At 41.6% G+C, this 122,052-nt stretch overlaps 2 protein-coding genes across 5 annotated transcripts; one reads left to right on the forward strand and one right to left on the reverse strand.

Moving 5' to 3' along the window:
* The first annotated feature begins 5,975 nt into the window (after window positions 1-5,975).
* PACC1 (proton activated chloride channel 1) lies at window positions 5,976-40,557 on the forward strand. 3 transcript variants are annotated; one of them, XM_008145985.3, is made up of 8 exons: window positions 5,976-6,099; window positions 10,056-10,152; window positions 30,267-30,476; window positions 31,380-31,531; window positions 34,729-34,871; window positions 35,204-35,348; window positions 37,947-38,054; window positions 39,550-40,557. In XM_008145985.3, exons 1-8 carry the CDS (start codon window positions 6,064-6,066, stop codon window positions 39,709-39,711), a joined length of 1,053 nt encoding a protein of 350 aa, XP_008144207.1. In that variant the 5' UTR covers window positions 5,976-6,063; the 3' UTR covers window positions 39,712-40,557. The 3 variants fall into 3 exon arrangements, with proteins under 3 accessions (XP_008144207.1, XP_054567560.1, XP_054567561.1); XM_054711585.1 differs by lacking the exon at window positions 30,267-30,476; XM_054711586.1 differs by lacking the exons at window positions 35,204-35,348; window positions 39,550-40,557 and having other exon boundaries at window positions 37,947-38,058.
* A 1,521-nt stretch (window positions 40,558-42,078) lies between these two features.
* Window positions 42,079-116,404, reverse strand: PPP2R5A (protein phosphatase 2 regulatory subunit B'alpha). Of its 2 annotated transcripts, none has more exons than XM_054711405.1 (13): window positions 115,521-116,404; window positions 80,385-80,515; window positions 77,876-77,977; window positions 65,212-65,304; window positions 61,094-61,224; window positions 59,775-59,834; window positions 58,751-58,859; window positions 58,095-58,148; window positions 53,199-53,249; window positions 52,856-52,975; window positions 52,644-52,771; window positions 51,706-51,807; window positions 42,079-43,279 (listed from the first exon to the last, which is right to left on the reverse strand). In XM_054711405.1, exons 1-13 carry the CDS (start codon window positions 115,702-115,704, stop codon window positions 43,147-43,149), a joined length of 1,398 nt encoding a protein of 465 aa, XP_054567380.1. In that variant the 5' UTR covers window positions 115,705-116,404; the 3' UTR covers window positions 42,079-43,146. The 2 variants fall into 2 exon arrangements, with proteins under 2 accessions (XP_054567380.1, XP_008144208.1); XM_008145986.3 differs by having other exon boundaries at window positions 80,319-80,515.
* Between the last annotated feature and the right edge of the window lie 5,648 nt (window positions 116,405-122,052).

Raw genomic sequence — 122,052 nt, forward strand, 5'->3', positions numbered from 1 at the left:
GATCCCTGAGACGGGCAAGTCACAGCCGTGCGCACAAATGCTAAGGAAGCAGAGTGCCCTGCTTGATGGAGGAACAGCAAGCGGGGAAGAGGGGTAGGCGGTCAGGGGGTGAGGGAGTCACGAGGGGGCAGATCTCAGGGGCCCTCACAGCTTATTTTTAAACGACTTTGGCTTTTACACGGAGTGAACGGAACAGAGGAAGTCGTTACAGTGTTAACAGAATGACTCTGGTTGTTGTGTTGAGAACAGGCTGAAGCAGAGCACTACCACAATGACCCAGGCAAGCGATAATGGTGGCTTGGACCAGGGTGGTGGGTAGCACGGGAGGTGGGGAAAAGTGGTTGAATTGTCATATGTTTCGAAGGTGCGGCCCATAGGATTTGCTGGCGGATGAGACCTGAGGCCTGAGTGGCAGAGAGGAGTCAAGGATGACCCTGAGGGTTTTGGCCTGGACAACGGAAAGGATGCAGTTGCCACTCACTGTATGAGTGGCGGTAGGAGGAGCTAGTTTGGGGAGAGATCAAGATCAGACTGTTGGGTTAGAGACACTTGGATATCTAAGTGGAAGTATCAGTTGGCTGTATGAGTCTGGAATTGGGGGCTAGAGATGCAAATTTTAGAATCATTGGCATGTAAAGCCACAGAATGAAAGATTGTCAGGGAAGTACATGTGCATAGGGAGAAGGAGGGAACCGAGGACTGAGTTCTTGGGACCTGCCAACATGTTATGGTTGGGAGAACTGGCAGAGGAGACCAGTGCAGGGCGTACTGTGTGCCAAACACTAGTCCAGCACTTTGACATGTATTAACTCATGCCATCCTCACTGTAACTCTATGCGGTAAGAACTACTGTTATCGCCCATTTTATAGATGATGAAACTGAAGCGCAGAGACCTTAATACCTTGTCCAAGGTCACACAGTAGGTCACAGAGCCAAGACTCGATGGAGCACAGGCCCTGTGTCCCAGAGTCTGTCCCCAACCACCAGGCGACAACCCACCTCGGACTGCACCAGGTTTTCTTATTCAGCAGAATGGGCCTCTCCTGCAGAGCGGCCTCAACAGGTCTGCCCACAAACCCTCTGAATCTCAGTTGTCCACATGACTAACAGGCCAGCGCCTCCCTGATAGGGTTGTGTTGAAACTAAGAATGGAAATGGATGCGAAAGGTGGTGTGAGTTGCGGCATGCAGTATATATGTCCCACTGTGTCACAGGAGCTCCAGGCTCAAAGAGGCCCTTCTAAACCCTTGAATAGAATATCCTCCCCTACCTACTGCGTCCCGTGCCCTGGTAACATCTCTGGCACATGCTGTGCTACTTCTCTGCTCAAACCCTTTCTCTCTCTACAGCCCTCCCTGTTAGGAACCCCTTTGAGCCCCAAGATACTCCCTGCAATTCCTCCTGGTCAGATCTAGCTTCCCCCTCCCTAAGATGCTGAGTACAAGTCTATAACTTCATAGCCTGCTCGTGTGCCGCCCTCGGAGTCCTCCAGGCACCTCCCTGATTGCCCTTGTCTACTTGAACCCAGGTTTGTTTTTCCAAACAAATCAGTCAGTCCCCTGCAAGGGAAATCGAAACTGTTCTGAGTGAAACAGAGTGGCCGTAAGGCAGGGAGTTGGTTACATAGTTGACAGAGAGGCTGAGAAGCAACCCTGAGATTAGCAGCGGTGGGGAGTTTAGCAACATCCTGCCAGTCAAGGGAAGAGGTGGTGATGTTAGAGTCTGGGGGCCTGGGTTACCTGGCTGAAGCTAGAACCACAAAAAAGCAGGGGCTGGGGCCATGGAGGGAAGCTGTGAGGGCAGAGAGCAAGGGAAAGAGAACCCTGGCTGCTCCCTGGCCCTGACCCCCTCCAACCTCTCAGCAGTGTTTCCCTCAACCGAACCCCCGTTGGAAACCCAGCCCGCAGGGCCAGTCCCTGCAACCCAGAGCTGAGAGGCGAGGACCGGATCTGAGAACGAACAAGCCCAGGATCAGCACAACCCAACCTCCAGGACCTGGCTGCTGCCCACCCCCCTGACTGTCTCCTGTGTGGCCTCCATCCGTCCCCTCCAGGAACCCTGCTTTCGGCTTGGGTTCCAGCCTGGGCCTTTGTATTGTACTGGTGCCTTCGGCCTGGGGTGCAAGTCCATCATGGCTGGCCCCTTCTTGCCATCCATGTCTCAGTTCACAAGTCACTACCATTCTGAGGCCTCTCTTGACACCCGAGAGATAGATCAGCACCTCGCTCCGCTGCCTATCGGTCTCTATCTTATACCCCTTTTAAATTTTCTTTAGAGCTTTTGGCACTATGTGGAATTATTTTGCTTACTCAAAGGACTGTTTAAGTACCAATAAGTGTCAGGCACTGGGACACAGCACTGAATAAAACACATAAGAACCCCACCTTCGTGGGAATTACATTCTAGTTGAGGAAGACTAGAAATAAATGAAAGTCAGAAGGTGGTACATTCTCAGGAGAAAAATAAAGCAGGGTAACTCTTGGCAATGGGGCTTGCTGTTTCAACAGGATGCTTAGAGGAGGCACCACTGATAAGATAATATTTAAAGAAAGAACTGAAGGAAGTGAGGAAGTGAGTCATAGATACCCAGGATAAGAGCATCCCAGGGACTAGAACAGCCAGTGCAAAGGCTGTTCCGCTCCGCACTTGGAGGCTGAGAGAGTAAGGGGAGGAGTAAGCGTGGGGGCTGCTGGACAGCTCCTATTGGGCCACACAGGTCCCTGTGAGGACCTTGGCTTTGTGGGGTTGGAGCAGAGAAGTGACATCATATGACTTGGTTTAGCAGGTTCTCACTGGCAGCTGTGTTGGGAATAGAATGCAGGGTACAAAGGTGGAAGGAGAGAGAGCAGCTAGCAGGTGACTGGAAGTAGTCCATGAGAAGCGCTAGTGGTGTTGGTGGCAGTGGTGAAATATGGTCAGATTCTGAATAAGTGTTTAAAGGAGAGCCCGCAGGACTTGCTGATGTAGATGTGGGGTGTCAGAGAAAGGGAAAAACCAAAAACGACTACAGAGTTTGGTCAGAGCAAATGGGAGGATGGCGTTTATGACAGTGAGAAAGATTTGGGAAAGGAAGTTGCTTTGAACCTGGCAATAACCAGTAACACTAACATACTATTTACCATGTGGCAGATGGTGTTCCAAGTACTTGACATCTGGTGACTCGGTTAACTCTCGTTTATATCAATAGCCTTTGGTAAAAATTGGTTTCCATTTATGTTGTTTCACTTAGAGTCGCAGAACCCATCGACATATTAAGTGAGGGCTCCCTGAGTTCCCATTTTCCGTATGAAGTACCTGAGGCACAGAGAGAGGAAGTGCCCAAGATCACAGAGCTGGAGAGTGGCACAGCTGAGACTTAGAACCAGGCAGTCTGGTTGCGGGGTCCATGCTTCCAGTAGCTCCCTCTGCCGCTGCCAGGTGGACGTCCCATGGAGAAGGTGCCAGGCAGCTGGACAGTGAGCCTGGGCTCAGGGGAGAGCTAGAGGAGTTATTCATTTGTATACGGTTGGGAATTGTATTCGTTTCCTGGACTGCCATATCAAAATGCCACAAACTAGACTGCTTAAAATAACAGAAATTTATTCTCTCACAGTTCTGGAGGCTACAAATTCAAGATCAAAATATTAGCAGGGTCAGGCTCCCTCTAAGACTGGATAGAATGCTTCCTTGCCTCTTCCTAATCTCTGGTGATGGTTTCTTGGCCCAGGATGGAGCCTGGCCTCCCAGGCCATGACCTATAACCACAGGTGAATGATTAAAGCCACCTTGGCTTACAGCTGCATCACTGCACTCTGCTTCTTTCTCTGTGTCTCTCTTTACATCATCTTACGTCTTTTTGTAAGGACACGAGTCATAAGACATGCAGCGACCTCATCTTAACTAATTACATCCACAACAATCCTATTTCCAAATAAGGTCACATGCTAAGGTACCAGGGGTTAGGACTTCAACATATCTTTTTTGGGGGACACAGTTCAGTCCATGACAGGAATCTTTAGGGTATAGATGGCAATTCAAACCATGAGAATAGAGAAGACCATTTCACTAGACAAGACCCTAGGAAGTGAGTAGAAAAGGGATCAAAGATCTAGTTTGAGCATTGCCACCTGTAGAGTTGAAGCAATGAAGACAACCCAGCAAAGGAGACTGAGAAGGAGCAGCGAGTGAGGTAGGGTTCTGTAAGCCAAGGGAGGAAAGAGTACAAGGAAGGGGGGCAATCATCTGAGTCCAACACAGCTGATAGGTGAAGAAAAAGGAGGGTGGGGAGATGGCCATCTGATCTGACAACTCAGAGGGCATTTGTGACCACGACAAGCACCATTTCAGTGGAGTGGACAGCGTGAAAGCCTGATTGGTGTGTGCTTGAGGGAGTGGAAGGAAGGGACCTGGGACAGCAAGGACAGAAAATTCTATTTGTTTCATGGTCTGCCTCTCTACTCCAGCATGGAAGAGCCACAAGGGAAAGGGCCTTGGAGTAACCCATTCATTCATTATCCCAGTGCCCAGCACATTGCATTTGACAAGCCATGCTGAATACTGTGCTAGTCACTATCTCCTGCAAATATGGAGCCCGCCATTTTCCAGTTTGGTCAGGTCAGCAAAGATAGAGGGGAATAATAGGGCTGGACTAGAATTCTCTGGTGCCTTCCAGCTCTAAAATTCTATGATTCCGTGACTTGTTCTATCAACCACCCTTGTATTAATACAGTGAGGAAATTAATGGTTGTTCGTTGCTATTTGTTTTGGCAAGGGAAGTGTTAAATGTAATGGCTGGAATGAGTGTTCCGGTCACAAATGTAACAAATGTTTGTTGAGTGCCTACAATGTGTTAGGTGCTGTATGCATCCTCACATTGAATAGATGTGGGAGCAGAGAGCCTGGGGTGAGGGAGGGTAGTCAGGAGAGACGATGGAGGCCTTTCATTGCTAATGTACTGGGAGGCCCAGGGTGCTCTGATGTGCTTGGTGCTACTGTGGTGCCACTGAGGAGGGAAGAGGCTCTGAGTGGCCTGAGTGCAGCAGGTGGCAGAGCTGCAGCTGCCGGTGACACAGAGCAGCATTCACCAAGGCATAAGCAACCTTTATCTGCTTCACCACTAAGCAGCACAGGGCAGCCACACAGAACAGCTGTTCAGGCAGTGGGGAGGAGGGGGTCCCAGGTTACCCTGCCACAGGGCAAATGCCCAATTCTCCACCAAATTCAGGGCGTGAGGCTTCTGCCCTGGTGAACAGCACCTTGGGTTTTTTTCTGCCTGATCTATTTTGGCTCCCAGAAAGCCCTGTGAAGCAGGACAGGGTTAGCAGTTGCATTCTGCTAAGGCGAAGAGAGGAACGCTCAGAGCATTACAAAACCTGAGAGAGAAGAGCAGAGCCAGGACAAGAACCTAGAGGTTCTGAATCCAAGCGTCTGCCCAGAAATAACGAAAAGAACTTGGATTCTATAGTCCATTCCTGGATTAAATAATCTTCACTTGATCACTGCCCTCCCCGCCATCCTTTCTGAAACAAGGTATCTCAATTTCCGCATCTGTAAAACAGGGAGAAAAATGTCCCTCTTACAGGGGGTCCTGTTAGGATCAAGGGCACTAAATGCGTGAAAGTGCTTTTAACATACAAAGTGTTCTCCAGATATTTACTACGGTTATAACCTTCCTCTTGCAATTATAGATTAGCCTCTCCTACCCATCTGACCTGGGGCCCCTTGTTCCACTTTCCAGTAATAGTCTCCGTCTCTCTCCCTTCAACAAAGAGAGGAAGTGAGGAAGAAAGAGAGCACGTGCTTCTAACGCCAGGGTTGTGCCTGGTTCTGGGTAAGCGCAGGCTTCGCTGAAGCTTGGGTGCTGAGGCGTGCCCTCCGCGCAGAACTACATTTCCCAGCAACCTTTTCGCGGCCCCAGCTGCGGCGGGAGCAAGACGCATGCGCCGAGTGCCTCCCCGCCAGGTCTCGGCACCGCCCCTAAGAACGCGTAGCACCTCGCGGAGCCGGCAGGTCCCGGCGCTGCGGCTGCGGTCCTCGCTCCCGGGCGTAGCGGGCTCTGGTGTGCCTTAGCTCCCGTCAGTGCCATGATCCGGCAAGAGCTCTCCACATCCTACCAGGAGGTACAAACCTTGGGTTGGGCAGGGGGCGGAAACTAAGTTTCCTATGTAGCGGAGGAGCGGGTCCCGGGAGTCTGGGAGTCTGAGCGGGAGAGGTTCGGGGGGCGTCGGGGCGGCTGCGGAGGAGCTCGTGAGTGCGTCGAGATTGGGACTCCCGCTTGCAGAGGGGTCCCCCAGTGCAGAGGAGGGGCAGAGCAGGCAGGAAGTGGCCGGATGCTGCAGTCGCTTCGCCGGAGCTGCCCCCCCCTCTCTTCACCCCCCGGAGCCGCGATTCGTAACCAGCAGGTGAATGATTAAAGCCTCGTCGGACCGCGGCGGGCCGGGCGGGACACGGCTTGGCCTCGGGGACCCCACTGTTGTTTGCAACAAGTGGGAACGCCTGCGTCCTGCTCCCCGCTAGGGTGGATGCGCGGTGGGCATCAGCCCTCCTCCAGCCCCAGGCCTCGTGGCCCCTGCAGCTGTTAATGATCGGGATAATTACATCTTGTTTTGGTGGCCGCCTGACTTTGAAAGTATGCTTTCACCGACCTAGGGGCTTCTCGCTCCACTCTTTCTCTCCGATCTCACCTCCTCCCACGACTTTAACGATCACTTTCCAGTTCTTTGTCTCTTGTCTGTCCTGAGCCAGCTTTCCCCTCAAACCAGCTCTTCCTTCTGATTCCTACTGCGACTAGTGAACTGCTCTCCTCCCCCTCCTCTTCCTCCTCCTCCAACTCGCAGGCCCCAAACCTCGGTCATCTTTCTTCCCTGTGCCCCCCTCCCCCTCACTTGCCAAGTTCTGGCAGTACCACATTCCCGGTCCCGCTCGCTCGTGTCCCTGCTCTGCTCGTGTCCCTGCTCTGCTCTAACCACCTGAGTGTGATCCTGTGTTATCACCTCCCCTTTGGTCTCCCCACGCTGTGTGAGTGTGCAGGTTCGCTTTGAGGCCCTGCCTTGATCCCAGAGAGTTCCTTTTTCCCATACACCTGATGTTGCCCTTGATCTACTCAGATCAGCCCAAACTTCTCAGCAAGCTTTAAGAGCTCCGCACAGCTCAGCTGTATCCCCCATTGCCTTCACCTTCTCCTCACCCACCCAGAGCTGCACTTGGAAACTCACTGTTGAAAAATTTGCTTCTGTTTTCTGGCCTCTATGCCTGTGCTCACACCATTTCTCCTTTAACCCCTTCTCAAGCTCCATTGATTACTAATAAAATCCCCCAGTTATTCAAGGGGAAAGTCTCAAATCCCACATGCTCTTTGGAGACTGACTTCCCGTACTAGTCTAGCATGCTGCCTGTCCTCTTCAGGTAAACTTGCTGCTGTATTGATCAGTATGATGTACATGTCTCCATTTGTCAGTGACAGTGTGAAGTATACAGAACAGGTGGCTTAGCCCTGTGGTAGAAGAGGAAGCTGAATTGCAGTCAGATGAGATTTGCCTGAGACTGGCTGGCCATGTTTTAGTGTTGGAGCTGGGCTAGAATGTGACTTTGGGACAACTTTTTATATTTCTCCTACCATCATCTTTATCCCACCTCTTTCTTTTATCCAAACGGAGCCTGATGGGGTTTTAACCAGTGATGTGGATTCTCTGGCCCCTAGATTTCATGTCCTGGACAGTGGGGGAATCCTGGGGAATGAGGTGTGTCTTTCCCTGACTCTGAAAGTTTTCAGGTTTATAGGGAGGAGACCATAGTGGATAAATACTAGGACTTTTTGAAGTCAAAAAGTCCATGTTCTATCCGGGCTCTAACTCTTGCTGTTTGTGTGACTTTTATCAAGTCATTTAACTTCTCTCAGCCTCAGTTTCTTTATCTGCAAAATGAAGGCGATGGTAGGCCCTATGGTTTTGAGGGTTAGATGAGTTGGTATGTGGGAAGTGCTTCGCTCAGAGCCTGGCAGGTGAATGGAATAATAGCTCTTGTTAACAGCGCACGTGTAGCTCCTGCTTCTAGGGAGCTTTGGTGTCCCTGTTTACAGCCTGCAGTATCTCCTCCCCTAGCAGGGCTCCTAAAATGTTGATTAAAATTTAGGCAGTTATCTTGTTTGCAGGGCAAGGCCAAAGGTGGAATCAGTTGGTATTTGGGGGCACCCCCACGATGCAAGGCACTGCAAGGCCGCCTCCCCTTTCTTGAGTGGCCTGTTCTGCAATCCCTATCTCTCGCCTTCAAAAGTGGCCAGCAGCTTTCTTCCCTGGATCATTCTGAGAGTGGACCACACTTTGAGTTAGGTTTCTTTGCTGAGTGGAGATTTTGGCTTTAGGGGATGGGGCGTGCTGAGAATTTGCCCGGGGCAGGCCAGGAGGTGGGCTCCACACAGCTGCAGGCAGTCAGGAGGGGAATTGGGTGAGGAGAGTGTTGCCAGCTGGCTTAGGCTGCACTGATGCTTGGAGCAGAGAATGTGGGCCTTCCTGGGACTGACGTCCTCTCTTCCCTTTGGCCAGTGAAGGCTCCTGGGACCTCCTGACCTGTGCTCCCATCAGCTGCCTGAGTTTCACGGTGACTTCTTTGGCCTCCCAGCCCTCTCCCACCTTTTCTTTTCTTTTGGGACTGGAGGGCTTTAAAATGAGGAGTTTTACAACTAATGGGCAGGAGTGGAGGCATGGAGAGGGGCCTGCAAGAATAATAGATGCACAGGGCTTTATTTAACTCAAGTCTCTTGGAGATGAATTTTTAAAATATGTTTTTATTAAATATTTTAGAGAGGAAGGGAGAGGGATAGAAAAATTGATGAGAGAGAAACACTTTCTGCACACGCCCTACTGGGAATTGAGCCCACAACCCAGTCGAACCTCTGGGTGCATGGGTTGATGCTCAACCACTAAGCCCCACTGGCCAGGCTGGAGATAAATTTTTAATGACAATATCTTGAGACCCTAGACATTTACAATGTGGATGTAAGAAAATATTAGGGATAGCTCTCCTCTCCTCCTTTCATCCCCAGTGCAGTGATAGCTCCTCCTCTCTCTCTTGTCTTGAGCTCTCCTACCCCCCTCCTCCTCCTCCTCCTCCTCCTCAATGCTACAGAGACTTGCTGGTTATCGTTGTATCCTTTCTGCCAATCTCCTCAGGGCATCATTTCCCCCATTTGACAGGTGAGAACCCTGATGGAGTGAGGTTGAGGTTGCCTGCTTACCAGCAGCTAATGAGTATCTGCCCCTGAAATGGACTGGCCCGTCCCACTTCGTTCTGCCATGTGCTTCCTGCAGCAGTGAACATTGGCCAGAGTCCTGGAGCGCTCTGACACCCCCTTCACTGTTCCCTCTTCTTGCTCAGCAGGCTCCAAGCTGCATTTCCTCCTCCTCTGGGAAGTGGTTAAGATCATGGGCTTTGGAACTAGGCCAACTTGGATTTGACTCTTACATCTATGGCCATGGAAAGTGATGTGTTGAGTTGTGTCCCCTCCCCCACCCCCAAATGTGTTGAAGTCCTAACCCCCAGTACCTTAGAATGTGGCCTTGTTAGGAAATCGGGTCATTGTAGATGTAATTAGTTAAGATGAGGTCATACTGGAGTAGGGTGGGCCCACATCCAGTGTGAAGGGTGTCCTTATACAGAGATGACCATGGGAGAAACAGAGACTCCATGTGACGATGGGGACACAGATTGGCGATGGGTGCAGCCCTCAGAAGGAACACTGAGGATGCTGGCCATTACCAGAGGCTGAGAGAGAGAGGGAAAGTCCCCTCACAGCCCTCAGAAGGCACAACCCTGCTTCAACTCAGGGAACACATGTCTGTTGTTTTAAGCCACTCCGTTTGCGGAGCTTGTTAGGGCATCTCTAGGAAATGAATATACAGGAAGTTACTTGAGTTTTTTGGGCTTCAGAATTGGTAGGACATCCTAGACTACGTGATTTTTTTTTTTTTGATTTTTTTTTGGTGATGATTAAGTGAGAAACAGCTTCTGCTTTCTCAGTCTAGTCTGGAAAAGCAAGGCTGATGTGGCTGACCTGTTTGCCCTCTTTGTCTTCCTTTAGCTGAATGAGGAGTTGGATCAGGTGGTTGAGAACTCAGAGCGGGCCGACGAGCAGGAAAAGGAGGCAGTCAGAGTCCAGGGTTCAGGAATCTTACCAGGTAAGTGGGCTCAGTGCTGGGGGGGAGGGTGGGAAAATGGTGGGTGCTGCTGCTGCAGCAGGAAGCCCCGGGCCAGGCACCTCGCCTGTGGGTACGGGGCAGAGGAGGAGCCCCTGTTTGCGCCTGGTGTCAGATCTCAGGTGGTGCCCTAGCTGTAAAGCTATGCATATTTAACCAGCCTCGGGACAGAGGCTGTGCCTTGGCCCGTGTCTACTCTTTCCTGTACTCCCGTGCGAGCCAGTTCCTGAGGCCAGGTCTTTGGATACCATAGCAAGGACTTTGGGTGTCAGCTCTTCTGTTAGTTTCCCCCTAAGAAGCAGGTAGTAGCTGAGCCCCCAATATCTGGGTCACTTCCCAGAGCCTTCTGGAAGAATATCTAATAGGCACCTCTCCGATATCAGACCTCTCCAGGATAGTTGCCCAGCTGGGCGAGCAGGGCCTGTCAGTCAGGTGGCCTCTTATGGAGCTTTGTAGGAAACGCTGACACTGTTGACTACCTCTTCCTCCCCTCCCTCAGCCACTGCTTGCTCACATGTACCTGCCACGCTCACATCTCTAGCCCAGAGGTGACCGATAAACTCCGGACTTATTTATCCTGTATATCCAAATGCCCAGGTGGTAGCTCTGCTGAGCTTTCCAGAGGTACCCTAAACTCCACACATCCAGCATCGCCCTCGGGATCTCCTCACTTGACCCTCTTCCAGTGTTTGCTGTTCCCGAGGTTTTTTTAGCGAGGAGGGAGGGTACCACTACCCACCCAGTTGAATGGGGAGTCATTCTTTTTTCCTTCCCTCCCTTCTTCACCATTTGCTCTGCCTCTTAGCTGTGCCTGCCTTCTTTTATCTTGTACTCATTCCCTCCCACCATTGGAGGGAATTCCTCTTCCTGGAGTTCTCTTCCCTCCATCACCTAGTGCAGTGGTCGGCAAACCTCGGCTCGCGAGCCACATGCGGCTCTTTGGCCCCTTGAGTGTTCTAACACCACTTCTTCAAAATAGACTTGCCCAGGCCGAAAACCGACTTCTGCGCATGGGCCACGAAGTTTCAATCGCACTGTACGTGTGCGCCCGCTTGTGGTATTTGGTGGAAGAGCCACACTCAAGGGGCCAAAGAGCCGCATGTGGCTTGTGAGCCGCAGTTTGCCGACCACTGACCTAGTGGATGCCTAATCATTCTTCAGCTCCTTTTTTTTCTACAAAGCCTTCTGTGACCTGCCAACTAGGTCACTTCCCACCCTCCCAACCTGTCACTGTATAGCCTGTGCACCGCTCCCTTGTAGCTGTCGCTGATAGGATGGTGTATTTGTTTGCCTGACTGATTAATATCTGTCTATTTTACCGGAATGTAAGCTCCCTGATGGTGGAGACCAGTCTGTTTTGCTCACTTCTTTAGCCCTGGCCATGCAATAAAGATTTGTCGAATAGATGAGTAAGTGAATGAAGGCTCAGTCAGACTCTAGCTTCTTGGGTGGATGGGGGGAGGTGGGATTCTGCTCCTCTTCATTCCTGTGTTGGTAGGGGAGGAGAACGGGACAGGAAATTCTGTGGTTGTGTCTAATCCTTAGAGAAGACTTTGGAGAAGGAAGGAGGCTGGAAGGGCAGCTGATGTTTACTGATTGCGACCTCTGGGCCAGGCACTGTCATGGCCATTGCCCCAAGGTTAAATAGTGTGGGAAGATCACGTGGCTGGTAAACAAGCAGACTGGGTCAAGTTCCTTCTGACCTCAAACTCTTTCTGCTGCACCAGTGGTTTTAAAAAAAATGTTTAAAGCATCCTTTTACTAAAGCCCAATATATAAAAGGTAGCTAGTAGCATGACTGCCCCCACTCTGACTCTAGGCACTGCCTGGGGAGAACAGTTTAAAAGCCTTGAATGTTAGTGCCTATGTTTCTGTAACAAATTACCACAAACTTAGTGGTTTGCAACAACACAGATGCCTTGCAGTTGTGGAGGTCAGAAGTCCCAAATGGGTCTCCCTGGGCTACGGTGAAGGTGTTGGCAGGCCTGCGTTCCTTCCTGGCGGCTCCAGGGGGATATCTGTTCTAGGGGACTTCCCAGCGTTAGAGGCTGCCCGAATTCCTTGGCTTGTGGCCCTTCTTTCATCTTCAAACCAGCAGTGGCGGACGGAGTCTTTTTCACATGTTATCATTCTGCCACTGACTTCTGCCTCCCTCTTCCACATTTGAAGAGCCCTTGTGATTACATTGGGTGTACCTAGATATTCCAAGATAATATCCCTGTTTTAAGGTACGTGATGAGCAACTTTAATCCCATCTTTCTGCCTTAATTTCTCTTTGGCGTATAACTGGACACATGTACAGGTTCCAAGAATTAGGACTTAGGAACCTTAGGTGGGCCATTCTTCTGTACCCTGCACTGTCCTCTTGCCTCCAATTAGGAGAGGACAGATGCAGGCAGCAGGAAGAAAGGAGAGAGGGCAGATTGAAAGATGAAATTTTTTTCTATAGATAAATGTACAAATGATTGATAATAAGCAATTGAAAAGATGCTCAACATCATTAATCATCAGGGAAATGCAAATTTAAACCACAAGGAGATACCACTTCAACCTACTAAGATGACTACAATCAATAAGATGAACCATTCAAGTTTTGGTGAGGATATCAGGAAATTAGAACCCCTGTACATTGCTGGTGGGAATGTAAAATGGTGCAGTTGCTGTGGAAAACAGCCTGGCAGTTCCTTGAAAGGTTAAATACGGAGTTATCCTGTGACCCAGCAATTCCAATCCTAGGTATATATCCAAGAGAAATGAAAACTCGCATCCACACAAAAACTTGTATAAGAATGTTCATAGCAGCATTAATCATAATAGTCAAAAGATGGAAACAACCCAGGTGTCCACCAACTTATGAATGAATAAATAGTATGTTAATATAGTGGGATGTTCCTTGGCAATAAAAAGGAATGAAGAACTGATTATGCTATGACATGGATGAGTCTTGAAAACATAAATGAAAGAAGTCAGACCCAAAGGCCACATATCGAATGATTCTATTTATGTGTATTGTCCAGAATAGGCAATTCCATAGACAGAAAGGAGATTATTGGTTAGCAGGGACTAAAGAGAAGGAGGAAGGACTACTAAAGGGTATGGGGTTTCTTTTTGGGTTATGAAAATGTTCTGTAATTAGTATAGTGGTGATGGTTGCACACCTTGTGAATATATTAAAGACTATGAAATATATTCACTTTAAAAGGGTAATGTTATGGTATGTAAATATATCTCGAAAAACCAAAGCCAAAAACAATCACTAAATGGAAGAAGAGACAAAAAATTCATTCCTCCTTTGCACTCAGAATGCACCTTTGCCCAGTGCTTTCTGCAAGGTAGGGCTGCCCAGGGGTATGGTAGCCAACCAGTTCTCCTTCCTCTGAACAGAAAACCCAGCTTGTTTTCAGAAAGTGAATTGCTCATCACAGATCCCCTTAATGGCCGGACTTACTGTCTGGGAAGTGTGGGCTTTTGAAGCAGTTGTGTTGTAGATTTTACAAAACTCAAAAGTTATCTTTTTCCAAGAAAATCTTGTGCATTATTTTTATCTTGCTACTACATCAAGTTTATATTCATATAAAGGAAATATAATTCTAAATTATTTTTCTATTGCAGTTTGCATTCAAAACTATTTTGTGTTTTAGGTATACAGCAGAGAGACATTCATATAGGTTACAAAGTGTTCCATCGGTAACTCAAGTGCCCTCCTCACACAATAGTTATTACAGTGTTGTTAACTATAATCCCTATGCTGTACTTTACACCCCCATGTCTGTTTTGTAACTAGCAATTAGCCCTTCTTAATCCCATCACCTTATTACACCCTGGCCCTGCAACACCCATCCCCTCTGGCCTCTGTCAGTTTGTTCTCTGTATCTATAAGTGTTTCAATTTTGTTTGTTAGTTTATTTTGTTCATTAGGTTCCACATATGCTATTTGTCTTTCTCTGGCTTATTTCACTTAGCATAATACCCTCTAGGTCTGTGCATGCTGTTGCAGATGGTAAGAGTTCATTCTTTTTTTATGGCCAAGTAATACAGTAAAACCTTGATATAAAGGACTAATTCAGGCGAGGGAGTGTCCATTGAAGCCTAAAGTTCGTTATATAGTAACTAGAGGCCTGATGCATGAAATTCGTGCACTGGGGGGTCGGGGGTCCCTCAGCCCAACCTGCCCCCTCTCACATACTGGGAGCCCTCAGGGGATGTCCTACTGACGGCTTAGGCCCATGCCCCACAGGGAGCGGGCCTAAGCCGCAGTCTGGCCTCCCTTTGTGGGAGGCAACCAGGCTGATCAGGGGAAGGCACCAGCCCCATCACCCCACTGCTGCAGCTACTGTCAGTCACCAAGGTGTTTTCATCAACACAGACTCCAGTCCCTTCACCAAGAAAAAAATGACAACTTTCTTTAGGCATTTTCAAGATGTGTCTTTCATAGGATATGCATTTCTTTCTTTTTTTTTTTTTATCCTCACCTGAGGATATGTTTCCATTGACTTTTAGAGAATGTGGAAGAGAAAGGGAAAGAGAGAAACATCAGAGTGAGAGGAACACTTTGATTGGTTGCCTCCTGCATGAGCCCTGATCTGGGCCCCGGCCAGGGAGGAGTCTGCAACCTAGGTACATGCCCTTGATCAGAATCGAACCCAGACCCTGCTGTCTGCAGGCTGAGGCATTATCCACTGAGTCAAACTGGCTAGGGCAGGATATGACATTTCTTAGCCCTCCAGCAGCGGACCTTCATTTTTTTCTCCAGAAGTGTGGTGGAAAAACCCTAGATCACCTTTTTGGATTCTTATTACCCAAGTTACTAAGAATATTACCAGTGGCATACAGGAAGCTTAGCCAATGTGCAGTCAGAAAAGGTGTTTCCTCTATAGTTCACACCAATGGAGGGCTGGGCCCTGCCCAGGCCTAAAGCCTCTGGCCGAAGCTTTAGGCCTGGGCAGGCCCCTCCAGCTCCCTCTGATCACCGGCTCAGCCCCTGCCCAGGCCTGCCCACACTGAAAGCCTCTTGGGCAGGAGCAGACCCCCAGCTCCCTGCGATCAATCGTAGGGGGTCCGCTCCTGCCCAGGCCGAAAGCAGACCCCCCAGCTCCCTGCCCAGGCGATCAATCAAAGGGGGTCCGCTTGTGCACCAGGCCGAAAGCCTCCGGCGGAAGCTTTCGACCTGGTGCCGGAGCGGACACCCAGCTCCCTGTGATCGATTGCAGGTGGTCCACTCCTGCACCAGGCCAAAGCAACCCCCAGCTCCCTGCGATCGATTGCAGGGGGTCCGCTCAGGGCACCTATGTATGCAAATTAACTGCCATCTTGGTTGGGTTAATTTGCATACTCACCCTGATTGGCTGGTGGGCGTGGCTTGGGCATAGTGAAGGTGCAGTCAATTTGCATATTACTCTTTTATTAGGTAGGACTAGAGGCCTGATGCATGAAATTCGTGCAAGAGTAGGCCTTCCTTCCTGGCTGCAGGTACCGACTTCCCTCTGGAACCTGGGACCCGGGCTGGCTTCCCTCTGGCCGCCGCCAGGCACCCAGACCTGGGCTTCTGTCCAGAAGTACGTCCAGTCTAATTAGCATATTACGCTCTTATTATAATAGAAGTAGGTTTCTCTGTGCATATGTTAAACAATTGACTAATTAGTTTACCTCTTTTTACTTATGTAGCCATGTTTGTGTAATTAAATGTAAGTATGTATGAAAAGTTTAATTTCACAGAAAAGTTTTCTATATGCATTACTATAAGTTTAAATTTATACTGAATAGGTCTAGTAAATGCGTGCATTCACCAGTCACCTGGAATAAACAAATGCAGACAACTGGGGCATGGCTTAGTGCACTGGGAATAACCGGGCACGCATTAAAACTTCTGCCGGCTGTCACGCCATGCAGCAACAGAACTAGTTACTCTGCGAGATGCGGTGTGATCACGTGCTAATCATTCCCCGAACATTGTTTATAAGTGGTGACTCTTGGATTTAAGTATGTATAGTCGTAGATATGTAATATTTATTTACGTGAGCGAAATTACTACAGTGTTTTTTCCAACATATGGCCATTCGCTAAAATTTGTTAAAAATAACAATGAATAACAAAAAAATACACTGTTAATTTAATTATAAACAAATCTTGGTTAAAAGCATTTTAAAATTAACAGGGTGTTAATTTTCACAAATGACATATGGACCGGAAATTTTGTCCTTTAAATCCAAAGTCCATTAAATCGAGGGTTTACTGTATTCCCTAGTACCACTGCTTTTTTATCCATTTGTCTGCTGATGGGCACTTGGGTTGCTTCCCATTCTTGGCTATGTAAATAATGCTGCAATGAACATAGGGGTGCATGTATGCTTTTGAATTAGTGTTTTTGGTGTCTTCAGATATATACCCAGAGGTGGAAATGCTGGGTCATAAGGCGGTTCCATTTTGAATTTTTTTGAGGAACCTTCACACTGTTTTCCATAGTGGTTGCACCATCTGCATTCCCCTCAGCAGTGCATTGGGGTTCCCTTTTCTCAAGATCCTCCCCAACACTTGTTTGTTGATTTATTAATGATAGCTTTTCTGACAGGGGTTAGTGGTATCTTATTGTGGTTTTAATTTCCATTTCTCGATGATTATTGATGTTGAGCATCTTTTCAGATGTCTATTGGTGATCTGTATGTCCTCTTTAGAGAAGTGTATATTCAGGTCCTCTACCCACTTTTTAATTGGGTTGTTTTTTGGTGTTGAGTTGTCTGAGTTCTTTATTAATTTTGGCTATTAACCCCTTATTGGATATAATATTGGCAAATATGTTCTCCCAATCAGTAAGTTGTCTTTTCATTTTATTGGTTTCCCTTGCTGTGCAAAAACTTTTTAGTTTGATGTAGTCCCATTTGTTTATTATTTCCTTTGCTTTCCTTGCCCGAGATATATCAGAAAGAATATTGCTAAAAGTAATGTCTGAGATTTTACTGCCTAAGTTTTCCATTAGGAGTTTTATGGTTTCAGACCTTAAATTTAAGTCTTTAATCTGTTTTGAGTTTATTCTTGTATATGATGTAAAAAGGCGGTCTAGTTTCATTTTCTTTGCATGTATCTGTCCAATTTTCCCAATACCATTTATTAAATAGACTGTCTTTATTATATGTTCTCTCTTTCTTTGTCAAAGATTAATTAACCATATAGGGGTTTATCTCTGGGCTCTCTATTCTGTTCCATTGATCTGTGTCTGTTTTTATGCCAGTACCGTGCTGTTTTTAATTATTATAGCCTTGTAGTATAGTTTGATATCAGGTAGTGTGATACCTCCTACTTCATTGTTGTTTTTTTCAAATTGCTATTCTGAGTCTTTTGTGTTTCCACACACATTTTTGGGTTACATATTTTCCGGCATATAAGACAACTTTTTAACCCAGGAAAATCTTCTATACGCCCAGTCGTCTTATATGCCAGAAAATACGGTATTTGTTTTACTTCTGTGAAAAATGCCATCGGTATTTTGATAGGAATTGCGTTGAATCTATAAATTGCTTTGGGTAGTGTGGACATTTTAATTATGTTAATTCTTCGTATCCATGAGCTTGTTATCAGCTTCCATTTATTATCTCCTTCGATTTCTTTCTTATAATTTTCTGAGTATAGGTCTTTTACCTCCTTGATTAAATTTATTCCTAGGTATTTAATGTAAATGTGATGATTGTTTTCTTAGTTTCTGTTAGTTCATTATTGGTGCATAAAATGCAACCCATTTCTGAATATTTATTTAATATCATGCTATTTTACTGAATTCATTTATTCTAGTTGTTTTTGTTGGAATATTTAGGGTTCTCTATATACAGTATCATGTCATCTACAAATAATGACAGTTTTACCTCTTTCTAATTTGTATACCTATTATTTCTTCTTCTTGTCTGATTGCTGTGGTTAGGACTTCCAGTGCTGTGTTGAATAGGAGTGGTGAAAGTGGACATCTCTGTCTTGTTCCTGATCTTAAGGGAAACGCTTTTAGTTTTTCCCCTTTGAATATGATATCAGCTCTGGGTTTGTCATATATGGCCTTTATTTTGTTGAGGTATGTTCCCTCTATTCCCACTTTGCTGAGAGTTTTTATCCCAAATAGGTGCTGGATTGTCAAACGCTTTTTCTGCATCTATTGATATGATCATATAATTTTTATCTTTCATTTTGTTTGGTGTATCACCTTAATTGATTTGTGGATATTTAACCATCCTTGTATCCCCAAAATAAATCCCATTTGTCCATGATATATGAACTTTATAATGTACTAGAGGCCCGGTGCATGCAAATTCATGCACTGGAAGGGGGTCCCTTAGCCCGGCCTGCCCCCTCTCACAGTCTTGGAACCCTCAGGGGCGGGAGGTGACCCGGCAATCAGGGGAAGGTGACGCCCCATCACACCTCTGCTGCTGCCACTGCTGGCAGCGCAAGCCTCGGCCAGCCCTGGTTACCTGAGCCTCGGGTGGCCCTGGGGGGCTGGGCAGCCACCATCCAAGGCTTGCCTGCGCTTCGGGCCAGCCCTGGGCAGCTGGGGGGCTGAGGGGACTGGAGGACTCAGGAGGTAGGTGCGCTGAGCGGCCGGGCCTGCCTGGGGGTGGGCCCAGCCTTACCGCGCACCTGCCGCCCCAGCGGGGCTGAAGGCACTGGGCACCGCCATCTTGTGGCTGTGGGCACCGCCATCTTTGAGTGCATGACAGTCATTTAGCATATTCCCTCCTTATTGGCTGTGGGTGCCACCATATTTGAGGGTGGGGCAGTTGGTTAGCATATTCCCTCCTTATTGGCTGTGGGTGCCGCCATATTTGAGGGTGGGGCAGTTGATTAGCATATTCCCTCCTTATTGGCTGTGGGCGCTGCCATCTTTGAGGGCAGGGCAGCAATTAGCATATTCCCTCCTTATTGACTGTAGGTGCCGCCATCTTTGTGATGGCTTGAGGGTCAATTACCACATTCCCTCTTTATTAGATAGGATTGCTGAATTCTGTTTGCTAATATTTTTTAAAAATATATTATTTATTGATTTCGGAGAGGAAAGGAGAGGGAGATAGAAACATCAATGATGAGAGAGAATCATTGATCAGCTGCCTCTTGCATGGATCGAGCCTGAAACCTGGGCATGTGCCCTTGACTGAAATAAAACCTGGGACCCTTCAGTCCATAGGCCTATGCTCTATCCACGGAGCCAAACCAGCTAGGGCTGTTTGCTAATATTTTGTTGAGGATTATTGCATCTATATTCATCAGGGATACTGGCCGATAATTTTCTTTCTTTGTAGTGTCTTTATCTGGTTTTGGAATCGGGATAATGCTGGTCTCATAAAATGAGCTTGGGAGTCTTCCCTCCTCTTGAAATTTTTGGAGTAGTTTGAGAAGGATAGGTGTTAAGTCTTTTTTTGAATGTTTGTTAAAATTTACCTATTAAGACATCCAGTCCAGGACTTTCGTTTGTTGGGAGTTTTTTTTTTTTTTTTTAATTACTGCTTCAATTTCATGGGTTATAATCAGTCTGTTCAGATTTCCAGTTTCTTCTTGATTCAGTCTTGGAAGATTGTATATTTCTAGAAATTTATCCAATTTTTCCAGATTAACCAGTTTGTTGGCAATTAGTATTTTCTTATAATTCTTTGTATTTCTCTGGTGTCAGTTGTTACTTTTCCTCTTTCATTCTGATTTTATTTATTTGGATCCTCTCTTTTTCTTAATGAGTCTGAGTAAAGGTTTATCAATCTTGTTTTTCTTTTCAAAGAATCTGCTTTTTTTTTTTTTTTTTAGATTCTATTTTGTTTATTTCCTTTTTGATCCTAATTATTTCCTTCTACTGACGTTGAGCTTTGTGTTTTCTTCTTTTTCTAGTTCCTTTAGGTGTAAGGTTAGATTGTTTATAAGAGATTTTTCTGGTTACTTGAGGTAGGCCTATATTGCTATGAATTTCCCTCTTAGGACTCTGTCCCTGTGTCCTATAGATTTTGGGTTGTTGTATTTTCATTTTTATTTGTCTCAGGGTATCTTGATTTCTTCCTTGATCTCATTGATAAGCCATTCATTGTTTAGTCACCTGTTATTTAGCCTCCGTGTGTTTGTGTGTTTTTCAGTTTTCTTCTTGTAATTGATCTCTAGTTCCATACCATTATGGTCAGAGAAGAAGCTTGATATGATTTCAGTCTTCTTATATTTATTTTGACTTATTTTGTGTCCTAACATGTGGTCTATCCTGGAAATGTACATGTGCAAACCAGCAAGGGCTGCCCTTGAAAAGAATGTATATCCTGCTGCTCTGGGGTGAAATGCTGTGAAAGGATCAAGCCATCTGGTCTAATGTGTCATTCAAGCCCACTGTTTCCTTGTTGATTTTCTGTCTGGAAGATCTACCATTGATGTTATAGGGTGTTAAAGTTTCCTACTATGTCTTTCTCTCCCTTAAAGTCCATCAATATTTGCTTTATATATTAGATGCTCCTATGCTGGGTGCATAAATGTTTACAAGGGTTATATTCTCTTGTTGGGTTGCTCCCTTTATCGTTATGTAATGCCATTCTTTGTCTCTTAGCCTTGGTTTTAAAGTCTGTTTTGTCTGATATAAATATTGCTACTCCAGCTTTTTGTTGTTGTTACCCTTTGAATAAGGTATTTTTTCCCATTTCTTTACAATTTCTTCTTCTTCTGGTATTTCTATGATACGGATATTGTGATGCTTATGTTGTCCCAGAGGTCCCTTAAACTATCCTCATTTTTGTTTATTAGAAAAAAAAATTCCCCCCTTGCTCTGATTAATGCTTTCTGCTACCTTGTCTTCCAAATCACTGATTTGATCCTGTTTCATCTAATCTGCTGTATAGTCCTTCTGATGCATTCATTTCTGACTGGTTCTTATGTTTTCTGTGCCCTTTTTTATGCTTACTATCTCTGTGTTTAAGTTCTCACTGAATGCATCCTTTCTTCCACTAATTTTTGAACTTTGTGTTTGACATATTGTCTGTCTCCTTTTCATTTTTTTCCCTTGGGATTTCTCTTGTTCTTTTATTTGGGGCATGTTTATTTTTATTTCCCATTTTGGCGCCTCTCTGTATTTGTTTCTGTATATTATGGAGATCTGCTGTGCCTTTCAGTCTTGGTAAGGTGGCCTTTGGGCTCAATGGCATGGTCTCCCTAATCACCTGCTTTAGGTGCTTCAGGAATGTCCCCTGTGTGGGTTCTGTGACCCCTCCTGTTGTTGAGTCTTGATTGCTGTTGGATCATCTGTATGTAGAGCTGACTTTCAGGGCAACTGAGGATTGACTACAATCACAGTGTATGAGCTGCTGTGAAGGGCTGACCCCATTAAGCAGAATGCTCCCCACTAGGGTCTGGTGTCTGCCGAGATCTCCCTCTGGGTGTGCTGCTTGTGGAGCTAATTGGATCGTGCTCGGATGTGGTCCAAGGCCTGCCACCAGTTTGTTAGTTCTGGAGCCTCTTGGGAGGGACTCTGGTGCCGGTCAGTGTCAGACGCCTGTAACTGACCCTGGGCTACCTGTCTGGATCTACCAAGCCGTCTACAATTTGTGGCTGCTTCTGCCGAGGGGCATGAAGGTCCAAGCTGTGTACCAAGACTGGCTTCCACCAGCACTGAGGCCAGGGACAGGTCAGTAATAGGCCCCAAACCCCCTGAAATCTGTCTTCGCCTGCTGGCTGCCTGCTCGGCTCAGTCACCGGAAGAGCCTCTTGTGTTTGAGTTGCACGAGATAGGTTCTCAGTGAGTCACTAGGTAGTGGGAAGTGATCTTCACCAGGTTGATAGAGAGTCAAGTCAGTGCCAGTGCTGGGTCTGAGGCCACTCTGCGGAAGTTCAGGGTACACCAGCGCTAGCTGCCGCCCCCCTGGGACCTGTGGACCTTTGAGGCGGGGTGGGACCTGCAGATTTCACCAGGCTAAAGCAGACCAGGCTTTGACCATGAAGAGAGAAGGCTCCACACAGCGACAGTGCCACTGATCAGGCGTGTGAGGGGGAAATGGCTTTGCCCAATAGCTGCACAACTCTCTCCCTCCCTCCCTGTGCCTCTGGCACTCCTCCAGTTTGCCCGCCCTTCCTCGGGAGCTCCTCAGTAAAGTCTGCACCACGGCTCCAGGCTGGAGGCAGAGACAGACCGCACCACCAGGTGCAATCCTGGCGGGGCGGGGCTTCCAGGAGTGGCAGCGAGGGGCTGTTTGCCACTCCCCAGGCTGATGAATGGAGGGGAATGCTCCACTCAGCCAAGGTGGCGTCCCTGGGTGGCACCTAACACAGGGACACTTGCTGTTCGTCACTCACACCCTCTACCCACAGCCTCTCCACTCGTCTTCCTCAGTCTGGTCCACTCCAGCTACCATCCCCCTGCAGAGCCCCAGGGAGTGCCATGGCCCCTAAGAGAGTGGTACCCCTCTCACCAGGGCAGCCGGAACCCCTGCTGATTTCCGTAGCCAGATATTTTGTGGGGGTTTTTTCTGGCTTTAGTGCTCTGGCTAAGGGTCCTGGCATGGGGCTGAGGCCCTGGTTCCTCCATAGGGACTTCCTCTGGATTCTCAACCGCAGCACGTGGGTGCGGGGCCAGCCTTTTGTGGGCCTGCCTTTCCTGCCGGTCTGATGCGGGCTCCTCTGTGCACCCTCAGTTATGAGGCTTCTGCTCAGCTAGTCTTCATAGTTATTGAGGTGGATTTTTCAGTACTTGAGCCATGACTCTGACATGGTCCAGGGAGGAGGGGAGTGTAACTTCCACCCGCTCCACCACCATCTTGCTGTTGGGAAGTAATTTACTTTTTTATTTTTAATGCCCTTGACCGGAATTGAACCCAGGATCCTTCAGTCAGCAGGCTGATGCTCTATCCACTGAGCCAAACCGGCTAGGGCAGGATATTTACTTTTAAAATACATTCATCAGCTTGCCACAAAAAAGCCAGGGTTTGCCTTTCAGACTGAGGAGTGCATGGAACATTTTGTCAAATAGCCAGCATCATTTTTTAATGGAAAAATGCAGTAGTGTCTAGTTTCAGAATTGGAGTGACACAGCACATATGGATGATAAAGAGTCTTACAGTTTTTATTTACATTACATGCGAATTGGTGGGTCAAGGAAAAGCCTGCAGAGAAGCTAAACTTGGCTTCTGTAAGTGAGACAGAGGAGACTCTTGGCTAGTGTCTCCACGAGAGTAATTTGTCCAAAACAAATGAATCCAAGTGATGCAATTGTCACATGACCTTTTTGTGCCTTAGATTCTTAGAGTTTTCAAGAACATGTGGGGAGAGATCCATTTCTTTCCCTCACCGAAGTTAGAGCGCTTCAGGTCATGTTTATCTGGCTTATGACAGGGTGGATCTTGCCCACAAATGCCCATCATTGTTCCTCTTCGCTGTGTGGTTCAGCTGGGGGTAGTAGGCAGCCTGCCTGACAAATGTCTCAGAGTTGTGCTTGGGATGCAGGGTAGTGTTTCAGTCAGGTGGTCTTGTATCGTAATGAGTAACTGGATCGTCAGTACTGACGCGCACTCTGTCATTATGGAAAGCACTGACTAGGAGTCAGGACTCCAGGACTCTCGGTCTGATTGTGCCAGTGACGGCTGCGGGACCTAGATCACCGCACAGGAGTGAGTTTGGACCAGATGGCCTTTTAGTTCCCTACCGACTCTTAACAATTCTATTCAGATGTTATGCACCAAATTGGTTTTTGTTTTGAGTTCTTTCAGTTTTGTTTTGTGATCTTTTCACCCCATTAGAATGTAGCAACCTGGTACCTGTTGCAGTACAGTTATGAGCAGCTCATGGCAGTGAATGTGCCCTGTTTTGATTCGAACCCTTGGTCCCACATGAACCATGGGAGCTGGGGGTGCCTTCCAAACAAAACAGCTGTGGGAGGTCCCTGTGCTCAGACCACCGTACTTTGGGTCCTGTAGCCCAGCTACATGTAACCGGTCAGCCCCTGGCTAAGCGAAGCCGTGTATGGACTGGGCATGAAGGAGGGTCGTGTCTGTGACATGTCTAACAGGGCACCCTGTACTGGACACTCGGGGAGGAGATCTGAATGGAAGACTCATGGAGGAGGGACTCAGTGAAGTGGAGCAGGGTCATGAGAGAAACATGCAGAGAAGGCAGATAGCAAAGCCATGAAGGAGCAGAAATTGACACAGTCCCTGCTAAGAAGCAGCAGAAGTAGAATCAGACACAAGTGAAGTTGAGCCCGGCCGGTGTGGGTCAGTGGTTGAGTGTCGATCTATGAACCAGGAGGTCACGGTTCAATTCCTGGTCAGAGCACATGCCCTGCAGGAGGCACCCAATGAATGGATAATTCTCTCTCGCCATCGATCTCCCTCTCCCTCTCTGAAATCAATTTGAAGTTGAAAAGAGAGTTGCTGAATTCCTTTTGTAGAACTAGAGCCTCTGCGTACCTTGGTGGCTTAGCTCTCAGCTGCCCAAGGGGTTTCCTTGGAGCGTGCTGGTTCCTGACTTCCGTGGCAGCTGTAGAGGAAACATCCTTGCCTACAGTAGCCTGTTCCTTACGGCCTGGAGGAGCCTCAGAGACATGTCTGGGACTTTGCACTCCTGTGTAAAGTAAAAACTTTCTAAGGTATTTTGCCAGAAATACCAGTTTGTGTATAGTTTTACATGCCTGAAGTGCACTGGCGTTCTCTGACAGGTTAAAGGTAGCTAGTTAGCATTGCAAGACTTAGTTGTTCTATTATTTGGGTTATTCATTCATTTAACAGATACGGAAACATTACATGCCTACAATGTGAAAGACACTGTATTCTGCCCCAACTCCATTTTATTTTTTCTAATTCTTTATTATTAAGAGGTTGTAGTGCCAGGTCTTCATTTGTGCTAGCTTCATCATTGAGGGCTTCTTTTTTTATGGTGTAGAAGGTACTTTCTGTTTTTTCAATAACTAATCCATTGAGCAGGCACTCTGTACTGTAATGCATTTTGCAACATTTTCTTATATACTTACTTCTCTTACGCATCCTATAACATTGAAATGATTATTTCCTTTCACATGAAGAAAGTGAGGCTTAGGAGCATTAAGTAACTTATCCTGGGATCACAGAATAGCTAGTAGCAGAGCTGGAACCCAAATCACTCTGACTCTACATTTCATGGTGTGTGTGTTGTTTTTTTTTTTTTTTTTTTTAAATATTTTATTGATTTTTTACAGAGAGGAAGGGAGAGGGATAGAGAGCCAGAAACATCGATGAGAGAGAAACATCGACCAGCTGCCTCCCGCACACCCCCCACCGGGGATGTGCCCGCAACCAATGCACATGCCCTTGACCGGAATCGAACCTGGGACCCTTCAGTCCGCAGACGGACGCTCTATCCACTGAGCCAAACCGGCCTCGGCTGTTTTTAAAAATATATATATTTTTATTGATTTCAGAGAGGAAGGGAGAGGAAGAGAGAAACATCAATGATGAGAGAGAATCATTGATCGGCTGCCTCCTGCACGCCCCCTGCTGGGATCAAGCCCACAACCTGGGCATGTGCCCTTGACCGGAATCGAACCCAGGACCCTTCAGTCTGCAGGCCGACACTCTATCCACTGAGCCAAGCCAGCTAGGGCTACATCTCATGGTTTTAACCACTGGGCTAGATTTCTGGTCTTTCCGTTCAGAACATTAGTGAATAATGAACACCCACATTACTTCTTCCTCAAAGTCACAACGCCATGTGACCTCCTCCACAAAGCCTTTGCTGATCTCTGCCTTTCTCCACGTGCTCTCCATTCTTTCTTCTGAGAAAAGGAAGCCTCGCCTTTCACATCTTCACATCCTTCTGAATTCTGTAGCAGTTGTAGCACAGACCACCAATCCTGGTCTCTCAGGATCTCTCCAAAGCACCTGGTCCAGTGTCTTGCATATAGAGTTGGTGCTCAATGCGTGTTGGTAGAACTATAGAATGGACGATTTCCTTGTCTCCACCCGCCTAGGACACGTCAGTAGTTCTGTGCTGATCCTGCTTTTGTGCTTTTAAATAAAGTAACATGAAATAATTATGACAAATACTTCAATATCTTGGTATGTAAAGCTTATATTTCAAGTTAAATTCACTGGGGTAACATTGGTTAATAACATTATATAAATTCCAGGTATACAGCTTGATGGTATGACATCTGTATACAGTATTGCGTGTTCGCCTCCGGAAGTCACCACGTATCTCACCTCCTTTACCCTTGTCCTCACTCCAACTCCCTGCCCCTCTGGTAACCACCATTCTGTTGTCCGGGTCTGTGAGTTTGCTTTTTTCTTTGCACGTTTCCTTTTTGTTTTTATATCCCACATAGGAGTGGAATCATGCAGTTTGTGTCCTTTTCCTTTTGACTTATTTCACTTAGCATAAAACTCTCAAGATCCATCCATGTGTGTATGTCTTTAAAAATTTATTTTATTTTATTGAGAGAGAGAGAGAGAGGAGAGAGAGAGAGAGAGAGAGAGAAAGTAGGGAGGAAAAGGAGGGGTGGAGAGAGAAAGAGAAAGAGAAAGAAATATTGATTTTTTGTTCCACTTATTTATGCATTCATTGGTTGATTCTTGTATGTGCTCTGACTGGGGATCGGGGATCGAACCTGCAATGTTGGTGTATCAGGATGACACTCTAGCTAACTGAGCTACTCAGCTAGGGCCAAGATCCACTCATGTTGTTGCAAATGGAAACACTTTTTTTTTTTTTTATGACTGAGTAGTAGTCCATGGTATATACACTGAGTGTGTGTGTGTGTGTGTGTGTGTGTGTGTGTGTGTATGTATGTATGTATGTATTAGAGGCCTGGTACATGAATTCGTGCATGGTGGGGTCCGACCAGCCTGGCCAGGGCAAGGGGACACGGGCGGTTGGCCGGCCTGCCTGCTGGTCGAACTCCTGGTCGAGGGGACAATTTGCATATTAGCCTTTTATTATATAGGATATACACTGAGTGGCCAGATTATTATGCGTTCAGAGATCATCATCATCTGGCCACTCAGTGTATGTGTCATATATTATTTGTCGAAGGACATTAAGGCTGTTTCCATGTCTTGGCTATCTATACTAGTAAAAGGGTAATATGCTAATTAGGGCAGATGTCTTCCGGACGTCCATCCAGACAAAGCCACTGCGGCTGCGAGGCCTGGGGCTCAGGCAGCCGTGAGCCCCGGTGGCTGCGAGGCCTGGGGCTCAGGCAGCCGTGAGCCCCGGTGGCTGCGAGGCCTGGGGCTCAGGCAGCCGCCGCAGCTGGCAGTGGCAGCAGCAGTGGGGTGATGGGGGCAGCGCCTTCCCCTGATCAGCCAGGTTGCCTCCCACAAAGGGGAGCGGGCCTAAGCTGTCAGTAGGACATCCCCTGAGGGCTCCTGGACTGTGAGAGGGGACAGGCCGGGCTGAGGGACATCCCCCCCCCCCTCCCCCTCCCCCCAGTGCATGAATTTTTGTGCACTGGGCCTCTGGTTGTAAATAATGCTGCAGTAAACATAGAGGTACATACATCTTTACGAGTGTTTATTGTCCCAAACATTGGTTTGTTTTTTTTTAATTTTTCAATTATAATTGACATTCAATATTATACTACTTTCAGGTGTACAGCATAGTGATTAGTCATTTATAACTTACAAAGTGAACCCTCCAGTAAGTGTAGTACCCACCTAACACCATACATAGTTATCACAGTGTTATTGACTATATTTCCTGTGCTATACTTTACATCCCTATGACTATTTTATAACTATCAATTTGTACTTCTTAATCCCCTCACCTTTTTCACCCAGGCCCCCCCCACTCCTCCCATTTTGTTCTTTATGAGTCTTGTTTCTTCATTTATTTTGTTTTTCAAATTCCACATATAAGTAAAATCATATGGTATTTGTCTTTCTCTGTCTGACTTATTTCACTTAGCATAATACCCTCTAGGTCCATGCGTGTTGTAAGAGTGTAAAATTTCATTCTTTTCTATGGCTGAATAATATTCCATTATTTATATGTACCACTTCCTTATCCAGTTGTCTGTCATTGGTTTCTTAGGTTTCTTCCATATCTTGGCTATTGTAAATAATTCTACAGTGAACATGGGAATGCATATATCTTTTCAAATTAAAGTTTTGGATTTCTTCGGATAAGTGCCCAGAAGTGGAATTGCTGGGTCATGTGGAAGTTCTATTTTTAATTTTTTGAGGAACTTCTATACTGGCTGCACCAACTTGCATCCCACTAACAGTGCATGCGGGTTTCCTTTTCTCCTCATTTTCGCCAACACTTATTGTTTGGTGATTTATCGGTGATAGCCATTCTGACATGTATGAGGTGATATCTCATTGTGGCTTTAACTTATATTGCTCTGCTGCTTAGTGATGTTGAGTATCTTTTCATGTATTTGTTGACCGTCTGTATGTCCTTTTTGGAGAAATGTCTATTTAGGTCCTCTGCCCATTTTTTAATTAGATTGTTTATTTTTTTGGTGATAAGTTGTATGAGTTCCTTATATAGTTTGGATATTAACCCCCTATCGGATATATCATTAGTGAATATCTTCTCCCATTTAGTAGGTTGTCTTTTTGTTGTGTTGATGGATTTGCTATGCAGAAACTTTTTTATTTTGATGTAGTCCCATTTTTTTAAATCATAAATGGATGTTGAATTTTGTCAGATGCTTTTTCTAAATCTACTGATAGGATCATATGACAAAATACTTCACTTTGTTTATGTGGTGTGTCACATTAATTGATTTGTGGATATTGAACCAACCTAGTATCTTGGGAATAAATCCCACTTCATTGTGGTATATGATCTTTTTTACTTATTGATGAATTCAGTTTGCTAATATATTGTTAAAGACTATTTGTATCTATGTTCATCAGGGGTATTGGCCTAGAATTTTCTTTTTTTGTAGTGTCTTTCTTTGGTGGTGTTATCAGGGTAATGCTGGCCTTCTCAAATGAGTTTAGGAGTCTTTCCCTCTTCAGTTTTCTGAAGTAGTGTGAGCAGGATAGGTATTAATTATTTTTTGAATGTTTGGTAAAAATCACCTGTGAAGCCATGTGCTCCTGGACTTTTGCTTGTTGTGAGTTTTTTGGTTACTGATTTGATATGGTTAGTAGCTAGTGGCCTGTTCAATTTTTTGTTTCCCCCTGATTCAGTTTTTAGAAATTTATCCATTTCTTCTAGGTTGTCCAGTTTGTTGGCATGTAATTATTTGTAGTATTTCCTTGTAATCCTGTGTATTTCTCTGATGTAGATTGTCAGTCCACCTCTTTCTGATTTTAGTTATTTGGGCACTTTTTTTTTCTTCTTCTAATGAGTAACTAAGAGTTTATTAATTTTGTTTACTTTTTCAAAGAACCAGTTTCTGATTTCATTTATCCTTTCTATTGTTTTGTAAGGCTTTCATTTATTTCCACTGTGATCTTTATTATTTTCTTCCTTCCACTCACTTTAGACTTTGTTCTTCATTTTCTAGTTCCTTTAGGTTTAAGGTTAGATTGTTTAGTTGGATTTTTCTTGTTACCTGAGATAGGCCTGAATTGCTATGAATTTCCCTACTTCCTATGAATCGTTTTGGCTGTGGCCTATAGATTTCTTGGCCATTATGTTTTCATTTTCATTTGTCTCAAGTTATCTTTTGATTTCTTCCTTGATCTCATTGTTAACCCATTTGTTGTGTAGTAGCATGTTATTTATGTGTGTTTTTTAGTTTTCTTATAATTGATTTCTAGTTTCATGCTATTGTGATCTGATAAGATGCTTGATAAGATTTCAGTCTTATTAAATTTATTAAGCCTTGTTTTGTGGCCTGATGCACTGCAGAGTAATGATAGGGACAATGGGTGCCCTGAGAGCACTGAGGAAGGGGAGCCCAAGTAAAGTTAGGGGGTCAGTCAGGGAAGGCTTCTTGGAGGAAGTGCCTTTCTAACCCGGAACCTGAAGGACGAGTTGGGAGCCAGCGAGGGGAGCAGAGTGCTCAGGCTGTGCTTCAGGGTGGAGGCCACGGGCCGTGCGTTACGACTGTCGGTGGAGGCTGAGGTGGGGTGTGCAGGGACCTTGCCCCCTTGCTAAAGCAGGTAAGGGGCCTGGGGGTTGCCGGCTTCCCCGGCCACACTGTCCCTGCCCTCTGGGTCACGTGTGCTGTTGTCCTTCAGCCCTCGACAGCGAGTCTGCCTCCAGCAGCATCCGCTTCAGCAAGGCCTGCCTGAAGAACGTCTTCTCCGTGCTGCTCATCTTCATCTACCTGCTGCTCATGGCCGTGGCCGTCTTCCTGGTCTACCAGACCATCACGGACTTCCGCGAGAAGCTCAAGCACCCCGTCATGTCCGTGTCTTATAAGGAAGTGGATCTCTACGACGCCCCAGGTGGAGCCTGCTGGGACAGGTGTCCGGGCGCAGGTCTGGGGCATCCGTTTGCAAATACAGCCTGAGCTGCCGCTGCACTCCTAGCCCCGTGCTGGGCGCGACGGGCAGGGGAGGAGTCTGAGCACAGTCTGGGTGTAGGGTACACACCCAGAGAGCTGCCCCGCCCCAGTAGAGAGTGTCCTGTGCCAGGGAGAGAGGTAAACAGAGCCTGGAGTGGCCACTGCAGAACGGGGTGGCAAGGAGCCCTTTGCACAGAGGCAGGGTCTGAGCTGGGCTCTGACAGGTGGGGGGAGAGTGTGTCTGGGAGGAGCTCAGCACAGCAGAGGTGAGCGGGGAGGCTGTCCTGGCTTTGCTCTCTGTCTGTGGGCTGCTGTGTGTGCTTCCCTGGTCTCTGAGCTCTGCTGGGTCTGGTGCGTGTGCCGCTCTCAGTGTTTCTGCCCCTGAGGTTGGAACAGCTACCCTCAGTGGATCCGCGAATGAGGAGCCCTGGGGGTGGGGTGGTGAGGGCACACCTGGAACTCCAGGCAGAGCAGGAGATGAGAGACAACCTGAGATCTGGGAGCCCCACACCGGGGCCTCCCACTCACTCCGCAGGTGGGTGCCGGTCTCAGGGATGGGCTCAGTCGAGGAGGCCCCTCAGCTGCACAGAGCAGCGTTCTGGCGCAGGCGCAGGCGCGGGAGGGCTCCCTGAGGAGGCCTGTGGCCTTCATTAGAGGAGGCTTTCCGAGGGCAGAGGACGTGGCTTCCCTCCCTCTGTAGCCTTTTCCTTCTCCCTCCCCTGCAGTCACCAGGGCGTCCTGAACTTAGGCTGATGGTGGGTGTGAACAAATGAATGGGACAGGATTTTAGGGTGTGGTCAGGGCCTGTGCCTCCCGACCTTCACTTTTCCATTTGCGCCCCCAGGGATTGCCCTGTACCCCGGCCAGGCCCAGCTGCTCAGCTGTAAGCACCACTACGAGGTCATCCCGCCTCTGAGGAGCCCGGGCCGGCCTGGAGACGTGAACTGCACCACCCAGAGGATCAACTACACCGACCCTTTCTCCAACCAGACCCTGGTGAGTCTCGGGCGGGCAGCGTGCTCTCGGCCCCGCACCCGAGGGCCCCGTCTTCTTTCTGCCGGGGGGTTGGTGCGGGCCCTCGGCCCCGGTGAACAGAGGACACGTGGGTCGTGGCTGTGGCTGGCTCACCTGCACTCGGTCAGGTGACCTGGGGGATTCTGTCCTGCTGGGAGGACGGGCTGCAGGGGGGGGCCATGTGTCGAGGCGGAGTGGGTCCCCTACCTGACTGCTCGGGGAAACTGCCAGGGTGTTTTTGGAAAATGTCGATTCCCAGATTCCATGTGAGGCCAACTGATTCATCATTCCAGGCCGCGGGGCCTGGGCATCTGTATTTTGAAATAAATAAGCCAGTGTAAGCAGGAGCGCTGGTGCGGGGCGGCGCCTGCACGGGGTGTGAAGGCAGGGAAGGAGTTTGTGTTTCTCACATCTTCCCTTTTGCGTCCCACGTCCATGTTTCAGAAAGGATTGAGCCAGGCCGAGCCAGGTTTTCCAGAGCCAAGAGGAAGGAAAGGTTTTCAGGCAGAAGAACCCTGGCCCAGACTCCCAGGGCGGAGGCAGGGTGTGTGTCGGGCCCTGGGAAGGTACAGGAGTGGGTGTTGCTGGAGGGGCCGCTGTGATGGAAGTAAGGCCGGATGAGGGAAACACGCTTCGGGGTGGTAGGGAGCCGTGAGTGGGTCTGAGGATGAGTTTTGTTAATATTTATTCTAGGCTTCCTCCTAAAATCCTGCTGAAATGATTCCCACTCCTGCAAAAAATAGAATAAAATAAAATATCCACAGGAGCCCCGTGAACCAGGAAAGGGGATCACGGTTGACCAGACATGTTGAGGAACAGGAAATAGAAACAGCAGGTCCGGTCAGGTTGATGGAGCGAACAGATGGGAGGAAGCCCGTGCCTGGAGCAGATGCCGAGAGGCCCAGGAGCAGGCTGCACAGGGCGCAGGACAGCCAGGGGAGCCTGTGGGCTGGGCCTCCTGTGTGGCTTCTGCTGAGAGACATCCCCTCCCTCAGCGCCAGGCCTCACCCCCCAACCCAGCCTGTAGCCCCGCCCCCAACCCAGCCTGTAGCCCCGCCCCCAACCCAGCCTGTAGCCCCGCCCCCAACCCAGCCTGTAGCCCTGCCCAGGTCTCAGAGCGGCAGGAGGACCCCCAGGAGGGAAGGATGGGAAGCACAGCTGCTGGAGGCAGTGATGAGGCCCTGGGGTGGGACCTGGGAGAGCCCGTGTCTTCGCCAGCCCCTGGCCTTGTGCACCGGGCGGTCTGCTCGGCGGTGTCCTCTGTGGCCGTCCGTCGCGGGAGTGGGCACCAGAAGCATTCCCTCCCCGGTTCCACCGCTCTGGGCACCCACTTTCTGCTGCAGAGGAGGAGCGGCTGTGGGCTGGACGGTCTTGGACTGGGTGGTTGGCTTGTCACTCTCCTGCCCCTGCCCCTTCGTTTGCGGTGAGATGTCTTGAGAAATGTGTGGTCTTCTGGCTGTTTGCGCGCCGTCACGGCCACGTGGAAGTGACCCAGATCTCACCTGGTCCTCCCTTATCAGTCTTCAGATTCTCATTAATTTTTAGTCTCATGCCCTCGGTTTAATCTAGTTAATGTTGACCAGCTGCTTTGCCTGGCACAGTTGGGGGCTCGGCCTTGTCGGTCTGCAGGACCTGTGGTGTTTCCTCGCGGCCTGCCCGACTTCCAGAGCCCTGTGTTAAGCCGATGCCTCCTTTGTAGGTGGTTGTCACCATGCACCCCAGTTCCAGACAACAGTTTACGTAACGGTCAGAGCCTAGGCTAAGCCGCTGCACAAGAGCAGACGCCCAAACGCACACAGTGGCTGAGACCAGAGAGAAGTCTGTGTCTTGCTCTGGGGACAGTCAGTCCGGGTGTGCAGGAGTCGGTCACTCTGCCACCCCTGGGCGTTGTCCTGGTCCTGTGGTCAGCACTGGCTCGTGACATGAGTGCACACGCCGGCCCCAGAGGTGAGAAGTGGAGGGCAAGACGCCGAGGGGCATGAGTCACTGCACGTTCCAGGAACTTGGTCTCGTGGCCGCGTCTGAGGCCGGGAGTGGGGCCAGCAGGCGGCTGTGCTCGGCTGGAGTCGCGGATGGGGAAGCGGTCCTAGGTCTGCAGGAGGAAGCGGATAATGGAAACAGGACAGTCAGGGGCCAGGTGGGCAGAGAGAAATCTTGGGAGAAGGCTGCAATAACCAGAAGTGGAGCGACAGTATTAACCTCAGTTAAAAGGAGTTCCAGGTGCAAAGGGCGAAAAGAGGGATGTTTAATATGGTTAAAGATTCAACTCCACCACTCTTCTCGGAGAAGATTCAGCGGTCACCCATCTATCACCACGTGCAAAGCAGCCTCCCAGTTGTATATTTTAGGCAAAACCTCTTAGAATAAAAAGTACCATGATCCCAGAGCATGTGTGACACTTCTCAGAAGCTCACAGATCAGGTAGACAGGAAGTAAGAGCAACGATTGAAAAGCACAGTGCGTGTGGAGCGAGTGTCTCTCGGTGCCTGACACAGTATCTCAGATCCTCTTCAAGTATCTTAGAGCCTTTATAAAAGTCGATGTTAAGATATTTTCCCCAAATTAATCTATCAATCCAGTATCAGTTAAAAGTCCCCATTGATTTTTCATGGAACTTAAGCTGGTTTTAAGGTGCATGAGAAGAGCACGTGTACAAAATAGCCAGGTTTGGGGGTGAGCAGCCTGAGCAGGCGCCCCGCTCAGTCCGAGGTCACCGCGGGGAAACCCACAGCCATCAAACCTGCATCTCCATTGTGTGGGGAGTGGAGTCAGATCTCTATTTCACCCCACAATACAAAACTATCTAAATGTGAAAAAGGTTAGAAAAAGATACTATAAAGAAATAAAGGAGAATAGTGATATAATTTTGGTTTTCCTTACCAAACAAAACCCAGAAGCCATAAAAAAAAAGATTTTCAGATTTCACATCAAATTTAAAGCTTCATAAAGCCAATGACATTATGAGCAGAGTTAACCGGAAAGTGGCCGAATGAAGATGGGAGTTCCTCTCCTTTCTCAACCGAGAGCTGCTGCAGCGCAGCCGAGCCGTGCGGAGCGGGCACGCGGCACCGCAGGAGTGGGCGGCGGTGCCCTGGGGCCACTGGGCTTTCCAGGCCGACCCCCCAGAGTCTGGCTGCGCAGCTCTCCCAGCTGAGGTTCCGGCCTCTGTGTCTCCGCAGAAATCCGCCCTGATCGTGCGGGGGCCGCGGGAAGTGAAGAAGCGGGAGCTGGTCTTCCTCCAGTTCCGCCTGAACCAGAGCAGCGAGGACTTCAGCGCCATCGATTACCTCCTCTTCTCCTCCTTCCAGGAGTTCCTGCACAGGTGGCCTTTCCAGCTCCGCTCTGTCCACTCCAGCCTCGCACAGCCCCGTGGGGGTCGGGGGGTGCAGGGGGGGAGGCCGGAGGCTAGCTGGCCAGCGGGCCCTCGGGACTGCTGAAGCCCAGAGGAGCCTTCTCCCACGGGGCCTTCAGGGACGGGCCCTGCCTTGAGGTGGGCGGCCACTCCCTCTCCATTTGGAAACGCAGAAGCCGAGCTTGGAGGAGGCGGGTGGGAAGCGTCCTGGCGATGCCAGCAAGGAGAGCAGTTGAAGCAGGGGCTGGAGCGCGTGGGGCCGCGTTGGGCCCTGATGAGCTTGGACCTTTCTCTGCCCTCAGCCCAGACAGGGTGGGCTTCATGCAGGCCTGTGAGAGCGCCTCTTCCAGCTGGAAGTTCTCCGGGGGCTTCCGGACCTGGGTCAAGATGTCCCTGGTGGAGACCAAGGAGGAAGACGGGCGGGAAGCAGTGGAGTTCCGGCAGGAGGTCGGTGGCGCTGGGCGGGTCAGGCTGCTGGTCGTGCAGCCTGAGTGGGTGGGGAGCTCCCCAGGGAGGGGCCTCTGTGCGGGGTCTGAGGCCGAGAGCGGACCATGCAGGAGCTCACGCGTCCTGTAGGCAGCGCCCGTGCCAAGCCTCGCCCTCTGTTACAGCCAGTCCCGGCACGACACGGAGCAGAGAGCCCTGCGCGGTGCCGAGACCAGCACCTGACGCCACGGAGCAAGCCCAGCGCTGAGAGGCTGGCGGCCGCCTAGCGGGTCGGGTGTTTGCAGGGAAGAGAGACTAGATGCAGTGGCTCTTGAGTGTCGTGGGCATGACGGTCCATTGGGATGCAGGGGTAAAATACTGGCTTTCTAAAAAAATCATTTTTATAAAATACATTGCTTTTATGCAAGTTATTATTATTTTTTTTTTTTTCAAAAAATGTCTTTGTTGATTTTAGAGAGCGGAAGGGCGAGAGAGAGAGAGAGAGAGAAACATTGATTAGTTGCCTCTGTAGGCACCCCAACCTGGGATTGAGCTACAACCTAGATACGCCCTCCGGATGGGAATCAAATCCACAACCTTTCGGTGCCCAGGACAGTGGTCCAACCAACAGCCACACAGGCCAGAGCTAACTTTTTAATTTATTGATTAGAGAGAGAGAGAGAGAGAGAGAGAGAGAGAGAGAAAGACATCGATTTGTTGTTCCCCTTATTTATGCGTTCATTGGTTGCTTCTTGTATGTGCCCTGGCCAGGGATTGAGCCCGAAACCTTGGTGAATCGGTAACCAACTGAGCTATCCAGCCAGGCCTTAAACACATTTTTTTTTTTTATAAAAGAGTTTGAGTCAAACTGGCGTCATGTCTGGGAACAATATCTCAAATCCTCCCTCTTTTTGTATTTTCTAATCTAATTTTTCTATTTTTCAGTGTTTTATAATGCATGTAGCTATAGAACAGTAATGCTAATGTTACATCACTTCTAAAGTTACAAATATGTTGGGTGCATGTTCGGAAGTTTTTCCTAACGGGACCTGTGTTCCTCAGGCTTTCACCCCACTGGCCTGGAGCCAGGAGATATCGGGGTCTCCAGCCCCCCAGCTCCCGTGAGAGCCAAGAGGACCCTAGAAAAGGGCATGGCAGTGGGGATCGAGGGGTGGGACAGGGGTGCTGGTCAGTGACATCCTATTGCCTCATCCATTATAAAACATAGAAAAATTAGATTAAAAAATACACAAAGAGGGAGGATTTGAGATATTGCTCCCAGGCATGATGTCAGTTTGACTCAAACTCTTTTACAAACTCTTTCGGGCTTCCACCATGGCAGTGGCTCTCTGCCTCTTGCCTGAGTCCACACCCACATCCCCACCCACACCCACCCCCGTGTGTCCGTGGTGGAGCCTGCAGAGGCCGCGAGGAGACGGGCCTGTGCTCACCCTCTGCTCCTCCTCGGAGCCGGTCCATTTGGACTGGGCTCCAAGGGACAGCGTTCGGAAGCGCTGGGTTGGAGTAGGACCCACTCCGGCCGACGGGGCTGTCCTTGGCCAGAAGCCACGCGCTTGTCCGGGTCTGGCCCTTCCTGTGCCGGCTCCGAGGGCTGCGCCAGGCAGAGCTTTGGGAAGGGCGTGGAGCCAGGTTCAAGGGCACAGGTTTCTTCCTGCCTTAGGATGTAACGGCTCCCAGGCCCTTACAATAGTCCTGGTTTGTAAGATAACCGCCACATCCTGAATTCCTGCTCCCCTTTTCTCCAAGAACGCCAGGCCTTCTTGTCTGGGCCCAGCAGCTGAGAAAGGAGCTTGCGTGTGTTCACCTCACAGCGAGGTGCAGTCCCATCCACCAGGCTCTCCGGGGAGCCCCGGCCGTGACCTGAACCCACGGGGGCCCGCCCAGCCAGCCCAGAGGTTTCAGAACGTTTTATGTGCTTTTTATTACAGTCTCCGTTGGAAGCCTTTGGCAGGGCACAGGAACTAGAACACAATTTTAAATGTTTTATGTCAGGTTTTGAAGTTTAAGGTCCTCTCGTGTGTATTGCTTCCTGTGATCCTCTCATGGCTCAGTGAGGAAGGCAGAGCAGAGGCTCAGTTCAGATGCTGAGCGCAACCCTTCGGGCTGGGGCTGGGCTTCTGTCTGCTCTCCCTGACACCACGCAGACCCGTCAGCCATGGGCAGCCGATCGCCCCAAGCACCACCACTCACGGTTCACAGGGAGCACTCGCCACGTGGGTCCAGGCGGCCCTTGTCCCTGTAGACTCCAAGGTTAAAATGGGCCGCTCTTAGGATTGAGTATTTTGAAGTTTAGGATTTTTATGGCTTTTGATTGTGAGTCATACACAGTCTTACACTTTGAATATGATTTAATCAGTGACGATCCAAAAACACCTATTGTACATCCCAAATCCTACTCGTTCCCCAAAGAACTATGGAAACCACGGGAAGGCCCAGGCTCTGGTGCCCGTAGTGTCAGGGTGTTGTATGTGTGAGATTTGGGGCTCTCTCTCCTCCCAGGATGGTGTGAGTGAGGAGAGCCAAGGTCTGAGACCCCCTGGCCATGCTTCCCGTTCCCGAGGCCCCGGCCAGGTGACAGTTTCTCTCCTCTGTTCCTAGACGAGTGTGGTCAACTACATCGACCAAAGGCCGGCCGCCGAAAAAAGTGCCCAGCTGTTCTTTGTGGTCTTTGAATGGAAAGATCCTTTCATCCAGAAAGTGCAAGATGTGAGTATTGTTTAAGACGGAGAGGCAGGTGGGCTCCGCCTGCAGCCTGCAGGCTCCATCTCCTCTCCCAGCCAGGTCAGTTGTGTTGGTGGCATTCGTGGTCTGTGTCATTTGTGTTTAATGGGTCTTGTCTTCATCACTAGACGGTGGCCCCCGGAAGGTGGGGACTTTGTCTTTTGTTCATCATTTATTTGGTGTCTAGCTCAGTGCCTGGCACAGAGGAGCTGCTTAGTGGTAATATTAACTGAATGACCTGAGTAGAAAGCATTGAGCTACTGTCTCAGTTACTGCTGTTTGGAAACCATTCTGTTTAAATGGTTGTCTGTAGGATGAGAACTTATTTGTGATAAGAGAGAACAGAAAGGTACAAATGAAAAATTAACAGTCAGTTAATGCCAGATTCTCAGACCGAGGGGGCACTAATGAGACAGCTTTGCCCAAGGAGCATTCGTGAGACGCCATCCACCAGAGCCAGTCCCAGAAACATCACAGCATGTCCTGACGTGGCCCTGCTCGGGGAAGGCATTTCAGAGCCGGGACTGACACAGGGAGGGTCTCTGTGAGGCGCGCGTGCTCCATGGCCACCCGCCACCACCGTTATCCGTGCATTGGCCAGGCTTGTGCGAGGCTTTGGGAATCGGGACCCGAGTAGAGGAGTAAGCGCCTTCAGCTCTGCACGTGGTTTTTAACTGTGTTCAGTGGGAGGTGCCTGTAATGGGCGGTGCTCAAGGCCTCCTCGCGCTGTCACTCAGCTTCACAACAGTCCCCAACAGCGGAGGCGATGAGCCACCCAGGGTTCGGGGCGTCTGAGGTCGCCCTGCTAGACTGAACAGTGCTCTCTACCGGGATGGGGATCTCGGAAATCCAAATAGCACGTCGGCCGTGGAGAGTTTAACATTTCCGGAGGGAGCCACCTGTGGCTGTGAAGGGACTAATTCCAGACAGTCAGTGCCTCTCCAAGGAGTCAGTGGGGTAAATACCTGCTACGTCGGAGGGTTTGGCTGAGTGAACAGAGAAGGCTTGGAGGATTAGTAGCTCTAGGCAGGAGGAAAGCATGCAGGCGGGGAAGGGGGCACAGCCTGGAGGCAGGGGTCCCCAGGGGAGTGTGGGAGGATGGCCATTGGACTGGACGGGGAAGTGTGAGTCACTACGAGGCGAGGAAAACAAGAGGAGCTGCTCTTCTGGGTTTAGTTTTGGGGAAATTTGTCTTAAAGCACGGTCACTGACTGTGGGCCAGAAACATGAAAGCTCAGCACTGAGTATCTTATTTGCGCATGGCTATTTTAAAACGTTTTTTTCTTTCAGAATCACTTTGTTGTAGGGAGGGCTTAGTGTTTTTCTCCTCACACTGAACTGTGGACATGAAAGTATGACGGGAGTGTGGAGTTACAATTTTAGAACCCAGGTGGTTTTCACATCGCCCCATTGATACTAGTATCACCTAAGAATCAAAACTGAAGCGAACTAATAAACTTGAGTTGGTTCTGTCTTACAGATAATCACAGCCAATCCTTGGAACACAATTGCTCTTCTCTGTGGGGCCTTCTTGGCATTATTTAAAGCAGCAGAGTTTGCCAAACTGAGTGTGAAGTGGATGATCAAAATTAGGAAGAGATACCTTAAAAAAAGAGGTCAGGCAACGAACCACATAAGCTGAAGCCACCTGTCCATGGACCTGCCCACGTTAATGGAGGTTCTCACCACTTCCACTTTGATAAACTGAGCTACCAGCACTCCTGGACTCACCTGGAGAGACGGGCCTGCTGGGAGGAGCCGCTGGGAACAGATCCAGTGGATGACCTTCACGTTATTTAAGCACTTAAATTATTAAGGAAGTTTTGCCTAGGACATGTGAATAGGGTTTGTGGAAGATGGAACTAGGGCTGGTTTCTGAAGGTTTGTCGACCCTGCCTTTCCTTCTGGTTTGGTGTATAGCTCAGCTACAACAGGCGGTTAAGGCTCTGCTGTTTACCTGGGGTTTTCCCCTGAGGTTTTTAAGTGGATGGACGAGGGTGTGGCTATCGAGATGTGTAGGTCACGCTTTGAAACCTGAGCACTTTACACAAAGAATGGCACACTCTCTCAGGTCTCTGGCATCGTCTGCCGTTTCCGTCGTCCGGTCTCTGACAAGCTTTCTCCTTTGTTAAATGTTAAACGAGACTTTGAAAGCTAATACTGTAATTAGATTTCCTGTGGACTGACCAGCCATCTATCTGGTTAGAGTTTTTGTTGATGCAGGTATAAGAGTTTAGAGTGATTAACACGCAAAAGCACTAGTGTGAATGTACAGAGTTAGGTGCCTATTCAATGTATTTTGATGATTTCATTAACAGGTAAATAAAAGTTAGGTTAATACAAAAGGAATCAGTGTGCCAGTATGAATATCTGTTAAATCAGTAGGCACCAGTACACTTTCCTTCTGTGGCCTCAAATCAAAGGCGGTGTGAGCCTGGACTCCTGAGATGGATGGATCTGGCCCCGAGGTACGTCCTGACTGCGCCCAGGGAAGGGTAGGGTGGGCAGGACAGTCGAAGGGAAGAGCGATGGCTCAAGCCCCATGAGTCAGCTGTTAACTCTACAAAACCACCTGAGTATTTTGCTCATGGTAGCCATTGGCTGATTTAAGGTTATGAAATTGTTTCCAGAGTTTTATTTACATGCCCTTTGCATCCAAAGAGGATTTGGTAGTATTTCATGAATTTCATAATCTGCCTTTAGGTAACTCAGATGTGTGATGGGTATTTTTTAAAATCTCATGTCTAACTTAGCAGCAAGAAGCTGGTTTTGGCTGAATTATTAAACGTGAACTTGTGTACAGAAATACTCCCTGCTGCTTTTCTATGCCATAGAGCAGCGGTCGCCAACGTTTCGGACCTCACGGCCACCAGTGGTCCCGGACCACCGGTTGGCGACCACTGCCATAGAGCATGCAAATTCAAACTTCAGCCTCCGTCTCATCTCTAAAAGTCTTGCTGTAAGGCAAATGCAAAGGCAGGCATAAAAGCATACATTAGCAGTACTGAAAACCAGGTGTGTATTCGTAAAGTATCTCTGAAAATGACCACCACTTTAATATTAGTTAATATTTGTAAAATGGCTAATAAAATTTGCCTCAGTCAACAGCCTAAAACTGAATTTTCTATATTGTGGAAAGTTGAGACCTCTTAATTGTGCTTTAGCGTAAGTAGATAATTAGGAAGTGAGCAGTTTTAACTCATCAAAGAAAAGAAACTAACAACTACTAGCTGCAGCCCAAGTCCTCTGGCTGCTCTTCAGGAAAAGACGTGCGCGCCTGAACCTTCCACAAAATGGACGGTTAGCCCCGAACGTTCTTTCTGGAAAGGCTTGCCTCCTTCTTGTTCTGCAGTAGATCGCCTACAGTACCGGCCGGCCGGGCGTTAGTGCGGAGGGTCTGGCAAGAGCACCGTGATCTGGATGTCTCGGGTAAGGTGGCTGCTTGAGAACACCGTGAAATACGAGCCACACGCTGAAAAGGAAGCGTTCTCGGGAGCCACAGCGAGCGACGGGGGTCGCTTTTACAAGGACCCGGGAACAGCGTGCAGACCTGGGCTACAGCTCTTCGTGGGTGTGAAAGGGTGGAATCAGGCACCAGTCGCTGAAAACTTTGAGAACGCCTGACTCTGATTCTGCTACAATCTCCCTGCCCCTCACAAAAACTGCTGTTATTTATTACAGATTTTCAAGATTATCCTCCTGGGTCTATTTTAATTAAAACTAACATTTAAGGTAAGTTAAATCCATCCTCTGAACATAAAAGGGCATGAAGGATATCCTAGAACTTAAGAGTTTTATGCAAATATTCTGTAAAACAGGTATACTTTGGTAAATGGCTGGAACACTCAATTTGGCACAATCTTCCTATTTTTTTAGACTGTATCCTGCAACTTGCCTTAAACTTTCCTATATATACACACATGTATGAATGATGTATGTATAGATATGTATGAAGGGGGGCAGCTTTTCTGAATGCCTAAACTTAGAGCTGAAAAAGGCAGTGATGAGATAAGGCAAAATACAAACATAGACTTTATTAAATGCTGCTCAATCCCCCAGTGAAGATCTTTCATTACAAAACAGTTTTCCACACAACTGCAAGTTAAGAGATTGGAATGGTACTCTGATAACAAAATTTATGAGAAATACTTGACCAAGTAAAAACATACAAGACTCCTATAGTCAACCTTCTTAGAACTCTACAGAAGCCAACTGCAGTTCCTTTAATAAAGCCAGGCAGTGACTAGGAGCGCTCTGCATCACCACACTGTGGGACGCGAAGCCGCCATCAGGAGGGACTGGAGGAGGCAGGTGCTGAGGGCTGGAAGGGCCCTGCCTTCAGCCGTGGGGAAGGGGAGGAAGAGGAATGGACTGAGAGGCAGGCTGCGTGTTCACCTGCGCTGCCTCCACTGATCTGTGCTCATCGTTCGGGAGTTGCAGATAAGGGGGAATACTCAAGAGGAGCAATCTGAAGAATTTGGTTTACTTTCCTAGCTTTTATTAATAGTTTGTGCTTTAAAAAGCCTGGAGATTTAAGCTTTTTTGCTCAAATTCCAGGGTACAGTAATATTTCTAATGAAGGGAGGCTTTTGGCAGGTAATTTCCCCCATCATATTTCTGAGAGGGACAAAGAGAAAGGTGAGGATTATACCTTAGTTTTATTTAGGAAATACTTTTTTCCTAGGCTGTAACTAAGGTCTGCAGCAATGTGAAAAGCACATTATAAAAGGGAAAAATATACAGAGCAGACTATTATATCTATGTGCAACACAATCAAAATAGAATTCAAGTCATAATTCTTACCACTCCCATAATTATCTCACTCATATTATAGATGATAAAGTTCATTTCTGTGAAACTTCAGATGTGACACAATAAATCAATGATTAGACAAATGTTACAATATACTGTGGCCATGATATAGCACAGGGCTATGTTTAGTCCATGTATTTTTTTCATTTACAGTTGCCAGAAAAAAATTGGCCTTTTAATTATACTGATGAGGTTTCATGATTTTTACATTTTTTAAAAAATTGTACAAAACTGTGCCTATCCAACAGAGGCGGCATGTTTCTCTTTATTCGTCACTCGTATTGCTGAGAATGCTGTGCATGTTGTAAGCACTGTTCTGGTTTTCCAGAGCTTTCTTTAGTTTTAGCTCCTCTAATTTTTTCCATAATTCTTCACGTTCCAATTCCTTCTTTTTCTCTCTGTAGACAAAGCAAAATTTTATTTCAGACCCTGAAGAACAGTTTGGCAGTTTGCTAGAAAACACTGCTCATCCACATGGCACTTCAATCCCTCTGCTAAGGTGTGTGAGGACAATCACCTGGAGCACCTAATGACTCCCTGTCCCTCTCCTACAGCTGTGCTTCTGCACCAAACAAAAGTTACTACTAATTTACCTCTTCTACATACTGTCTCTATCACCACCATGCCCACTATATCATTGGTGCTTTATAGTTAAAAAAAAAGACTTTATTGAAAAAAATTTTGATTATCAATTATAGTTGATATACAAAAGTATAATAGTTTCAGGTGTACAACATAGTGATTGGACATTTATGTAACTTATGACGTGATCACCCTGATAAGTCTAGTGCCCATCTGACAACCTGCAGAGTTATTATTTATTGACTATGTTCCCTGTGCTGTACGTGACACCCCTGTGACTGTTTTTATAACTGGCAATTCATACTTAATCCTTTCACCGTTTTTACCCATTCCCCCAACCACTCTCATATCTGGCAGCCATCAGTTTGTTCTCTGCATTTATGAAACTATTTGTTCATTTATTTTGTGTCTTTTTTTGTTTTTTTTTTTTTAGATTCCACATATATAGGAAAACCAGATGTATGTGTCTTTTTTCTGACACAATTCACTTAGCATAATACCCTCTAGGTCCATCCATGTTGTTGCAAATGGTAAGATTGTATTCTTTTTTATGGCTGAGTAATATTCCGTTGTATAAAACCATAATCTTTTTCCACTTGACTTATTGAATGCTTAGGTTGTTTCCATAACGTTGCTATTGTAAATAATGCTGCAACGAACATGGAGGAGCATACATCTTTTCGAAATGGCATTTTGGATTTCTCTGGATATGTGAAAGTGGAATTGATGGGTCATATGTTTATTTTTAATTGTCTGAGAAATCTCCATACTCTTTTCCATAGTGGCCGCACCAATTTACAATCCCGACAGAGCACATGATTCTTCTTCTTGGGTTCTTCCTCCACTCCAGTGGGGACTCTAGACTCAGGCACATGAAGCCATGTCACCAGCCACCACGAATCATCCATGTTTGTGTAGAATTTCCTAGTTTTCAAAGGGATTTCTCTACATCACATCCTCTCCAATGCTTGGTTGTCAATTTATTGATGATAACCCTTCTGATAGGTGTGAGGTGATATCTCCTTGTGGTTTTAATTTGCATTTCCCTGATGTTGAGCATCTTTTCCTTTGTTGGCCATCTGTATGTGTTCTTGGGACAATTTCTATTCAAGTCCTCCATCCTGTGTGTGTGTGTGTGTTAAATGGTATGAATTCCTTATGTAGTTTAGATTTTAAACCCTTATTGGATGTATCATTGGCAAATATCTTCTATTCAGTAGGTGGTTTTTTTAAAATTTTATTTTCATGTACATACTTTTGTTTCTCTTGCTAGAGGAGACATATCCAAATATACTAAGACAATGTCAAAGGGCTTACTTCCTATGTTTTCTTCTATGAGTTTTATGGTTTTGGGTCTTAAAATCCATTTTGAGTTTATTCTTCTATATGGTGTAAGAAAGTGACCCAGTTTTATTCTTTTGTGTTTGTCCAGTTTTCCCAGTATCATTTTTTAAAAGAATGTGGCATTACTCCATTGCATATTTTTGCTTCTTTTATTATAATTGGCCATATAGGTGTCATTTATTTCTGGGCTCTTTAACCTGTTCCATTGATCTGTTTTCATGCCAGTAGCATCCCGTTTTAATTACTATAGTCTTGTAGTATAGTTTACTAGGTAGCATGACACCTCCAGCTTTATTCTTCTTTCAAGATTTCTTTGGGTCCTTGTAGTTGTATATAAATAGAATTTGTTCTAGTTCTGTGAAAAATGCCATTGGTATTTTGATAGAAACTGCTCCTCTATGAGCATAGTATATCCTTCCACTTATTTGTATCTTTTCTAATTTCTTTCTTCAGTGTCTTAGTTTTCTGAGTACAGGTCTTATACTTCTTTGGTGAAATTTATTCCTAGATATTTTATCCTTTTTGATGCATTTGTAAGTGGGATTGTTTTCTTATGCAACCGATTTCTCAGCATTAATTTTGTATCTTTCTATTTTAGTTCTAATAGTTTTTTGGTGGATTCTTTAGGGTGCTCTCTATATAGTATGTCATCTGCAAATAATGACAGTTTTACTTCTTCCTTTGCAATATGGATGCCTCTTTATTTGCTTGTCTTATTGCTGTGGCTAGGACTTCCAATATCATGTTCAATAAAAGTGGGGTAAGTAGACATCTTTGTCTTGTTCCTGATCTTAAAGAAAAAGCATTTAGCTTTGCACCACTGAGCATGATATTAGCCGTCGGTTTGCCATATATGGCCTTTCTTAGGTTGAGATATGTTCCCTCTACCCCACTTTGCTGAGAGTTTTTATCAAATGCTTTTTCTGCATCTGTTGATATGATCATGATTTTTATCCATTTTATGTGGTATATCACTTGATTTACAGGTGTAGAATCATCCTTGAATCCTAGGATGAATCCCACTTGATCATGGTGCCTGATCTTTACAATGTATCAGGGAATTCAGTTTTCTAATTTTTTTAAAAATTGATTTCAGAGAGGAAGGGACAGAGAGAAAGAGAAACATCACAGATGAGAGAATCATTGATTGGCTGCCTCCTGCACATCCCCCTAAGGGGGTGGGAGGAGGGCTGGGCGGGATTGAGCCAAAACCTGGGCATGTGCCCTTGGTCAGAATTGAACCTGGGTCTCTATAGTCCCCAGGCTGACCTCTACTCACTGAGCCAAACCGGCTAGGGCTCAGTTTTCTAATATTTTGTTAAGGATTTTTTACATCTAGGTTCATCAGGGCTATTGGCCTACCCTATACTTTTGTTGTCGTGTCTTTGTCTGGTTTGGGAATTAGAATAATGCTAGCTTTATAAAACAAGCTTGGGAGCCTTCTCTCACCTTCAATTTTTTTTAATAGTTTGAGGGTGGTAATTCTTTGAATGTTTGGTAAAATTCACCTGTGAAGCCATCTGGTCCAGAACTTGTTTGTTGGTTTTTTTTTTTGTTTTGTTTTTTACTGCTTTGATTTCATTGGTTGTAATCAGTCTGTTCAGATTTTGTTTCTTCAGAATTCAGTCTTGGAAGATTTTATGTTTCTAGGAATTTATCCATTTCTTCCAGATTGTCTCTAATTTGTTGGCACCTAGTTGTTCATAGTATTTTTTAAAAATATTTTTAAAATTGATTTTTAGAGAGGAAGGAAAAGGGAGAGAGAAAAACATTGATTGGCTGTCTCTTGCACACCCCTTACCAAGGATAGATCCCGCAACTGTGCACGTGCCCTGAATGGGAATGGAACTGACCATCTTTCAGTGCATGGGATGATGCCCAATCAACTGAGCCACACCAGCCAGGGCCATAGAATTTTCTTTTAATCCTTTATATTTCTATGGTATCAGTTGTCACTTCCCATTCATTTCTGATTTTATTTGGGTTTTCTTTTTTTCCTTAATGAGTTGAGTTAAAGGTTTATCAATTTTATGTTTTCAAAGAGTAGCTCTTGGTTTCATTGATCTATTGTTTTTTAAAACTTTATTTCTGCTCAGGTCTTTATTATTTCCTTCTTCCTGCTCACTTTGGATTTTGTTTGTTCTTTTTCTGATTCCTTTAAGTATAAGGTTAGATAGCTTATTTGAGGTTTTTTTTCATGAGGTAGACCTATATTGCTATGAATTTCCTTAGAACTGCTATATCCATAGATTTGGGGTCACTGTGTTTTCATTTGTCTCAGGGCATCTTTCTTTCTGTCTTTATCTTGTTAAGTAGTATTTTATTTAGCCTCTATGTATTTGTGTTTTCCAGTTTCCTTCTTATAACTGATTTCTAACTTCATACCATTGTGATCCAAGAAGATACTTGATATTATTTCAATCTTCTTAAATTTATTGAGACATGTTTTGCATCCTAACATGTGGTTTATCCTGGAAAACAGTCCATATGCACTTGAAAAGAATGTATATTCTGCTGCTTTGGGTGAAGTGATCTAAACATATTAATTAAATCCATTTGGTTTAATTTGTCATTTAAGCACCGCTTCCTTGTTGATTTTCTGTCTGGGTGATCTATCCATTGATGTCAATAGGGTGTTAAAGTCCCCTACTATGTCTGTGTTACTATCTTTCCTTTTACGTCCACCAATATTTGCTTTATAATTTTAGGTGCTCCCACACTGGATGTGAAAATGTTTGTTACGAGGGTTATAGTCTCTTTTTATATTGGTCCTGTGATCATTATGAAATGTCCTTCTTTGTCTCTTGTATAGCCTTGGTTTTAAAGTCTATTTTTCTAAGTATTGCTACCTTTTTTTTTTTTTTGCATTACCATTTTGAATGAAATGTCTTTTTCCATTTCTTTACTTTCAGTCTCCATGTGCCATTTGATCAGAAGTGGGTTTCTCATGGGCAGCATATGTATGGGTCTTGTTTTCTTATCTTTCAGCCAACATTATGTCTTTTGATTGGAGCACTTAGTCCATTTACATTTAAAGTAATTATTGATAGGTATTGGTTACTGCCATTTTATTACTCATATTTTTTATCCTACCACCCCTATTTCTTAAAGAAGTCCCTCTAACATTTCTTGTATTACTAATTTGGTAGTGATGAACTCTTTTAGCTTTTTTTTTTTTTTTCTGGGAAGCTCTTTATCTGTCTACAATTTTATTTTATTTCATTTTTTTAAAATGGCTGCTCTGATGTCTTTAAGAAAATATATTTTTATTGATTTCAGTGAGGAAGGGAAAGAGAGCTAGAATCATCAATGATGAGAGAGAATCACTGATCAGCTGCCTCCTGCACAACCCCACTGGGGATTCAAACCTGCAATATAGGTATGTGCCCTTGACCAGAATTGAACCCAGGACCCTTCAGTCCGCAGGCGGATGCTCTATCCACTGGGCCAAACCAGCTAGGGCTGTCTTACTATTTTAAATGACAGCCTTGCTGGGTAGGTCCTTGCTTTTTATCACTTTAAATATTTCATGCCAATCCCTCTGGTCTGCAAAGTTTCTGTTGAGAAATCAGTTGACAGTCTTGAGAGCTCCCTTGTATGCAATTCACTGCTCTTAAGATTCTCTTTGTCTTTTAACCTTTTAAATTATAATGGTCTTTTTTTAAATCCTCACCTGAGGATATGTTTTATTGAGCTTTTTAGAGAGGAAGGGGCGGGGGGGACGACGACAGGAAGAAACATCAATCAGTTGCCTCCCATATGGGCCCCTACTAGGAATCGAACTGGCAGCCTTTTGGTGTACAGGACTCTCCAACCAACAGCCACCCAGCCAAGGCTATGATGTGTCTTTAGGTGGGACTCTCGGATTAATATGACTATTTCTTTCACCAGGTTAGAGAAGTTTTCAGTCATTATTTCCTCTAATAGGTTTTTAATCCCTTGCTCTCTCTCTTGTCCTTTGGTACTCCTATGATACAAATGTTATGTTTGATGTTGGTCCAGAGGTCCCTCAAACTATTCTCATTTTAAAAATTATTTTTGTGTTCCAATTGGGGTATTTTTTACTGTCTTCCAGATCTGATTCATCCCTCTGCTTTTTCTAATCTGTTGTTGATTCCCTGTAATGCATTCTTCCTATCTCCATTTTTATATTCCATATCTCTCTTCCGAACTTCTCAATGAGTTCATCTATTCTTTCCCTAAGTTCATTGAACATCCTTTGTACTAGTATTTAGAACTCTGCTTCTGGTAGTTTGCATGCCGCTATTTCGTCTTGTCCTATTCTTTTATTTGGTATGTTTCTTTTGTCTCATTTTGGCTGACTCTGCGTGTTTCTTTTTATTAGGTCACAGTCTTGGCAGAGTTATCTTATGTAGTAGGTGCCCTTGAGATGGGTGCTGCAGGGGTGTTCCTTCTGTGTGTTGTGTGCCCTTCTGTTTTGTCTTGATTGCTGTCGGCATGTCAGTGACTACAGCGGATAAACTGCTGTGTGGGTGCAGACTCCATGTAGCAGGAGTTGCTTTAGTGGAGCTCTGGTGTGAACTGAGTCTACCCTTCAGGTGTGCTTTTGTGGAACTGGTTGGGTAGGGATGCTCTGCTTTGAAATGAAGCTGGCCAACAGGTGTCTTGGTTTTGGGAGGGGTGGGGGGCTCCAGGGCAGGCCCATGTTAGCCATTTGTGCCCAGCTTGGGGCCATCTGGTGGGAGCTACAAAGTGATTTAGGGTTGGTTGTCACTTGTGCTGGGTTTGGAGGCATTTGGAAGAGGGTATGCAGCAAACCAAGATTGGCTGCCAGTAGTGCTGGGCAGCACAATGTGAGGTGAGATCTGTGGCTGCTTATTGGAAGCTATGGTCTGAGCTACCATGGCCACAGCTAATTCCCAGCTTGGAGCCACCTAATGGAAATTACAGTGCAAGTTGAGACCAATCTGATTGGTGGTTTGTGGACCTTAAAGTCCACTGTGCAAGCCAAGGCAGATGGCATGGGGCAGAAAAAAAGTATCTTTATTGTTGAAAGTATTACAGGATGTCATCCTCCCCCACCCCCCATTGACTTCCATCACCACACTATTGTCTGTGTCCATGGGATATGCATATAAATTCTTTTGTTAATCTTACCCCCCCCCCCCCGCCCCAATGGGGCAGAGTTTTAAGGACTCACCAACGCAGGAGCATGTGGTGTTAGCAAGGTTAATGGAGAGCTCAGATTTGTACCTACCAGTGCTTCCATTTCAGAAAGCTGCTTTGCCTCTCCAAGTCTTGCCCTGTAGGTCCCTGGTGCAGGCCCCTCAAGGGGAATGCCTGGGACTTCAGCAGCCCTCTTTCTCACTTGGACATAATCCCTGCTGGTTTTCACAGCCAGATGTTATGGGCATTCCTCCTACCTGCACGGGTGAGGGGAACCTCTGCAGTCAAGATATCCCTCCCATCAGACTCCTTATTGTGGCTTCTTTATAACACCTTGGTTATAAGGGTTCTATTCAGCTAGTCTTTGGGTGGTTCTCGATGATGGGTTTTTTTTTTTGTAATTTTAATGTGGGAGAAGGTGAGCACAGTGTTTCTGTAACTGGAAGTCTTGACCAAAGTACTTTTACATGGACCTCTTATAGTTACTATTATAGTCAAGATCACTCTTCTACATACAGAAAGACTGGCCACAAGGTCAGTCTGAGACCATTTTCAGCTGGAATGTATCACTTTCCTAGGCACTAACCAGTCTGTAACTTGCTCTCTCGTCTCTTACACATCAAATGAAAACTTCAAAGTTCGAATAATTTCTCTCTCAAAAAAAACCCCCAACAAATTCAAACTATTTTATATGTTGTTTCAAGTACTTAATTTCAATTCTGAATGTAAGAATGTGGGCTTATAGTTCTGAAGTTATATATGATTTAAGGGGACAGAGGTGCTAATCTATGCAGATTAAGATATAATGATTATTCTTAGTCATGTTTTCTTTCCATTTGTTCCTGGGGCTCAAACTATATACCTAATATATATTCCTATCTAAAAGAGGGCTATTTAGAAGAAATGATGCATTGACTTAGTTATTGGTAGACTAGGATGGCCTTGAATAAAATTATGCTTTTTCTACCTGGCACAAGAAAACCATGACTAATAGAAATAGATGAGCTTTTCCAAACAGAGTAGGTAATATACTCATTAGAAGTAAATGGTAGCTATTATCCTCAAATGACAGGTGGGCTCAAGTACAGTGGTTACTCCCACCTGAAGTTTGAAATAATATATGAATGAGAAGGAAGTGATTTTTAGATTATTTTGTATAATCTATGAAATTCTCAAAAAAAAAAAAAGAGGTAATCACTAAGCACTAAGCCAAGTTCCTAAATGCTGTGTACTATATTTTATTCTCTAAAATATATATTACTGCAAGAACAAAATATTAACAGTATGAGTGATAGGCATATCGTTATGTGAGTTCTCTTTCCATAAGTGAACTATGCTGACTTTAAAATACCACCTTGTTTAAATGGGGAGCTTAAGAAAAACCCCATTGTGCAAGGAGTAGATGAAGAGTAAAGCTCACTATGGAAGCCCATGGTGACAACAATGATTTTTATAAATATTTAAAAAATTAAATTGTACAAAAAGCTTGCCGTTCATTTTCATTAGGGTTTTTAGCACATTGCATTCAAGTGCTACGAGACTGAGGAAGTCTAAGGCTCAGAAAGAAACCAACATAAGATTTCTGATTCATATTAAAATCATAATCTAACCAACCATTAGGGGAAGTTTACCTGGAAATAACTTAAAAGTATTGAGACTTTTAAATCATTATGCTTATTTTTTAAACATGATAATTCTAACTTGGAGAAAATATCTTATTATACGGAATCACATTCAGCTAACCTAAAATGTAATTTAAAATGTCAAATACCTTTGTCTTTCAGCTTTGTATGAACTAGTAAGATCATCGAAAAGCTTGCCATTCATTTCCATTAGGGTTTTCAGCACATTGTAAACCAGTGCTACGATGGTCCTAAAACGAAAAATAAGCCAGTGCTGGGTTATTGATGCCTCTAACAGGAAATGTAACACTATCATCTCTGGAAGGAGTTAAATGTTGGCTGGTTCACTCAATCCGTTTTAGAGATGAAAAGAGGAGATGCTACAGGTCACATAGCCAGTGGTGGTAGAGATGGTCTGATTCCAAACCCTGTCCTCACCCATGTGTCATGCTCAGATTAAACTTTCACTAAAAACGCTATGGTTAACTTCATGTCTGCTCTAGAGTCTCAAACCCCGAGGAACAGCAGCTTTAAAAGGACACGAACCCAGCTGCTGTGGCTCAGCGATTGAGTGCTGACCCAGGAAACAATAGGTCACCAGTAGGGGGCATGCAGGAACAGCCAGTCAATGATGTTTCTCTCTATCCCTCTCCCTTCCTCTAAAAAAATAAAAACAAAACGAACATGATGTCATAGAAGTTAGAATATATGCCATCTAAGCATCACTTATATGACCTTAAGCACTTCAGCTTCTCCCTGCCATAGTGCTACCTGTAGAGATGAGAGTGTTATTAGCAGCAGGTCAACCCAACCTGGCATTCGCAGTCATTTGTGCATCTCCACAAATATTAGCTGGGTCTGACCACATACTGGTCTGGTGCAGAATGTCACACTAGAAAGTCCTACCTTCAGGGAGATTTGTAATTTTAAATTCAAATTAAGAACATACAAACACATGTATATTTACATCTTATAAAGGTATATACTATGTGATGTTAACCTTGGAATAAGTTCCAAATCTGCATAGGCTTTATGTATGAGTTAGGAGAGCAAATGATAAAAAGGTTAAAAAGCCAAAGACACTTACTGATTCCAGTGTTCCTTGGAGATTTTGTACAAACTACCAAACATAATTGGCAGAATTTTATCAATATTCTCCTCAATCAAACTAAGAATATATTCATTATTCCAGAAGTACAATGCCCTTTCTGCAACCTGAAAGAAATATTTATCAATGTCAAAAACAAAAGAGAAAATAAATAGTATAAAATAAAAATGGCTTTGCTGAGTGCATCATACCTGAAAATGAGAACTGGATACACACTTAGATATTTGCTTAAAAAGGGGCTCTTCAATTTTTTTGAACTGTGTTGGTTCAATGACATCTAAGATTTCTTCAATTTCTCCTAAAAACATCACCTAGGTTAAAAAAATTTTTTTAAGAAACATGACAAATTATATGATGTTAATATAGAAAACATTAAACGATTATCTCAGTGGACACAAAAGGACTTGACCGTTATTCTACCAAGTCTCTCTAATCCCCATAGAACAGCTGCTCAGTAGCAGGGCCAAAAGAAACATGGTTTATAGCCCTGAGAGCCAGTGTTTTAATGTACTATTTTTATTGAATCAAACGTACCTCTTTCTGGCTGCATGTTTTTGGCCAAAATTTCAGCAATCCTCTGATCACCTGCAAAAGGAAAAGTTTAGCATGTAATTAAGCAATAAAGTTAGTTCCAGGAAATTTTAAGTAATTGTGATTATATCAATATTCATTCTGAAGTATTATCTAAGTGTATCCCCAGATTTTACTTATAAATGTTTATTGAATGCCTTTGTACCAGATACTGTTCATGATTTTCATAAAGCAGAGAGACCAACATAAGTTATCAATTAGACATATAAATAAAATTTCAATAGCAGTAAGTGCTACTAAGAAAATAAAATATAATAACTGCTGGGCTGAGGAGCGTAGGTTATTTTAGGGAGAAACTAAGGGACAAATAATTCTTGTTATTTAAAACGAAGCACCAGAAAGCTCCCCAATTTATTTAATAGCTAGCATAATCTTGATAACCAAACTATAATACAAATTTTTGCAACTAAGTGAATCCAACAGCATATTAACAGAATACTATCTAGCCAATTATAATTTATTCCAGGATGGTTCCACTCATAGTTGTAGATTATATCTCAAAAAATTTGAACAGTTATTTGATATTTATTCTTATAAAATTTTAGGAAGACAGAACTAAGAATTTATTAGAAGCCATCAGTCATCATTATCAGAAAGCATTATATAATGCTTTCTTTGAAACAGCCTGTAAAACTATCTGGGCCAGGTGCTTTTGTGGAAATAGCCTTTTAGGATTTGTTATAGTTACTGATCTTGTCCAGTAATGAAGAACACTCATTCAAATTAAAATTGGAGAGAACATTGTGCTGGAGCTAATCTAGTAAGATGAAAAGGTTTTGATGAATAACTTTAGAAAGGAATATCAGAATTTATTTCTCTAAGTATGTATTATACATTTTTATAATTTTAAAATAACTATTCTTAAATGGGTAGAAAAAAAATTACTAAAATGAGTAGAAAAATTCAATATATGGTCAGATAAAATCAATATACCTTTATAAAATAAAGTATTAATTATAATCAAATGAAAAATGCCTTTCATAACAAAAACTAATGTATATAAAGAATATAACTGGTAAGAAATGTTTAAGATTTATACAGTGAAAACTATAAAACATCATTGAATATCATGAAAGACTAAGTAGATAAGATGATTCAATATTGTACAGATATTTCTTCTGTACTTAATCTATAAATTTAATATAATTTCAATCAAATGCCAAATGAATTACTATCAATTAGAATAAGTGTTTCTAGTTTCCAAAACTAGAAACACTTATTCTAAAAGCTATAAATGAAAAGCAAATAACCATGAATGGGATGGAGGGAGAGGAGGGAAAATTAATAAGATGATATTGGCATTGAAACTGACAGAAGAGACATAAAATACAGTTATAACTAGACAGACTCGTGTGTGTGTATGTGTATGTATATATATATATATAGTTTAAATATGACAAAGGTGGCATTTCAGTTCCACGGGAAACAGATGAGTTAATTAAATCGTAGTACCTAAGACTGGTGGCTCACCATTTAGGGGAAAAAAAAAATGTAGCTCCTTTGGTAGGCTGACTCCTAATCTCCCAAGATCTTTACTTCTTGAATCCACACTCTTCTGTAATCCTTATGTGTGGGCTGCCCTGGTGACTTCCACTTCACTAGCAGATTCTAAAGCCTTCTCATCTTGCAACTTTGGTAAAGCAACCTGCTATATTTGGAAATGCCCACGTTGACAAGGAATTGAGGGTGGCTGGTGGCCAACAGCCAGCTAGAAACCGAGGCCCTCACTCCAACAGCATGTAAGGAACTGAATTTTCGACAAATGTGCACTCAGAAGCAGATCCTTCCTCATCTGAGCCTTTATATATGAGACTGGACAACACCTCAATTGCAGCCTTTCTTGGTAAGAAACCCTACAGCATAGGACCCAGCTAAGTCATCTCATATAAATCATATCCTGATTCATATGAGATAATGTTTGTTTTAAGCCATTAAATTTTTAAATGTTATTCAGCAATAGAAAATTAATGCAGTTCCTTACCCTTGTCACACACAAATTTCGATTTCAGATGGGATGTGTGTGTGTGTGTGCCCTAATCCCAGACTCTCTGAATGTGATTTATTTGGAAATTGGATCTTTACAGATATAATTAAAAGTTAAAGATCTCAATATAAAGTCACCCTGGGTTATTTGGGTGGGCCCTAAATCCAACAACAAGTGTCCTTTTTAAGAGACATAAAGACAGAAGAGGCAATGGGAGATTGGAGCGCTGCAGCCACAAGCCAAGGAAAACCTGGAGACACCAGAAACTGGAAGAGGCAAGGAAGGGACTTTCCCTAGAGCATCTGGAGGTAATGCAGCCCTACTGACTGACACCTTGATTTTGGACTTCTGGCCTTCAGAACTGTGAGAGAATAATTTCTGTCATTTTAAGCCATCAGGTTTGTGGTAATTCGTCATGGCAGTGCTAGGAAACAATTATAGATGGGATAAAGTTTTTATAGATAGAAACTAAATCCATAAAATAACCAGAATGTGATACTACAGAATATTTTGATCATCTCAAAGATTTTTCTTAGCATGTCAGTATGGCCAGAAGCCATAATGATGAATACATTCCACTACATAAAAATTTTTTTAGTTCTTTAAGGCAAAGTTAGTTAAAAACTATATTCAAAATTAAAGAAAAACTTCAAAGGACACAGAAATATAAATGACCAATAACCATATAAAAGGATGGCTCAATCCCTGTAATAATGAAAAAGCCAATGAAAATATTTCATATCTATTAGGCTAACAAATTTTAATATCAGCAAAAATCTTAAAACTTAATATCCTGCTAGGGTGAGGGAAAACAGGCATCTATATTGTTCAAACTCTGTGGAAGGCAACTTAGAACATGTTAAAATTTCCATGTATTCTTTGGCTAATTGGTTTAAAAAATTTACTTGCAGTAAAATTTTTATTTTGGTATACAGTTCTGAGGGGTTTTGTACACACACATTTTTTTTTGGTAATAAACACCACAGACAGGACACAGCACAAATCCAACCCCCTAAAAGACCCCCCTTCACCCAGCAACATGACTGTAACAATGAGAACTCCCATAATTCAATGCTCATTAATGGAAGATTGATTAAATATGTTAGGGTAATCCAAATGGAATCTGATGCTACCAGTGAACAAAACAATCAGGTTCATAAGGAAAGATATTACATCTCACATTATATTGAGAGATGGGGGGGAAAAAATAAAAAGCACTCTCCCACCATTTGTTTAACCTACACATAAATACAGAAAAATTTTCTAGAAATATATTCACTTATAAGTGTTTACCTCCACATTGTGCTTTCTGATTTTGTATTATGTAAACCAAATTAACACACATTACTTTCATAAACAGAAAGTCATTTCCATTTCAGAAAATAATTTCAATGCAAAATTTAGGTATAGAATGTAAAAATAATAGCCACAGCTTATTTATAATTTTTAGGAAGCTTTGATATGAATGCCAGATTTCTAGGAAATTAATATTAAGGCTGAGACCCAAGTAACATGGCCATAATTTTGGTGCTGGAATAGTCTATGGTAGAAACTGCAAGGTCTCTCATATCTACAGATCTTTATGAATTGAAAAATATTTTTGTCAACTTAGACATTTACATAACTATCTCCTCATCCTGTTTCTATTTCCATTAACCCAACTCATCTAAGGCCAGATTTCTGGCCATCATCCCTCTTTAAAAAGAAACCATCTCCCCTAGCCACCCATGTTAATTTAATATATTTAAATTATATCTGTTTACTACTCACCAACATGAACCGTCAGTTATGTTATAGGCTTTCTTTGTGTCAATTCCAATGAGTTATGGATTTGTATTAAGTTTTAATCCACTTTAGAAACTTATGTGGCTTCATGTACAGAGTGGGCTTTCTAATTCTGATTTTTAAAAAGTATTTTTAGCTGTTTTCAGAAATAACTGCAAGTCTAAAAACTCAAAATATAAGGGAGTGAGTAGCAAAAGCATCTTTTGTTCCTTTACACATACAAAGGTCAAATCAAAGGGAGAATACTAAATACATAAGTTTTCCAAGCACACCTAGGGATAGCAGTTTAAATCCATCAAACCTTCAGCAATCTTTCAAAAACTCTTAGTTTAAATATTCAGATTTAGGATACCTAGAAAGTACTATTAAAATTTTCAGTTCACCAAGTTTTTTTTTTATTCTTTTATACTTTCCTATTTCTCCCTGCCATCTTTTGTTTTTCTTGAATCTTCAGTTAATTTTCATAACATTTTTATTTTCTCCTGAATCTTCATATGATAGTCAAATAGTAAGCAGTAGAATTCAAATAGTGAATTGATATGCTAGTGAATTGATATGCTGATTCATAAAGTAAACAACCTTTATTCCAAGATTATATCTTAAGCTCCAAAGGCAAGGAGATATTTTCAATCCCAATCATGTGGTTTATCATTAATAAGAGGGAAAACGCTATTTGTAAAGACAAAACAAAACTCAAAGGGAATAATTTTGGGACTTCAATGGTATGTTTTAATTTTAAAAGGTAAATGAAGATTAAAAAGATTACCCGTGAAGATAATATGTATATGAAATTTCAGTGTAGTCATTTGATCCTGTCATTACCCATCTCAACTACTATGTTAATATTAATTTATATTTAAGTTATTCAAGACACATAACTCATGAGAACTCCTCTTCCTAACCCTATTCTTTGAATGTAGATTAACCTCTCATTCCTTGTCAATGACTTTAGTTTAAAGTACATTACTACTACTGTTGATAACTCTGTAACGGTATATAACAGTATAAAGAAAGGTACAATGAAATGCTCCAATGTAGACCCAAAACATAAAAATAAATAGACCACTTACTGGTTCTGTTAGTGTTGTATCTTTCTCCAGGAACTGTACAACACAGTAGGCTAACTAAAATGGAAGGGACAGTTTATAAATATTACTGAGTGAAGTAACATTTAGTGATACAGGGTTTTTATATTTAGCTAACAAAAATGACTACCTCATTTTGATGAATTTTACTCTAGCTTAATCTCAATACTATATAAAAATTAGTATACTCACAATTGTGTAACTGTTTCACCTTGAAAGTAACTTCTGAATATAAAGTTAATTGAAGTAAGACTAGAGTTTAACATTTTACCTTTTCAGCATGTATGCCATGCTGATATATTATTCTCTAAGTAGTAATCGAGGAGACTAACTAGGTTATTGCAGCTAAACAGAACACTGCAGTTATGTGGGATTTATTCAATGCCATTTAGTTAAGTAGGTCAGGGCCTGGACTAGAAAAGAGCTTGACATTTTCTTTCCTATGTCTATACTCAATATGCACTGACCTTATTTAATAACACTAAAAATATTTTAAATTATAAAATTTTATTTTGGGCAACTTAAAAAGCAAATTGCTTAAATATACTTAAAATTGCCACCTCAGTACTTCTCAATTTCTCTGCCTTTATATCAGTCTTTGAAACAATATTCATTTAACTTGAAAGTTTTCTGAAGCTTACCTGAGCATGAAACAAAGCTAATCCTTTTGCAGTATGCATAGGAATAAGAACCTTCATTAGAAATTGTTTATGTTCTGCTTTCAGTGGCAATGCAAAGCCATTGATAATACTGGAGGGAAAAAAAGGCAGGGGGAAGGGTTAAGTAGTTACTACTTTATTTCTAAAAGTTATAGCCATGAGTACATAAGGAACTGTGCTCTGCTTCAATCCTGGTGTTGAATTACTTGCTCATCTTCAAACTACTTTAGGCAGACTATTACTATGAAGTCTTTAAATCATTCAATGATCCCAAGAGTAAACTAGGACTACCAATTAATGTTCCAGTGAGTAATTTCTATCTTCATTTCCTATATAAGCTTATCACTTTATGCACTGTTGCCTTTATTTTTTTCATCCCTAAAGCCAGAATCAATATCACAATAATAAGCATTTTTAATATTTCTGAAGTAAATGGGTTGTTTCTCTTACTTTATTGAAGGATCTTAAACTAAGAAGTAATTCTCTCCATGGTCATTCTGTTAACTACTAAAGATTTTAGCTTCCTCTAGTACAAATACAGGGGTCTAAACGTTTCTCAAGTTAATAAGGAAGGCGAAATGTTCATGTAAACTAAAATCAAAGGCTGTACAATCTTCTAAAAAGAATAGGTGGATTAAGAATGGTCTATCAACATATGAACAAGAATTCTTACAACTTCATCAAAAGATTCACTGTAGCTTATTTCATCTCTTCCCAATCAGATCCTATAAATTTCTGAGGCAGTCTGGCAAGATAAGGCATAAAATATGCCACAACTTCAAAAGCAAGAAGCCTATTCTGAAACAGATGTCTTGCATGGCAGTACTTTAAAAATGCTGACCCTCCCAAGAAAACTATAATAAGAATTCAGTTGAGAAACGATGTCTTGCAGTCTATATTTAAGTATAATTTCTCCAACCCCAGCTAAGATTTTAACACATAAGACATTCAAACTTACTTAATTCTTAAAAAGAACAAGAAAAAATAAAACACAAAACTGACCTACCTTCCTAATATTTCCAGGAGTTCAGCAACACCATTGAAATGTTCTGTTTCGTATATAAACCTGAATTTAAAATAAAGATAGTTTTCTGATATTTTGTTTTTCATTACATCCAAGAGAAAGGCAGAAATAAACCCCCAAGGGTAACTATAAGAACTGTACAAGAATGCTGTAAGAATTCCTTGTAAACGGTTTTTCCCCAAATCAGTTACTTCTCAGCAAGCTTATAAAAGAAAGTCTATTTCCTACTAAACCAGATACTTAAAAACAAACAAAACAAAACAAAAAAGGATATGTTTATTGATTTTAGAGAGAGGAAGGAGGGAGAAATATTGACTGGTCGCCTCCCTCATGTGCCCTGACAGGGAATGAAACCCACAACCTTTTAGTATGTGGGATGACACTCCAACCACTGAGTCACCTGGCCAGAGCTAAACCAGATACTTTTAAATATTTCATATTTAAGCATATACTTTTGTTAAAACTTGCTATATGTTAAGATAATCTTTCACCTGGAATATTTTATTTTACTTAAAAATTTTTGAGAAAGATGGGTTTCCTCGAGGAAATACTTTAAAATAGGAAATCTTACTCAGGAAAATCCAAGAGAAAAGAACCCACATATAATAAAGCCACCATTATTCAGAATTCTCTAAACCTAAAGTACACAGGCTGCCTAGCTTTCCAAGATTAAGATCACCCTTAAAGCAGGGAGGCAAATTCAAAGAAACACAAGACAAAGGAAGGATGACACAGAACTGGAGAGAGATGCTCTTCTGTAGTTGTTACAATGTGGAAATGCTAGCCTAATATTGCCAGATCTTCAATTTAAAACAAACATACCAAACCTAAGTGTGAGTATTAAAGTGAAATCTCCTACTGTGAGGCAACTAAATAGACTATCACTTATAAAGTAGCTAAAAGGTAGATCCCATATAAATTTAAATACCTTTATCAGAAAATCAAATGAAAGTACTTCCAAGAGCTACTGATTTAAATAGTTCTTACAAAATTTTCAAACAAAAGAACTCAAGGAAATAGATAATTAGACAAATTCTCCTCACAATAAATCTTACACGTGAATAACAGTATTATCTATTAAAAATTTAATTACTATTATCCACATAGATGAAAAGTAGGTTATACATTTCTACAAAGTTAGAGGCAAGCAAACGATGTCCACACAATGGGCTAAAAATGACTCAAATACTAGCAGTTAAATTTCCAAATTTCAGATGTTAAATTAACCTAAAGCAACTGGAATAAAAAGAAAATATGAAAGGGGGTAAAAAGCACTATATATGAATATATGACCAATTTACCTGAGGAAAATGTTATTAATTTGTTTTCTGATGAATGCTCTTAATCCAAGAAATTTCCCATAAATTCGATGCAGAACAGTCTTCAGGAAGTCACGTTCTCTGGGATCTTCACTATCAAAAAGTTCCAGGAGCTTTAAAAAAAAGCTGAGAAATTACTTTTTAAAAATAATCAAGCTAAAACTTCTCTTTATTCTAATACTGATTTTAGATAACCCATGAACCTTTTTTTTTAATTTAAAGATTCTGCCTTATATTGGTTTTAGTCTTGCTAACTAGTGAAGCTAAAGAAAAGCTTAGGGAGAATTTCTCTTCACTTATTTCATTTCAAAAAGTGTACCTTTTTTGCCCTGCCACTCATTTTAAAATTCTATCCCACTCTTAACTTACTAAACATGGCCCATAACTTTACAGTGTTGCAATTTAAGAGTTTTTAATGCTTTTTGATAGTAAGTCAAAATTACATGCAAAAATCCTAAAACTTGTAGATTGCAAGTCATTAAATAAATGAAGTTAAAATACATGTGCACATGTGTATTTCCGATTTTCTAAAAAGATTCACACAAACCAAGGCTTTTTGTGTGTGTGTGTGATTTTACACTAAAAAAAATTTAAGAGTCACCATGCCAACAGCTCAAAAATTGTTATTTAGTTAATAGGATAAATTATTGTAGATACATGTTAACAGTGTGGAGATCATTCATGAAATAGCACAAATAAAAGATAAGACCACAGATTTTTATTTAAAGTCAGCTAAGCAGCCCTGGCCAGGTGGTTCAGTTGGCTGGAGCATCATCCCATACACCAAAAAAGGTGATGGGTTTGATTCTGGGTCAGGGCACATACCCAGTCAGAGTGTATTCGGGAGGCAACCGATTGATGTTTCTTTCTTACATCGATGTTTCACTCTCTCCCTCTCTATCTAAAATAGCTGGAAAAGTTTAAGCCAGTTCAAATTGACCAAATCATCATTTTCCTATACACAACTCTTTAGCAAAGGTAGGATAAAAGAAATCTTCAAAAAAAAGTCAAAAACTCACATTTTTAAAGTGGTACAGAAACTGAATTTCTTCTGCCAAAAAACATATTACTATATTTTAAATGAAACTGGAGTTCTTAGGAAAAATTATAATCTCTCTTGAAGAATGAAGTTGTCAAGGAATTTTGTTCTGTACTTTGGTATTGATAATTATAGTTAAAATCGCAAGCTCTGAACATCATTTGAAGTTCTTTTTTCATTCTGTCTTGAATTACATGTAATTGTGTACATATATATCTCTTCTACTAGAGTTAATATTTTTTGAGGATAGTGATGCCTTTTGTCGATTTATATTCCCCTAAACAAGTTTCTTGCTTAGTTTCCGTTCTTTGTTCATGAGTTTATGAAAGTACTGTATGAGGTTCCAGTAAAACTATCTTTGGAACATGAGAATTTGTGTTAATGTAACTAAGAAGTTCAGTTCAAATTATTTTAATTAAAAATGACTAAACTACTCACTTAACACACTCATATGCAAGTTTTTGATGATGAGTTACTTTGAAGATATGCTTTCAAATTAATAACAGTGGCCCTTAATTAAGGTGGTCATGTCTAATTCAAGTTGATCCTTGGGGAAAATATTTAGAGAACAGTTGTTAGCAAAGTGTCAAATCTATTTAAAGAAACCTATTTTGAAATATAACCTATATAAATTTATTGAAATAATATAATATTAACACAATGAAACACATACAAAACTAGTACTCAGGAAACTTTCTTATTCTGGCACTGATACTTTTATCTAACTGTGCTTTTAAGAGTAATTTATAACCCATGAGCCTATTTCTTCATTGATAAAATGAGGATTGAAACCAATTCTTTTTGTTTTTTTAAGAAAAGATCAGAGGTCAAGAGTGTAGTTCAAATCCTGATTGTGCCATCTACTGACTGAAATTGGACATGGTCAAGCTCTTTATATATATGGACAGTGCTTGGCACATATAATGTACTCAATAATTCTTACCTTCCTTCTTTCTTCTGAAACTCTTATGATTTGAACATAACCTGAAACTATACAATTATTTTCTTCTCTTGAAAAAATGAATTGTCCAAATTTATACCTTAGACTCTAAGACTTAATATTTATCACCTAATCAAATAATTTCAAAATCCAGAAGCAGAGAATCCCCATACATACTATGTAATAAAACAACACACTAGGAATACCTCAGTGAAGTGATCTGTGAAAGCAGTCATACAAACTGCTAGAAAACAAATGACTGGGCTTTGGCTTCTCAGCTAATTCAGGCATTTAGAGTAAAGGTGGAAAATGGGTCCCACTATACCAGTTTTTATTCTTGTTCCCCTTAAAATCTACTGAATAATCTAGCTCTACACTGAGGAAACACTAAGGCATTTGTTCCTCTCAACCTGCTATTATTTTAAATACAATTTAACATGGCATTACTAGAATTCCTTATTATACCATACTAGAGGCATTCGTGCACCCGTGGGGTCCCTCAGCCTGGCCTGCACCCTCTTGCAATCCGGGACCCCTCGGGGGATGTTGGACTGCCAGTATTGGCCTGATCATCGCAGGCCAGCCCAGACTGTGGGGATCAGGCTGAAACCGGCAGTCTGACATCCCCTGAGGGATGTGTGTGAAGTGGCAGGTGGCCAGGGAGGAGTCCAAGCCTGGGCCAGGTGGTCCTGCTCATCCCAGCCTTGCTGTGCCTGCCACCGCCGCTTGGTAGTCCTGCCACAGAGGCGGAAGAGGCTCGCGATGCCCCAGCTGCATTTCCCAGCCATGAGCCTGGAATCTGGTGCCCGTTGGTCAGCTGAGCGCGCTCCTGCTGTGGGAGTGCACTGACCACCAGGGGGCAGCTCCTGTGTTGAGAGTCTGCCCCCTGGTAGTGCGCGGTCGCTTAGGCTTTTATATATATAGATTCACAGCAATTAGTTAGAATACTTTATATGAGGGTCGGGGATAGTTATAAATAACCAAAAATGAACTCCAAATATGTGTAACTCATGTTTATAATCTTTATCATAGGGAATACACATGGTGGGAGAGGGTAGGAAGGGTTCTTGTAATTTTAATCCTAGCCTCAGCGGTGAGTTCATTGATTCCCTTTTATCTTATCTTTCTTTAAAATGCAAATAACTCAAATTCCTAATGATACTTACATACCTACAAGTATTTCAAAAGAGAAAAATTTGGTCTACCTCACAATTTTGTCTAGGGCCAGCCAATTCTACATAGTTAAAAAGAGGTCTTTATATTGTTTAAAAGATTTTGAAAATAAAAATAAAAATGAACACATTTTGAGAAATTAATTTTGAGTATGTAGGTTCTAAAAATAACAATAACCAATTTATAAAAAGAAAGAAGGTATCACATATGTTTAACTTTATCTCCTTTTCTTCTTAAAGGTCCTATTTTATCTGTGGTTTAGGAATTGGATGGCTAGAATGCCTAAGGAGGGAAGGGGAAAGGAACAGGGAAAGGTTATTGATGCTTTATGATAGGAAAGTAGTCTAATGGCCCAACTGCTAAAAATGATCCCATTTCCATTTTCCCCTGTCATTTCAACAGCACAATGCTTAAAACATGTCAAGGTCAAGTTCAAAGGCTTAAAATTAAAAAGTAAGGTGTACAATTGTCACCAAATTTTCTCATATCACAGAAAGGTTTGCTTTTCTGATCTTTACAAAATAACTGGGAATCTAGGATTGGATTGGTTAATTTGATTGACTTCATTAGAAGTTAATCCTTTCTCTTTAAAATACTCTTGCATTCTCAAAGCTACTTAATTTTTATCCTAATTGGCAAGAATTGTAAGTGCTGTTAAACTGAAATATTAAAGTTTTGAAAGACTGGACAAGGGAGATAGATCAACCAAAGGACTTGTGTGCTTGCATATGAGCCTAACCAGTGATCACGGACAACAGGGGGAGGGGGGCATGCATGTGGGGAGTTTTGGGAAGGGAACGGGGGAGGGGTTGATGACAAATATGTGATACCTTAATAAAGTAATTAAAAAAAATAAAAATAAAAAAAAGTTTTGAAAGACTATTTTAATCACAACTTAATCATTGCTAAGGTGAACATAAGAAAATTTAAGACATAAGAATGCCTTACCTGTTGTACAAATTTCTGATCAATGTATCGCTTTGCAATGCTAGGCTGGAAATCAGGGCTTTCCAAAAATCTTAAGAAGAATTCATACACCAACTATGAGAGAAAATCAAATAAAAGTTAAGATGATGCCAAAAAATACTATGCTAAGTTAATGTCATACCAAAAACACACCTCCCTTATCAACAAGTAGGGAAATTTTGGATCTCATTAGAAAAGTAGTAAGTTGTAACAGTTTTTTAAAACTAAATATACACAATTTGGGCTCATAAGCCGTAAATTTTGAGAATTGTAATAGCTTTGTAATTGCAATAGCTTTATATCACTCATTGAAATTTTAGATTACAGGAGCTAGAAAATAAACATGGTCCCTATTAAATATTTAATTAAGAAGACTACTTTGCAGCCCATATTCACTGGGAAAATATTCTTTCTCCAGTGGACCACTAAACTACCTCAATTTAATCTCCAGAGTTTGTTAAATACAGAAGAACTCCATCCAGATAAGAATAAACAGGATTGTAAAGGGCAGTGTATAAATAACAATAAAGTAAAATAAAAAATCCTCAGGTCTTTATTTAAAACTATAATAGGGGGAAAAGAGTTAAATTGAAACCAGCATACCTTGTCCACACTTGGGAAATAATGAACCAAATTATATACAGAGCTCAGGAAGGAATGTCTGTTCACCACAGTGAATAAACTAGCAGTTACAGCAGGCCTTCTACTTAACAAGTGCCAGGATCTTAAAAGTAACAGCAAACCCGACCAGTGTGGCTCAGTGGTTGAGCACTGACCTATGAAACAGAAGGTCACGGTTCAATTCCCGGTCAGGGAACATGCCTGGGTTGCAGGCTTGATCCCTAGTGGCAGGGGGTCGGGCGGGGGGGTGGGGGGGAGGGAACGGTGCAGGAGGCAGCTGATCGATGATTCTCTCTCATCATTGATGTTTCTATCTCTCCTTTCACTTTCTCTCTGAAATCAATAAAAATATAAAATTTCTAAAAGGTAATAGCAAATGTTCACTTGCTGCCACCAATCAGAAAAATACTTGCCTCCATTCAGTCAACTTGCCTCCATTACACCTACTCTATCTTTCAAGGAGAAAGGCAAATACACTGAAGTTTTTGTTGTTGTTGTAATCATAACAGCTATGAAAGTATAGCCCAAAATGTGCCTCAATTTATTAGCCATTAAACTACATATCAATCTAGCACCCTAAAAATAAAAAATAAAGGATTCGATCCCAAAGTAAAAATAGTCATCCAATAAACATTTAGGCCACATTTCTGTGCCACTAAAGAAGTGATAAAAAGTGATTAAAAAATAATGAAAAATAATGCACAATCTGCCTGTATTCCAGGCCAATACAGCAGCCAAAGCCTCCCTAATTATCTAAAACAGAAGTGGGGAATATCCGGCCCACAGAATCATTTGGTCTGGCCCTGCTGAGGCATTAGGGGTGAGGTAATGAAATGTCTGACCAAATATAGCAGGCTAATTTTTAAGTTGATAATTGTGTATAGCCCTCGAATGATCCAAATGGCCTTTGGCAGAAAAAAAGGTTCACCCCTGATCTAAAAGGTATACAGAAAATTACTCTTTTTTTTTTTTTTTTTAAAGAGTATGTTTTTTATTCATTTGAGAGAGAAACATCAATTGGTAAGCTGCATCCTGTATGCCACCTACTGGATATCGAGCCCACAACCTGGCATGTGTCATGACTGGGAATCCAACCAGCGTGGGACTACGTTCAACCAACTGAACCACATAAGCCAGGGCAGAAAATTACTCTTGTTGGTCCTCAATAAATATAAAGTAATAATACTTAGGGGGAAAAACTGTTGCTCATTAATAATCATGAAATACTATAAGACATGACTAATCTCCAATTACTAAAACGACGTTTCTTTTGTCCCTTCTTTTGTTTATTCCATTCTTCCATTGCTCATTAGCATTTCCATTACAGTGTGAAAAAGTAAAGAGATACTAGTAAACGGAAAATTAGTACATTTTTAGGAAATTCATGAAAAGGACTAGAGGAACAGAAATTTGAAAGGTTTTGAAATTGTGCTTATTCTCTCATAATTAAATTTAATGTTTGTTTTTCGTCCTGTCAAATTAATTTCTAGCATCAAGGATTTAATAAGTTAAATGTAAACTTTTAGTACAAAACAAAAACTTTTGGTGAACTGATTCAAAGTACATTAACAACAAGGAAAGAAACTCTCCTTGAACAAATTTCTTCAGTGCTGCAACTCTCCATAATCCCATTTATCAGAGTAGTTTTAATAGTCCATTCTAAAAAACGACAAGTAATGATGTAGCAACAATATACTGACAAATCTATAAATCAGCTCACTTAGTATTAAGTAGTTTCTGAGTTCCTAACCATCTAATGGCCAAATTTCAGAACTGTATACCATATTTTAGTTACTAGAAAGATTTTAAACTATAAATATATATATGTAATTAGGGCAGACCATTAAGTCAGAGGATCATGAATGAATGTAAATTTCTTACATGTGTATCTGTGTATTTGTTTTGGGAGAAAACTCAACTTATAAAAATCTTATTCTGAAAGCAATTCACCACCTCCTAAAATGTTAAGAACTATTAGTTTCAGAAAATTTATTTGAAATCTCAAACCATATCATTGAAAAATAGAAAGCATACTGTTTATTTGGCTGAATTTCCAGTGTTGATTTCCACAGGCAGATAAAAATATCTTAATCTTTCACTAGTCCTGGGACTCTTGTCCATTTTATTTAGATTTTTATTTGCTAGACAGAGTGAATAAATTAATAATGAGGCAGACTATTAAAGTGTCACAAATAGTTTATAATATAAATTTATTTTTCTTGTCTTTTATAATAAAAAAAAAACAAACAAACACCTAAAATGACCTCTAAAAAATAAGTCCTGGCAAAATAAAAAAACACACAAGATAATCTGAATATCTAGCTCCCACATATACAGCAGGGTTCCCCTCTACCTCCCAGGGACTATATTAAAAATAGCTGATGTTGCTAATTATCCATCCTATTGTCATTAAAAAATATCATTTTTCATTTTATTCAAGACAAATTCTCACCTCCAAGCATTCTACCCTGTAGCAGGCTAACCTAACACCCATTCCCTTCCCCTTGTCTGTTTCTAATACTGAAGCTAGAAAAATTAAATATTCACTGTCAGTCTGCCTTACAGCTAGCGTAATGGAAAAAGGAAAAAGAAAAACTAAAAACAATCCAACAGGCCCCAGCCAGGTGGCTCAGTTGGTTGGAGCCTCGCCCCGTACACCAAAAAGGTTGCAGGTTTGATCCCCAGTCTGGAGATCAAACATACAGGAGGCAAATAATAGATGTTTCTCTCTCATACAGATATTTCTCTCTCTTGGTTTTTTTTTTTGTGTGTGTGTGTGTGAGAGAGAGAGAGAGAAAGCCACAACAATCCAAGAGAATGAAGAAATATTTTTAAAAAATGGTTTCCAAGAGAAAGTGAGAGATGCAGAGGCAAAGAAGAGCCAACATATAAATAGCAGGCATCCCCAAGAAGAAAGACAAAACAGTGGAACAAAAGATGTATTAAAAACTATTATTGAAAAAAAACTTTTTAGAAATAAAAGTGGACTTTTTTTAGTAAAGAGCACTATTTAACTGGAAAATTCGCCTAGAAAAATCACCACTTATGTACATGGTAGGCAAAAGTTGGTTTACAGTTGTGAGTATAACACAGTTTATTCTTATATTATTTATTAATTGTATTATTTTCCATATGAACAACTGTAAACCTACTTTTGCCCCACCCTGTATAGTCTGGTAAAGTTATTGGCCATTAAAGGAAAAACATTCTTTGGGCATCCAGGCAAAATTACCAAGTCTTTATAGAAGGGAAAGAAAATCAGACTGAAATCAGAAGACAACAGAACAACATACTTAAGGTACTCAAGAAAAAAAAAAATGACCCTAGGATTTTATATCAAATCAAATTTATCTTTAAAAATAAAAGGTATAGCCCTAACCGGTTTGGCTCAGTGGATAGAGCGTCAGCCTGCGGACTGAAAGGTCCCAGGTTCGATTCTGGTCAAGGCATGTACCTTGGTTGCGGGCACATCCCCAGTAGGAGGTGTGCAGGAGGCAGCTGATTGATGTTTCTCTCTCATCAGTGTTTCTAACTCTCCTTCTCCCTTCCTCTCTGTAAAAAATCAATAAAATATATTTTTAAAAAAATAAAAAATAAAAGCTATAAAGACAAACTGGTATTAAACATGCAAGTACTCATGGAATAATGTTCCCATGAGCCCTTCTACTAAAGAATGAGCTCCAAATTTCCAAGAAATGACTAGAGAAACTTTGACATAAAGAATTATGGTAAACATTAAAAATGTTACCTGTAGGACTAATAACAAATGATGGGTATAAAGGTGACAGAATAGTATACAATTCGTTATATGTTCTAGCTATGTAGGTATCATGCAACTCTCAAAAATAGGGAGTTGGGGGAAGGGATGGAAAAGAGTATATGGAAAGTAGAAGCTTCAAAGTGCCATATACGTATTTACTCTGAGATTAAAATGATACTAACTTTATATTAGACTAAAGGCCTATGCATGAAATTTGTGCAAGAGTAGGCCTTCTTTCCCCAGCTGCCAGCACCAGCTTCCCTCTGGCACCCGGGCCTCCCTCTGGCTGCCGGCAGGCACCCAGGACCTGGGCTTCCCCTTTCCCCACCCCGGCAGGCATCCGGGACTCAGGCTTCCCTCACTGCCCTGGCGACGTCCTAATTACCATATTACGCTTTTATTATTATAGACTAGAGGCCCAGTGCACGAAATTCGTGCGTGGGAGGGTGTCCCCTCAGCCCAGCCTGCACCCTCTCCAATCCGGGACCCCTCGGAGGATGTCTGACTGCCCGTTTAGGCCCGATCATGGGGACAATCTAGGACCACTGGCTCCTAACTGCTCATCTGCCTGCCTGCCTGATCACCCCTAACTGCCCACCCCTGCTGGTCTGCCCCCCTGCCAGCCTGGTTGCCCCTTACTGCCCCCCCCCCTGCCTGGTCACCCCTCACTGCCCCCCTCTGCCAGCCTGGTCTCCCCTCACTGCCCCCGCTGCCGGCCTAGTCGCCCCACACAGCCTGTTTGGTTGTCCGTTCGGTTGCGATGGTCGCTTAGGCTTTTATATATATAGATTCTAGGGAAGAAGGAAGTGGGAAAGAGACTACTTGCTAATGTCAGTATTATTCATTCTAGGGAACCAATAAACTAGCTACAAAAGAGAGAGCTAAAGGTATCAGTATAAAGGTAACTGTAAGAACAAAATATATTTCTTCCGATATACCAAAAGTTGTATCATTTAAGGGGAAGAAAGGTTCTATGTGCAAGGTTCTGTGCAGACATTACCCATCAATCTTTACACAACCTTGTTTTATCCCAGTTTTATAAAGGAGGATGCAGAGAAGTTAAACAGCTTACCCAAGAGCATGCATGTAAAAAAGTATCAAAACTGTGATTTGCGTAGAGGTCTGTCACCAGATTCATTTCCATTCACCCTGCTTTATAATGATAATTCTCTTACTTGTTAGAATTTGTACATATAAACTTTTTAAAAATATATTTTATTGATTTCTTATAGAGAGGAAGGGAGAGGGATAGAGTTAGAAACATCGATGAGAGAGAAACATCAATCAGCTGCTTCCTGCACAGCCCCTACTGGGGATGTGCCCAAAACCAAGGTACATGCCCTTGACAGGAATCGAACCTGGGACCCCTCAGTCTGCAGGTCGATGCTCTATCCACTGAGCCAAACCGGTTAGGGCTGTACATATAAACTTTGGTTCCATCTAACCAAAGCACATCTGTACATGTATAATTATACCTTGAAAAACTCATTTATTAGGCTAAAAAAAGAAAAAGTGATGATGACTAATTATTTGGAAGATCTAATTTATTGTTGTTAAAATGAAGCTGAAAAGATATGAATTAAACGTCATAGACTATATCTAGATGAGACAGTAAAGTTTTAATAATTAAGAGCAAGGACTTTTGGTGTAATACTGAGTTGTAAACCTGATTCTGCCACTTACTATTTCTTGGGCAGAATTCTTAATTTCTTTTACCATAATCTAACCTGATCTATAAAATATAAAGAATGCCTACTTTATAGTGTTGCTACTATAAGGATTAAATTAGATGATGTACATAAGGCAGTTGCCACTATCTCTGGAGTGTGGTAAGTGCTCAATAAATGGTAGCTATTGTTATTGCTACTAATACAATTCATTAAACATGATCAGTAGTCATAAGTAAGTACCATTGGTCATTTATAGGCAAATACATTAAATTCTCTAGAAAAACACTTGTGTTTGTCTGAATTTTTTAAAAATATATATTTCTTTATTGATTTCAGAGAGGGAGAGAGGGAGAGAGGGAGAGAGGAGAGAGAGAGAGAGAGGGAGAAAGAGAGAGAGAGAGAGAGAGAGATAGAGAGAGAGAGAGAGAGAGAAACATCAATGATGAGAATCATTGATCGGCTGCCTCCAGCACGTCCCCTACTGGGGATCGAGCCTGCAACCCAGGCATGTCCCCTTGGCCGGAATCGAACCTGGGACCCTTCAGTCCGCAGGCCAATGCTCTATCCACTGAGCCAAACTAGCTAGGGCTGTCTGAAATTTTTAAGTTATTAATATCATCTTAAAAATATAAAAGTCATATTTGAAGCATTAGGCAAGAGTACTTTGAACATGGTGACTTTTACTTTTTCCCTCAAAACCTTGCTTATTTTAAAAATAAGAAAATATCTAAACTGAAAGTGTCACTTGAGTACCTGAATCTAATCTAAAGAGTTCTAGTTACTCAAGTATTAAGTGAGATAGCGCCAACCTGATTCTATTGAGTGAAGCCTAGATGATGATAATAATAAAGCCACATATTTGAGGGGATGTTTAAATGAAGCAATTACAGCTAGATAAAATTAGGGAAGGCTTAATGGAAGAACTGGTTCTGCCTACATAATAAATTTTTATTGCTAATTTTCCAATGATTCCGAGGAGTTGTCACTCAATGGCATTTAGAACAAGAAAACTAACCCTCCTTTAATCTCAACTAAAAAGATGTGCTCCAGAGATGGACTTCTGAAATGGCAGAGTGAAGACTTTGGTGAATTTGCTGCCCCACCCCCCAAAAAAGTGAAAAACAATTTGGGCTAGCAGAAGAAAGAATAAGTGAATGTGAAGATAGATCAATAGAAATTATGCAATTTGAGGTACAGGAAGAAAAAATAAAAATGAAGAGCTTCAGAGAACTGTAAGACATCATCAATACCAACATACAGATATTGGAAGTCTCAGGAAGAGGACAAAGAGACAGAAAAAATATTTGATGAAATAATGGTTACAAAAACCTCAAATTTGATGAAATTAATTTATATAATGAATTTTTTTCCCAAAAAAATTTTAAATATGTTTTTAAAACTAATTTTATAGAGAGAGTAAGGAAGTGGGATAGACAGAAACATTGATGAGAGAGAAACATCCATTGGCTATTTCCTGCATATCCCCACTGAGGATCAAGCCTGCAACCTGGGCATGTGCAGCGACCACTTGGTGCATGGGATGATGCTCAACCACTGAGCTACACCAGTCAGGCCACAATGAATTCTTAATTGGAGCTCAATTAACTCCAAGTAGAATAAAGTCAAAGAGATCCACATCTAGATGGATCATAATCGATTCAGAGAAGTGAAAGACAAAGAGAAAATGTTCAAAGTAGCAAGAGAAAAATAATTCTCACATACAAGAGATTCTACGTAAAATTAACAACTGACTTGTCACCAGAAAACCATGGATGCCAACCCAGCCAATGTGACTCAGTGGTTGAGGCACATGCCTGGGTAGTGGGTTTGATCCCCAGTAGGGGGTATACAGGAGGCAGCTGATCAATGATTCTCTCTCACTCATCATTGATGTTTCTATCCCTCCTTTCCTCTCTCTGAAATCAATAAATATATATATTTTTTAAAAACATGGACACCAGAAGACCAGTGGGATGACATCTTCAAAGTGTTGAAGGAAAAAGGCTGTTAGCCAACAATTCTATATCCAGCTAAACTTTTCTTTAAAAAATGAAGGGGATTCAAGACATTTCCAGAAAAAAATAAACTGAGAGAATTCATCACCAACAGACTTGCCATACAAGAAATACTAAAGGGAATCCTTCAGGCTGAAATGAAAGGACAATATATGTAACTCGAATCTATAGGGAGAATAAAGAACATGGGGTAAAGGTAAATAACTACATAAGTAAATATAAAAAACAGTATAAATATTTTTTATTTATAACTCTATTATGTTTTATAAGAGAACCACATAAAGCAATTTATTGGTGTGCATATAATGTATAAAGAACTAATATGTCTGACAGTAATCCCACAAAGGAGTGGGATGGCAATGTAGGTATATTGGACCAAAATTTTGGACATTACTGATTTTAAGTTGGTATTCAACCAAACTAGACTGTTTTAAGATGCTAACTGCAATCTCTAGGGTAACCATTAAGAATATAAATAAAAAAAACTATAGTTAAAGAAACATGGCAATTAAAATAGAATGGTACTGTAGAAAATACCTATCCTACCTAATAAAAGAATAATATGCAAATTGACCCTAACTCCGCTACACCCACAAGCCACGCCCACCAGCCAATCAGAGCAAGTATGCAAATAAACCCAACCAAGATGGCTACAGCCACAGAGAGCGGGAGGGAGGCTTGGGTTTCCCCAGCAACAGAGGAAGCTAAGCTTTCCGCCTGCCCTTACCGGCCTAAGCCTCCACTTAAGGCTACAAAGTTTCAATTATAGGAGGTAAACAAATCCAAACAGAAATGGCGGCAGCTACAAAGCTGGAAGAGCAGGAGACAAGGGTTGCCCCCGGCAATGGAGGAAGCAAAGCTTCTGCAGCCCTGGGTGGCCTAGGCCTCCACTCCAGGCTACAAAGTTTCAATTATATAAGATACATCAATCCCAAGAGAAATGGCTGCCTGTCAGCATAACTATTATTGCTCGTCTCACATTCGGTTCTTATAAGTATATTTCTAGTAACACATGATCTCACTCATCTAGGGGAAATGATGAACAACATAGACTGATAAACAAGAACAGACCCAGAAACAAGGAGGCATCGATCGGGCTGTCGGGCCTCAGAGGGAGGGTAGGGGAGGGTGGGGGTAGGGGGGAGAGATCAACCAAAGGACTTGTGTGCATGCATACAAGCCTAACCAATGGTTAAGGACAACAGGGGGGTGGGGGCATCCGTGGGGAGGGGTGGGGGATGGGAATGGGAAGATGAGGACAAATATGTGACACCTTAATCAATAAAGAAATTTAAAAAAAAATAAAAATAAATAAATAAATAAAATAAAAAAAATAAAAATCTTAGAGGACAAAAAAAAAAAGAGAGAAATGGCTGCCGGCCTCGGAGGGAACCCCAGGCTTGGCTCTGCTCCAGGCTACAAAGTTTCAATTGTAGAAGATACATAAATCCCAGATACCAGGGCCTCTGCTTGGGTCGCCAGGGGGCGTGGCCGGCCTGCAAACCACCACAGGCCCTTCACCCAGGCCACCCCACACCCCAAGGGAACCCCCACCCTGATCTGGGATACCCTTCAGGGCAAACCAGCTGGCCCCCACCCGTGCATCAGGCCTCTATCCTATCTAATAAAAGAGTAATATGCAGATTGACCATCACTCCAACACACAATATGGCTGCCCCCATGTGATCAAAGATCCTGCCCCCATGTGGACACAAGATGGCCAGCAGGAGAGGGCAGTTGGGAGGGACCAGGCCTGCAAGGGAGGGCAGTTGAGAGGGACCAGGCCTGCAAGGGAGGGCAGTTGAAGGCGATCAACCCTGCAGGGGAGGGCAGTTAAGGGTGACCAGGCTGGCAGAGGAGGGAAGTTGGGGGCAAACAGGCTGGCAGGGGAGCAATTAGGCATCAATCAGGCTGGCAGTGGAGTGGTTAGGGGTGATCAGGCTGGCAGGCAGAAGCGGTTAGGGGCAACAGGAAGCAGTTGGGAGCCAGCAGTCCTGGATTGTGAGAGGGATGCCAGATTGGAGAGGGTGCAGGCTGGGCTGAGGGACACCCCCCCCCCATGCATGAATTTCGTGCACCAGGCCTCTAGTTTATTATAAAAGGCAGTAATGAAGGAGGAGTAAAGGAATAAAAAAAAAAGTAAGACATATAGAAAATGACAAAATGGAAGATGCAAATCCTACCCTATCCGTAATTACATTACATGAAAAGTGTATTAAATATTCCTGTCAAAAGACAAATCTTATCAAAATTGATTTTTAAAAAACCATGATCTAACCACATGCTGTTTACAAGAAACACAATTAGATTCAAAGAAACAAACAGATTAAAAGTAAAAGAATGAAAAAGATATATCATACAAACAGTAGCCAAAGGAGAACTGAATGGCCATACTAATATCAGACAAAATAAACACAGAACCTCTTACTAAAGTTATAATGATAAAAGCCACCCATAAGGAAGATATAACAATTATAAATATATATAGCTCACAATATGGCCCCAGAAATACATAAAGCAAAAACTAATAGAACTGAAGGTAGAAATAGATGAGTTAACAACAGTTAGAGACTTCAATATCTCACTTTCAATTATGGATAGAACTAAACAGAAGATCAACAGGGAAATAGAAGACTTGAATCCTATCTGAAAAAGAGAGAATATGCTAATTGACTGTCACGCCCTCACAAAGATGGCGACGCCCAGTCCCCTCAGCCCCTCTGGAGCGGCAGGTGCGTGGCATACCTGGGCCCGCCCCCAGGTGGGTCCTGCTGCTCCGTGCACCTGCATCCCGAGTCCCCCAGTCCCCTCAGACCCCCAGTCACCCAGGGCTGGCCCTAGATGCAGGCAAGCCTCGGATGGCGGCTTCCCAGACGCCCAGGGCCTCCTGAGGCTCAGGTAACCAGGGCTGGTGGAGGCTTGTGCTGTCAGCAGTGGCAGCAGCAGAGGTGTGATGGGGGCGTCGCCTTCCCCTGATTGCTGGGTCGCCTCCCGCCCCTGAGGGCTCCCGGACTGCGAGAGGGGGCAGGCCGGGCTGAGGGACGCTCCCTCCAGTGCATGAATTTTCATGCCCTGGGCCTCTAGAAACATTATAAACAAACAAGAGCTAACATTTCTACAGTATACTCCACCAACAGAATACACATTCTTCTGAAGCACACATGAAACATGCTCCAGGATAGACTGCTCTGCCATAAAACAAGCCTCTAAATTCAAAAGGATTGAAAATACTCAAATTATATTTATTATCCAACCACAATGGAATAAAATTAGAAATCAATAACAAATGTGGGAGCCACAAATCTGTAGAAATTAAACGCATCCCAAAGTAACTAATGAGTCAAAAAAGAAATCACAAGGGAAATTAGAAAAATATTTTGAGATGAATAAAAACAAAAAACACAACATATCAAAACTATGGGCAACAAATGTTAAAACAAAAACTTGTACATGAATGTTCTTAACAGCTCTAATCACAATAGCCAAAAAGTAGAAACCATCCTACTGTCTATCAAGTGATTAATGGATAAACCAATGGAGTATTATTTGGCCATTAAAAAGTTATATGCTGATACATGCTACAATACTGATTAACCTTGAAAATAGTATGCTAAATGAGAGGACCCAGACACAAAAGGTTACATCCTATCTAATAAAAGGGTAATATGCAAATTAACCATCACTCCATCACAAAGATGGTGATGCCCATAGCCACAGATGGCAGTGCCCAGTCCTCTCATCCCCGCCGGAGTCCCCCAGTCCCAGGGCGGGGCGGCCACTGAGAGCAGGCAGTGTGAGCGACCTGGCAGAATGCTTGCTTTGTCGCCGTGGCGACGAGGCAAGCATTCCACCCTAGGCGCGGAGGGCCTCTGGGCAGCAGAGAGCCTCTGGGCAGCGGGCGCGGAGCAGCCAGGCCCCACAGAGAGCTACTGGCGCACGGATTCGTGTGCAGGGCTACTAGTATTATATGATTCCATTTATATGAAATACCCAGAACAGGCAAATCCATAGGCAAAGAAGATTAGTAGTTATCAGGGGCAGTGGGGGTGGTGGAATAGAATGTGACTGTTAATGACTAGGGAGGTTCCATTTGGGGTGCTGAAAAAGTTCTGGAACTAGATACAGTACACTTTAAAACAATTTAAATGGTAAATGTTAAGTATATTTTTTGTTTTGTTTTGTTAATCCTCATCCGAGGTTATTTTTTTCCATTGATTTTTTTGGGGGAGAGAGAAGAGAGAGGGAAAGACAGAGAGAAACATCTATGTGAGAGAAACATCCATTTGTTGCCTCCTGCACAAGCCCTGAGCAGGGACCAGGCCGGGGAGGAGCCTGCAACCAAGGTACATGCCCTTGACTGAATCAAACCTGGGACCCTATGGTCTGCAGGCCGACACTCCATCCACTGAAACAATCTAGCTAGGGCTGTTAGTGTATTTTATCACAATTTTAAAAAGTGAAAAGCAGTATTTTGGGAAAAGAAAATAAGGTTAAAAAATGTAGACACTCAGATCTGAGAGAGAGAGAGCCATAATTTCAGCAAAATATAAAAACTACCAACACATAATTATGTTCCATACTTGTATGTGAGGCCAAGAAGCCTCAAGTGTGGGTTCATCCTCCTCTGGATCAAAATCTGGATTATCACTTGGAGGAAGAGTACGGAAGATATTAGCACTGATCTGTAAAGAAAAATAAATTTAGATTTATGTTCTTTGTTGTGTAATTGAATTCAACAATTCAAAATTAAATATTCTTAAGATAACTTTATTTTTAAAAAAAGTTAAGTTGTGGCTATAAGCTTAGTTCAAAAACCTAGAAACCACTTCAAAATATGAAGGCAGGCATGTTTTTCTCTTTTTCCTATCCCATAACTGACTTCTTCAGATGCCAACCTTCTGAAGATTACAGATTACCTCTGGATTCCTCTTCCTTAAATTACAAATTGTTCTTTCCAAGTTTTGCGTTTAAAAAAGTTGGGCACGGGAGGGAAGTTTGGGGGGAATGTATAGAGTTTCTTAACTCTACCTATCCTTAACTTGATTCTCTTCACCTTTCCCCAACTCCCCCCATATTCTAACCCAGCCATTTACTTATCCTATAACACAAAGAGTTTGATAAAATATTTCCATTCATATATATATATAATATATATATACATATATATATTATATGTATATATACAAAATCACACTAAAAAAGAGGGAGGTGGTAGAATGTCTTCACTACTATTATAGACATAGTTTGTAATACCTCATGATGATTTAATTTACTGTATTTCATCTACTCTCAGCCCTTTTAAAAAAAATTAATCTCTGAAATCAGAATGTAATTTGAGTTTTCGTTTCACATGAATGAAATACAGTACTATTTATAATTTCATTTCACATTGTCTGTCTCAGTACCAAAGTAAACTATACATCCTTTTTCTCTAGCAAAGGATAGCTTGTGATTCCAACTCATAATTCTTTGAAGAATGATGAACAGACTAACAGATCAAATGGTTAGTCAATATTTAAGGCCATAGTATTAAGGGGTTGTTCATTTGAGATAAACTATTTGGGGAATAAAGGATGAAACAAGGAGTATTTGGTGGTATAAGCAAATTTCCAACCATCTTATGAAGTGGCATCTATGGTAAGCCAAAAAAACTGCTAGCAGTCAATTAATATAATCATAGATTTAGAAAAAGAGACACACACACACCCTACACACACACTTTTTTACGTGGGGAAAAAAAATTAATCCCAAAATTTATTAGTCTATAGCAATTATAGAATCATTTGACTCAAATATTTGAGTACTTTCAATAATATCTAAATAAGTCAACAACTTCATAGAGATAAAGTATCTTTCCCAGGACTTTCAAAATTCCTGAATACAAACCATTTGAAATCAGTGAAATATTGGTGGGAATATTGCTTTTCTCCCTGAACATTTTTAAACAATAAACACAAAATAAAAAAACTAAGTAAGAGGCCTATCAATATTTACTATTTATGTTCCCAAACTATCACCTTTTACTGTCTTTGGGAGTTTAGAAAGCCAATTTCATTTTAATTAATGTTCTCTCTATAGCTAATCTTTAAAAAAAAAAAAGTAAGGCTTTTGTTCATTTAAAAAAACACACAAATCCACCAAAATGTCCTAAGTCCTTTTAATTGGTCTTAGTACAATGTGATAAAGAAAACCAATTAGTATATCAGGGTAAGATTTAACTTTTCTACACATTTTGCTCTTCCCCCAGAACATGTATTAGGGAAGGGGGAGGAAATGAAGGCAACTATAGGTTATACTTGCTATATACAAACTACTATACTCTGGAGACACTTAAGCTTAAATTATATACTCAGTGACTCTCTAATTATTCCAACTGATTTTTCTGTATTTTGTTAGTATGCATACAAAAATCACAAATTCTAAACAAATGTCTATTGTCTGATGGAGAATAAGGTTGAATTATCAATAAATAATATCCTAAGCAATCTTGCTTTAACAAAGTTGGCAGTATTTTTCACACTAGATATTTCAAATATTTATATTATTTAACTTCTTATCCTGAGTTTTAAAATTCAAGTGTTATAGAACCTACAAATATTGTATTAAAAATGTCCTAAATAAGAATTTTTTAGGCCTGACTCCTTTATCTACCACTGAAATGTGGAGAGCCCCCTAGTTTTCCATTGGGCTTCCCTTCCCCCTTTAAATTTTCTCTCTCAGTGACTATTAAGCCCCATAATATTAATTATCTAACAATCTGTATAATCTTGAGCCAACATCTTTCTCCTAAGCTCTACACCTGCACTACCCAGTATGGTAGCCACCAGCCATTGTGGCTATTGAATTCCCCAACTATTATAAGCAATGTCAGCATTATTGGAATGAATGGATAATCTTTCAAATGGACTATCTATTGAGTAAATCAATGATTGTACACTTAAATAAGACTTATTAATTCATATTTACACCTCAGATCTTACTTGAATTTATATAAATCTGAGGAACATAAGTCTAGAGGCTTACCATTTTTACTATATCAGAATACGCTGATTCAACAATTACACCACGATTAGTTGAAACATACTCAACCAGTTCATTCAGTGTTGCTCTTTTAATTTCTTTGCTCTTCAAGTCTGAAACAGAGTCCATGAAATCAAACAGTACACAACACTGTTGCAACTTCTGACAGAAGAGTTCTTGTTGTTCATTGGAAGTGGCATCTATAAATAAAAATAAAGAAAAACTTAGAAATAACCTACTCAGAAGTTACCTTTATATGCTTACTGGTGACCCGGTGCATGAAATTCGTGCACATTAAAAGGGGATTAATTAGAGGAAATAATTTAATATTGCTATTTGCCCTTTCTCTATAATAGAAGTGTCAGAGATGAAAGAAAATTAGTAAAATGTATCTGAAAACCTTCCTCCTGTCAAGAGTCTGGGGCACACCACGGGACCCAGAGTCAAGTCCCTGCCCACCCACATGCACCTCAAAATCGTGTGAGACCCAGACCTGGCCCCCCCGCATTGGGCTAGATCAAGACCCAGCCAGTCCCACCCTTGTCAAGCCCTGCCAGGCAGGAGGCATAGCCTCAGGTCCCCTGGCCCGGTGCCAGGATGGGGGGAGTGGCCTGAGGTCCCCCAGCCCAGACTGGGGTGGGGGGCATGCCTTGAGGTCCTCTGTCAAGTCCCGCCAGGTGGGGGACACAGCCTGAGATCCCCTGTCAAGCCCTGCTGGGTGGGGGGCATGGCCTGAGGTCCCCCGTCAAGCCCCGCTGGGCAGGGATGTGGCCTGAGTTCCCTTGACCCAGCACTGAGGGTGCACCTTGAGGTCCCCCGTCAAGCCCCGCTGGGTGGGGGGCACAGCCTGAGGTCCCCTGTCAAGCCCCGCCAGACCAGGGGTGCGGTCTGAGGTCCCCCGGCCTGGTGCCAGGTGGGGGACGAGGCCTAAGGTCCCCCAGCCTGGTGCTGGGGCGGGGGGAGCAGCCTGAGGTCCCCTAGCCCCGCACCAGGATAGGAAGCGCACCTTGAGGTCCCCTGTCAAGCCCTGCTGGGCAGGGGGTGTGGCCTCAGGTCCCCTGGCCTGGCACTGGGGCGGGGGTGCAGCCTGAGATCCCCCAGCCTGACGCCAGGGCGGGGGGTGAGGGGCAGCCTGAGATCCTCTGTCAAGCCCTGCCAGGTGGGGGGCGTGACCTGAGGTCCCCTGTCAAGCCCCACGGAGGCGGGGGAGGGCATAGCCTCAGGTCCCTGCTGATTGCTCGTTAAGGCTCCTTATGGGAACTTGGCCTCAGCTGTGGGTGCAGCCATCTTTGTGATGGAGTGATGGTCAATTAGCATATTTTCTCTTTATTAGATAGGATTATTAGATAGGCTTCATTTTGTAGAAACTATTCCTATACATAAAACTTCTTTCAAAAATCTAGTGAGAAATTTACCCATCTAATCCCAACATTCATGCCAGAAAATGGGATTTATACTGGACTCTTCCTTCATGCTCACTACACACAATCAAGCATTAAATGCTATTGATTCCGTATCTATTATATATCTAGAATCTATCCATTTCTTGTCATTTGCACTGCCATTTTAATGATTCTCATCATCTCTCATCTAGATTACAGAAATGATATCCTAACTGTTCCTCTTGCCTGGTGCCATAACCACAACAACTCCTGATTTATTCACTCAACTACCTCAAAAGCTAAAAGCTTGCTAAAATAAGAATCAATATGACCATACTCAGTATTTTTCAAATATCTTCCACAAATTATAGAATGAAGCTCAAACTTCTGAGGATCATATACAAAATGCAGCTGTCTACTGTCAAGTCATCTCTCGACACTTTCTAGCATGCAACTTCACTTTGGGTAAACCATACTCCTGGAAATTTCCTGACAATTTTTCTTTTTCCTCTATCTTGAATGCCCTTTTTTCCACATTCCCACTGTAGGAACTCTCTCCATTAAGTTTCCTCATATACATATTCCCCTCTCAAAAGCTTTCTCTATGGCACTAAAGTTAAATTGGTTGGTTAAATCCACTTTTACCCAAACGTATCATAGGTGCATATCTCTATTTTAGTATTTACTAGAGGTCCAGTGCACGAATTCATGCTCGGGTGGGGTCGGGCCGGCCCAGCCCAAATGGGCCAATCTGGGCTGGGCCTGTTGGGAGCAGTAGACGGGGAGAAGTTGGCTGGCGGGCCCACTCCAATCAATGGCCTGATAAGGGCCCGGCTGGGCTGGGGGGGAGAGGCTGTGGGCCAGCCGGCCCCACCCCTGAATGGGGCTGGGTGAGGTTGGCCGGCCAGCCCCACCCTTGATTGGTGTGGGGGGGTTGATTGGAGGCAGAGCTGGCTGGGGGGAGGGGCCCCAGGGGATTGGCCGGCTGACCCTGCCCCTGATCGGGGTGGTGGGGGCCCATCAGGGATGGGGCCGACCATGGGGAGGGGCTGCGGGGATCGGGGTGGTAGGGGCCCACTGGGGACAGGGCACGCCAGGGGGAGGGGCTGCAGGAGGTTGGCCAGCTGCCCCCACTTCCTATTGGGGTAGGGGGGTTGATCAGGGCCAGGGCCAGCCGGGGGGAGGGGCTGCGGGCCGATCAGGGTGGTGGGGGCCCATCGAGGGCAGGAAGGGCCGAGCGGGGGTTGGTCGGCCACTCTGCCCTGGATCAGGGGTGGGGCCGGTCGGGGGGAGGGGCCAGGGGAGGTTTGCCAGCCGGCCCTCCCTCACGTCTCCACCTCCGATCAGCCGGTTCGCTGGCCGCAGTGGGCATCATAGCGACTGGTCATTCCAGTGTTCCGGTTGCTGGCTTTTTATATACATAGATTGTGTAACACTCCTAGAAAATATGAGGCTCTTGAAGACAGGAAACAAGTGATATCTTTACCTCTCCCTCCCCCACCTCCCTCTATCTTGCAACTAGCACAGTTATCTGGCACAAAATAGGCATTCAATAAATGTTGATTGTTTTATCTTCTACTTATTACAAAAATATGGGCACATTATATTGATTTGATTTAACAAACCTAATAAGTCCTTTTGTTTCTAATATTCAAAAATAATAATAAAACTTTAATTCCAAACTTTCAAATCTGTAAACAAGGACTTTCAATTAATTTAAATTTATTGAACTGAGATTACATTTTTAAAAAACATATATTTCAATATAGTCAGTCCTTGTGTTACATCGGATTCGACGTACATCGTTTCATGATTACGTTGCCATTTATAAAAAAAAAGTTCCGTCATTTCGAGGTATGTACATATGTGCTTTATGTTTTTTATTATTTATTTACCACAAGTAAAGGTCAGGAATTGTTATCTTTCCTTTAAAGTTTTTTTACTGTTTCACTTCATTACTGCTGTGTGTGTGCTCCATGTGAGTGACGTAGGTGGGTTCTGACTTACGGCGAAAATCGCATTACATCACACACTAGGAACAGATCTCCGACGTAACCCGAGGACCTACTGTACTGATATTTAGCTCATGATATATAAAACTATTCCTCCATTCAAGACCAGTACCTACTTTATATAAGATACTGGTAGGAGTCTTCATTAAAATGATAATGTAACCAAGGGTGCCTATACTTTTTATGTTTCTATTGATTTTAGAGAAAGAGGAAGAGAGAGGGAGAAATATCGATTGGCTGCCTCCTGGGGATCAAGCCTGCAACCCAAGCATGTGTCCTGACCAGGAGTGCAACCAGTGACTTCTCAATGCAAGGGAGGACACCCAACCACCCAACCCAACCATATGCCCTGGCCAGGGCATATGCCTATGCTTTTTAAATTCTTGGGGGATAGGAAGCTAGTGAAATTACTTTGCAACTATATCCAATTTGCTGTTCTTAAAAAGCTGATTTAGAGCCCTGGCTGGTATAGCTCAGTTGGTTGGAGTGCTGACCTATACACCAGAGGTCAAGGGTTTGATTCCCAGTCAGGGCACACAACTGGGTTGTGGGTGTGTAAGGGAGGCAACTGATCAATGTTTCTCTCTCACATCAATGTTTCTCTCTCTCTCCTCCTTCTTCTCCACCCTCCTTCCCTCTCTCTCTTCTCCTCTCTCTAAAAATCAGCGAACCTCTCATCAGGTGAGAATTTTTTTAAAAAAACTGATTTAGATAAGGTACTGACTGCTAAAATGTAACAGGTCAGATATCCTAAACCCATCTTGATTGGTCAATTTACTCAATAATAACTTAAAACAATTTTTACAATAAAACAAATGTGAATATTATAAAGAATGACAAAATGCACATGACTTCTGAAGTAAAAACATAAAGATTCTTAAAATTTTTAAAATTTGCTGCAGTCCATTTGTGGCTCTACCAGAAATGTCCCTGTGGTAGTTCCACACTTACAAAGGACTTGTATAATAACACTCTCTATTCCAAATTCAATAATGGCCCTTTGCTACAGGAAGGTTGAAGGTCTACAATCCTGACTGGCATCAGAATCCACGTAATATCAAGAGTACATTTTTTTATTATCATTTCAAATAAAGTTTTTTATTTAGGATCACCTTAATGAGGTCATCAGACATAGCCAGTCCTATTCTCTCTTTCCTCCCCCTACCACCTCAATGTAAAATCATTCCTCTTCCTGTTCTCCAAAGGCCAATACACCTTTACTCAAACTCTTTTCCCTACCTAAAATAACTTAATAGATTTCCTCTCCTATGTTTCCAAATCCTACTCATCCTTTAATAATAAACTTAAATCTCATATTCTCCATAAAACTTCCCTTAATTAGGTAAGGGTACAGTGATCCCTCCTCTCTTCTCTGAACATCTATTGCACTCACATTCTCAATCATACAGTTAAGTACAAATTAGTATCTTTAGACTTGTATTTAACAAATATTTTTTTTATCATCTCCCTCCCAAAAGATTGCAGGTTCCTCAAAGACAAGGATCATTCACTGAGCAGGATTTCCTTTTCATTTCTTTTACATCTAATACAGGATATACTAGGTGTACCGGTTAATAATGCAGATTTTTTTTTCCAATAGAGTTACACATATGTTGATATATATGCGATTTGATATGTATGCTATTTTGTTGTATTGACAGCAAGCTTCAAAACTTCATGTCAAATTTTCTGAAGGTGTTAACATCATAGATTTTTTATGCTTAAAAATGTCAAATTTCGTGCCAAAAAAAAGAGCATTTGCAGGAAGTTTTAATTCATTACTTTATTTTGAAGAAAAGTTATCATATACTTCAAGAAGCTTATGGTGAACATGCTCCATCTCAAAATACTTGTGAACGCTGGTTTAAATGCTTTAAAAGTGATGATTTCGATGTGAAAGACAAAGAACGTCCAGGTCAATCGAAAAAATGTGAAGACCAAAAATTACAAGCATTATTGGATGAAGATGCGTGTTAAACTCAAAAACAACTTGCAGAAAGATTAAACGTCGCTCAGCAAACAATTTCCGATCGTTTATACAAGCAATGGGAAAGATTTTAAAGGAATGAAAATGGGTACCACATCAACTGAACGAAAGACAAATGGAAAACCGAAAAGTCATAAGTAAAATGTTGCTTCAACGGCACAAAAGAAAGTCTTCTTTGCATCCAATTGTGGCTGGCGATGAAAAGTGGATTTATTTTGAGAATCCCAAACACACAAAATCATGGGTTGATCCAGGTCAACCATCAATATCGACTGCAAGGACAAATGGCTTTGGAAAGAAGACAATGCTCTGTGTTTGGTGGGATCAGGAAGGTGTGGTGTATATTATAAGCTTCTAAAACCAGGTGAAACGGTTAATACTGATCGCTACCAACAACAAATAATCAATTTGAACCACGCTTTGATCGTGAAATGACCAGAATGGGCCAGAAGACATGGCAAAGTAATTTTGCTTCATGATGACGCACCATCACACACTTCAAAACCAATTAAAGACACGTTAAAAGATCTTGCCTGGGAAGTATTAACCCACCCGCTATATTCACCAGACCTTGCTCCTTCAGATTACCACTTGTTCTGATAGATGGCACACGCCCTTTCTGAGCAGCACTTCAAAACGTACGAAGAAGTGGAAAATTGGGTCTCTGAATGGTTTGCCTCAAAACAAGGAAAGTTCTATTGGGACGGTATCCACAAATTACCTGAAAGATGGGGAAAATGTGTAGCTAGCGATGGGCATTACTTTGAATAAAGCATTTTTGATGTTTCATTTGAAATTATCCTGTTTTCTTTGATTACAAAATCTGCCATTATTAACCGGTACACCTAGTATAAGGAGTTGGAAACACATTTGATGCTTAAACTTTAGATATGAAGAATAAAAATTATGCAGTGAAAAACAGTCCACAGAACAATGAAAAGTTCAAAATTGGTGCTGGATATCAAAATGGCAAAAATAGTGGTTCATGTTTATGCTTAAGAATTTATAATGCCTGGCCGGTGAGGCTCAGTTGGTTGAGCATGTTCCATGCACTAAAAGGTCGCTAGTTCGATTTCTGGTCAGGGCACATGCCCAGATTGTGGGCTTGATCCCCAGTAGAGGGCATGCAAGAGGCAGCTGGTCCATGTTTCTTTCTCACCCTTCCCCTCTAAAATCTATGCAAACATTTTTTTAAAAATAATTTATAAAAATGACCATTTTTTATCAACAACCTACCTTCGTGGTAGACTTAAATGGATTAAATGAGATAATGATCATGAAGGTGAGTGCATCATATATTTCAAAGTATACAAATGGAAGAGCATTTTTCTCTTATACCATGTGTTAGCTACATCACATGCTAGATAACATGTTAGAAGACACAAAATGATTTACTGACAAATAGTAGATTCAAGAACATGTTACATACAGCCCGGCCGGCATGGCTCAGTGGTTGAGCATCGACCTATGAATCAGGAGGTTATGATTCGATTCTCAGTCAGGGCACATGCCCAGATTGCAGGCTTGATCTCCAATAGGGAACATGCAGGAGGAAGCTGATCAATAATTTTCTCTCATCATTGATGTTTCTTTCTCTCTCTTCCTCTCTAAAATCAATAAAAATATATTTTTTAAAAAGAACATGTTACATATAAAAATGTTTTCTGGGCACCTAATTCTTGAGTCTTTCTGGAATGAAATTAATGTTTTGCACAGCTTCTCTATTCAACAATCTATTTCTTAGTCTAAAGATTTATTTGAATTTGTTTATTCTCTTCCAGAACTATATCCCAGCATTACCTAATGCTTGGGTGGGATAGGTGAGATCTGGATCTTCCCAAACATTAGAAATATTTAGAAAGCAGTTACCATTTCAACTCCTTTGGCACTGAGTTAAAATAGAAGTTTCCAATCCTCAATTTTTGGATATTATAAGATAATCTTTTTACCTAAACTTTCCTATATGTACATTTTCTATTGAGCAGTCCACTGTGCTATGTAAGTTATAATACTACTGCTAACGTTAGTGCTTCCTTCATGCCAAACATAGCTGTTTCATACGTGTTAATTTATTTAACTTTCAAAACAATCCTTTGAGATTGGTTCTAAAAGTGATGAATTCCCACCCTCAAGTGATTTAGAGGCAAGTTGGGAAATACAAAACATAAAATAACTAGAGGCCTGGTGCATGAAATTTGTGCATGGGTGGGGTCCCTAAGCCTGGCCAGCAATCAGAACTGATTGAGGCCTTCCAGCTGCCTGCCGGGGCCTTCCTTCATTCCATGCCACCCCCTGGTGGTCAGCGCACATCATAGCAAGCGATTGAACTCCCGGTCTCCCGGTCGAACTCCCCGAGGGCACAATTTGCATATTAGGCTTTTATATAGATAGATAATGCTATCAGGCAATAAACAAGTGTAAAAGACATTGCCATTGACCATATAGATACAACCAATTCTCTACATAATCTGGAATTAAAAAGAATTTGGGAGTGCTTACAAGATTAAATGCAAACAAACAAATTAACCAATCAACCATAACTAATTAAAAGTAGGATAGTTATAGGCATTACAAGGTTATATTTTAGTACTGTTATATTTTAGTACTCTGTGCTGAGTTTCTTGGCAGCAAAGGTGAAACAGGTGTGGAAGAGTAGACCTGATTGTAAAAGGTAAGTTAAATGAGAGAAGAGAGGAAGGTTACTGTTATCTACCAATGGATGGCTTACTTCAAGACATGAAATATTTTTATACAGGTCAAAAATATCTTTATGATGGTTATCCTAGTAAGAAAATGTAGTGATGATGGTTTTCATCATTAAAAAAATTATGAAATATTTTGCAGTTATAAATGTTTAATATGTCGCAACTCTTAGGCACATTTCTGAAACATCAGTTATGCTGAATTTTCTTAATAGAAAAAAAGAAAAGGAAAACATTTATTTCAATAAGCTGAAAAAAGATCAGACTATGTTCTGGCTATATTTCATAAATATGAATAACAATCTGAGAAAAAGAATGCATAATAATTCTGTTTGTTAAATGAAAGAAGCACTGGCCACTTTATAGTTCAGCTTCACCATTACAAGAATGCTTGCAAATAGTCTATCATACTCCATGTTGATTCAATCTGACAATAGCTTACATTTAGGCAGTAATGCCACATATTGTTTTTACTTGATAATTTTTACTCAGCTAATGTTGATTATCCATTTGCCATTTTCATTGTGGATAATGTCCATTCAAATTCCTATGATAGGAATTTCGCTTACAGGTTTAAACATAAAAACACCTCTGGAAACACAAGTTCAAAGTAAAAGTTCAGAACACCTTACTTACAGTGTTACATCACATAACAACTATGGATGCTGACAATGTAAATGTTTTGCATCATGCCCCAAGTACAACACAGTATTTGTTCAGTCACCTAGATATTAATTACCAAGATACCCAAAATTTTTGTTGGAGTTTAAACCAGGTCTTCCTGAAATGACATGTATCTATTTCAAACGAATATTAATTTCTTCCAAAATGTGCAAATGTGTCAGGAGCAAATAGATATTTAAAATCCTAGTGACTGCCATTTAAATGAAGAAAAAAACACATAAACCTGTTAGGATATTTTGACCTGCCTAAGTATTTACCTGGGAGCAATTTAGACCACTGATTATTATCATAGTGTATCATATTCAATAATTTTATTTTTATAAATATATTTTTATTGATTTCAGAGAGGAAGGGAGAGGGAGAGAGAAATGGAAACATCAATGATGAGAGAGAATCATTGATTGGCTGCCACCTGCATGCCCCCTATTGGTTATTGAGCCTGTGACCTGGGCATGTACCTTGACCGGGAATCAAACCAAAGTTCAATGCTCAACCATACTGAGCCACACCAGCGGGGTATATTCAACAAAACGTGCCTTGCTTTGCAAAATACATAATTAGTTTAAATCTGACTAGAATATGAGTTTTTTACACACATCTTAATTGTCTTCCACTTTATTATGACTGAAATTTGATCCCACTAAAAAATTCTTACCACTGTAGAAATCCCTGAGTGGTCTTAGGCAGAGGGAGAATCAAGACAACTCTATGGAAGTAAGGCATTTCATCTTTGGAGAATTATTAATACAACTTTTAAAACTCACAAAAGCCCTGCTAGGTCATGCCTAATCTCTCAATTATTGTTGTTGTTTTTCAATACCAAACTTGAAGATGTATCTGCTTACACTTCAAAAATACTGCTCTAAAGAACTGTTTTACAAAGTGTGCGGTGCAACCCATTGGTTGGTAGTAAGATCGTTTTACTGGGTCACAAGCAGAAATTTTAAAAATATATAAAACTAGAGGCCCAGTGCATGATTGAATCATGCACGTGTAGGGTCCCCTACACGCTTTCGCTTTCGATCACAGGGGAGCTGGGTGCCTGTCCGCTGGTGCACCAGGCCTTTCAGAAGCCTCCGGCGCGGCGAAGGCTTCTGAAAGGCCTGGTGCCTAAGCGGACAGGCACCCAGCTCCCACGCTTTTGCTTTCGATAGCTGGTGCACCAGGCCTTTCAGAAGCCTCCGGCACCGCGAAGGCTTCTGAAAGGCCTGGTGCCTGAGTGGACAGGCACCCAGCTCTCACGCTTTTGCTTTCGATCGCGGGGGAGCTGTGTGCCTGTCCGCTGGTGCACCAGGCCTTTCAGAAGCCTCTGGCACCGCGAAGGCTTCTGAAAGGCCTGGTGCCTGAGTGGACAGGCACCCAGCTCCCACGCTTTTGCTTTCGATCGCGGGGGAGCTGGGTGCCTGTCTGCTGGTGCACCAGGCCTTTCAGAAGCCTCCGGCGCCACGAAGGCTTCTGAAGGCCTGGTGCCTGAGCGGACAGGCACCCAGTTCCCCTGCTTTTGATGGTCCGCAGTGTGACGTGAGCTCACTGCCCCAGAGGCCCCTTCTGTGCCGCAGCACAGCCATGCTGGCGACGCGAGCTCAGCGTCCCGCCGGCCCAATCGGCCACCCCAGCCACCTCAAGTCCCGCCCCCCCCACGCCTCCTGGCCAATCGCGGGCATAGCGAAGGTACGGTCAATTTGCATATTTGTCTATTATTAGGTAGGATATCAGCATGTTGCACATAAGAGTATTACTTCATAAAACTGTATATGAGTACTAAGTTGTAAAATTAAATGTTTCTTACTATAGTTTGAAGTAAAAAAAAGTTTGAAAGTGCTGTACAATATGTAAAGTACTATACCAGTAAGATACCTCATTGCATAGCATGCCGCCCAACATCACAAAACAAATCTGCAATGCACCTGAGATTCAAATCACCTAGAATGCAATAAAAAGTATGACTATACTTACTGTCTTTGAAATATCAATTGTTCCTTTAATAGCTATATTCTAAATCTTTGTCCACTTAGAAATTCACAATGCATATTACTTTAAAATGTCAAATTTATCTCCTTCCCTTCACTCAAAATAAAAGTAAACAAACAAAAATATATAAACCCACAATAACAAAGAGAATAGAAGAATGGGCCCCTAGGCAACAGACTTCAACAAATTCCTGGAAAACTCAAAATACATGACGTGCTAAGTGACAAAACAAAAACAGAGAAAGTCACATCTTAGAATAAACGGGGATTGCAGACAAGGTTCCTATAGAACTCCAGATTAGAAAAGCCTGGTGAAATAGAGGTTGGGATTAAAACATAAACTGAAAATAGGGGAATTATATAAATCTATATGCTAAACACTCTGCTACTCCACTCCAAAAGACAGTCACGCACTCATACTCTAGGCAAATACTAGTAAAAGAAAGAAAAAGTAAGGTTTTTGAAGAAAATGTATAGTTCCAGAGAGTCATACATTCTAGCTTTTACCTAATTCCCTGCCCAATTATTCTAAGAAAAGCAGCTAATATACCCCATCCAACTTCTAAAGTAACTTTTTGTTCACTCATACATATTAATAGAAAATAAAGATTACCAGACACTCAAAGAAAGCCTATACAAGAAAGAAAACTAAATAAACAGGGGGAAAAAGACCCAAATTGAAGGGATAATTTAGCATATCACTATGAAATTTAAGATTTAAAAGAACTACTCACAAAAGAACCAGAGATAGATTATCCATCAGATTTATCAGCAATAATGACGCCAGAAGACAATGCGGCTATGCCATTAAAATTCTAATGCCATCTCCAACATTTACAGGGAACTCATACAATTTAACAGAAGGAAGATAAACAACCCAATCAAAAAATGGACAACGGACCTAAATAGATACTTTTGGAAAGAGGACATAAGGAAGGCCAAGAGACATATGAAAACACGCTCAAAGTCACTAATCATCCGAGAGATGCAAATCAAAACGACAATGCGATACCATCTCACATCCGTCAGAATGGCTGTCAACAAATCAACAAATGGTAAGTGCTGGCGAGGATGCGGAGAAAAATGAACCCTTGTGCACTGCTGGTGGGAATGCAGACTGGTGCAGCCACTGTGGAGAACAGTATGCAGTTTCCTCAAAAAACTAAAAATGGAACTCCCATTTGACCCAGTGAGCTGACTTCTAGGAATATATCCCAAGAAACTAGAAACACCAATCAGAAAGGATATATGCACCCTTATGTTCATAGCAGCACAATTCACCATAGCTAAGATTGGGAAACAACCTAAGTGCCCATAAGCAGATGGTTGGATTAAAAAACTATGGTACATCTACACAATGGAATACTATGCTGCGGTAAAAAAGAAGGAATCCTTACCATTTGCAACAGCATGGATGGAACTGGAGACCATTATGCTAAGCGAAATAAGCCAGTCGGAGAAAGATAAATATCACATGATCTTACTCATTTGTGGAATATAATGAACAGCATAAACTGAAGAACAAAAACAGATCCAGAGACAGAGAAGCATCGACCAGACCATCAAACTTCAGAGGGGAGGTAGGGAAGGGTGGAGGTAAGGGGGAGAGATCAACCAAAGGACTTGTATGCATGCATATAAGCCTAACCAATGGACACAGACACAGGGGTGGTGGTGGTGGTGGTGAGGGCATAAGTGGGGGTGTGGGGGGAAATGGGGGGATAAGGACACATAAGTAATACCTTAATCAATGAAGAAAATTAAAATTAAAATTAAAAAAATTCTAATGTCAATAGAGAACTCTGTAACTAGCTAACAATAACTATCAATAAAGCACTAAGCGTTCAATAAGGGCATTTTCAGACCTGCAAAAACAGTACTTGAATGATTTAACAACCTCACAACCTTGCTTAGGAATTTATCTGAGGATCTGATGCAGCAATAAGGGGAAAAGACAAAGGAATAAGGGAAGCCGCCCAGGAAAGCAATAAAGACCTAGAGAGCACCTGGGCCATTTAGAGCAGGAGGAGAAAGGCCACATGAGAGTGGTCTCTACATGAAGATGAACAGTGTATCTTAAATACGGAGATCTGGAGGGGAAAAATTGAGAGTATGTTAAAGGTACAATAAAAGAAAGAGACCCAATTAGAAACTCCAGGAAATCCTTAAAAATCTTAGTAAGGAAATGTAACAATACATGGCTCTGAAGTCTATACAGTCACACAACATAAATCTTGTTAACTGACTTTTCAACTTTTAGAATTAACTTATAACTTACAGAAAACTTAATTATAGCTATAGAAAATGTCACAAAACTTAAAAATGTAACATAAACATGACTAAAGTTAAGGGTGAAAGGAGAGGAGGTGAAACTGAGTGGCACTTTCCAATTCACTTCCAATTAATCCCCTCTTTCATATACTATAACAGCTGATACTTAAAAGTTCCCTGAATGGTCTGTTTGCACATGTACTGGTTAGAATGCACTCTCCCATCATTATTCTTCATTCTCTTTGGAAGCAAATAAATCCAATGCCCATCAAACACTAACCAATAAAACTTAAAGGAATTGAAGTCTATCAGAACCATTAAACACAACTATATGCCTTATTATGAGATAGAGAATCAGGCAGGATATTTTAGCCTAATACTATTAAATATTCATAAGACTTCCCTTGTTCTCAATCCATGCTTAAGTGTCCACAAATTATTTGGCACTCCTCTCTTCAAAAGGTCAAGTTTATTTCTATTTATGTGCATGTGAGCTCGACATAATGACTTGCTTCTAGAGAACAGTCAGTATTTCAGAGGTGATGCTACATGACTTGCAGGTCTTGGTCATAAAAGTGAGGCTACATGACTTACAAGGCTGTTTCCTCCTGAAAAGATCCAGTCACAAAAGTTCTCCAGGTACACAGAATAAACTACTTGAGGAAAATAAAATCTATGTAGTTGAGTGTACAGCCTGGATGACTACACTGATTCATTTGATATTAGCAAATTTTGTAAGAAATTTCTAAAGTAAATTAAAATCTTCAGGAAAACATTTTAAGGATGTTTAACATTGTGCTCTTTGGTGTTAGTTTATGAAACCTATTAAGGAAGACTGTACCATTAAATCAAGAAATCTTTAAGTTTGCCAACAAGCATGACGTTCACGATATATTTTCAAAGTCTGAGTCTATTCCTCTGACTTATACACTCAGACACAAGGTTTCTTTTTATCATACACAATACGAATACAAATTAACCATGCTCATAAGTTATAAATGCCAATTTATTAATTTAGGATGAGAAATTATTTCCATGTACTATATTAGAATATTCTAATTATGTGTTCTGAAAGCAGACCTACAGGAAAAGCCAAATCATAATCACAATATTTGGTATATTAATTTTCTGTTGCTTAGTAACAAATTACCCCAAATTTAGTGGCTTAAAACAATAATAATTATTATTCATCATAGTTTCTTTGGTCAGAGATTCAGACAGGACACAGCAGGGACAATCTATCTCTGCTCTATAATGTCTAAGGCCTCAGCTAGAAAGCTAGGGGCTGGAATCCTGTGAATGCTAAATCACTCATGTCTGCCAGTTGATTCTGGCTTCTGGACTAGATGGTAATCAATCAACAGGGTGTTTTATTGGAAATTAAAGAGTTGCTCTTAAAATTTATTTGGAAAAATAAAGAGTCAAGAATAGTCAAGATGATTTTTAAGAAGATAAAGAAGGAAAGAGTCACCTTATCACGGAGAAATTAAAACTACATGACATTGTGCAGGTACAGACAAAAAGACCACTGGAAGAAATAATAAGGCCCCTAGAAACATGCCAGTGTACATATATAGAAGGTTAACATATAATAGAGTTGATGTGTTGTTTTTAACGTCAGTAGGGAATTTTAAAAATTCGTAAGTAATGTTAGGACCACTGGCTATTCATATAAAAAAATTAGATCCCTCCTTCATGCTACTTACAAAAGTTAATTACTAAAAAACTAAATGTGGCCGAAACCGGTTTGGCTCAATGGATAGAGCGTCGGTCTGCGGACTGAAGGGTCCCAGGTTCGATTCCGGTCAAGGGCATGTACATTGGCTGTGGGCACATCCCTGGTAGGGGGTGTGCAGGAGGCAGCTGGTCGATGATTCTCTCTCATCGATGTTTCTAGCTCTCTATCCCTCTCCCTTCCTCTCTGTAAAAAATCAATAAAATATATTTAAAAAAAAAAAAAAAACTAAATGTGAATAGGAAAACTGTAAGACATTTAGAGTTTTATAACCAATTCTGAATTGTTAGCTAGAACATCTACACAAAAGAACATCTACAAATCAATAAAAAAGGTTAAAAAAAACTATAGAAAAAAAGGGTACACAAAACATAAATGACCGATAAGCATATGAAAAAGGCAGAAAAATCTAAGTATGTACAACTACATATATGAACTTACGTATGAAATGCCATACATCATTTCATACCAACTGGATAGATAAGGATGACAAAATGTGTGGATAAGACCTCTGTTTCTAGAAACTAGCCCTCCCAATGTAAACTACTAAAAATGAGATTAGGACTACTGAGGTGGCTGAAATTTGCATGGAAAAGTACTAGAGAGAAGGGAACTGCATACAGAAGGAATTTTCTATTCATAATGAAGTGATGATTTGACTTTTCTCTTTTATTCTATTTACGTGGCAAGTCATTTAACGTAAAACCAGCCGAGATTCCTGGCATCAATCCCACATGATCAGGATGTATAATCTTATTTATAAGTTTCTAAATTCAATTTAATATTTTGTAAAAGACTTTTGCATCTATGTTCATAAGGAATATTGGTATCCAATTTTCTTGTAATGTCCTTGCCAGGGTTTATAATTAGGATTCAATTATATAGATGTAAGATTTACTCAGATTTTTGTTTCTTCTATCAATTTCAGAAGCTGTTTATTTCAAGGATTTTCTCAATTCCTGTAAGTTTTCAAATTTATTGGAATGATTTTATGCCTAAAAGTTATGAATTCCTAGATAAGATTAAAGTACTAATTATTACTACAAAACAAGATAAAATTTTAATACATGGGGAGATTGGCTTCTAGCAAGACAAGGGAAGGAGCCCCACAGACCTGCTCTTCCAACAAAACTAATGAATACAGTTTAATTTTCTTTTTCATTTCAATAAATCTTTATTGTTTAGATTACAATTGTTCCTCTTTTTTCCCCCCAAAGCTCCCCTCCAACCGGTTCCCAACCCACCCTCTGCCCTTACCCCCCCCACACTGTCCTCATCCATAGGTGTACGATTTTTGTCCAGTCTCTCCCCGCACCCCCCACACCCTTTTCACCGCGAGAATTGTCAGTCCACTTCCTTTCTATGCCCCTGATTCTATTATATTAACCAGTTTATTCTGTTCATCAGATTTTTTATTCACTTGATTTTTAGATACACTTGTTGATAGATATGTATTTGTTGTTCATAATTTTTATCTTTACCTTTTTCTTCTTCTCCCTCTTCTTAAAGAATACCTTTCAGCATTTCATATAATACTGGTTTGGCGGTGATGAACTCCTTTAGCTTTTTCTTATCTGTGAAGCTCTTTATCTGCCCTTCCAATTCTGAATGACAGCTTTGCTGGGTAAGAGTAGTCTTGGTTGTAGGTTCTTGATATTCATCACTTTGAATATTTCTTGCCACTCCCGTCTGGCCTGCATAGTTTCTGTTGAGAAATCAGCTGACAATCGTATGGGTGCTCCCTTGTAGGTAACTAACTGTTTTTCTCTTGCTGCTTTTAATATTCTCTTTGTCTTTTGCTCTTGGCATTTTAATTATGATGTGTCTTGGTGTGGTCCTCTTCGGATTCCTTTTGTTTGGGGTTCTCTGCACTTCTTGGACTTTTAAGTCTATTTCTTTCACCAGGTGGGGGAAGTTTTCTGTCATTATTTCTTCAAATAGGTTTTCAGTATCTTGCTCTATCTCTTCTTCTGGCACCCCCATAATTTGGATGTTGGTATGCTTGAAGTTGTCCCAGAGGCTCTTTACACTACCTTCATATTTTTGGATTCTTTTTTCTTTTTGCTTTTCTGATTGGGTGTTTTTTGCTTCTGTGTATTTCAAACCTTTGACTTGAGTCTTGCGATCCTCTAGTCTGCTGTTGGATCTCTGTACATTATTTTTTATTTCAGTCAGTGTATGCTTAATTTCTAGTTGGTCCTTTTTCATATCCTCCAGGGTCTCACTAAATTTATCGGCCTTTTCTAGAAAATTCTTGAAAAACCTTATAACCGTGGTTTTGAACTCTATATCCAGTTTTTTGCTTTCCTCCATTTCTTTCATTTGTGACCTGTTTCTTTGTCTCCGCATTTTGGCTGCTTCCCTGAGTTGATAGAGTGGCTTTGTGTGCCAGGTGTCCTATAGGGCCCAGTGGCTCAGCCTCCCCAGTTACCTGAGGTGGACACTTCTTGGTGCACCCCTTTGTGGGCTGTGTGCACAGTCTTGTTGTAGTTAAGCCTTGATTGTTGTTGGTATCACTGGGGGGAATTGACCTCCAGGCCAACTGGCAGTGAGGATCAGCTGTGTCTACGATGGGAGAACTTCTGTGCTGGAGACACCCTTATGAGACAAGACTTGCTTCAGTGGGGCTTTGGTGCTCACTGAGTCTGCCCCCCGAGTGTGTCCCTTATGGATCTGAGGAGTTGTAATCTGGATGGTCCTACTCTGACCCCTGGGTACACTGGCTCATGGATCTCCAAGGAAGTGCTAATTTAGCCTCTGCCTGAGGCCACCCAGGAGCTATGGAGAGATCTGCAGAATCCTCTTCTTTGTTTGGGTTTTGGAGGTACCCAGATGGGGCCTAGCTGTGAAGCAATACAAGCTGCTGTGGAGCCTTGGGCCTTCTTTTGGATGTTCTGGGTCTCACTGACTCAGCTGCAGTTTGTTGGGTAAGTTCAGTTTTCAAAGGACCAGGCCATTCATATGCAAAAGCCTCTGCACACAGCCTGGATGGGGCGGAGTCTCAGGGCGGAGCAAACAGCAATGGCTTCCCATCAGCCCTGCCCTAAGAGGCCCCTGGGGTCTCAGTGTCCCTTGGTAATTGCTGCAAGAACCTCTGAGAGAAAGCCGCCCTCGAGTTCCGCCCACTGCCAGACAGTCCAGTTTCTCCCTGTATGAGTCTGAGTCCCCAGAGTCTCACCTGGAACTGGAGTTCAGAGCAGTCAGGAGCTTGTGTCTCCCTCCCGATTGAGAAAGACAACCGTGTACTCAGTTGCCAGCCCTCTCCGCGCACGTGCCTCCGTACCTCTGCACTTTACTTCCGCAGCTCCTCTGAGTCTCAGTGAGCTTTTCTCTTTCCTTCTAGTTTTAGAATTTCCACTCAGCCAGCCTTCCTGTGGTTCTGATGATGTCCGTTTTGTCTTTTAGTTGTAGTTTTGAATTGCTGTGCGAGGCAGCAGTTCAGGTGTTTACCTTTGCCGCCATCTTGGTTTCTCTCACAGTTTTATTTTTGAAACAACCTTTTAAAAGCCTTTGGACATGGTCTTAAGGCAAACAACAAATGTGGAAAACATCTATCTAAGAATATCTATGAAAATTTGGTAAGAAAAGCAAGAGTCTATGGCAGTGGTCAGCAAACTCATTAGTCAACAGAGCCAAATATCAACAGTACAACGATTGAAATTTCTTTTAAGAGCCAAATTTTTTAAACTTAAACTATATAGGTAGGTACATTGTTATTAACTTAATTAGGATACTCCTAAGATGGCCTTTGCTAAAAACTCAAGGGGCCAAAGAGCTGCATGTGGCTCGCGAGCCACAGTTTGCCGACCATTGGTCTATGGTATTTAAAATAGATAACTACCTCCCTTCCTCCTTCCAGCTCAGTTAGGCAGAACTTCCACTCAGGAGAGGTGTAGCTAGGAACACAGGACCTCTCTATCTCCAGCTCCAGACGGATTTCTTTAGGTGAGAAGGAAGATGCTGTCATTTCTCATTCTGCCACAGCTACTTGGTGCTGAGGCTAAGTTCCAGGCGAGTGCAGTCAAGAAGAGGGGTCCCTTCTTCTTTCTGCCTACACTCTACTGGTGGGACAGAGGCTTTACCTTTGGTGCAGCACCAATGAGAACAGTGAGGCATGATTACCTTAGTCTTGGCATGTAAGGAGTAGAATTCCATGCTGCAAAAGGCAAGCCAAAAAGATCTCAGGTTACTGCCAAGGCCAGGTAACTCAGTTGGTTGGAGCATATCCCGTACACTAAGCATGTCAAACTTGCAGCCTACAACGAATATTTTTGTGGCCTAGCCAATAGAATGTTATGTAAGAAACATTTTAATAAAAATTTTGTAACTTAATTTTTACAATATCCTGTTATACATAATCCTATATAACAAAAGCATAATATGCAAATCAACCGGACGGTGGAACGACTGGTCAGCGGGAGGCGGGGCCAAATGAGCAGGTGGCACCAGGCCAGCCAAGGCACATGCCAGTGAGCAGAGGAAGGGGATGGCAATGGGGGGGGGGGGGTAGTGACCAGTAGCAGCGGAGGGGTGATGGGGAGGGTGGCGGGGCTGGTCGGCGCCATCCCGATTGGCCCGCCTGGTTACCTCCTGCAGAGAGAGGCCAGACTGTGGCTTAGGCCCACTCCCCGCAGGTGGAGGCGGGGCTGGCCTAAGCCATCAGTTGGACATCCCCTGAGGGCTCCCGGACTGCAAGAGGGCTCAGGCCAGGCTGAGGGATCCCATGAGTACATGAATTTTTGTGCACCAGGCCTCTAGTTATTAATAATGAACTACAACATTAGCTAATGACTGATTACTGTAATTGTTTTGCATTCATTTCCCTTATGTGCCTTAGGCGCAGGCACACCATTTCTCACTCTTTTAGCAGCCAATTGCCACGTCATTAGTCTTGGACTGACTTGTTTGGTATGTGCAACAGAAAATATTTCACTTTCGGAGAACAAGAAAAATAGGTTTATTTGCGTTAAACTTATTAATTTGTATAGTTATTTAGTGTCTTGTAAGTTAATGTTCAAGAAAAAAAATATTAATTTTTCTTAAAATGTTCTATTATTTTATTTAACAATTACTCATTTATTTCAGCTCTTTGTATTCAGCATGTCTCTATCAAAATAAACCTGTTTCTATGAAAATTGAAGCTTTTGGGGTTTTTTTTGCGGTCCACATAAACTTGAACCTTGTTTATTTGGCCCGTGTTAGTATTTGAGTTTGACATGCTTGCCACAGACCAATAGTTATAGTTGCAGGTTCGATTCCTGGTCAGGTTTCATATGGGAGGCAATTGATTGATGTTTCTCTCTCACCTGGATGTTTCTCTCTGAAGATCCATTTCTCAATGAAGATATTATCAAATGGCCAATAAACACATTAAAAGATGCTAGACATCACTATTTATTAGAGAAATGCAAATCATAACCACAGAAAGATACCATTTCATATCCATTACTATGGCTATAACAAAAAAGTTGGAATAACAAGTATTGGTAAGCATATGAAGAGTTCAGAACCCTCATAAACTGTTGGTGGGAAAGTAAAATGATGTGGCCACAGTGGAAAAAGTATGGCAGTTCCTCAAGGGATTAAACAGAATTTTCATATGACCTAGTAACTCCACTCTTAGGTATATACTCAAGAGAAATGAAAACATATAGCACACAAAAACTTGTACTCAAATGTTTATAGAACAGTATTCATAATAAAAAAGTAGAAACCCAAATGTCTATCAACTGATAAATGGATAAATGAAATATGGTGCTAAAGCCATACAATGGAATATTATGCAGCCATAAAAGGAATGAAGTTACTGACACATACTACAACATGGATGAACCTTGAAAACATTATGCCAAATGAAAAGAAGCCAGTTACAAAGACTATATAAAATGTCCAGAACAGGGTAATTTTTGGAGACAAAAAGTATATTAGTGGTTGCTTAGGGCAGTCAATGGCCAGGATGAGAGCATAGGGGGTTAACAGTTAAAGGGTATGGGGTTTCTTTTTAAGATGATGAAAATGCTCTAAAACTGACTGCAGTGAGCCCAGGCCCGGTGACTCGCTTAGAACATCCTCCCGATCACCAAAAATAGTTGTAGGTTTTATTACTGGTCAGGGCACCTGTGAGAAGCAACCAATCGATGTTTCTCTCTCTCTCTCTCTCTCTCTCTCTCTCTCTCTCTCTCTCTCTCTAAAAATCAATAAAAACATCCTCAGGTGAGGATTTTTAAAAAATGGACTGTAGTGATGGCTGCACATTACCTGTGAATATATTAAAAGTCACTGAATTGTATACTTTAAATGGGTGAATTGTATGGTATGTGAAGTCTATCTCAATAAAGCTGTTAAAAAACTTCAGTCCTGTCCTGGTCTCTAAAATAATTTTCTATCAAATACCCAAGACATTACTGAAAGACAGTAAACATTTAAAGAGCAATTGAGGTTTAAAGATAAAATGCCACTAACCAATCCTATCTAATAAAAAAATAATATGCAAATTGACCATTACTCCAACACACAAGATGGCCACCCCATGTGGAGACAAGATGGCCACCACAAGATGGCCTGCAAGGAAGAACAGTTAATGGCGACCAGACTGGCAGGGGAGGGCAGTTAGGGTCAATCGGGCCAGCAGGGGAGCAGTTAGGCATCAATCAGGCTGGCAGGGAAACGGTTAGGCATCGATTAGGCTGGCAGGGGCGTGGTTAGGGGGTGATCAGGCTGGAAGGCAGAAGCAGTTAGGGGCAATCAGGTAGGCAGGCAGGCAAGCAGCTGGGAGCCAGTAGTCCTGGATTGTGAGAGGGATGTCTGACTGCCCGCCTAAACGGGCAGTCGGACATCCCTCTAGGGGGTCCCAGATTAGAGAGGGTGCAGGCTGGGCTGAGCGGCTCCCCGCCCCCCCCGCCCCCCGTGCATGAATTTCGTGTACCGGGCATCTAGTAATAATATAAACTTCATTCCACCAAAAATGTGTACACAACACATGCCTAGAATACCCTTAATTGGTCTTTATGCTACTTATACTAATTTTTTTTAATGTTTTTATTGATTTCAGAGAGAGGAAGGGAGAAACAGAAGCATCAACGATGAGAGAAGAATCATTGATTGGCTGCCTCCTGTAATCCCCTACTAAGGATCAAGCCCACAACCCAGGCATGTGCCCTAACTGGGAATCGAACTGTGACCTCCTGGTTCATAGGTAGACGCTCAACCTCTTAGCCACATGGACTAGGCAATATACTAATTTATAATACTAAATTTGATAGAAGTTTTCATAGAACATGTAAATGAAAACCCAAAAACCACCACATAAAATGAGAAAGAGGTAATAATATTCTATTAATACTGCTATGTGGGGTTAGTTTTAAGAGTTCACTGATTTTAAAAAATTCAGTAAAGATAATTTGGAATTTTTCCCTTGTAATGTAGTTTTGCTGGTACTGTCTCAAATGCATCTTACCAGAAAATCTAGTCTATATTCATTTATCTCAAGACTTCAAATACCAAACAGAAGAACACTGAAATTTTAATATAGTCATTATCATAAAGCCTTTCTCTTCTTGCCCATTTTTCATAAAAGTCAATGTAATAAACTAAACTTAGGAATAACCAAATTATTTCAATTTGTCCATTGTTAATACCCTTTTTTACAACTAATAAAAAATAGTTTGAAGCACCAGATATCTTAATAACTTAATCAGAAATAAGTTTTATAGGTATTCTTTTGCTTAAAGGAAAAAGATACAATATTCCCAACTACTGCTGCTCACATATTTGAAATCTGAAGTAGGATCTCATATAGGATTCATGCTACAAATTACAGAACAAGCACCGTATCATAGCAACCCAGCAATACCACTACAGTGACACGCTGAGGATGCAATCCAAGATTCTAATTTAAGAAACTGGCACAGAATATAGGACATGTAGCTTTTTCTGGCAATATCCCTAGAACATTAATAACTAAGTCTAAAATCAGTTTTTATTTGAAACTTTAAAGGATCAAGCTATTATAAAGTAACAATCATATTAACAAGTTATTCACAGCATTGTAACTAAATATGACTTAGTTAAGGATCTATGATTTCATTACAATGGAAAATTTTAGGAAATTCAAATACATACACCCTACATGTCTAATATATAAATATATGTTGTTTTAAGAAAACTCCCAGAATACTATCTAAAACTTACAAGAGCATAAATACTTCCACACTTTACTATTCACATGTAAATATATCCACAACTACTGCATCATATGATTAAAACATATTGTTCAAGTTTTATTTCAAAAGAATTAACTGTGTTATCTTTTGTATTTAAAAACCACTTCTGATAAGAGAGAAAAGTATAACAAAGAATGAAGATTAGCTAAATGGGGCATGTTATATTAGAAAGCAGAATACTGAAAAACAGTCTCCTGGTAAAATAAATGGAACATTTGTCTCATCTGCTTAATTCAATTTGAATATAAAACCTGCTATTCATCAAATAAAACAGGTTTTTAGGACCATCTTTGTTTCTCATTTGGGACTTTTGATGAACAAGAAGTATTAAGGAGACCTTTATAGACAGAATGGAGGGCTAAAGCTGTTTTCAGTTTTGATGGCTGTGGTAAGATTCCATCTTACAGCTACTCCCACCTGTAGCTCCTAAGAAACACCAGCTACCATGTTAAGGGAAAAGAGTACCTACTTTAACAAGGTTTTTCCAAGTCTCTAAAGCAGGGCCAGAGGTCTATAAACACCCCATTTCCCTCCAGCAATAGACCATAGATAGGATTCAAGGTGGTGGTGGTAGTGGTGGGGAATCCAAGAACCCTGAAATTATATACAAAATAATGTATATGATATTTTCTGAGATGATGCATTTCTTTAAACGGCTTTTTAAAGAGACCATGTATAACCTCCCCCAAATAAAATACCAGTACTCCTAGAAATTGTTTCCTTTCCTTTTAATATAAGGAATATTTATCATCAAGGTTTAAAATTATTTGATTCAGTATTTCCAGAAATAAAAATTTTAATCAGAAGTAATTTTAAACTGATTTTAATTTTTTCTTTCAGAAATATGTTAATTATAATATTCTATTAAAGTAAAAACAGTTAAGTTTACAAAACAGCATATATATGATTCCACTGAGGAAAAATACAGGAAGACGCTCAAAATTTTAAGAGATTTCCTCTGACTGGGGATTTTTATTTTCTATCTTTGTAAGATGCTTTTTTGACTTGTTTTTAACAGTGAACCTTTACATTTTTACAAGAATAATAAAGTCATTATAAAAGAACTAAGATAGTTAAGAATATGACATTTCTCATTGCATAGTCTTTAAATGAGTTTATTTTAGAAAACCATGAAAACTGAGACTCACTCATGACTCAGAGCAAGTATTGTATCCTAAAATAGTAATTCCTATTCCACAGAAGTTACTTTACTAGCTCTTAAAAAAAAAGTTCTCAAAATGTGTCCTACTGGAATCGAACCTGGGATCCCTCAGTCTGCAAGCTGAGCCTCTATCCACTGAGCCAAACCAGCTAGGGCAAGTTGAGTTATTTTTACCTTTCCTACATGAATGACTGAACTTTCCTATCAAGATAATATGACTGAAAATCCAATGCACCTTAGCTTAAAAGCACTTCATTGTTACATTTGCTACTTTATTTCCACTTTGTATTCAAATTTAGGCTGGTTCATTCACTGGAAACACAAATGTATGTAGAAAACTAAAAACAACTTAAGAAGATAACATGTTGTCTAATTTCAGTTTTTCTGCAAGTTTTAGCAGGAGACTACAAGAAAGCCATAGATGAATTAGCCCAATTGACTTTTATAGCCAAGTCTCAATCATGTTGCCCCCATTTATTTTCCTCCCTCAAATTGAGAAATAATGATCAGAAAGACACTGCTATGTTAACATGGCCACAGTTAAAAAACAAAAACAAAGAAACAAAGTTTCAAAAACTGTATACATAGCTTGTGAAAAATGGGATTAAAATATACCCAACATTTTCAACAGAGAAGCAAAAATAAGCAGTCTAATCAATTCTTCATATTTCATAATAATTCCTGAAAACCACTAACTACAGATTATAATTCAGACTGAGTAGCATCTCCAAATCACAAATCTAGCTCCGACAAAAATGTTCTGAGTGATTAAAAGTTCACTTCATCTTGTTTCTTAGTACTCATTCATAAAACAAATGTTCTCCAATAAAATTTTTACATTACTTAAAAAGAGAGGAACAGTGCTAAGAGACCCCAAAGAAGATCAATAAAACATTTTTCATATCAAAAGAATTTAAAAAATAAAGATCCCATGCTTTAAAGCAGGGATGGGGAACATCTGGCACTCAGGTCATATAAGGCCTGAAAAATCATTTGATCTGGCCCTACCAAGCATTAGGGTGAATTAATTAAATGTTTGACCAAATATAGCAGGCTAACTTTTAAGTTGGTAATTTTGGATAGCCCTCAAATGATGTTATAAATATCCAAATAGCTGTTGGCAGAAAAAAGGTGCCCCACTCCGGCTTTAAAGATTTAAAGTTCAATACTGGCCTACTCGCCCAGGACCTAAAAGCAATCAGTATGTTGGTAAGGTATTCAATTACAAATATTATCCTTTGCATTGTTAGAAGACAGGTGCTAATTTTGCTTTAGTGCAGGCAATACACATCTGCAATTTAATATTATAGTTAAGAATCAATAACCAATTGAGAAGATATTGAACTATAAATGACTTGCACAAAAATATAACCTGTTTTAGTTTCTTCATCAACAAAATTCGAAGTTTGGGTCTATATGTAAACTTACTTAGTTATAAATCATTATAAAATTGTGATTTATTGCATGACACAAAATGGTGTTTTTCTTTAAATTGGTGGTAGACCTATCTACCCAGTGATCTAAACTAAAACATCTGGGAAGCATCCTTGATTCATACCTTTCCTTCTCTGTCTCCTTCCCCAATCTCAAAAAATAAAATTCATTAACAAGTCCTATCCAAGATGTATCTCAAATACCTCTTTTCTCCATCTCTACTGCTACTGCCCCAGCCCAAACCTACTGTGTCTCAGCTAGCCTATTATAATAACCTACTAATGGATCCTCCTCCTAAAAATATTGTTGTTACAATCCATTCTCCATACAGCAGCTAGAGTGATATGTGTGTTTTTAATTGTCAGGTTTCCTGAAAAAGATGTCCAAACTTACTGACTTGGCTTTCACAATTTTCATTCACTCCTCACCTTATGGGAATTTCAAGTCTATCAATTTTCTAAAATGACTCTCAAGTCACCAATGTTGCCTAAAGACTACCAAACCCGGGGAAACTTTTCAGTTATTTGACTTGTCAACAGCTTTTTTCACTGTTACTAACCTGGGTCCCCATTTTTAAAGATTCTCTTCCCTGGACTTCTTTGTCTCTATTCTCTCCTGTCCTCCTTTGCCTCCACCTCAAGCTGTCTTTCTTGCCTTTTTTCTTTGATTGTCCATCTAAATGACGGTATTCCTTGGCCTCTTCTCATCCTATACATTTTCTGTGGGCAGTTGCTTCTACTTACATTGCTTCAAATGCCACCTTTAATCTAAAGACTCCCAAATTATCTCTAGCACAGGTCTTTCTATTTAAGCTCCAGACCCGAATATCTAACTTCCCACTAGACAGCTTCACTTCAGTTTCCCACAAGCATTTGGATCTGTCCAAGAGGAACCATTCTTTCCTCCCAAGTAAAACGGCTATCATTATCTCTAGCTATCTAAGCTGGAAATGTGTCATCATTGATTCTTCCCTCTCACCAAGACCTGCCTATAATACCACTCCATCTCCACGTAAGCAAGGCCACCTTCATCTCTTGTCTGGATTACTGTGCCAGCATCCTAACTAATGTTCCATACTCCCATTTCTCAATACACTCCTCATACTACTGCCAGGAATAAATGCAATATGTGGCATCAGACTATGACCTAGCTCCTAATTGTTGCTCCAATCTCTTCTCTAGCCAGTTTCCTATTATAATAGCCTCTATCACAGCCAGAGAGACTGCTGGCAGTTCCCCAAATATGCTATGCTCACTTACCTGTGGGGCTGCACATACTGTCATTTAAGTGGACCTGTTAAACAAATCTGTCTTTTAGGTTTTAGTTTACCTTTCACTTCTCCAGGAAGCTTTCCCTGATCTCTCTCCTCATATAACAAAACTGGGTTGGGTCCCACACATGCTCCCCTGGCCTCTTATTGCTTACTCGTATCACAACACTGATCACACTAATTTAAACTGCCTGCTTGCATGTCTATATTGCCCAACTGGAATCTCCTAAAGACATTTAATTCCAAAAGAAAATATATTCATCATTTTACTCCCTTTAGTAAATTTTAATCTCTTCAATGGTTCACCTAAATTTTATGCACTATGGACACCAAAGAGAAGAAAGTATTTCTGTACTAGATTTTGAAAGCAAAATATGTATTTAGTTTCTCAGCAAGCAAACAAAATCTTTTCCTGTGGCCAATTAAAAGAAAAAATGGCAGTACATGTTTTCTTAAAAAGCAGATACATAATCTTACATAAGTTATATCTTATTTTACTTTTCAACAAATGTTTATCTCTAGAAAAGTCTGTTTGAAACATTATGTTAAAAAAACACACATTCAGTTTTGCTAAATCAAAATCCAGAGTTTACAACACAAACTATCTCATCTTTTTCACTTTATCAATTTAGAGACATGCGATTAACAATGAATTCAAATAATCAACTTCTGATGATAGCTGTAATTCTAGAATAACCTTTACCAATGAGTGTGAAACAAAGCCAGAACCAATTAAACAGAAAAAAAAATGTATTAACGTCGAACCTATATTTAAGATTTGGTATTCTTGAACTACAAGTTCTAAGCCCAGTCATTAAGAAATTGTTGTTTCAGACATTTAACATCTTTTTAGCTATTGTCTATACAGTTTGTTCATTAAACAAAATCTGAGAGTATCTAAGCTAAGAAAAAACTCTATACTTTCTGCCCTACCTTAAAGAAAGCTTCACTGATGAAATGACAACATAGCTATTAATTTAGAACAAGAGTGAAATTAATTCCCAATGCAGGTTAAACTAGAATGACTTCTGTGATTCCAAGACTCAACTAGATATAACATCCCAGTAAGGTTATAGAGGTGCAATTAGCATCACCACTCCAGTAGGAGGAGTGTGTTCCCAATAAATCCTTAGCCTTTAGGACTGAAGTTAGAGATATGTTCTTTGAATTTTATCATGTGAGACCATCATATTCAGCAAACTACCTCTAGCCCCCCAAAAATCATAATAGGTTTCTTTTGGAAGTGTGATTCAAATTGCAGGATTTAGAAAATTCATTATTATTCACTCCAAAACAAGTTCTGTAAGGAAGAGTTCAAAAAGATATGCATACAAAGTAGGTTTGAAGCTAATTATTAGTCAATATCCTGCTCAGACAAGTAAAGTTTATTTTGCATAAACCTAGCCTGTCATGTAAAATTCTTTCAGCAAAGCATTTAGATTCCTTGTTACATAATAATACACTAAAATGATATATTTCAAATCTACTCCTATCTCCTTCAAGGACATCCTTACAAATAAAGATTGAATCTCAAATTTAGAAATTACTACAAACTAATTATGTAAGTTTATTCAATGTTTATATACACATGTCCACATTTGGGAGTCAACCCAGCTATTACTTTTCCACATAAACCTTACACAATACTTTTCCTAGCAAGAAATCTATCAATAATGCTACCTGTCACTAACACCAGTCATTTGCAAAGCACAAAATGTAAGAGCAAAAAATTCTTTGTTTTAAACCTACATTTATTATTTTCTATCATAGTATTAAAAACCTAGAATTTATTTACTTTAACATCTTGAACCAGATTTAGGCACAAATATATTAAAACAAACAAAAGACAAGAGAACCAATCTGCTGGAAGATAGCATCAAACATCCATGAAAGAAGTACAATCAATAACAGGGCGGGGTTGGGAGGGAGGTGGAGGTTGTAAAAGGAGGAGGGCCAGAAGACAACCAACAGGTAATTCCTTCATCAAAACAATGACTCTGTCTAGAAGACCAATTTATTATGCACAGAATACAGTGCTTTGTAACATAATGGGTTGTGAAAACAGATGACTTCTTTCACATAAATTTTACCATCTTATTCTAGAGAGAGAACATATCACTACATTAACAATGGAATACTGACTCAAAACAGCAAATCAACAAATGCAGGCATTATTCAAACTGGTTAGCAGAAAGGCCAGGGATATGGATGGAATATAAGTGGCTCCAGGTTTTTGCTGCCCTACCTTCAATAAAAAGCTGTGGTCAAGATTAAGATGACAGTGAAAACACTCTGGAGGAAAACATTTCTGTTTTTAAAAAATACATTTTAAATTATTTTAGAGAGCAATATCGATTGGCTGCCTCCTGCACGCCCCTGATGGGATGGAGCCCGATGAGCTTGAAACCCAGGCATGTGCCCTGACAGGGAATCAAACCAACCACCACTCAGTGCACAGGACAATGCCCAACCAACTGAGCCACAGTGGCCAGGGCAAGAAAAACATTTCTTAATGCTAAATGAATACAAAGCATGCTCAAAAACAGTTAAATTCAAGAATAGTTCATTTAATACCTGCTATTCAACACATACAGTAGTAATATTAATTCTAAATCTTCAAGAAGCAGAACAATGCTTTGAGCATACAGCAAATATTTTTACATTCCAAAGTCATTGGAATCATATTACCTTGAAAGATGGGATTAAAATGAGACAAATCTCTATCACTTTTATTTGACAGCTCAGCCACAGCTCCAAAAATCACAAAGGAAAGAAAAACTGACCACTTAGTATCAAATTATAATAGTCCAGTTTTATGATAACTGTAGAAAAATCCAATAGAATCATTTCATCATACCTAAAACTCCAGAATCTTGGACAGCACTATCCCCTTCAGGAGAGCAGCTGATTAGCCACAGGGGGCAGCAAAGTTAAGAGAGTGAAAAGTAAATAGCAGGAGGTAACATGAGGGCAGGAAATGTTAATAAGGTGGTAATGAGCCATGAATATCAGAAAGAAAAGGACAAAGTCTTAATTAATTAATTAAACCAATAGGCAGATAATGTTAAACCAGTGATTCTCAATCCTGGCTGCACGTTAGAACCACCCCAGGAGCTTTTAAAAATACAAATGTCTGAATCCTACCTTAGACTAATTAATTTAGAATCTCTCTAGGGTGGAGAACTATTTTTTAAACTCTCCAAGAGTAGAGCCAGGTTTGAGAATCAGAGCTGGTCTCTATCCCCAGCTTTTTACAAATTTAAAAAGTTATATTTAAAATATAAATCTCAAAAATCTATTTCCCAAATATGTTATTCTTGTTGATAAAGCTTTGTAATCCAAAGAGGGACAATAACTCATTAAGGACTAATTCATCTTTGTAATTTTATCAAGGGAAAGTTTATTTTTACCAGTAAAAATGATTAAACTAACGTTCAAAGGAGTTAAACAACTAGCACAAAGCAACTGTGAGTCATCAATGATGCAGGAAGACAACTCAAGTCCACTAGTATTTACTTACAGGTGGTGCTCTATCTTAATGATCACACTATTTTAGTAAATACATTTTAGTGGATTATCACTTTATTAAATTAGACATTTTTGAAAATAATCCAAAATTGAATTAAAAATAAGAAGATGTAATAAAATTGGGAGAAAAGAAATTTGACCCTAACTAGCAATTCTGAAAACACTAAATTAGACAAAAAAGTCTTCATGTGAAAACCAGCAATTGACCCTATATCAATTTCTCTAAGAAGTGCTGTATATCTCGAAAAAGTTTTTAAAAATTACAAAATAAATCTTCCAGAAAAAATATGACATTACTTCCAGGAAATAGTTCTAAAATGTTATATCCCTTGGTAAACAAACATTTTTCTTAACATACTCTGATGAATTTCAACTCTTGTTTAGTGCCATTTGATTACAAAAAGGGATTTGGGCTTTGATGAAATGATTATTAACTTTGAGAAAATCTACAAACCTTAAATGTTGAGTTAGTAGTGTTTTCCCCTGACAAAAAAGTTCAGATAGTTATGAAACTTCAGATCATGTCAGTGTTCTTGTTCCTGTTACCCTAAAAGACCACATAACTCAAGGGAAAAAAATGTTTTTCCCCTAAAGATAAGCAAGGTACTTCAAATCAACACCTGTTACTGGCCTCCATAATTCCAGTGGGACCAGTTTCTAAGAATATACCAACAATAATCTGAATGATATTTGGAAGTTCTTCACCTCATCTGAAGGAGACTTCAATTTCAAAACCAGCTTCATTTCAGTTCTTTGTTTATTTACTGGCTGTCTCCTATGAGAAATGCACATCTATATACTTTCACTGGTTAACTCAATTTCTTTGCTTTGTAAAAACTTCTAACTACAGCATTCAATATTTTAAAGAGTCTAACTCTACCCTAATTCCACTTCCACACTTATGCTGAAAAATGTTACAACTTCACTTCACATAAATCGTATCTGATACTGATTATAAATGAAAGCATACTGTAAGTACATTAGGAAAGCTTACAATTTATGTGAACCCTTCATTTTAAAAAACATTTTTAATCTGGATTTTCAAATATCAAAGCCAATGGAAGCTAACATTCTTTGACTGCCTATTTTTAGGCACTTTAATTACATTATTTCACTTAATCCCCATAATCCTAGAGACTGAAGGTATTATCCCCATTTTACAGATAAGGAAAACAACTCAGATTAAAAATCTGACTGTGACTCAGAACTGACCCCATTGACTCAACTTGTTCTATCATACTGCTTCAAATTTTCATATAGATTACCAGCAAAATAGATTAACAGCAAAAATATTGAAATCATTTGATCTGGGTACCAGTGTTAGTTGCAACACCATCCAAATAAATAATCACAGGCCTGAAACTAAGCTATTTAAACCTCAGTTTTCTCATGGATAAAATGGGAATAACATTGATCTTACACAGTTACTGGGATGACCCAATGAAATATAATGTTTATAAAACGACATTGAGCGTGTGCCTTTTCATACTACAGGTGTGAAAAAGCAAGGCATACCAGAGATGAGTTACACACCTTTGGACTGTTTCACTTGTTATGAGTTATAATTTTTTAGAAAGTGTAAAGTAATTTGTAAATGCTACATGTTTTATAAATGTAAGACATCTACATTATCGAACCAAACCTTCAGACTTAAAAATAGTTAAACAGCCCTAGCCAGTTTGGCTCAGTGGATAAAGCATAGGTCCTGGGTTCAATTCTGATCAAGGGCAGGAACCTAGGTTGCAGGCTTGATCCCTGGCCCTGGTTAGGGGGTGCATTGCAGGAGGCAACCAATCAATGTGTCTCTCTCACATTGATGTTTTTGTCTTTTCCCCTGCCTTCCACTCTAAAAATCAATGGAAAAATATCCTCAGGTGAGAATTAACAAGAAATAAATAAAAAATAAAAAAATAAACAAGCCACTTTCTCTAAAAAAAAAAAAAAAAAAAAAGTTAAACAGACTGAAAAACTTCCTATTCTGAATAACGTATTTTTGAAAAGTTAAAAGGTTACCAGTTTAAGGTAGAAAAAAAAGTCCTATACTATCATAAATTTAAGTACAGAAAAAATTGATAAGATGCTCCTACTTTTGTTTTTTAGTACCTTGTTCTGAGGTGCTTATAAAATTAACATAACAAGAAACTTAAAAAGTGTTTTGAAAAAAATTTTTAAGTTATACAATATAAGACAGTTTATATTTTTAAATAACAGTTTCATAATAACAGTTTCTCACTTTTTTAAAAATTCTTTAAACAAGGCTTATTAAATACTTAAAATAATTTTTTTTATTGATTTCAGAGAGGAAGTGAGAGGAAGAGAGAGAGATAGAAACATCAATGATGAGAAAGAATCATTGATTGGCTGTCTCCTGCTCGCACACCACTGGGGATCAAGCCCACAACCTGGGCACGTGCCCTGACCGGGAATCGAACCGTGACCTCCTGTTTCATAGGTCAATGCTCAACCACTGAGCCATGCCGGGTTGGGCTATTAAATACTTTCTATAGCAAAACAGAAAATTTACTCTGACCATTTTCAACATTAAAAACTTGCAACCCACTTACTAAAAGATTTTGCAAAAATAAATTTCTTACAGATGAAAAAGCTGTCTTATCTTAACTTTAGTATGTTTTGAGGAAAATAGCAGGCACTTCTCCAGTTTAGATCCATGTGGACAAAGTGTTAACACAAGCAGGTAAAAACACTAGAAAAAATCTTGGATGCCTACAGATATCTGAATCACTCTACACTGAGCTAATATTTCAGAGCAGAAGAAAAATTCTCTTTCATACACATACTGAAGGGCTTTCTACTGGTTTTTGTTAAGGCCACAAATGGAAAAAACTACTACTTTCAGAAAAAGCACAGAACGCTGTGGTATCAAGTACACTGCCAAAGTACCAAGTGAAGCAATTGCATTTTTTTTTAATCACTTTTCAAGCATTTTGGCATCTGGAGTAAAAGTAGTTTTTCCTATTAGAGGTAATCCAAGTAAGGATCTTAATTTCCCTCAATCAAATTTGCATAAATTATATTTTCTTGCAAAATATATAGAAATAATCTAAAGTTCCACTCCTCTTTTTTTCTCTAGCTGTGACCAAAATACTATAAATAAAACATTCAATGGCACCTTCAACTTCTTGAACTATATGCCATATAACTTAGATGACTGACTGCATATTTTTGCCATTTAAAAAACAAAATGTATTAAAGTTGCATCTCATGGCTTGAACCAACCATGTTTAATATTCAATTATTTGTATTAAGTAAAAGTAAATATTATACCAGTAAGAATACTAAAGAACTACAATACCTTACTAAAAAGCAAATTAAGTATGTATGAAAGAAAAACACTAGCACTAAACCTTCAAACTGTAAAGTAATATAAAACTATGATATTGTAATTAAGTTTAAGATTTAAAATCCATGAATAGCAATCCATAATAGGTAAGATGATAATTCTTTTATAGCTATGACATCACTCGAGAATTTAAGTCTTGGTAATGCCTACCTTGTGGTTTATCAATTGACTACAATATATAAATGTTAACAATTTTTGTATGCTAAAAAGCAAGTTATAAATGCAATAGCACTGGCTACACATATCTTAAATAAACCCTTCTTTTAAAAGCCAGTTTGATTCTGGCTGTGGGATGCTCTTGACTTAGAAGCAGGGCCATGTACGGTCTGAATGGGGTTCCAGAGCTATTGTATGTAGGTCAACTGTGATTTGATCTGGGGTTTTCTTTAGACTCCTAGCCAAACTAAGGCTGGATTCATAGGCCGAAAGGCAAATCAGAACCAGATTGGCCTTGAAGAGGATAAATGGATTGAAAAATCTGCTGAACACTTATCTATTTTAGTATAAACCTTTCATTTCCTGGCCTTGCAAAACAGATGATCTAGATTTCTATCAGGTTTCTTTCGTCGAAAAACTGTTTTAACTAGGAGCATTATCATCTTGTTCTACGATGATTTCGATCTCTTAAAAAAGAAGACATTAATTCACGAAGATTCAACTAGAATACCGGGAAACAAATTTATTCAACATCCTCTAAACCTGAGTGGGGAAAGTGAGCCAAGTTCTCCTGCAAGGCATTAGGCAAGGATACCAATTTGAGTTACTGTACAAACCGACCAAGTCCATGGGAATCACGGCTCAGCGAACTAAGTTCCCATTCCATTGCAAAGCAACACTGAACTTACTCCTTTATCCGTCTCCACGTTGACCGTGTACAACGTCTCAAAAGTATTTTAAGTCTTTCCCGTCTTTGGGCCAAAAGATAACATTGAAACCTAACGACCCAGTTAGTAAGACACCATACCGCTCAGATATTTTAGGCTTTTTCGTTCTCAGTGTATCTCAAGGACAGGTAAGTTTTGTTTCCATTTAGGATTCCGGGTCTGTAAGACTCTTAGGAACAATCAATGGGAGGGAATTAGGAGAGGGGTGGGTACGTAGAGACGAACCACTGTCCGAAAAGAGGTGGTGGGTCTCGGGAGAGTGAAGGTCGGAAGGTTAGGTTGTCTAAAAAGCAAGACGGGGGGGAGAAAGGCAAGCCTGGGGAAGAGGCAAGCCCACCTCTCTGGACGAGTTCCAATAACGAGGGCAGGTGAGCGAGCGCGCAGGTGGGGAAGGTTAGCCTGCTCCTCTCAGATGGGAAGAGTTAAGGGGAATCGGGGAGGAAAAAAAAAGGCAACTCTTCACAGCAAACCTGTTGGAATCGGAGGGGGGGAAGGGGGCGCCAAGGCACCGTGGGGGAACGCGACTGGCACCACCCGCCTCCAGCTGGGCGGCAAGAGCCCCAGAAGGAAATGGCTCTGCGGGCGCCCCCTGCAAACTTACCTTTGAGTTGGGGCAGGGGCTGCAGCTCCACGGGGCTGCCCTGGCTGCGGAACTGCGACGAGCCCTGGGAGCGCTTCTGCCTCAGCGCCTTGCGCACCGATTTCCGGGTGAAGCCGTCCACTTTCTCCGAGGCCGAGATGGCGGCACTGGCAGCCCCCGCCGGCGGCGGCGACGACGCCGACATCTCCGCGGCCCAGGCGCTTGCCAGCTCCGGCGGCTGCTTGCACGGAACGGACAGCGGCAGGAGGAGGAGGCGGGGGCGAGGCGCGGAGCGGTCGCGCCCCTCCGCCCCGTGCCCCCGGCCACACCGTCTTCCCGCTCCCGGGCGCCGCCGAGCTTCTCCTCGCCGCCCGCCAACGCCTCACGAGCGCATCTCAGGGCCGGAGGTTCCTGGTCCCCCGCCGCGCGGCGGGCTCCCGGGGCCGACGGAGGCAAGGGCGGGGGCGCAGGGGGGGCCGAGAAGTTGTTGACTCCGGGCGCGGAGGGCGGGTGGAAGGGAGCCTGAAGTTTAGACCACCGAGGCGACGGAGCAGGGGCGCGGACGCGGAGCGCGCCTCTCGTCCCTTCAGTCCGGGTCGCCGGCCAGCCGGCCAGCAGCACCTCAGCGGCCGCTGCCAGAGCAACCCGCCTTCCTTGGAGTCTCCTCCCGAGGCGCTGCCATCGCGGGTCCCTTCCGAGCCTCTGCCGCGGTGCCCGCTCTTCCCTGTCAGCGCGGTCCCCTCATCTCCCGTGGCGGTAACCCGCCGCCCGGGCTCTGGGCGAGCACACCAGCGCTCCTCAGGGTGCGGAGCAGTCTGAGCTCCCTCCCCCACGCGCCCTTCCGCCGCCCACGCAGAACCCCCAGCGAGCGTCCGCTACAACTTGAGAAGGCGGTGGGGACGCGCAACGGGAGGCGGGGGGAGTGTGTGTGCGTGTGCGCGCGCCGGGGCGTGAGGCCCGGGGGCGGGGCCTCGCGAGGGGTGGGGAAGGGCGGAGATTGACAACTTCCGCGGGGTCCCGCCAGCCTCGCAATACTTGGGAGGGAGTTGTGGGTGGGAAAGCATGCCAGCTCCCTCAGCCAATTGCAGGGCTCAGCGGCAGTAACGCGGTGAGGCGTGGCGTCCTGGAAGGTGTCTCCAGCGGAGAGGCTTAGGCAGTGGAATGGGGCGTGGTTGTGTGACGGACTTTGCTCACAGCCAATCGTAAGTGAAGACAGCGAGCGGAACGCCGCCTGCGTCACAACGGAGCAATGAATTTTCTTGGGCGGGGAAGTGCCCCTCCACCAGTGAGCGCCTTTGCACGCTTGCGTGACAGCTCCAGGCGGTCGTTGCTCTCCTGACAGCTTGAGAGAAGACGAGGAAACGACAGGGGGTAGTTTAGAGAGTAAAATAGAATGCCCCTTCCCTTCCCCCTCCTCTCTGCTGGCCAATGAGGAACTGAAGCGACTAGTGAGGAGTTTGAGGGCTGGGGCGGGAACCAGCGTGCGGTGTTAAATCACCAAAAGGGGGCGGGGCCAAGAGAGGGGAGGGTAATTGACGGGCGGAGGAGCTCGGGGAAGGCGAGGAAGTAAGCTTGTCCAATCGGAGCGAGGTACTGGACTCCTGGGCGGGCCTTGGAGCCTCACTCGCCCTAAGCCGCAGAGTTGGTCAATGTGTAGCTGTGGAGTGACTTTGGCACCGCAGTTCTGGGGAATTATTTTCGCGCCAGGCTTGGGCAATCTAGCATCTACTACTTCAAAGATTTCTACAAATCTGCACCCTCCAAGAGTAGGTTTCTCATATCAACTTAGTATCCCACTAATCTTCACGCCTTCTTCAGCCAAAGGCCTTCAACTACTACAACAGAACCGGTACAAATTTGCTGATCAGTGGTTTGCAGATGTTGGGGATTGCCACTTAACTCTTACTGGGATCTCTTCCTTGGAGATTCTGTCTAAATTTTAAACTTCTTAAGGACAAGGACGTTTTTAGAGCAGTGTTTTCCGTATAATGATGCTTAATAAAAGTGAGTATTAGAAGTAACACAAAGAGAACCAAATTGTTCTCTCTCTACCCTATTATAAGACCCTCAACTATCCAAAATACAGCAAGTACTAAACAAAATTCAGAAATTGATTTGTCATTTACATAAAAATGGTTAAACACTTGCGGAGTAGAAGGAATATAAAAATTATTAAGCCTAAATTTAAACTTAGAAAATAAAAATAAATAAGTGAGCCGAATAGTCTGCCTCCCTTTGACTTGGCAGTTTTGCACTGATGGATCCATATCTTCATTATTGGTAGGAATGTAAATTAGTACAGCCACTATGGAAAAAATGGGAATTCCTCAAAAAATTAAGAATAGAACTACCATATGAAATTGAATGGCTCAGACTTATCACCACCATAAGCTTGCCTAGCACTTCACAAATTTTGTATTTGTGGAACTATGAGGTCCTGTTACCCAGAAGGAAAATGTGATTTTCACAAGATATAATGATGCTCCTTATTCATTCATTCAGAAAATATTCATTAATTTGTCCATTCCAAGTGCTTGGAAAACGGTCATGAATGAGACAAAGTCTGCCTGCGTGGAGCTCATCTTCATTGGAAAAAGCTCACAAGTAAAATTCAACTATGGAAACAAAGCAGGGAATATATACCAGGGAAAACACTGATGTGCACACAGATGGCCACAGATGTTTAGGTAACCATAGGGTGACCAACTTATCCTGGTTTGCTAGGGACTTTCCCAGTTCTAACACCGAAAGTCTCCTGTCCCAGGACCTCCCTACATCCTGGGCAAACCTGGACAGTTGGACACCCTATGAACCAAACAAGCAACGACATCTGTTTACTTGGTCTGTTATGAGCAAAGCCAATGGCTAAATGTTATGGTATCAACCTTAAGGGAGCATGCGCTCTAGGGGAAAGATGAGGTGCATGCATATTCAGGGAAAGGTAACTTCTCATTCAGGACAATATTTGATGAGTGCCAAGACAATAAATTCCGAGGAGCCCACAGGTGATGTTTGTGCCAAGGTGGAGGAGATGAGATTTACACTTGAGCTGCAGGATTGGGCATAAATGTATATGTATATGTATATGTATATGTATATGTATATGTATATGTATATGTACATGTATATGTATGTGTGTGTGTGTTTCATGGAAATTAAAAACATCAATTTCAGTGGTCTTGCTACTTTCTAGAAGGATGGTAGAAAAGGGAATGTTGAGAGGAGAATTGAGAGAGATACACTGAGGGCTCTAACTTTATCTGTAATGCTTTATGTATATGTAATTTAATTGGATATTAGATTGGTGGGTGTTTATTATACCATTTTCTACACAGTTTATATGTACTACATGTATTTTTAAATTTTGGAGAACGTAGGGCCTCTGTGTTTTACAAATGGTGAGACTGAGCTGATACTTGGGCACTTATAAAAGGGGAAACCCAGATATGGAGAGAATCCTTCTCAACTTGCATTTGATCCAGCCAGCAGACACCCTGCCAACCCTCATGCATTACAGTAGGGATCCCCAAAAAGGAGCTGGATAATGGAAGAGAAAGAGCCTCAAGGACCACCCTCGAGGATGCCCACGCACAAGAAAAGTGACACTAAAGTAACACCAGCAGAGAAAAAGCTAGAGGAACAGATGGGTTGCTAAAACAAAAATGAGAGAAATGCAATCCTTTAGATTCCTGGGGAGAAAGGAAGTAATAGTCTGTCAGTCACAGCAGGGAAGAAAGTGAGAAATATAAGACAATTTGACTTGTCCAGAAAAATATATTTATGGGCTTTAGCAAGAAAAAATTTAGCAGTGCCAGAGGCAATTGCAATGAAGAAAATTCCACTTCAAGATATGAAAATTAACTGGAACTGGACTTGCCCTCTTACCGGTAAACAAGAAATTGGGCAAAATGTATGAAATATTTGTTTTCATTGTACAACACACAGTGCAGAATGCAGTGATCCCTCCAATATTCCTGGCTTTCTGCCTGGAGGCACTTTTCAGACCACAAGGAAGGTGGGCCCAAGTAGAGGTGACAATCTAGCTGAAATGAAGACCAAAAAATCAGAGTTTTGGGAGGCTGAGATGGCTGGAATTTTTGAGACAGAGTACCAGAGAAGAGGTACATATATGGTACATATACATAGACAAAGCTCCAGAAATCTTGAGTTCTTTGAATCTTAGACTGAATATTAGGCTGCATAGGATGCAACTACATGAGACTCAGCAAAGAGAATTCCTTAGATTGCTATAAACTATATAGGTTCCTGAGCTGGGCTGAGAAACATTCAAGTTCCACCAGGTAGAATGGAGAGATCTTGTTGAATTGGTGTGGCATTCAGAGGGATTGTGGCTAAGTAGTAGGTCTAAGCTTGTCCTGAAATTAGAATTAAATGACCAACAAACATTTTTAGAACAATTTTTAGTTGGATCTGAGCTTATAACTTTGGTATCTATAAGATGACTTGGATTCTTGAGCAAAGAAGAAAACCATCTTACATTGGAGAGATAATAAAATAAATTATAATTTCAGTTATAAAATTTTTGTTTGAAAATTATAAGAAAAAAACGAAAAAGGGTATTTTTCAAAAAATAAAAGCTCTTCAATTAAGCCACTAAATAATGGCCCATTGAATACAAAATCTTTCTAACTATATCAAAGTTCAAAAGATTTAACTTTTGAAAAATTGCAAGGGCTTTCTTTCAGCTTTAGAGGAAATCTTGCCCAATTAACACTTTGGATGTGTTTTGTCTCAAGAGACTTTCAAATTTATGGAAAAAGTCATTGGTGTAGACACTGTAGAGGTTTTACATCTGTCAAAGAAAAAATTCAGCTAGATATGAAAACATTGTTTTGATCCCAACGAAGGGTTCTCCAACTATGTTAAGTTGAAAGTATGAATTTATCGAGATTTTAAAGCAAGAAACAGATCTTTTTGATGCATATTGGAAATATTGGTGTTCAGTTTTTGAAGTGTTATGGATATAGTTGTTAAAATTATTCCATATATGTGCAAATGCTATGAATTATCAGCTTGTTGCAGTGTAGAAAGAAATACAAGAAAATCAGTGTGATGATCTTATTCTTTTCCAGTGCTCATTGGTTGAGTAATGGAGGACCTTTACAAAGATTTCTTGTACTGTTAACTCTAATTCAAGATTTTTTGAAACAAAGGGAATACCTGCCAAATATTCAACAATCAAAGACAAAAAGATAGTAGTGTGATTTATGTTTTCTCACTGATATCACACTGCATAGGAATGAGTTAAATCTGAAGTTCCAAGAAAGAAAAAATATATTTGTGATCTAGCTAGGAAGTCTAAGAATTTCTGTCAAAATTGAAAATCTTCATAATAACCAGCAATGACAATTTAACACATTTCAAACATGAGTTAATATACCAATGATTTTCATTGTAAGCAAGAGCATTATGTAAATTAGTTGTAAAAACTTAAGGAAAAATATGAATAACTATTAATATTGATGAATTCATAATTGCTTTTAAATTTATGTGACACTCCTTTGAATTCAGTAATACTGAGTTTAACACAAGAGTTAATGAATTACTTAGACAGTTTTGAAACTGGTAGACTTTGCTTCAAAGTCAGATCATTTCTCCTAAAATTAAGGAAACATGTTTGACAATATGGATGCAAATATTTAAAAAATGGTTTTTGAAACTTGACTCAGTTATTGAAAAACTTTTAAGTATGTTTGGAATAACTTGGGCATGTGAATCTACGCGCTTTCAACTACCAATTGTAGGATATATAAATACAGACCAAATATTTCTGGTGCATATTTAGCATTTGAATCAAAAAGTACTCTAAGTTTGAAAATACACATAGATTTAGAAGATTTCACATATACATGTGAAATATATAATTAATTTTTATATTGATTACATGTTGAATTGATAATATTTGGGAGATATTTGGTTAAATAAACCTATTAAAATTAATTTTACCTGTTTCCTTTTTTTTTTAATGTGGCTATTAAACATTTAAACTTACTTATGTGGCTCACATTTGTGGTTTGCACTATATTTCTTTCAGTTTTATTGAGCTATAATTGATAAACACTGTAACATTATATTTTAATAAGCAGCTCTGCTCTAGGGTTGAGGCTTCAGAGCTCCGCCTCTGAAACCAAATAGGCTGAATTCAAATCTAGTCTCTGACACTTCATAGTTGCGTATGTTGGGCAAGTTGTTTACCATCTCCATGCTTCAGTTTTTCCCATCTCAAAGTGGGGATAACAATAGTTCTTACTTTATTGGGTTGTGATGAGAATACTTACATAGTGCCTAGCACATAGTAATCACCATGTGTAATAGCATAGCTATTGGTGCTATTATTATTAATAACCTTGAGAAATTCCTTAACTATTATTTACTCATTTGTAAAATTGTGATAACAGCATCCACCTTACAAGTTTTCTTCTTTAATTAAATGAGATAGGATATAAACAATTGCCCACCACATGCTTGATGTATTTCCTGGATCTTAGCTGGTATTCAGAAGTCTCTGTTATCTGGCTCAGCTCACCATTCT

The sequence above is a fragment of the Eptesicus fuscus genome, chromosome 22, assembly GCF_027574615.1.
Source record: "Eptesicus fuscus isolate TK198812 chromosome 22, DD_ASM_mEF_20220401, whole genome shotgun sequence".
NCBI lineage: Eukaryota > Metazoa > Chordata > Mammalia > Chiroptera > Vespertilionidae > Eptesicus > Eptesicus fuscus.

Coding starts and splice junctions, on each gene's coding strand:
- PACC1 (XM_008145985.3), top strand. CDS start 6,064: ATGATCCGGCAAGAGCTCTCCACATCCTACCAGGAG. Junction 10,153..30,266: donor GGGTTCAGGAATCTTACCAG/GTAAGTGGGCTC, acceptor GTTGTCCTTCAG/CCCTCGACAGCGAGTCTGCC. Junction 38,055..39,549: donor TCATCCAGAAAGTGCAAGAT/GTGAGTATTGTT, acceptor TCTGTCTTACAG/ATAATCACAGCCAATCCTTG.
- PPP2R5A (XM_008145986.3), bottom strand. CDS start 115,704: ATGTCGGCGTCGTCGCCGCCGCCGGCGGGGGCTGCCAGTGCCGCCATC. Junction 65,305..77,875: donor CTTCTTGGCCTCACATACAA/GTATGGAACATA, acceptor TTTCTCTCATAG/TTGGTGTATGAATTCTTCTT. Junction 61,225..65,211: donor ATCAGAAATTTGTACAACAG/GTAAGGCATTCT, acceptor TTTTTTTTAAAG/CTCCTGGAACTTTTTGATAG.